Source organism: Cibotium barometz, chromosome 6 (genome assembly GCF_041138505.1).
Source record: "Cibotium barometz isolate CiBa-2024 chromosome 6, ASM4113850v1, whole genome shotgun sequence".
Classification (NCBI taxonomy): Eukaryota; Viridiplantae; Streptophyta; class Polypodiopsida; order Cyatheales; family Cibotiaceae; genus Cibotium; species Cibotium barometz.
The window spans coordinates 58,335,402-58,479,580 of record NC_141051.1 but is presented as its reverse complement, the minus strand read 5'-3'; the positions used below and the strand labels follow the sequence as shown (position 1 = coordinate 58,479,580).

General features: G+C 42.8%; 1 protein-coding gene across 1 annotated transcript; it reads left to right on the top strand.

Annotated features, from left to right (window-relative positions):
* Positions 1-46,335: 46,335 nt before the first annotated feature.
* On the top strand, positions 46,336-105,266 carry LOC147637904 (uncharacterized). Its single transcript, XM_086799747.1, has 5 exons — positions 46,336-46,494; positions 46,619-47,947; positions 103,874-103,984; positions 104,419-104,795; positions 104,935-105,266. The coding sequence occupies exons 2-5, from the start codon at positions 46,763-46,765 to the stop codon at positions 105,083-105,085; spliced, it is 1,824 nt and encodes a 607-aa protein (XP_086655873.1). The 5' UTR covers positions 46,336-46,494; positions 46,619-46,762; the 3' UTR covers positions 105,086-105,266.
* Positions 105,267-144,179: the final 38,913 nt, after the last annotated feature.

Below are 144,179 nucleotides of genomic sequence, written 5' to 3'. Positions count from 1 at the left end.
TTAGGATTATGGGAAAAGCCGCCCAAGGTCTGAGAAGGCGATAGAACTATTTTTTTAAGTATGGCTGCCCAAGGTCTGAAGGCCATAGACCTATTTTTTTAAGTATGGCCGCCCAAGGTCTGAAGGCCATGGACCAAGATAAAGGTCATTCTGTATACTTATCATTCATTCTTTTATGCTAATTCAAGAGAGTGCTCTTCTTCTCTACTCTCCTATGCTATTGATTTCTTGCTTCCCTATTGCTTATTTGAGCTCTTGTGTGCTTGCTTGCATGTGTGTGAGAGAGTGAGTGTGAGTGAGTGAGAGATGAGGGTCAAGCTTCCATTGGAGTGCGGTGGGCGATGTTGGAGTGGAGCTTGGAGTGTGGCTATGTGGCAACAAGCTCTCCTACGAGAATCCAAGCACAAGCAATTGTTGGAATTAGGGTTGCAGGAATGCACACACAACTTCAAGAAGATGAGGAGGCTTGAGCACAACACAGTAGTGTATTATGAGTGCCAAAAATGAAAGATAACAAGCCCTAGAAGATAATGGGCGTATATACAATGCACGGGGGAAAAAACCTCCTAGTGAGGGAAAAAGTGCCCCGGCGGTCCTAAGTGTGTTCACACACATCACTACTATAATATGGTAACAAATCCCCCCTGGAGTGATGCGGTGAACAAGAGCTAGCACTCATGTATAGGGAAGTGTCTAGCTATGTGGACGAATCCACAAAAGGGAGTAAGCCCAAAGCTTTGCGAAAAGCTTCGAACTTCTCACGAGGCAGAGCCTTTGTGAAAAGGTCTGCAAGGTTATCCTGTGTTGGCACATAAGCCAAACTGATCTCTCCTGCAGAGAGTCTCTCCCTGACATAATGGTAGTGCACCTCAATGTGCTTCGTACGAGCATGGAACACTGGGTTCCGCGCAACTGCCAATGCGCTCTGACTGTCAGTGAAGATGGTGGTGGCAGATGGCTGCCCAACACCCAAATCAGCCATAAGGCGTCTGAGCCACACACACTCAACCGTAGCTGTGAAAGCTGCCCTGTACTCAGCTTCACAACTAGAAGTGGCCACAGTAGGCTGCTTCTTGCTCAACCATGATATGCATGAGCTTCCAAGCATGAAGCAAAAACCACTCGTGGACACGCGTGTGTCATAACAACCAGCCCAGTCAGAATCTGAAAAAACATGTAAATCTGGCGGCAATGATCCCCCCTTGGGATAAAACAACCCAAGATGCCGAGTACCACTCAAATAGCGAAAGATACGCTTCACTGCCTGCCAATGCTTAATGCCTGGGCTATGCATAAATCTGCTCACCTGTGAGACTGCAAACTGAATGTCTGGCCTCGTAATGCATACATAAATGAGGCAACCAACAGCTGTCTGATAGAGTGTGACATCAAAGTGATCTCCAGCATCATGAAGACTCAACTTCAAACCTGTCTCCATTGGAGTAGCAATAGGCTTGCAGTCTTCAAGGCCAAATCTCCGCAACAATGTTTCAATATACTTTGTCTGACACAAAGCAATACCTCCATCACACTGCTTAAATTGTATCCCCAAATAATGATGCAAATGCCCCAAATCTGACATCTCAAAAGAGGCATTCAAATCAGCCTTAAAATCAGCAATATGACTCTCATTTGGTCCTGTGAGCAGCATGTCATCGACATAGAGAGCAATGATTAGATGTACACCATCCACACGTTTAACATACAAAGTGCTTTCTGTTGGACTATTCTGAAACCCATGTGCAGTCAAATATGCATGTATTTTTTCATACCAAGCTCGTGGAGCTTGCTTTAAACCATATAAAGCCTTTTTTAACCTGCACACTTTGTTTTCCTGCCCTCTTTGAACAAAACCACGAGGCTGCGATACATACACCTCCTCATGCAAATCTCCATTTAAGAACGCAGTCTGTATGTCCAGCTGATGTACATTCCAACCATTATGAGCTGCTAATGCACAGATGCTACGAACAGTGGTCATACGACATGTGGGAGCAAAAGTCTCATCAAAATCAATGCCCTTCTCTTGAGCATAACCTTTTGCAACAAGCCTAGCCTTATGGCGATCCACTGTGCCATCAGGCTTACGCTTCAATTTGTATACCCACTTAGTGCCAATGGCCTTCTTGCCAGGGGGCAAGTCACATAAAGACCATGTACTATTCTTCATAATAGCATCGTATTCTGCTTGCATAGCAGCCATCCAATTTTCTGAACTTTGTGCCTCATCAAATGAAACAAGCTCACTTTCATCGCACATACTAGAAACAGCCAATGCATAACAATCTGACGCATAAGAGGCACCATGAGAGCCAGAACGAGTGCGACTAGACAAAGGGGCATCCAACTTGCTGTCACGCAAAGTCTGCACCAGCCATCTAGGCATGTTCCTAGAGCCCTCAATCTCTTGTCTCTCATCCTCAAGTGCATCATGCACATCTGCATCAGATATAGGCTGATCTGTGCCATCATTTAAAACCTGCATAGGCTGAAAAACTGCCTCATGAGGTATTGCACTTGACTGTGCACCACTGAAAAGAGGCAACAATGTATCATAGACATCACGTGAGCTGATATCTGTCTCCTTAGTACATGAAACCAAGGGCTGAACTGCATCTTCCACAAATACAACATCACGGCTAACCAAAATGCGCTTTGTCTGTGGATGATACAAACGATAGCCTTTGCTCTCAGCACTATATCCAACAAAAATACATTTGACAGCTTTGTCATCCAATTTTCTGCGATGTTGCACAGGCACTAATGCATATGCCAGGCAACCAAAAACACGTAAATGGCCAACAGATGGCTTGCGGCTATGCCAAGCCTCATATGGAGTGACAACCTGTAATGCTTTGGTGGGACACCTGTTTAGTACATAAGTGGCACACATGACAGCCTCAAGCCAAAAACCATGTGGTAGACTTTGACTCTTAACCATACATCTTGCCATTTCCATGAGAGACCTATTTTTTCTCTCAGCCACATCATTTTGCTGTGGTGTATACGGCACTGTACATTGGTGTTTTATCCCACGCTCAGCCAGAAATGCATTAAATTCTGAAGACATATACTCCCCCCCTCGATCTGAACGGAGGGTGCCCATCTTACTTTCTGACACATTTTCAGCCATAACCAAAAACTGTTTGAAGCACAAAAACACTTCGGACTTTGCCTTCAAAGGATATACCCATGCATGCCTGGTAAAATCATCAATGAAAGTCACGAAGTAAAGGTAGTTTCCAAATGATCGAGTTTGCATGGGACCACAAACATCACTGTGAACAAGCTGCAATCTGCGTTCAGCTCTCACTGATCCATCTTTGGGAAAGGAAGCACGCTGCATTTTACCCAATATGCAGCCCTCACAAACATGCTTGACAGGTGCCTCAAGCTTAGGCAAAGAAGACACCATTTCAGATTTCTGCAGGCGCAGCAAACTTGCAAAATTCAGATGACCAAAACGTGCATGCCACAGTTTTGCATTTGAAATAGCCTGCGTATCCATAATAGCACATGCTGAATCCTCTACACATTTGCCATCCATATTGAGCTTATACAGCCCTCGACATAGTGAACCAGATGCTACAATGATGTCACCACAAGAGAGATCATGAACAGTACATCTGTCATCCACAAATTTTACAACCAAACCTGTTTTGGCAAATGCGGAGACTGACAGCAGATTCTTTTTGATCCCTGGCACATACAATGCATCAAAAAGTGTAAAGGTGTTGCAATTTGCAACATTCAGCACAATCTGTCCAACTCCTTTAACGGGATAAGAGGAGTTATTGGCACAAGTGACAGTATTCCCTGTGGGAGCAGACTCAAGGAAAGTGAATAAACTGCGCTGCGAGGTGATATGCTTAGTGGCACCACTGTCAAAGTACCATACATCTGAATCTACTGCAGACATACATGTGTCATGCAAAGATGGGTCATAACTGCACTGCGCATTGAATGCCCATTCTGTATCTTGAACAACATTAGCAGATTCATTGTTAGAAGGAGAGGCATCTGCAACAGCCATACCAGCCTCTTTCTTCTTAGCCTCTTTCGCAGCCAGCTTAGGACACGCTTTGATGACATGATCATTTCCCTTACAGTACTTGCAAAATGTCTTCTGTTTGTCACCCTTCTTCTCATCTTTGTCTTCCTTCTTTGGTTGCGCAGCATTTGCAGATTTCTGCTTACTAGAAGAAAAGCCAGCTTTACCTTTCCCGCTTCTCTGACTAGCAACGAAAGCTTGATCTGCGACACGCATAATATTCCTGTTTTGCCTTGACTGGTCTTCTTGCAGCAAAACAGAAACTAACTCCTCAAATGATAAGGCATTGGGATTGCCTTTCATCATCAAGCGAAGAGTGGAAGCAAAACCCTGATAAGAATCTGGTAGACCATTCAAAACAGTCTGCACAAGTGAACTGTCTGACAGGATTTCATCTGCAGAAATGAGCTGCTCTTTGAAATCCTTGATCTTTGTCAAAAAGCTATCCATAGAATCACCTTCGTTCATATGCTCACTCTCCAACTGTTTTCGGAGGTAAGCAACACGTGCCTCATTTCTTGCCTGATACAATGTGGCAAGTACATCCCAAGCATCCTTAGAAGTCCTGCAGGAGCGAATATGTGGGATAATGGTACGTTTGACAGACAGCGCAATCAAGGCATGAGCCTGCGCATCTCTACCATCCCAACGAATCTGCTCTGCTGAAAGTGGTGGTTCTCGAACAGCTGCTACAGCAATTGTGCCTGCACCATCATCAACAGTACCTGTTTCTGATGTGTTTGCAGCATTCCCAGCCACAATAGGACGTGCATCAATACCCTGCACAATGTTCCATAACCCCTTTGCTACCAATACATGTCGCATCATATATGCCCACAATGGATAGTTGGTGCCATCCAACTTATCCTCAGCAGCCAACATGCGGAATACATCATTGTTGTCAGCCATGGCCAATGACTGTACTACTAGATGTAAATGCTGTCTGTAAGAGGTAAACCTGTATAAAATCGACCTGTGCTATGTAGCACAGCCCAAAACAGACGAATGGGCACCTGTCCTGCAGATTTTAATCTTGACAGAAAATCTGCACAGTAGGACGATTTTGCCTGCGCAGTACTTGGAATGCAAAAACGGAGGGCGAAATGACTTCAGATCAAAATTCTGAAACGAACAAGCCTAACGGGCTCTCCCACGGCATATACTAACCTGCAGACGCTCGTGAAACCTCGTCGCAATCGGAGGAGATGAAGCGGCAGGTGCCGGTGATGCTGCCCGGGAGGAGGAAGCCTGCTCTGATACCAATTGTTGGAATTAGGGTTGCAGGAATGCACACACAACTTCAAGAAGATGAGGAGGCTTGAGCACAACACAGTAGTGTATTATGAGTGCCAAAAATGAAAGATAACAAGCCCTAGAAGATAATGGGCGTATATACAATGCACGGGGGAAAAAACCTCCTAGTGAGGGAAAAAGTGCCCCGGCGGTCCTAAGTGTGTTCACACACATCACTACTATAATATGGTAACAGCAATCAATGACATGAGTGACACATCTTGTTTATGCAATTTTAGGTTAGGTTATGGTAGATTAACCTCTCAGTTTGAGCTGTTTTATGCTCCCAAGTGTGGTGAGGCAAGGTGCCCCATGACATTGGCTAGTTCCTATACTCTTTCTATGGTGCAAGGGCTTCCCATAAATGGCTCCATTGTCAGGGAATAGCCCTATTGCATATTGTTAGGGAATAGCCCTATTGCATATAGCCACAATGCATTTTTAATGTGTGTGTGTGAGTATGAAGGAATTCTGTTTTAATTATGTTCTCTATGTTTGCAAGAAAAGTAGAAATGAATAGATGGAAATGTGTCCATTTTGTGTCAATGTTTGCATTCTAGTTGATTTCTACGACATGAGTGACACATCTTGTTTATGCAATTTTAGGTTAGGTTATGGTAGATTAACCTCTCAGTTTGAGCTGTTTTATGCTCCCAAGTGCGGTGAGGCAAGGTGCCCCATGACATTGGCTAGGTCCTATACTCTTTCTATGGTGCAATAGCTTTCCATAAATGGCTCCGTTGTTGAGGAATAGCCCTATTGCATATAGCCACAATGCATTTTTAATGTGTGTGTGTGTGAGTATGAAGGAATTCTGTTTTAATTATGTTCTCTATGTTTGCAAGAAAAGTAGAAATGAATAGATGGAAATGTGTCCATTTTGTGTCAATGTTTGCATTCTAGTTGATTTCTACAATTTTCTGCAATTTCTTGCATATTTTTCCAATTCTTGCATATTGTTCAACTTCTTCTTATTCTTCATTTCCTGTGAGTGTTGCAATTAGTTCATTTAGATTAATTCTTCTTCCACATTTCAATTGCAAGTCCAATTTTTGATTATTTTCTAGTTTTTGCATGTTTTTCGATTTTGAAATTAAAAACAGTCAAATTGAGCATAAAATGGAAAGAATTGGGTAAAACAGACCATAGAATCACTTTCCTAACATAGGGTTTATCCCAATTTTGATTCCTTATACGGAGAAATTGGGATAATAACAAAATTTAGGGGGGGATTTGGCACACACAAAAATTTATGTGTTTTTTGCATTTTCGCATTAGTGTAATTAACACGAGTTAACTACACTTAATACTCTCCCTAATTCGGGGCATCTTGATTGGCTGGCTGCATTTAATGCATGTAGGCTTTTAGGACACTAGCCACAAATTTCCAAAAGTCTATTTTGTGTGGCTGGATGCATTTAATGCATGCAGGCCCCAAGTCAAAGATTCTAGGAAAACCCCTCGATGAAACCGAAAAGTGAAATTGTAAATAGTAAACAATAAAAGTGAAACATAAAAAATAAAAAATAAAAAATAAAAAGTGAAAAGGTAAAAGGTAAAAGGTCATGGGGGAGGGAAAGAGTAAAATTTTTCGAAAAGTGTTCTCACAAACTTGTCTATTATATGTTTTAGGTTGTTGTGATCATATTGATGCAACTTGTGAGACACCAAAAAAAAAATACAATTTTACATAGCAAAGGAGCTTCCTTAACTACGGGAGCCAATGCCTTCAGCGCTTGACTCACCCAAAAAAAGTACACTATTTCTAGTGCTAGACGGGTTAAGAAACACAAAACAAGTGTTTCGGAAAAACTTTGGCCAATCCAAAAAAAAATCAGAATTTTTTTTAATATTTTAACATGGAAAAATGTTAAAAATTCCCAAACTTGTCCAAGGCATCTATAGGGCCTTCCTACACCCTAAAATCACATGCACCTATGATTTGGGTGTGTATTAGAGGCCAAAATAGACAATAGTGCATCTATCAAACTAGGTACGTAGTACGAGCATACACTAGGCTCAGGATCTTTGGCCGGAACCCAATTTAGCATTGTACAAAGAATTCTACTAGGAACCAGGGAGACATCGTCAGATTTTGACTCAATGGAAGGATCCCCAGCCCCAAGAAGTTGGAATCCTAACAAAGTCTCACCATCCAAGCCAGCTACGAGTCTTTTTGGCTATGTAGCTAGCTACCTCAGAAGTCCTACCCTCAACCGCTACCTCTGAGCCAAACCTTACAACCTACATGCCATATGATGAGGGAGTTGAGGTTAACTCTAGAGAGACGCCTAGTATACTCTCGATATACTCTCATTATTTTGCAAGCAGGGAGCATTCGTGTTAATATCCCTATCCATTCAGCTCCTGTTACACCTGCTACTGCAAACTATGACCATCAAACCACCCCCTGCACAAGTGCTTATGCCTGATGGTAGGACATTAGAAGAAGTGCAGGCAGTAGAGGCATTGATCCAAGCTGCTAGATCAAAGGAAGAAGAGACCTTGTAATTGGCACAACAACGATTAGTGGCCAAATCAGCCTAATACGAGTCCCATGCCAGGACTGCACAAGTAGTGCGTGATAGTCTCGATACAAGAAATAACATTGCGTCTACCTCGGGGAAAGAGCTACGCATGATGCAAATCATGGATCAACATCTTCTCTCACACAAATGATTAGGAGTATAACGCATCCATAGATACTTTTGTGGATTTCGCCCCACAGGCCAAGTGTATGGTTTTATTTGGGAAGGGATTGTCAAATCCATATTCGGGCCCACAACAGAGGAGGAACGATTGTAGGGTATGTGTGATTATATATATAGGGTCATTGAACATGAAAGGATCCAAAGATCCATGGCGCAAGTTGGGACATCCAAAGCAAGAATTCCTACAATGAGCGAAATGGTAACACCTCCTGTCCAGCGGATCCTACTTTTGTAGTATCACCTGGCTATACAATGGACCATATACCATGGACCAACCCACATCCTCTAACCCACAAGGCTATGCTATAGAGACTAAAGGGCAGACTAGCATGAGCCTCACTTTCTTAGATCCTAGAGCTGCCCTTGCCCAAGATAATATACTAATTCAATGTCTCCTCCAGTGGATGGCATCACATGAAGAATTACCTTTGAGCCACATGCCCTAACGATTACCACGGTAGCCAACACCACTTCACACAGAGCCCCCTGTGCTTGGCATATCTAGTATGGCCATTCCTAGAGGGGTCACATCTTATTCTAGTGCACCCATACAACATCCCCTCCCTAGAGTGAGTGTGCTACCAACTCCTGCTCTACGAGACTAGTTGCACCTCATGACCACACAACTAGAGCACCTATTGGGGTGCCAATATGGCACATCCTTATGTCACACATCTACTTCCACCAGGGTTTAGACCAATGCATTCTCATGGAGTGCCACGTGTCACACCTCCACCTGCTCCTATCATTGCTCCAGTTATGCCAACACCATCTCTACCACCACAAACCCAGTTGCTTTTGCATAGGCCCTGGGAAGAGCGGTAGAAGAAAGCATAGCACCTATTATGAGAGATGGTGGTCAACAGAGCCATGGGAAGGCTGCTTTGATAGCCAAGCTAACCCACAAATTCACTGGTGATGGTGATCATAGGAGACACCTGGAAGTATTTGATCAAGTGTGTGAGGCCCTAGGAGAACAAAATGAGGTTTAGTCTAACATTAGACATAGTAAGGGCTGGGGATTGGTATAGAACTCTCAGGGTTGAGGAACGCTTGAACTTCACTACTCTTGGGAGATTGTTCTTGAAGCAATTTGTGCATGAAGGAGTCTTTATGGGGTGTAGCATTACAGCTACACAAAGCCAAGAGAGAGGAAGAGGAGTCGAATAGAGATTTTATTAGCCGTCTCAAGCATTTAAACTCTCGTTGCCTTCTATATGAATGCTATTCAAATAATCAATTGTTGGATAGGTTCATCCACAGACTTAACCATGAAGCGATCTATAATGGCTATAATGGCTCAATTATTAGAGGGATCACTACATGGGATGAAGTCACTACACTACATGGGATGAAGTCACAACAAATGCAACCCAACTAGAGGATAATCTCATGGTCAAAGGAGCTAAAGCATCAGATTCTAAATCTTTTGCTGTGGAAGTCACGGGATAGCGCACTTCTACAATTAAACCCCTTGCTAAAGGTGACACTTTAGCATAGATGAATTTCACAAATTTCATGAAAGCACTCCAAGACGGAATGAAGGCCAATCGAGCCCCCAAAAATGTACATATGTACCCAAGGCGAGAGCTTTAATGGTGCTTGATCTATCGACAAGGACATTCGACCAATGAGTGTCCAGTCCTAAGAGCACGCTATAATGGTAATTGTACCTTTTGTGGACGTTATGGTCATGAGGCTTCATAGTGCCACACGCATGCAAACCCTTGCTAATGCCTCTAGGCCTCAACAGTTGACTTTATCGGCCGCATATCATAGCCACAAGCCATAATTCCTCCAGCAACATCTCAACCCAATTCAGATCAAACGGCACAACAACCCATTCCAAGGGGGATTCACAATACACAGAATGTGTTGTTACGTCCACCAGTGTTGGGACCTCAACCACCTACCCCAATAATCACACCTTTTAATCAAGTAAGCTTCAAGGAGCCTATTGATTACCAAGAATATGAGGTAGATGTCCAACCCACCCCCACCTCTTTGAGTACCCCATAGGGCTTCATCCTGACTGTTATGTAGTGGACGGCGGCAAAGGTGGAGTCAAGTCAGTTTACCAACTTGCTATGATGGGCAGGGACCGAGACATCAATGCCACAACTAAAAGAATGCCTCTTGAATGCTGCCGCTATCAAGGTCCCCATCCAGTTTCGGAACGCCCTCTTAAGTTTCCTCAACTCAACCAAGCAATCTCCTCAAACATGACATCGGCTACATGTAACTATTGTGGCGGCATAGATCATTGGATTAAGGACTCCCCCAACAAGATTATGGTGACAAGTCCACAAACAGGACCCATCATCACACCCCTAAACATGATTGGGTAAGTAATCAAACTCAAAGGCAGAGCCTTAAAAATCTAGATCACACACCATTGAATGCTTTCATCTAGCTATAGGCCCAAAACCAACATGTTCTCAAGCAATGATCTGTAGCCTCAGTAGCGGAATCTAAGAAGAAGAAGAGAACCAAGAGAAAAGAGTCTGTTAAGGATGGGAACTTAAAGGAAACCAAAAAGATAAATCTTGGGATGCCTCAAGAGCCAGTCTTCATTAGGGACCTAGATGAGGACTCAGACTCCTCGGACACAAGGGCTGATTCTGAACAGGTTTGAAATACCCTCCAAAACCAAGAGCACGGGGGGGAGGAGACCCCACGGTAACATACGATTCTTGAGACTTGATCACACATGACAAAACTTGGCTCTTATCCTGACCCCTCAGAGGGAAATTGAGTGACTAAGAATTTGGTGATTTAGTTATAAAAACCTAAGAGGAGCTTGAACCAAAACCCAAGCAAGTGAGAGTCTCGGATACTATACACCCTAGTACCTGCCTACTATACTGAGATTTGCAAACCTCTAGATGTGCCGATTGTCATCATGGAAGAGACTAAGGCCTCCACCTCTCATAGTTTGATCCCTGATTGGTTGAAGGGACAACTATAATACAGAAGCCCTGAGCCCATCTTGGAAATGGATTTTCTAGTCTCACCGACACCTGCTTAGGGAAAGGAGGTCATGAACGCACCTCTAAATATCCTCAAATTGTTAGACTTTATTTCCTCACAAACCAATACAACTATAACAGTCCGATTGAGTGGAGATCTTGAATTGTGTGAAGTAATGAGAGCTCTCCTTAATGGAGACCTCAATGTTGTATTATCACCATTTACTAACATGTATAAGGCACGTCCCCCATATACAATGGAGACACCTTGAGTTTTTCCCGAATCGATAGTCCCAGTGGAAGAAGAAAATACCAAATCCACAGTTAAACACTTAATAAACTGGGATAATATTTTGAAGGTGATGAATCTAACGCACTACTACCATTTACAGCCAAGGGAATCACAGTAATGGGAGTCCTAGATGGTGGTGTAGGAGTGATAATAATCACCAATAAATTCTAGGAGAAGATGGCCAAGCCACATCTAGAAGTCTCGATCATTGTCAAGATGGCAAACAGGACTGTCACCAAACCTATTGGGGTGCTACGAGACTTGAAGGTCAAGGTTCTTAAACATTAGGTCAATCATACCTTCATTGTTATGGACTTTTCCAAACAACAAGAATCATATGAAATGATCTTAGGATGCCCGTTCATGAGAGAAGAAAAGATGGTACATGATTGGTCTAAAAACCATGTCTACCTCCAATTCAATGATTCCATCATCATGGTTGATCTTGTGACTAGCCGCGTACATCCTATGGGTGGTGGAGGACTTTTTGAAAACCGTTTAGACACCACCACTCATTCATTCTCATTGAAATATTCCTATACTTGTAAAGCTGCAAGAAAGAACCACTATCGGCTCTAGTACATGGGTGCAGTTGACCTACATTGAAAGTTTATAGACAATTGGGGAGAAGAGTTACAAAAGGTCCAGTATTGTACACCACCCCCAATTGATATAGCTAAGGTGGAAGTCTCTGATGAACCAAAACCAAGCTACTCCATGCTAAAAGGAAATAAAATCATGAACTTGCATAAAAGGAACGAGAGGATAAAGCTGCAGCTAAAGGAGTGGATGAAGGAAAGGAAAATGAGCCTAAACCATAGGGAAACACAAGTTAGTGTTTGATAATGCCAAACATAACCCCACAAGTGAAGGTGGAGAAGTCTATGATGGGCCTGTAGAGGTCCAGGAACTAGATCTGAACCAAGGGAAGATCCTAAGCATGTCTACATAGCCAAAGACTTAAATAAGGCCAAGGAGGCTGAACTTGGAGCTCTCCTCAAGGAGTATAGGGATTTCTTTGCATGGAAATACCATGATATGAAGGGAATTCCCATAGAAGTGGTTCAACACACTATCCCCATGGTACTCGAAGTTAAACCACTCCAACAATGACCCTATCCACATGAATCCTAAATATGCAAGCATCACCAAGGGAGACATCAATAAACTCATTGAGTGTGGATTCATCTACTATGAGATTGAACACTCAAAATGGATCTCACCCATTGTAGTTGTTCCCGAGAAGAATGGAAAACTTAGAGTTTGTGTTGATCCCAAGAAAGTGAATGCTACCATGTGTAGGGATCACTATCCCTTGCCATATTCAAAACATGTGCTCAAATGAGTTGCAAGCAAGGAGGCCTATAGCTTTTTGGATGGATTCTCAGGCTATAATCGAATTTCGATCGCCCCTAAGGACCAAGCCAAAACAGCCTTTGTCATTGAGCATGGTGTATATTCTTACAAATTTATGCCATTCAGTCTAACCAATGCACCAGCCACGTTCCAAAGACTTATGAATACCGCTTTTAAGGACTTCTTAAATGTAAGAAACTTTCTTGAAGCTTTCTTGGATGATTTTTGCATTCGAGTGTCTTGGAAAGAGCACCTAGAGTGCCTAAAAAAGGTGTTTAAAAGGTTTTGATTTTATCGCATATCCTTAAACCCTTACAAATGCCATTTTTAGACAACGTTATTCTTGAGCATATAAATAAAATGGGATTTCCACTGATGAGAGAGAAATCAAGGTCATCTTGGAATTACCTCCTCCAACAAACTACAAGGAAGTCCAAAGATTCATGGGCCATGTCGGCTACTACTGTCGGTTTATTCTTTTCTATGCCGAAATAGCTCGTTCTTTGTTCAAGTTATTGATTGTATTTATATGGACCAAGGAATGTCAACAAGCTTATGATGCGCTGAAGCAAGCCACTTGTTCAATGCTCCAATCTTGTGAACACCTAAGTGGGATCTCATCTAAAGGTATCCATGGTAGAAATACCAGGTTCTTGGGTTATTACAAACAGAGATATATTGTGATGGTAGCAAGCAACTAGTGGCAAACTTACTGGTTATGCCTGCCAGAACATTACCTAAACCAATAATACTTGGTTGTACATGGATGAAGACTGCAGGATGTATGATTGACTGGGCAACAGGGAGGGTCTCTGTGGGTAACACCACAACTGAACAATCTACTCATAAACCCCTGCCACCTCTCACTATTCTCGAGGGTTGCAAAGATGAGGAAGCTTCAACATCCATAAAATCTATGGAAGCATCAACCCCCTCCACTTCAGCATCCAATATCCAAAAAAACTCTAGATCCTTCTACCTCCACACAGTAGACACCTGCAAATGAAAATAATGAACAAATTTGATGAGCTACAAAGTGGTAACCCACATCTTCCTTGGAAATGGGTTCCCAAGGATTCTCAATCCATACCACCTCAACCGACCAAGAAAGGAGGATCTCAATACAAGAATTGGCGTAGGAAGTCCAAATTACAAGTTACCCCAAAATGGATCCCCAAACGCTTTTTGAAAGCTCCAGGCTGCTCTACGAGGATAACCATTGTATTTGGATACCAAAACATAAAATTATACCCCTAGTCTCACTGCCACTAGTTACCAATTCCCAAACCTCCTTATCAATGATGGATAAAGGCTTCAATAGCTTAAATGCCAACAAAGGAAAAGTTATTGTAATAAAACCTTCACACCAATACCCAAAAAGGTCTGGATCCCAAAGAGAAACCCTATCACACACAAGACATGGTGATTGATGGTGAAGCCTCTACATCGTTAAAGGTTACAAAACCATTGATGGCTATCCAAGCCCAAACCCCATTGGTCTCCCTAGATGCGCAACCCACTATGCAAGTGTCAACTCCATTGCTCATCATATTGGTGAAATCATAAGCTCCATCCGGTCTTATGAGAGCCCTTTACTGCCATTAAAGCTAGAAGTTGACATACCACCACAACAAAAAACAAAGAGCGCTCCTAGCCAACAAACATTGATGAAGCAAAGTTGGAAGGGATAACTGCAAAAACCTATAATAACTTTCGAGGCCAAGGTATGATAAAAAGCAAGAAGGGGGGACTTATGCTAATATCATTACTTTTACCTTCGACATGTTTCTCTCTGACAAAATTTATGTCCATATTAGGAAGGAGCCTATTGGAAAAAAGCTAACCCATGACAATCTAGCTTGACCAACAGTGTACAACAATATAGCAACTATACACATACTAAAAAACCAACTAACCATACAAATTTAAAAAATAAAAAACAAGGATGATGAGAAGGAGAACATATCAAATAAAAGAATGAAATCGACTCTGTTACGACTACATGCCGTGAGCATAGACTTTTCATTGACTGACACAAGTGACCCTATCCTCGACGACCTAGATTGCCAGGAATGACACTATCAAGGATAGTTGAGTATTCCCCCTTTCGAGACCCATTCACGCTATTTTTATGCATCACTAGGGGAGAGATATTATGGAGCCACCTCCATGGACCTATTCTAACTACAATTTCGTCCCCTTGCACCATGCATTACCTGTAGGCATCGCATGTTGTATGCAGCATCCTACTTATGTTGGCAATGAAGAACTTATTTTAGGCGCTACAGGGGGATAGGACTATCGTAGTCCATGGTAGGAGAGACACCACAGCGACACGATTACAAGTGTTTGTTACCCAATGGGAGGATCCCAGCAAGATAGAACTGCATAGGAACATCTTGTAGAGTAGTGGAGGAGGCCAAGAACTTATGGACTTATACCATTAGATATGGCATATGTGTTTCCACTTCCTTGTTTCTTCTCGGGTATAGTGGATAATTTCCTAGACAACTTAGTTCATGTAGCTACTTAGCTAACTTACCTATAGAACCCATGCCCTATCATAGTGAGGAGGCACTCAGACCATTACCTAGTAGACCAGAGAATGCATATATATATGGAGCACACCTGAGTGAGGGGAAAAGTCAAAATGACGAAGAATCGGAGCATGCTTATGAACTATGGTTATCTAACAATGAGCTTGCTAGATAGTATAATTTACAGGTTATTGAGGTGCCACCATGTAGACTAGATCCAGAATTACAACATGCAGTGGACATGCAACCTCGATATTGACAAGATTTTCCTCATTGCCCAGGTGTATTCTAGCCCATCCTCACCTTTTGTTTACTATTTGTGATTCTCCATTTACTGTTTCTCTGAGTGCTTGCATGCATTACTAGGTATCTCGTCTATCAAATTTTTAGTTATTACTTGGTAACATTTAGGCTTTGGTCCTAGTCCAATCTTCCCTAAGATCAACCTTAGAGTATGCCAAAGGAGTATACCAAGCACTCCAGATTCCTTAGTATGCCCTGTTTAGTTAGAATAGAGCCTTTTAGGTGAATTGTGAAAGTGACACTAGCTTATTTAGAAAAAAAATAGAAAAAACAACAACAAACAAAAAAAACCCACAAGAAGATAACCATCGCCATGTGCAATCTAGGTAGGACTTTTGGCTCTTAGTGATGAAGCCTTGAGACCATAGCCTTGATTTCCATGGAATGGGACCTTGGCTAAAAATCTATCAATAAAGGACCTTTTTTTTTTTACATCGCCGTGGAGGTACTTAGCGGTTCATAGATAATCTTGTAATAAGTCTCTCGACCATTGCTTGGGTCTGTGGGCAGGGTGGTGCCCTACTTTTCTATTTTTTAAATCAAAGAGAAACCTTATAATAATCACTTAGCAGTTCCATTTAGGAGGCTAGATATTAGCTAGAGATGGTTTCACCAAAGGATAGTGTGTCGAGACTAGGGTCATAACCTGAGGCATGTTTTTTGCTCCTTCGTAGCTTAGATAAAATTTGGACCAAGTGCCCTTGTCTTTACTAGAAAATTTGACCATTCGTTAAATATCATTCCTCACTACATGATTGGTGTTTGCATTATGCTTAAATGCATATTCATCAACATATTCCAAAGGACAGAATCTACATCAGGAAGGGGGCATGTTAACCCTCATTGATTTCTTGCTTTCCTTTTGCTTGTTTGAGCTCTTATGTGCTTGCTTGCATGTGTGTCAAAGAACGAGTGTGTGTGATTGAGTGAGAGAGAGAGAGGAGGGTCAAGCTTCCATTGGAGTGTGGGCAGGCGGTGTTGGAGAGGAGCTTGGAGTGTGGCTACGCAGCAACAAGCTCTCCTACGAGAATCCAAGCACAAGAAATCAATGAGGTGAGTGACATATCTTATTTATGCAATTGTAGGCTAGGTTATGGTAGATTAACCTCTCAGTTTGAGCTGTTTTATGCTCCCGAGTGCGATGAGGCAAGGCCCCACTACATTGGCTAGTTCTTGCACTCTTTCTATGGTGCAAGGGCTTCCCAACTCTCTTCCTATTATTTAAGTCATTAATGAGAACTAGTTCTTATTATTTTGCCACTTTTTCTAAGGCTCTTTTGAATAAAAGCTATGGTATGTGGCCCTATACATTAGAAGTGTATCTATGTTACACCAGTTTGGCACGTGCAAATCTTGAATCACTTGCCTTTATCTCATAAATGAACAAGAGGGTATACCTATGTACACCTCAATCTTTCCATTCTAAAATTCTCTTATACTATAGAATAAATCATCAATGAAGTGCTTTCTCCCGTAAACTATGTCTAAAAAAATAGGGCTTATATGCACAAATGGACTCAAATTATCTTAGGCACAACCTGAATTGTTAATCATCCTAAGATTCCTAAATTAGAGGATTTTTATGCCTAAGGTTAAAGGTCTTTCAAATATAAGACATAATTTCCTATCCATAGATGCTACAAGGATTTATCTAAATGAACGTACTTTAACAATCTATCTTCACTTAAAACAAGTCTTTGAACTATGATAAAATATTAATTGAAAGGGCGACTAGATCAATAAGTACATAGGACTATACATAAATAATCTATAATATGATTAACTTTAAGGTTTTTACTTATTTAATAAGTTACCCTTAGCAAAAGTTCATAAAGGCTTGATTAATTTTTATTTTCTTATTTGCTTTAATATATAGAAAAACCAAAGAATCAAATCAACAATGACTTTACAAATACAAAGATTTAATTACATCATAAGCACACGTACTTGAGAAACTTTTAAAAAAATGACCAAGGGATAAATTACCAACTAGCAAGGATGCTAGGCTTGATCTTGATGTATTGCAAGTTGAAGAAAAATCACTCCCAATCCTTCAAGACATCAATGCCTACTTCAAGCATAGGATTCAGTGCCCTTTTACACTCCAAGATGGCTTAAATTCCCTTTTGACTAGATTACCTAGTATTACCAGGTGTAAGATGTCATAAAAGTACTATAGAAGTATAAAAGAGTATTTTCAAAGCTAATGATGATGCTTCTACTAGCACGTAATGAAAATGAGGGGAGAGGACCTCTTTAAATAGGTGAGGGCTCTTCATATGCAAGAGATTTCACCTAAATTGGCATGTATGAGTCCCAGCCACCATGCACATCACTTTAGATAAGTTAACTCAAGGACAAAGGGGCTAGAATAAGGCTTACTAAAACAAAAGCCCACCATGCACTAATGCAACTAGTGTTGAGGGAGCTCGACACCACTTATGCAAGAAACCACTAGCCATCCCATTATGTTCTCCTCTCCCTTTGTCAAATCCCTTGCAAAGTCTGACCTAGCCATACACATACAGATAGCCAAAACCCTAAAAATGAACAAGTAAATCACTCATACAATCCAACCCTATTTGTTGCCATGTCTTACAACATTTCAAAAAAAATACAAGAAACTACACATTGACATCATGTGTGTCAGAGTTTGGCTGTGAAAAAATAATATGGTTTTTCATGTTATGAAAAATCTGATTGGTTTTTCATGCCAAACTAATGACATCGTATGGAGGGACAAATGACAAGACTTAAACATTATCACACCCGTGAATGTCTCTATTCACATTTCATTACTTCGAGTGAAGAAATTATTAGCGCGATATTCACGCTTATGGAAAAACTAAGTAGTTTTTCATGCTAGCTAGAACACTTAAGAAAAGTTCAATAATGCTATCTCTCATCTCTACTAATCCTAACACATCTCTCTAACATCTTGTTGCAAAAAAATAAATTTTTCCCTGTTAATGTGATTATTCCCTTGAAAATCATGCATGAAAAACCAGACTCATTTTTCATGCCCAAAAAATATTGATCATTGCATATGTTACTAATTTCATCCCTGTATGAAGTAACCTTCATTCTTAATATGCATCACATTTGTCAACTAGACATATCTCCAAATATTCATGATCGTGAAAAACTACCATAAAAAACTAGGCTAGTTTTTCACGTCAAAAAAAAACATTTACAAATAACTTGTTGCCTACTAATTTTATATTCTCAAGGCTAACTAAATCATCCTAAAAACTTTTCATCATCTCTCACTAAAAACGTTTCATCACCATCACTAAAAACGTTTCATCACCATCACTAAAAACTTTTCATCATTAATCACTAACACTTTTTAGGCATGAATATCTCAAATATTCACAGCCATCACTAAAAGTTCTTACAAATGGTTTAAAAACATTTAAGTTGAATTCCATATGTATCATTGAATCATTCCAACTTGATTTTGTTAAAAATTACTATCTTTTTTTGGTGTCAATATCTCCAGATATGAACATGATCATGCAAAACTAGACTGGATTTTCATGCTTGCCAAAAACTAATCCACCAGAGTATCTTAGACCATGCAGAAAGCTTCACTAACATCAGCTTATAACATTAGCACACTAACTTTAAAAAAATGAAAACAACAAGGCATGTAAGGAAAATGAGAAGCCCCATAACCAACCAATGAAGGCTAACATAACTGATTTTTAATGTTATAGGATGGCCTCACCTATAAAGGAATACAAGGACTCAGATTATGTATCCTCAAAGCTTGAAGCATCTGGACAAGTTTAAACCACACCAACCAAAAAGAAGGGAAAGACGAAAGTTTCCAAAGCATAGAAGCTAACACATCTAGGCCCATACGTAAGGAATGTGGTACGTACTAAAATCAACAAGAATGTATTGATAGCCAAGGGGAAAGTCTCCTTCCAATACCATTCATCATAATCTCCTTCCAATGGTATTGAAATTCTCCTTCCAATACCAAGTTCCCACTCACACCAAAGGTTATTAAGACCAAATTCTAGGCCATTGGGTTGGATCAGTATGTATAACAACTAAGTTCCCACTCACATAAGATGATGTCAAGACCAAGTTGTAGGCCATTGGGTTGGATCACTACATACAACAACTGCCAAAAATAATCAATACACTACTTTGTGCTAAATTTATAAGGAGTTATGAGAGTTATGGATCAGTATGTATAACAACTAAGTGCCCACTCACATCAGATGATGTCAAGACCAAGTTGTAGGCCATTGGGCTGGTAACTACATACAACAACTGCCAAAAATAATCAATACACTACTTTGTGCTAAATTTATAAAGAGTTATGAGAGTTATGGATCAGCATGTATAACAACTAAGTGCCCACTCACATTAGATGATGTTAAGACCAAGTTGTAGGCCATTGGGTTGGATCACTACATACCATTGGGTTGGATCACTACATACCACAACTACCAAAAATAATCAATACACGACTTTGTGCTAAATTTATAAAGAGTTATGAGAAAGGGACCAATTCTGGAGAGGTTATCTTGCCATATAGCAAAAAAAAGATTATGATCAAGGAAGACAACATCCGGTAGTAAACTACCCCTAGTAGCGACCCAAACATATTTAGTGGTGGAGAAGAAGACCTGTTATTTAGCACCATGCTCAAGGAGAAACTTTTCAACAACAATGGAGTTGAGTATTCCAATGTTAAGGGAGAGGGCAGCTAAGCTAATTGGCATAGCTATTTTGATGATTATGTAGATTAAGCCACTGGATGGCCAAAAAAAATTTTATTTAATAATTTCTTTTTGCACAGGTTGGATGGACCTTACAAAGCAAGAGTAAGAGAGATGAGTCCTTGCAGGTAAGTGAAGCTAACTTGATTCTTGAAAGTGACAACAACAAGCAAGAGACTGAGGATATTGGAGCTAGCAACCCACTGATGGTCCTTAGAGGTGGACATCCTAAGATGGATGCGAGGTAAGAATCCCACAATAGCTGTAGTTATTTCATTGTGTGGTGCTATAATGGAAGATTTCTTGAGAGAATAGAAATAGTCTGTTTCATTGTGTGCTATAATGGAAGAGTTCTTGAAAGAGTAGAAATAGAAATAGTCCATAAATGTCCTTCTCGAGAGAGTGGAAATAGTCCATAAATGTTCTTCTTACGAAGAGAAGCAGCCTTAGCATATTGGGGGATAAAGTTTTGATACCACCCTATTAATCCTAAGAATCCTCTAACTATCTTTCTCGTCTTTGATTCTAGCCAATCAATAATAGCTTGCACCTTGATAGAATCATCATCTGATAAACTCAGGGGTATTCTTGGAGTAAACCAAAATATCATCAAAGAAGACAAAGATAAAAATCATCCACATATTCTATGAGGATTTCCTTCATCAATCGATTGAAGGTAGCATGTGTCTGGTAATTGGGTACTAGACACAACAATTGAACCAGCTTCATATTCTTTAGATCTTCCCAGAGATCATACTCAAAAGCTACCGTCTTTCCACATATGGATTGTTTCTTCTTTCCAGAGGTTACCAGACAGTATCATTTTTCTTTGACTGACTTATCTTCACCGGGGTTTGCTCCCCCACCTAGCTAAAGCCTTTTTCTTCCTTTGACTTGTATATAGCTTCATGCCTCTTCAGCAGAGTATTGTCAAATTGAACATCTTTCCTACATCATGTGTGAACTGGCACTTTCTGGCCTCCTTCCTTCAACTAGACTTCTTTCACGCATCTGCGTACTGGCACTTTCCAGCCTCCTTTGTCTTTTGTCAGTTCCTCTCGGATGTTGGATTCTTCCCACACCATCCAACATGACTGCTTCTTACTTTGGCCTTCATCATGCTTCCCATAAGAAGGAACAACAAGGGTACTTGCCTAACTGTGCTTTACTGTCTGGAAAGTCAGACTTACCATTAGAATCTGGGAGGGAACCTACTGATCGTTGCGAACTGCCCCTTGTGCTTCTTACACTAACTTGGCAACCTAGTCCCCAACAAGCTTTTGTTCCACCCAATCCATGAGTTTGTCCTTTCCCCTTGGCACAGCATGCTTTTCTTTCGACACTGGCTCTTGTGAACATGTCACCGCTAATACAACCATTGGTGGACTGTCTTCAACCAAAATATGTTCAATTTGGACCATATTATTACCGAAGCCGAAGAAGTAGACCCCTGCGCCTAATTTTATTGTAACTCCCCTTTTGATGACGCTTCCAAACTGAATATTCAAACTTACGGTGGTGACCTGGGGCTTTACAATAGTTGTAGTGAAATTTGCCTCTCCGAGTACACCTCCGGATCTGTCGTCGTGCCCATAGGGATGATACAGTGGTGCACTAGCGTTCACTGGATTGATGGGAGCCATTTGTTAAGGACGAAAACACTGGGTTTCCTTGGACTTGCGGCTCATGGTGGATAATGAACACAACTATTGTATCGGCAGGCTTCTGTGCTATGTGTGTTGGTCATCCACATTGCACAATATGGGGTCAGCTTGCACTCCCCCTTGGTATGACCTTCATTTCATCTTACACTCCTCCTTGGTATGTCCCTCATTAGAGAACTTGGCACACCAAACTCCAGGATGAAATCCGAATCCAGTCTCTCCCACACTTCCTCCGGTGAACTTTGCCAATACTGCCAACAGTCATTCATCAACTTTCTTATCCGACTTCTAGCTCCGTTGCTTCCAGTTCTGGTGCTCAAAATTTACATTCAAATTTGAATCTAAGTTCACATCCGCCGAAGTGTCCTCCGCTTCTTGGTCATTATTCGAGGAATCCAAGTTATGCTTATGCTTTCCCTTCTTAGAAGTGTGACTTGTTAAACTATGCTCAAGATACGCTTTGACTGTGGATGATACAATCTGTAACCCTTGCTTTCAGCACTGTAACCAACAAATATGCATTTGACAGCCTTATCATCCAATTTTCTGCGTTGTTGCACAGGTAGCACTAAAGCATAGGCCAAGCAACCAAAGACACGCAAGTGACTAATAGAAGGCTTCCTACCATGCCAAGCTTCGTATGGAGTAATAGACTGCAAGGCCTTAGTGGGACACCTGTTAAGTACATATGCAGCACACAACATGATAGCCTCAAGCCAAAACGCATGTGGCAAAGCTTGGCTCTTGACCATACATCGTGCCATCTCCATAAGTGACCTGTTTTTCCTCTCAGCAACACCATTTTGCTGAGGGGTATACGGCACTGTACATTGGTGTTTTATCCTACGACTAGCCATAAATGCATCAAACTCTTTAGACATGTACTCCCCCCCTCGATCAGAACGAAGGGTGCCCACAGTACAATTGGATACATTTTCAACCATAAGCATAAACTGTTTGAAGCACAAAAACACTTCGGACTTTGCCTTCAGTGGATATACCCATGCATGCCTTGAGTAATCATCAATGAAAGTCACGAAGTACAAGTGTTTACCAAATGACGGAGTTTGCATATGCCCACATACATCACTATGTACAAGTTGCAATTTGCGAGTGGCCCACACCGAACCATCCTTTGGAAACGCAGAACGCTGCATTTTGCCCAAAATACAGCCTTCACAAACATGTTTCAATGGTGCGGTTAGAAACCACATAGACTTTAATTCAACAAATTTGCGCAACTGTTTATAAGTGTTTAGCAAATTGTTTTATAAAATGGTAAAGTTCAATTGACCTTACACATGGTTTAAGGAAATCTAGACTCATTCTTCTGAGAATAGTTTACACATCCTGCAACACGAAGATGATTTCCACATAGACAGCGTCTATGTGATGTATAGTGTCTACACACTACTAGAAAATCAAGAGTAACATGAACCAATAAGAGTACCACTCCTAGCCCACGAGTAGATACATATCTAATCCTGCAACCACTTTGGTTGTTGCTTAGCATTACATATCTATGTATCTATGGCCAACCATGTTTCTACGAACATGTTTATGGGCTATCTATGGTCACATCTAAAAGCTAATAGCACTATCCAGACACACCTCTACAGGTGTGGTCTCACTCGACACCTCTACTATGTGAAACATTATCATAAACCATTTCAATTATGGGAAATGATTTACTATAAAGCACTAAACGAGAAATTATTTTTATCGCTTACCCAGTATGTATATACATATGCTACAATATGTGGATCAGGTATGCCTCCAACACACCTTACTTTGATAGACAAACAAAATCAATCTCTGTACTTCGAGACTACTTTGACATGAATAAGACAACATCCAAATTGTGTTCAATATTAATATGAAGTCTTGCATATAACAAATCTTTGTTGCCTCCCCATGATAGTGGCAATGCACTACCTACCCATATAGGTGGCAATATACTACCCAACTGTAATCGATGACAACAAAAATTAACGGGTCCTTGTACACACTTCATAAACATATTACAAAACACAAATGTGTATGATTATTCTTTTTCCTAGCGAAGTAAAGAGGAATAACATCCACTTTACCTTGTCTATCAAAACACCAGATTCTTCCCTCTATTTGGTTGAGTAACTTCGTACTCCTCTAACAGTAACTTTGTACCCAGGAATATATTTCAAGTTGGGATATTTACAGAGCCATCTTTAACAATATGCTCGAGCCACTTACTGCGAAGTGCTCATCTAGATTAACTTAAAACCTTTGGCACTACAGCACAAAGTATAGGGCATTCTAGCACCCAATTGTTGTTGATTCAAAGACATTCACTCAACAACTATGTCAAACTCTAAACTCTACCCAATTGTTGTTGATTCAAAGACATTCACTCAACAACTATGTCAAACTCTAAACTCATGGTTAGCATCTAACCATGAGTCCTCCTAGGCTGTGATAATAGCCTTAGACTTGAACTTTCAGTGTGAATATAAGCAGCAAAGTTCCTAAATAAGTTGCTCAAAACTTTGTGGTACCATCTCATGGCCATCTACCATGCCCGAGTATAGCATGAAAACAATTTCACACATACTCAACTATACACTGAACACTCTTACCAATTTGGTTTAGCACTAAATTGACAAGGTAGGGCTTTATCTAGAATAATAAGCACCCAAGGTTTGTGGCTTTCTATAAAATTTGATCTCATTGGAAGTCAACACCTATATCGGTTAAATGAATCTATCACTTTCTTTCGATAAATTCATCACCCCCATTTATCATAAGATCAAGTAGGCATGAAGGCTCCACCCCTGAGCGCTCTATCTTAGTACATAACCCAAGAGATTCATCTGATCGCTCTAGATCAGCGCCCACTCTTCTTCTCATAGAAACCTTGACTAATCACTCTCCAGATTAGCACACCTTTCTAACGAGGAGAGTGATGATTGTTGAAAAGTACGCGCGCATACAACAATACCATGCCAAAGTATACAAAACAATCAAGATAACTGCTAGGCATTCTGTATTAGCATCAAGATCAAGATTTGTGTAATCACTTTGGATTAACACCAAATCTAGTGTGGTTTGCCTCTAATATCTCCAGATTAGCTTCAAACCTTGAGTTTACTTTTGAACCACCATGTTCAGTCTTAAACTCATCAGACACGTTAGAATACTCTGCTAAGCTCTCCGGCTTAGAATTCTTTCTAACAAACACACTTATGGTTTATAAAACTATGTTGGATCCAATGTGACAATAAATAACCATGCTCGTTTGGAGTGAAGTACTTCGCACTTTAACCAGGTAGTAACCCATCACATACTGGTAATGATCCACTCATTCCCCAGTGACTTGCAAATTGGCAGGTTCTACAAGGACATGAACTTTGCAACATTAAATAGCCCAAGTAAAATAAAAATTTACTTTTCTTTCATGAAAGTCATTCCACACTTCCATGATTTGTACTGTAGGAGCCAAACATGCAATAAAAAATGAACATGAGTGTTGGATATAGGTGAGTCTAGGCTCCTCGAATATTGTAGAGCGTCCCCCACATATCACAACCATCCAACAATACTAGTCTTCCTGCTCACCAATGGTTCTATAACATTCTCAAACTAGAAACCACTACGTCATGTTACACAGAGCTTCTCTGAACTCTGTTGTTGGATTTTTTACCAACAAAAGGCTATAAGTGAGTCTCAAACTCAATCTTGGCCAAACACTTGATCACTACGGAACAAGAGTACAAGCAATCAAAGGGTCAACCTATGTGTATAAGCCTTGGTGTTCCATACCACCAAGACCACCATGACCTTCATGAACATTTGATGTCCCATACCATCAAATGAGCATGAAGCTCATCGTGACACACAAGCAGACTCTTTTCCTCTCCTTGAGAAACAAAATCTCAAGCATATGGATCTATATGCACCCACGAGTGTTTGCACTAGACGAACCATGCATAGTCTATTCCAAAGTTAAACATGGCTATAATTTTAAGAACTATATCAAGTTCCATAGCCTCATATACTGTATTTACGAGAATTATCTAACAATGTCCCAATGGCCCATCACATAAACTGCTGATCAAGCCAGTCTATAAAGTAACAAGGGAAGGTTTAAAGATTAGCCCACAAGGTAGCTTTTAGAGCAAGACCTCTTAGGGACACTCCCATCCTATCAAACGAAAGGAGCAATGACATACTCCAAAGGTGGGTAGAGTAGTTCCGTACTCCATTACAAGTCACGTTGAACAACTGGACAATGAACATCATTAACATCCAGGTTTCAGTAAACACTCTGAATTGAAATATCACTACGGACCTCACTTTAAGATCACTATAAATCTTAGAATAGTTGATCTCTACGGACCATGCACGAGCACTTGCATGTGTGCGGACTCGCATAATACACTTTGGTTGTTAAGTAACACAACATTTTGGTTGTTTAGTATGTCCTCATCCAAGAGATCGTCTCATGAATCTAGGACCATACGAGCACTGTCAAACTCTCCAGCTTGACTTTGTTAAGTGCAACATTCACTAAGCCTCAACAAGCTAGGCTACAACATCATGACCAAAAAATGCAAGACTTAAAGCTAGCATCCTTGTGTGCCTAGCTTTGCGTGTGACTCTGCACACATAAACTAGAAATGTCAGAGCTTATGCCTTGTGTGATTGCGCACACCTAGAGCTTTAAAAAAAAAGTTGAGTTAAACTCTCATCTTGAATTCATGGGACACACACTGGAGGTAATTACCAATGCATCCAAGAGAGCTTTTGTTTGAAAGCTACATTGTGTGGCTACGCACTCATGGCATGGGAACTGACTCCCAAAACTGTTTACACATGGCTACATGTGCTATGACTATGTCATTGTGTGTGTCTCACTTACACCCCCACACATGCATTTAAAGTATGTGCAAGGTTAAGTTTTGTGAGAACCTCCCCCAAAGATTTTTTTTAAAGAAAAAAAAATCAATATTTAAAAAATAAAAAAATAAGATAAGGTTATGAGACCTTATCCTCATGTGGCCAGTCCACACATATTCCAGCACCTCTTCTTTGGATGTCCAACCGCTACTAGGAAACAACAATTCAACGATGCCAATGCCTATGTGCCAAGTAGTACTACGACTACTAAGGACGAGTAGCATTACAGCTACTTGTGAAGAATAAGAGTGCGGCTATGTGCATCATGGGCGTGGGAACACTCTCCAAGCTTTTTTTTTAAAAAAATTGTTAAGGCTCTAGGGCCTGATTTGCTCGCTTGAGGGGATGGATGCTGGCAATGACAGTGAGATGAAAGCTTATCATGAACATTCATACCCCCATAGCTATATCCATTTGGTTGCTCATATGCAGCCTCATGAGGCTCTGTGACCACACTTTGCATATCCTGCATGTTATCTCCCAGTATTTCTTGATACCTGTCTGCAGATGGGCTTAGAATTATGGGTCCCTCACCCGAGTACCCTTGAATCTGTATGTCATTGAAGCCTGTATGATCCAAAAGGACAGATTCAATTTCCCTCTCCAAATCATCGTCATAAACAGGCTTCCAAGCTCGAGATTGTTGCTCACAAATGTGGTTGCAAGGTAACCCTGACACTGATGACATAGCATCACCTTGTTTATTGTTGGAACACCCAGTTAGCATTCCAGGATAACCCAAATCCAAAGAACCTTGGCAACCAGCTTCAGAAGCAACATCACTGTTGGAATCACCCATATCACTCACCCCCTCTAAATCAATCACACATACTTGTGGCCCATCTTGTAATATTTTATTTTCCTCACATTCATATTCATGTATACCCTCTATTAAAAATTAGCAAAGTAGTTGGTCCCTCGTCTTCAAGTTCAAAATCTTGATCCAGACCTTCATCACAAAAGCCACTCACATCATCCTGCTTATAAGCATCATAACCAGATAAGAATGCAGTAATGATAGCATCTTCTTCTTGTCCTAGATCTTCAAACTCTGCAATTATGCTTTCAGCAAAAAACATTGGTTCTTGTAGCTCTTCACACATACGATATGTCACCTGAGGAATACCCTTTGAATGGGTGCTTTTGTCATGAGAATCCTCGAGTTTAGAAAGCTTACATGAGAGTTCACCCACTGTATCCTTTCTAGGTTGCTGCAAAGCATCCCTTTTAGCACTGTGAATGTCTTGCTGTTCACTAACGGCTACTTGCAGTTCCAATTTAGCATAGACAGCCTCAATGATCTCTGCATCAGCAGTCTTGAATAGCAATTGATTATCCTCCATATGACATAATTCCACGACTGCTTCTAAATTGGCCCGAATTGTTGCTGGAACACTATCACAGCTCACATTATACCTCATTTCATCACCCTCTTGCTTTTTCTTTTCCCAAGTAAGTTGCTCCTGCTTTAGGTTCATGGAACTCGCATAAATAAGTGCATCTGCAAAATCACTCCATCGTATACTCTGCTAGTTCCAGCACTTCATCTTTTAAATCAGGACTTATAAGGTGTGCAAAAGATGCAATCATCATGTTTTCTGGAACCCCTTGATTCTTCATCTCTGTCTCGTAACACCTTAGATAGCTTTCTAGATCGAAACCATCAAATATATTGACCCTGTTATATACCAATTGCACCGCAATTTCCACCGCTTCCTGAATTCGCTTTTCTTCTTCAATCTTCCTGAACTGCTCTTCAAGTTCTTTCATCTCTGCATATAAATGCTCCATTTTGCTAGCCATCTCTACGTACTCTCACCCCAGCAGTTTCACGTCGGGTTCACCAAAGCTGTCGGGACGTGGGCGGTATCACTGGGATAGTGCGAGACTTCTGGCTGTGAGAGTAGCTTCAAATCCCAGCAAGGAAACAAAAACATATAACTCTTCAAGGGGCACCACCAACAGAAGCTGGAACCATAATATGTACATACCAAATCTCAACAAGACATATGAGTTGTACCAAAAACCATCATAAGCATCATGGTTCAAACCAAAATCCAAGGTTGATAACATTATAACCCACTCTTTTGATCCACAAATCCACAGAAAAGACAGCCTCAAACGGCTCACAAATCTCTCCTTGTTATCGTCAGCAGAATCACACCATAGAAATGCTCATCACCCCTTCTCTTCCACAGTACAGCGCCCAAAGCCCACTGAGATGGCATGCCTACTGCCTGTTGGATTCATAACAAGGCCCTAGGGGTTCATGTTTTGCTGCCATCACTAGTAACAACAGAGACAGACCAGTAATGCTCCACTACCAACCTTTCTCTTCCACAGTACAGCCCAAGCTAGCTGAGCAAAAAATGGGTTCATGTCTCAGACCATAGAAATGCTCAACCGCCTCTTCTTTTCCGCTGTACAGCCCAAGCTTGCTGAGCTCGTTTACATGCACAAATGACACGAGAGATTTACAAAGAAACTTTAAGCTTCCAGCTGAGATCACCAGTCTCTCTCTCTCTCTCTCTCTCTCTCTCTCTCTCTCTCTCTCTCTCTAGCGCCTCCGCTACTAGTGCTCACCAGCTCGGCCTGCGCAGCGCTCCCTTCACAGCCCTTCCTCCTCTCTGGTTACCTGCAGCGCCTCAGTAAGGCGATTCCCCCCCTTCTGGACCCCGGCTCTCGGTGACGGCCACACCACCTCGTCAGCTCTGTCCTTCGCTCCTCTGGCTGCCAACAACACCCGCCCCGACGCTTCCACACGCGACTCCCTACCGGCTTAACTCTGCAACACGTCCGCTTCACCAAGCTTGTTAGCCATGCCTCTCTTTGGCGGCCACGTTTATCCACTGCAAACCTTCTCTGTCCCTGTACACCAACACGAACGGGCTTCTGGTTCCTCCACGCAGCGTTACCACCACACACGTCGGTGCCTTCTTTCATAAGCCTGCGGCGGCTGCGCTTGAGAACCCCCTTCCCTTCACGAACGGCCCTGTCGGCTCTCCTCCACTGTCTTCTCTGCGGAATGACCAGGGCCCCCCCTCCATACGAGGCGGCCACTTTTCCTCTCGTCGACCCCGGCTCTTCACTCTTACCCAGGCCCTCCCTCCTAATTACGGCCTGCCTATCCCGCTTATGGCCAGGGTCTGCACACGGTCCAGCTGCCCCAGCTCTGCAATCACGTCAAGGATTTGTTTTTCTTTTTAGCCGGCACCCCTGCCTGTCACCTTCTCTTGGATTTCTTCTCTTTTCAACAGCTGGTAAACCCCAGGCTCCCCGCAAAACTCCTATTCCCCCAATCCTTCACGTGCCTTTCTATCCTTGTGCACTCCCGCCGCCCTTCCATCTTCATGGCGATTCCCATGAAAACGATTCCACTACTGGAATCGTTTAAAGCTTGCATAGCTTGTTTATTAAAATAAATCTTAAAAAAAACTCTATCATTGAGATTTACTCCCGCACTCATGCCAACATTCTATTTACCATGGGCACATCAATAATTGCTCCCCATGCCTTCATACACTTCAAACACAACCCACGATGCCCGCTCATTTTCTTTGACGCGCACACATATGAGCTACCAAGCAGCTGAAACCATCTCCAGCCAACCACATTCCGGACAGGCCTGCAAAACAAGCTCAACACAAACCATTCCACCCTGTACATCTGGCAACGCATTCCAAAGCAAAACTCTCCACACGCCATACATCCCATATGTACACAGGCACTTAATCCCATGCATCTGGATTTGCATTTAATGGCCTCACATGCATGGTTTCACACCATAGACGTGCCGTGGCACGACAATGCAGGTGTGAGGGGAGGCATCATCAGCCAAACGGCACACAGACAGGCCGCGTGGCGAGTAAAGCTCGCTCTCTCTCTCTCTCATTTCCTACCTTGCTCTTCTGCTGCTACAGCACTTGCCCAAGACTCGGAGCACTCTGACTGTGTAATAGAAAGCCCTGTTGTTAAGCAATGTTTCACACTCATAGAAAAAATAATTTTCTCTTTTCTCATTGCAACACCCATAGCTCTTGCTCGACCACACAACACATTGATCCAAATTTCCTCCCTAAATAATGCTAAATCAATCAAGTAAGAGAGGCCTCTGAGCTCCATTGCAACTATGGCCAAAGTCCACTGCCATAAGGATCAGCATCTCATGACCTTACCTCCTCAAGAGAAGGGATGTCAGGTAAATATCAATGCAAGTAGTAAAGAGTCTCAAAGAAAGAAGTGAGTTGGTGAAATCTTTAAGATTGGAGGAGTACACACATGGTAGGCACACCTTCTGCCCATCACCCATGCACATCACCTGCATATTTCACTATGGGCATCAAATTTTGTCACATCTTACATCTCATGGCCCACATGGACACATGCACCTACAACTAATCTCATCAACGCTAACCCTCCAAGTACATCTCTAGAGGGGTGAACCATGGCAAGCACATGCAAGCCTTGCCCATGGTATGTCCCATCGCGTAGATCTCTATGGAGGTACCTTGTAGGTACCTCCATAGAACTTCAATGCTTATAACATCCTCTACTTCAACTCCAATTCAACACAACCACACCTCTCCTTGGTCAACATGCTAGCCACAAAGAGCCTAATTGTTATAAGATCTAGAATAAATATCTTGTCATAGCAAGATAGTCTGGACTGCCATCTACCATTGTAAAATCTTTCAAGGGTGGTTGTGGTGGTGCTAGTTTTACTAATCAAAGGATGCGGGTTGCTCTTACCAACCACTTGATTTTAAAGGGCCCAAGCCACTTCCACAATACAAGGAGGCCTCACACAAAGAAGAACTACTTCAAATCTATCGTTCATGGTGCCTCAACAAGCTACCCAAACATTATTGCCAACATGCATTACATCCAACTCTGGATCGGTCTTGAATCTACCACTTAACCTTGCATGCCAACTTATCACACCTCTTTGATAGGCAACAACCGGTTCACCACCACAGACCTGGTTTTTTGACGCCAACAAGGGAAGGGGCTATATTAACCACTTCGAAGGTTAACATGGTTTCAAGTCAATTTTGACATTAAGCAATGGACATTCATCCCCTTGCACAATAGAATACTTGTGAGCTCTTCTCTTCTCTATTCTTGATTGCATGTATGATGTTGTATGCTTGTATGCTAGATGGTTTGCCTGCTTAAATAGGATTACAGGTTGCTACCTCTCATTAGATTCTTCTTCCCCCACAGTTGTGAGATAGAGCCACTGTGAAGGACATTCTCTATTTACCTCCAACTAGGCATAGAGAGATCTACCTTCACCTTCTTAGTGAAGGAGCATTATGATGTGACGAGACGCAGTGATGATACAATAGACAAGCTAGCACACTGACATTGGGGAGTTACATTGTGGCTCAAAGGCAAGACCCAACAACACATGATTCGGCAAGGCTAAGGTAAGTGCTTGAATTGAATAAAGGTCTGGGGAGCATGCTTAGGGGAGATTGAGACTGAGCTTGCTTAAATCCATGAAGGTTTGGGGAGCATGCTTAGGGGAGATTAAGATTGAGCTTACTTTTGGATCTTATCTCAAAGCTATCTTTTAGTGTGGAAGATTTTGACACTGCCAAAAAAATGGTTGGCATCTAAGAATGAGGGTTTGATAAGAGGAAGTAAGGGCAAGGAGGAGGATAAGGTTAAGTCTAAGGAATGAGAGGGAGATAATGTTTCCAGTGAAGAGGGAAAGGAGCATGCCAAGAAGGACTTAGTGGACAATGGTAAGAACTCTAAGTTCTTGGTACACGAGGAGAGGATAGCCAATCCCTCTAAGCTTTCCCAAATGTAGGGGAAAGGTTTGCTATTAGTACCTCTGATAAAGGTATTAATGTGGGGGAAGGGTTTGCTATTAGTACCTCTGATAAAGGTAAGGAGAAAGTAGAGGAGGATGACAAGTGGAATAGGTCTTCATTAGGTCCTCTTCTAGAGGTAAGCAAGTCCTCTTCTAGAGGCAAGGCCTCTTCTGAAAGGGTTTGATAAAGGTAAGGAGAGATTAGAGGATGATGACAAGTTGGAATAGGTCTTCGTCCTCTTCTAGAGGTAAGCAAGTCCTCTTCTAGGCTTAAGGTACCCCCTCTCTTCTGTCCTCCCCCTACTTATTCCAAAAAACCATTTTGCTACCTTGGAGGAGGATGAGAGCCTTCCGCCATGTGCAAAGGTTCAATTTTCATGAAAAGGTTGGGCCATGGAGTCAAAGAATCAAGAGATTGTTGTGAGTGAAGAGGAAGAGATAAAAAAGGTAAATTTTTAACTTTAAGTTTTGATGGAGGGGGAAACTTGGAATGTTTAAACCAAGAAGAACCAAGGGGATTTTTGGGTCACATTGCTAAGAAGAAGTGCCTTTGATCTGGGTAGTATAAGAGAATAATCTCTATGGGAAAGAATGTAAGAGGAAACAAGGGTTTAAGACCTGGTTATTCTACTATGGTGGCCTTAACATAGGATATTGTGGAGTCGTGACCATTGTGCATAGTTCACTCTAGCCCTCCATTATTAATAATCTCCCTAATGAGAGGGTTGTCATTGTTAAAGTGACATGGAAAGGATATTCCTTATGGATTGTTGATGTATATTTATGGATGGCTAGACAAAGTTGAGGGCTCTATTAATAAGGAGGATTCCAACATGGTTATTGACCATATAGGTAGGAGAGGGGGAAATGCCATGTTGGGGTTGGATTTGAAACAAAGTAGTGGGAAGAGATTATGGTGCATAAAAAGCTTAGGGATTCTTGGAGGTTGGGGGAACGATCCTCTAAGCCTCACTAGACATATTTCATCCCCTTTAATATCATAAAGGGGATTAAGCCTCACTAGACATATTTCATCCCCTTTAATATCATAAAAACTCATATAGACTTGATAGGCTTTGCTTTGTGTATATGATGCTGATTAGATTCCTCTTTTTTGAGGTTTGGGTGGACATGAGTTTATCTGATCACGATGTTCTTAGGTGGGGATGGAAGAACGCTAACTGGGAGGGCTTTGGGGTTTATGCCTTTAAGAAGAAATGATTAATTGAACAACACTCTTTTAAAAGACCACTCTTTTGTGGCTCAAACTAATAATGCCATCAATCTCGTAGCTCAAGAACGAATAATTGAACAACTCTCTTCTAAAAGACCACTCTTTTGTGGCTCAAACTAATAATGCCATCAATCTTGTAGATCAAGAGAGTGGAAGAAGATAAGTGGAAGAGATTTTCTAATAGAATGCAAGAGATAATTAGACAAGTTGTTGGAAATTAAAGGGCTCTTAAGAGAGAGTGGAAGAAGATAAATGGAAGAGATAACTATACAAGCTGTTAGAAATTAAAGGGCCCTAAAGAGAAGGGGTCTTCAAAAGCTATTGGAAATTAAAGGTCTCTTAGAAGAAGAATGGATACAAATTCTAGAGAGGAGGCAAAACATGTTGAGATATCGAGCTCATCTAGTGAGGCGGTGGACACTGATGACCCGCTTGGGGGATAGGCCCCACACTTACACCACTGGTATGGTTGGTGAGATCATGGGTGATATGCGGCCAGTGGGATGACAGGCTGTGTGACAGCCATTCTCTAGAGACTGGCATAGTTATAGCACCAGCTCATTTAGTTGGGTTCACACTATAGAGAACCCTAGTATGTATTTGGTTGAGTACCTTTCATATTGTGTGTACTCTTATTTTTGTATATGGTGTGTTGAGTGTTGTGTGAAGAAGAAGAAGATTTTCAGCCTCTCACCTTGTGTGTTCTCTTTTAGGGTTTTAGGAGTGTGTGTGTGGTTGCAAGAGCTCAAGCTCTCTTCTCCCCTGCATCTTTTCAGGGTATCAGAGCCTAGTTCATGCTAAGGGCTGAGCTGCAAGCAAGAGAAGCACAGGAAGCGGTACGAGGGTAAGAGCTTCAACTACTCTTCCCTATTTGTGTTGGCGACTACACCCTTCGGGAGCTCGACGGGAGGCACTGGCAAACGATCTCTGATTGAGGAGCTTTCTTTGCGGGAGTAAAGCTATAGGGCAACTATAATGTCTTATAGGACGTCATTTTTCGGGCCGAAAACGCGTTTCGGGCGCGTTAGGACCTATGTTTTTCAGAAAGCATGCGATTTCGAGCACTGCAAGTCATCATTTCTATGCAAAACTCTGTTTTAAGAACTCCAGGAAGATAGATTGGTTGTGCAGACATTGTGTGTGCTGCAAGGAGGTCAACAATTGCTATTGGGTGTATGTATGCACATTAAGGTCATTGGTTGTTGTGACATTTGAGTGTAGTACAGTATCGCTGCAGAAAATACAACAATTTGTGCAGGACAAATCAGAGTGCCATTTCTGGTAAATTTGTGTGTCTGGCAAGATGTCAAATGATGACATAAACCAGATTGTTGCTGAGAAGCTTGATAAGAACAACTTCCATGCTTGGAGGTTTAGGTTGATAAATTTCTTGATGGGAAAGGGTTACTGGGACTACATAGAAGGTGAGTGCATGAAGAGGCACCAGAGATACCGGAGATCAATCCGACTGCTGCTGCAGATGTGAAAGACTTCAAGGATTGGAACCAAGGAGCCAAAAAAGTTATGTATTGTCTCTCTATTAGTATACAAGACACCATGATTGGGCACATACAAGATGCCAAGTCCCCCAAGGAGGCGTGGGACACCTTGGTAAAACTCTATGAAACGAATACCAAGGCACGAAAGATACAGTAGAAGAATGAACTTCATACTATGGAGAAAAAGAGTATGTCTGTGAATGACTATGCATTGAAGATCAAGGGTATTGTGGAATCCCTTACATCTATTAGCGTTTCAGTAGATGATGATGATAAGGTGGAAGTCTATCTACATGGTGGGGGGCCACAATACAAGGCGTTCAAAACGTCTATTCACACTCGGGAAAACATTCCCAATTTCACAGATTTGGTGTCTATGTTGATTATAGAAGAGAAGAGCTTGGGTGAAGACCAACAGTCTTTACAAAACAAAAACAGTTCAGAGCAACAGCCTTCTACACAAGTTCAAGAAGAGGACGAGGTAAAGGAGGCCGTGGACGCGGCCAAGGAGGTGGCCGAACAGGTAATCAAAATTATGGCCAGCAGCAGCAACAACAACAACAGTCGCAGAATTCACAACAACAACAACACACAGGTGGAAGAGGCCAATTCAGAGGCAGGGGGAGTCAAAGAGGTCATGGAAATTGGCAAAGGTAGTATAATGATACACGTGGATACTTTTATTATGGTAAACCTAGACATGTGCAGGCAGATTGTTATAAGAAGCAGACTGACATGCAAAATGGGAAATTCCAGCAAAACAACTATGCATCCTCGAGCAAAAACAATGAGGATAATGAAAGGTTGTTTGTTATGCAGCATGTCATTAATGCCATGTCTAAAAATGTTAAAGCAGCACATAAAGATGATGTATGGTACGTTGATTCAGGTGCTTCGAACCACATGACAAGTCATGGGGAGTGGTTTAAGGAGATGAAAAACCTTGAAAGACAAGGTTTTGTGGAAACAGGGGATGACACTGCTCATCCAATTGCCCATGTTGGAGATGTGCCATTGTCTATGCAGGATGGCAAAGTGAAGTACCTTGTAGATGTACTTCATGTTCCGAACATAACAAAGAATCTAGTTTCAATTGGCCAAATGATTGAGCAGGGTTTGCAGGTTCGGTTTAACCCTAATGGTTGTTATGTTGAAGACTTTAAAGACAAGTGCAGGTTGGTTGCAAAAGGCAACAAAGTGGGCAGAATGTTTACATTGAATGTAAACATGCGTGAAGTGAGTGCTGCGATGTTTGCAAATGGTTCAGGAATTGTTGCAGACATATACATTTGGCATAAAAGAATTGGACATGTGAATGTGAAGAGAATGAAGTCTGCAGACTAAAGGAATTGTGACAGGGCTGCCAAAGTTTAAAGTTGAAGGTATGCAGAAACTATGTGAAGCATGCCAATTTGGAAAGCAAACAAAGCATGTATTTCCACTTGACAGAAATGTGAGCAGAAATGCACTAGATGTTGTGCATTCAGATGTATGGGGTCCTACAAAGACCATGTCTATGGGAGGCTGTAGGTATTATGTGACATTTATTAATGAGACCACACAAGGAAAGTGTGGGTATAGTTCATGAAGGAGAAGGGTGAGGTGTTCACTCATTTTTAGAATTTCAGAGTTATGGTTGAAAAGCAAACAGGGAAATATGTAAAGTGCCTAAGGCAGATGGAGGGGGAGAGTACTTCTCCAATGAGTTCTCTGAATTTTTGAAGAAGAATGGTATTTGGAGACAGTTTACATGCAGATACACTCCGCAGCAAAATGGAGTTGCTGAGAGTGAAAAAACACGCACATTGCTGAGATTGCGCGAGCATTGATGGGAGAGAAGAATATGCCGCATAGCTATTGGGCTGAGGCTGTTTCTACAGCAGTTTACATCATGAACAGGACTCCAACTGCAGCCATACATGATGTAATTCCAGAGGAGAGGTTTACTGGCAGAAAACCTAATTCGTCTCATCTGAAAGTCTTTGGATGCATTACATATGTGCATGTGCCAGATGAGCTGAGAACTAAGCTAGATCCAAAAGCTGAAAAATGTGTGTTTATTGGATACTCCCTTGAGCAAAAGGGATACAGGTGTTATAACCCTGCTACCTACTACACAAGAGTTGAGGGTAAGCAGGGATGTTGTTTTTGATGAGATGAGTAGCTGGTATGCTGCTGAAAAAGAAGCTGTTTAGGGCTGATGTGAGTGGAAATGTGGTTGCACAGAATACAAGTTAGCAATCACAGTCTTTGAGTGGACCAGGAGAGTCCTTATCTGTTCAGTTGATAGACCATGGAGTGGCAGGCTGCGTCATAATACCAATCCTGCAAATGTGATTAGTACATCACATAAAGGCAAAGAGAAAGTGGTTGAGCCCCTTAGTATGCCTGACATTTCTGCACGGCATTCTCACTAGTGGCTTGGAAATGAGCCTTGATGAGGATCTTGGAATACCAGCTATGAGAACACCTGGTGTAAAGAAGGCTATGGAAGCCATGAATGCAAAGCTGCAAAGATCTGGGAGAGTGAAGAATCTTGTGCAGAGGTTTACCTATGATGGTTATGTGGCACATCACTATGCATACATGGCAAAAGTTGTACAGGTTGTAGAGCCCACATGAATTGATGAGGCTTTTGGAAATGTGTGTTGGGAGAAAGCTATGGATGAGGAGATGGATGCACTATACGGAAATGAGACTTGGGATTTAGTGCAATTGCCTGAAGGCAAGAAAGCCATTGGATGCAAGTGGGTGTACAAAGTAAAACGTAACAGTGATGGAAGCAAAAGCACGTACAAGGCTAGATTGTTAGCCAAAGGATATGCGCAGACATATGGCATTGATTATGAGGAAACTTTTAGCCCAGTTGCCAAGATGGAAACAGTGAGAGTTGTGATAGCAGTGGCTACGCCAAAGCAATGGTCTTTACATTAGATGGATGTAAAGAATGCATTCTTGCATGGGGATTTGTAGGAAGAGGTGTATATGTTGCAGCCACCTGGTTATGAGGATGTGAGTCACCCCGAGCATGTTTGCAGGTTGAAGAAAGCCTTGTATGGCTTAAAACAAGCACCAAGAGCATGGTCTGACAAGATTTCTGAATATCTTGTCACTATTGGCTTTCATGTAGCCAATGCAGATTTCTCATTGTATGTGCGACACAGTGATAGAGGGGTTGTGCTTGTTGTCATCTATGTAGATGACCTGATCATTACGGGGGACCATGATGTAGAGATCTTTGATGTAAAGATCTTGCTTACACAGAAGTTTGAGATGAAGAATCTGGGGGAGCTCACATATTTCTTGGGCATTGAGGACCACATGGTATTGGATTACTACAGAGACAGTATGGCTTGGACATGTTGTCCAAGTATGGTATGACAGGCTCTTAGCCTATCTCAGTGCCATTGGATCAGAATGGCAAGTTGAGTGTAGATTTAGGAGAGATTTTGGAGGATCCTACTATGTATAGGCGCATAGTAGGAAGCTTGATCTACATGATGATCACCAGGCCAGATTTGAGCTATGCTGTTGGGTTGGTGAGTCAATTTATGTAGGTTCCTCGGAAGCCGCATTTGGATGCATTGAGACGCATACTGAGATATGTGAGGTCTACTTTGCATTGTGGACTATTTTATGAAACTGGGTCAGAGATATGTGTACATGGGTACACAGATGCTGATTGGGCTGGTAGTATCTCAGATAGAAGATCTACTAGTGGCTTCATGTTTTCTTTGGGGAGTGCTACTATGACTTGGATCAGCAAGAAGCAGCCTACGATTACTCTATCCAGTACCAGAGGTCGAGTACAGAGGTGCTGCTATGGCAGTATGTGAGGTAGCTTGGTTGAGAAAGCTACTTGCAGATTTGGGTCTATCAGTGGATAGACAAGTTGTCATTTTCTGTGACAACATTAGCAGTATACAGTTGGCCAGGAACCCAGTTTTTCATGATCGCATGAAGCATATAGAGGTCCACTACCATTTTGTTAGAGAGAAGGTTTTGGCAGGAGACATTGACCTTGTTTATGTCAGCACACAGGATCAGGTAAAGGCTATATTTTTATACATCCAGATGCCCTATAGGAGTGGGAGTTTCTATTAAACAAATGATTGATGTGGTGGGTGTTTGTTTCTCAAAGCATGCTAGGAACTAGCTAGATACATTTGAATGCATAGTTGCATACATTAGCTACAAATCTAGGAGATTTTTACAGAATATGTAAACAAAGTTTAGAATAAGCCTAGAGATTAGATCAGCCTTTTTGTTTGATTTTTATTGTTTTTCTTGTGATATAGTAGATAATTAGGTTAGCAAAGGAATTTAGAAAGACTAATCTAGCAAAAAGTCTTGAAAAAATCATTAAAAACTCTTAATTTTTTATATTTTCCACTAATCCATAAGTTTTCATGCTTAGTAGATTCAAAAGATGAAAAACCCAAAATTTCTTGGGTATGTGATGTCTCCAAAGAAAGAACCTCCATTAATTCCTTGGTGGGCTTTTGCCAATACAGCTTGTTGCTCAATCTCATGCATGCACCGATAAAGAACTTATTTAATCCCCGTCTTGTACAAGTCTCTAGATACCACTATTTGTAGATCCAACGGCTTTCAGTGGTCATGGTTCATGCCCTCCAAAAAGCTCCCTTCCATCAAGAAAAATGAAATTTCCTTATACCAATCTAGGGCTACAGAGATTTCAAATAGATCCACATCTAGAAACTGATTTGGTACTCCGTGTGGTGGTTCTCATCGAGGCAAAAAATCTATACCAATATGTTGATTACCTATGCCAAATATAAAAATTAAATTCTTGGAGCAACAACATGTAGTAGTGAGCCATCTTTCAAACTAGAATGGGTTTATTAACAAAAAATAACAAAGTCTGATGATGATCCACATGAAAAGTTAAGTGATTGCTTGAATGCTGAAATTTGGTATAACTGAATAGATCATCCCAAGAGATTCTTGCTTGGTGGTGGAGTAGTTGTGTTCTACGATGGACAATATCCGACATAATAATATTTTGGGCAAAACCAACCCTCATCTAACTCTTCTACATCAGCACACTCTCAATTGCCACATCCGATGCATCAAAAAAGATATGAAATTCCTTGGACCAATCCAGAGGTTAGACAATCGGAGAGCAGCTTCCAACATGAGCAATAAGTAACGGAAGGCTTTTTGGCATCACTCTGATGAACGTGCATCCTTCATTGGAAGCAAGTATATTGGATAAACCACATTAACCAAGAAGCACAAGAATCGACTATGCCACTTGATCTGGTCCAAAATTTGACCCAGCTCCTTAACATTCCATAGTGCCCATAATTCTTTGATCAGCTCCACTTTTTGGAATCCATAGCTATCCCGACGACAGCCACCGTTGGGATAGCTATCGATTCCAAAAAAGCACCCATAATTCTTTGATCAGCTCCACTTTCTTGGAATCCATAGCTATCATGACGGTGCAGCCATCGTGTGTCCTAAGAGAATGCCACTTTCCATAGTAATTGCTGACTTGGCCGACGAATTTAGGCTATTGCCATATATATAGGCAGTGATGGGTGTGAACACACAGGACCGCCGGGGCACTTTTTCCCTCTTTAGGAGGTTTTTCCCCCCGGCTTGTATGTACGCCCATCATTCTAGGGCTAACTTATCTTTTGTACATTGACACAATCTAATACACTTTGTGTTGAGTGCATTCTTGCTTCTTCTTCTCCAAGCTTTGTGTGCTTTCCTGCAACCCTAATTCCAACAATTGGTATCAGAGCAGGCATCGGCTCCTAGGGCTACGCCGCCGGCACCCTCCGACTCACGTTCTCCGATTGAGGTGAGCTTTCACGAGCGCTTGCAGGTCCCGAAACTCCGTGAATAAGCCCATAGGGCGGTGCGTTCTCAGAAATCGCATCTAAGGTCGTTTCGGGCTCCTTTTTTGCATTTCAAGTTCTGCACAGGTGTTTTCATCATTTTCTGTCGAAATTTCGACAGTGCAGTTTTCTGCAAAACAGGAATACGTGTTCTATTGTGGACCGTGCTACATAGCATGAGTTGTTTTCTGTTCAATCTTTGCTTCATTACAGGTAGCTTTTGCATCAGTTTCAGTCAGTGGCCATGGCTGATAACAGCAATGATGTATTTCGCATGTTATCTGCTGATGACAAATTGGATGGAGACAGCAACTACCCACTTTGAGCATACATGATGCAGCATGTTTTGGTTGCAAAAGGAGTGTGGAACATTGTGCAGGGTATGGATGTACGTCCAGGTTCTGTGGATGTAGGATCTGTTGAGGATGTTGCAGGTTCTAGCAGCTCTACTGTTTTGCTGCTGTTTTACCCACTGCTGAACAAGCTCGTTGTTTGGGATGGTAAAGATGCGCAGGCTCATGCCTTGATTGCACTTTCTGTCAAACGTAACATCGCCCCACATATTCGTTCAGCTAAAACAGCAAAGCAGGCTTGGGATATTTTAGCTGGTTTGTATGCAGGTCGTAACGAGGCAAAAATCTCTTACCTGCGTAAAGAGCTAGAATTTAAGATTATGCAGGAAGATGATGACATGAATGTTTTTCTTGCTGAGATTAAAGATCTCAAGGAACAATTGATTTCTGCAGGTGAGATTATTCCTGATCATTCTCTTGTGTAGACTGTTCTTGATGCTTTACCTGAGTCATATCAGACTTTTGCTTCCACATGGAGGCTTGTCACTGAGGACAGACCTGATGTTGTCAAGTATGATAATTTAGTCAACAAGCTATTGCAAGAAGCATACTCCAGGCAAAACAGGGCTTGCTACCCGCAGAGAAGAAGTGGTAAGGCAACCCCTTCCACTGTTTCTTCTCCTATTAGCAGGTCTACAATTTCTTCTCCTTCCACAGGTAGCAACAATAGGTCTGAGAAGGCTCTTGATAAAGGCAAGAAAAAGATCAGGTGCAACTATTGTAAGGCAAATGATCATGTCATTAAGAATTGCCCTAAGCTAAAGGCTAAAGAGGCAAAGAAGAAAGAGTCAAATGCAGCCACAATAGCGGATGCTTCTACAAATGCAGATTCTGCAAATGTTGTGCAGGATACAGAATGGGCGTTTAGCGTGTATTGCCAGTATGACCCATCTGTACATGATGCATGTTTGGCAATTTCTGTTGACTCTCACGTATGGTATTTTGACAGTGGTGCTACAAAGCACATTACCTCGCATCGTGATATGTTCACTTCTCTTGAGGCTGTCCCTAATGGGAATACTGTCACATGTGCCAATAATGCTTCTTACCCAGTGAAGGGCATTGGTAAAATTATGCTTACTGCTATAAATGGCAGCGCTTTCACACTTTCAGATGCTTTGTATGTGCCAGGGATAAAGAAGAATCTATTGTCTATCTCTGCGCTTGCTAGACTTGGACTTGTAGTCAAATTTGTGGATGACAGATGTACTGTTCATGATTTGACTTCTGGTGATACGATTATTGTATCTGTCACCTTGTTTCGTGGGCTGTATAGGCTCAATTCTTATGACAAGTGTGTGGAAGATTCAACAAATGCAGTTTCTGATGAAAAGGCAGTTTCAGATGCAAAACTATGGCATGCTCGTTTTGGTCATCTGAACTTTGCTAGTTTGCTGCGTTTGCAGAAATTTGATATGGTTGCTTCATTGCCTTGATGTCGTAGGACATGCAAAGGAATTCCTTGAATGTCGGAGCAATTAATTATGTTCTTGAGGATTTGAGAACTTCTGGCATATACTAAAGGCATGATGTTATTCGATGCCTTAGTAGAAATTTGTGTTTTATTAACATCTTTCATAGTTGCAAGTGGCAACAACTATGGTTTGGTGTTCCAGATAAAATACAAGTGTTGTGTGTTTCCTTGCTCATAGTACTTAAGGAAATTATGTGCTTTGTGTCTTGCTTTCCTCATCGTAGTACTTAGGGAAGTTACAGGTATAGATGACCATATGGTCTACACACAAACACTCGTTTACAATTTTTTGAAACATTTTCGCGGACGAAAACTCTTCTTGAAGGGAAGAGTAAATAGATTGACAAGTTTCTTCCAAGTAATAAGACATGAAAACATCCGAGTTTGAAAGGTCTTTATCAAACATCTCTACAAACTATATGGCCTACCCACAGATATAGTGTTGGGTAGAGATAGAAAGTTTGATAGTCATCTTTGAAGGAAAATCTTCAAAGTAAGAGTGAGGTTAACCATCCGTAGATTGATGGTGGTTAAACTAAAAATCCAACAAGGTTCTAGAGCATATGCTTGTGCATAGATGAATAATCTAGGAGTATCTCTCACCTTTGGAATCTGTTTTTGTTGTTGATGACTAGATTTGCTCCATTTACGTTGTTTTATGAACTCTAGTCTAGATCTCCTACGGCTATAGAGACATGCAAGAAGAACAATCAACAAGTTGGTAGCATAGCATGGTAGCGTAGTCTACAAATATTTGGTAGCATAGTCTATAAATATTTGGTAGCATAGTCTATAAATATTTGGTAGCATAGTCTATAAATGGTTGGTAGCATAGTCTACAAACTTGAGTTGCCTTGCCGGAGAGCTCTCGAGTATACCTAGTTTTTCATGTCAATGGCATGTGAAAACAATGTATCACCAAGACAACGTAGTTTGTCTTAAAGTTGTAGTTGAGTCCTTGGAGTTATCGCACTTCCACATGAACCAAGGAGAATTCTTAGGTTCTAAGATCGGAACACGAGGTGGTGTGTATTGATGAGAAATTGTTAAGTAGAAGGATAGGTCAGAAAAGGTCTCAAGTGAGAACAACTATATATGCTTACCAATAACTTTCCCTAGTATGTTTTTATGGACGAAAACTCTTTAGAAGGGGGGGGTAATGTCACGTAGCTTGTAACAGCACGTGGGAGCTCGACCGAATGCGGAGTCCGTATGTCGGAGTGCGGACGACAGGTGCATCCGGGGTCTAGGGGTGAGGGTGCCCAAGTCAGAGCACTTGGGCGACCGAGCAAGCTTATGGGCGGGCATGCCCCTATAAGTGCCCGAGAGTGGTGTTATCCACATTCTCCTCTATGGTTGGGAGGTGACGAGAGCTCCTTGCCCTCTTGTGCTATGGCGGCGATTACGACGGTGGAATATCCATTATTCAAACACTTTCTTTCTTTCAGCATCCTTTATGTTCCTACTTGTTTTCTTTGCTATATGTTCACAAAAGGCATCCCATTTCTTCTTATCCTTTAACCTCTTGAAATCTCATTCATTTAGGGCAAAGGATAAGTATTATAAGCCAGATAGTGTTTGTGTAACCATCTCATCATCAATAGGGTGAAGGATAAGTATCATAAGCCACCCTTTTAGGTGTGTCTCTAGGACCATCTCATCATAAATATTGTTAGCCTCATCATTAATAGTCACCAATAGAGTTAGCCTCATCATTGCGCTATCCAAATAATTACCTCTGTGTGTGTGTATATAAAGTGTTGTGAGGATGGATCACTATCATCATATCATCATTGTTGCTATCCAAAGCATTACCTTACTCCACCATATTGAAGTGTTGCAACAATGAGGATGGTGGATCACTATCATCTACAAACTCAATCGATATTACTTATAAATAAATTATAGATAAATACTTACAAAGACCATCATAATTGGAATCTAAATGCTTATTGTAGAATATGCTTCCAGCTTTTATATGGAAATAAAAGCTTAAAAAAACAACCATCATAAGATTTGTATGTTATAACAAACATAAGGACCCACATAACTTTCACATATAAAATGTATTGCTCTATTTACCATTCTCCAAGAGAGAAAATGAGCAACTTGCATTGCACAATAGTTGGAAAAATATATTTTATTTAATATTAACACCAAAATAATAAAAAAATAAAATGCATTTTATTTAATATTAACACCAAAACACCTACTATGCAATTCAGCAGGCCAAACTTTGTCATAAAATGTTCTCATCTTTCATGAAACAAATATAATCAATACATGCCATTAAACAAAAACTGAAAAAAGGCATGCCAATTTTAATCCAAAATGCCTTTAAATCTATAAATGCATGGAAGCCATGATGTACTATAAAAACATAACATTAGTAAAATTTAAAATACACACGAGAAGAAATAATTCAAAATTTGAATACGCAAACAATATTATAATTGCTTATGACCACCATATTGAAACATTAAATTATTCCTCCATTTGTTTGAACATATCAGTGGAGCCATAAAAAAATAATAGGAATTTCAACATCAACTTACATAAAAAAGAGCAAAATACAATAGCTATAACATACCTAATGCGAAAGTATAACATAACAAAGTATAACAACATAACAAACCATTAACAACAAAACCCAACGACAAACCATATGCAAATAGATCACCTATGGACAAATTTACAAAAGGAAACAATAAAATGAGGAACGACATACACTTATTGGAGTGACCGCTCCACAACTCACTTAATGCAAAATAAAAATAAAAATAATTAGATTTAAAAAAACTGATTCTCTAAACTAAAAAACTACACAAACACTTAAAGAGAACTCTTGTATATTACAAGACACTAGGTGGATCAATCTTAGACCATATTCTGCATGCCTCTCTTGCTGTATCCAATTCTTAGTGCGATAGGTTCAAGAAGGGCTATGGATCACAAAAGGTTAAAGTTGATGCAATAAGCGTAATTGGCGATAACAATGTTAACATCAAAGGATACTGCTTTTCATGTGGAGCCATGGTATGTTGGACATAAAAAATTCCGTTACAATTTAAGGTGTGAAGAGATAAAAACCTTGAAAAAGGTCAATACTTTGGGAGGCCTCCAAAATGGCCATCACATGACATATGCTCCTGTAATGGATGTACCCATCGATGTACGTAATGGATGGTAGGACACCATTCGCAAATGGCTACTTGCCTTCTTGTGTCTCTTCTTGCGTTTGTCGCTATACACCCCCGTCTCCAGAATCAATCAGAAGGCAGAAACAGGAGCAATTGATGCTTCATTTCTTGCTCCGCCATAGCCAAAGCTCAGAGCTGTGGGAAGTGCGAGGAGGCCCGTCCGCAGGGGAAACCGGGCTTGTGCAGCACAGTAAGTCCTCATTTCCTTCGCATGAGGTGTGGCGCCAAAAAGAGGATTCCTTCCACAGCGCATTAAGTTTCTATGCGGCTTGCTCGAATATGCATCCTGCTCAGTTTGCTCGACTGATCTGCAGAAAATGGCCGCCCGAGTATCTCCGATTTGGGTTTGCAGTTGCTGCAACCCTGAAAGGTTAGGGACTCACTGGACGCTGCAATCCTCAAGACTCAGGGTTTGAACTACTTGTACGCAGAACAGAGAGGAAAAATTAGGGTTCCGAATGAACATGGGGCTCACGTGCAAGATTTGCTTCGAGAATGCTTCTTCCCAGGGAACTTCCGGTATGCATGCCCGTATCACGCCCTGCGGTCATGTCTTTTGCCAGCCATGTGCCACCACTTGGTTTCGCAGTGATGCAGCTTGCCCCGTCTGCAGACACTGTGTCGATGGTCTCTCATCTCTTATCGCCCTGTATGACCAGGATGCGGGTCTGCAGTCATCCCCTTTCGAATCAAGTGAAGACAATGCCCCTGAGTCTTCAGGGGATGCAATGACCACCAACAATGGAGGACATTCTGGGGTTGAAAACCATTCTAGGGATTTTTTGATGTTAGCAGCAAGGACGACTGGTGCCACTGGGATGGAGAGTGGTTGCTCTGCAGAAGCCACAAGGCCTTTGGAAGCAAGGAGTTCGAGCGAGCGAGAACCAGAACTGGCTCAGAGGCATGGAGGAGATGATGAAGATGTGCAGGTGAGGTTTGTTTTGGGCAAAGTCGCCGAGCGGTGGCAGCAAGTGATGGTGGAAAGGGCCAAGTTGAAGGTGCAGGTTGCTTGTCTGGACAAGACTAAGCAGGAGCTCTTAGGGCAGCTGCAAAGGTTGACAGAGGAGAACATTGCCTTGAGGGAGGCTCTGAATGGAAGGTCTTGGTCTTCAACAAGGAGAAGAATCATGCAGCCTGCAGGTGTGGATGTAAACAAACATCATGAGCATTGGGAGTCTAGGCTTATAGGAGATGCAACCCCTAGTAGTCGCCGAAATGGAGACTTGGAAGCAACTCTTTTGCATCGTGCAAGCTACATAGAGCCTTGTTATATGGGTTGGGAAATAGGTCCTGTGAAGGCTTTTCCAAAGCCACCTGAGAAAGTGATAGAAAGACTTCAAGCAAGCAAGTGGGAGCTGGTTCACACATTTGCCATGCATTCGGGTCCTGTACATGGTATAGCTGTTAACCCTTCAGGAAATCTTGTTGCGACTGCATCCTGGGACCATTTTTGCAAAATCTACGATGTGCATTTAGAGGAAGAAGTGGCTGTACTTTCGGGTCACGAGCATGGGCTGTATGCTGTGAAGTTTTCTCCATCCAAGCGCAACGTGGTTGGAACAGTAAGCTCGGATCACACTTGTCGACTATGGAATGCAGAAAATGGAGAGTGCCTATGCATTCTTGAAGGCCATACAGATGAGGTATCAACGCTGAATTGCTATCTTGTTTGGTTTGATGCATTTTATGTTGGTGGAGAGTTACAATTGTGTTTCCAGATAATCTAACAGAAAGCACATTTCCTATTTGTATGATCTGTTCTGGCTTTAGTTCAGAGAAAGAAAGTTCTATTAATGTCTACAAAAGACCAAAGGGTCCTGAGACCAAAAGTGTTACAATGCGTCCATGAAGTGCTTTATCCTCTTCTCAGCTGGCTGCTCTTATCCTCACCAAGCTTCCTATAGACTATGATGTGATTTCTCGATCTTTGCGGTGCCAGGTCACATCCATTCAGTTGGATTTTGATGATCTTAGCTCCCTACTTTTGGAGGAGTCCATTCTCGTCTCACAGGGTAAGTTGAAGGTGTCAGTCAACAGAGCACTTTCCTCAAGAAAGGTTGGAGTCGCTGCTTTGCTTTGTGGAAAAAGAGGCCATCTGTCCAAAGATTGTTTGTCCAAGAAGAAGGACAAGACCAAGGACAAGGTTTCATCTCAGAGAAAAGGCAAAGACATGACACAGGATAGTGATACAGATTCTAGTACCACTTCTAGGGATCCCAAGGCGCTTCCGGCTTAGGAGAACCTAGATGGTGTACTTCTCTAGTACACATGCAGTTTCCCCCCATGTGCTTCTAGCAAGAGGAGGCTTGTGGGCGGGAGAGGGGGCTGATTGCAGCTCCACTTACTGGTGCATGGAGACCGTGATTCGGATTTCCAAGCATTAGGCATCTTGCAGGACATGGTTATCTTTGGTACAGCAGAGATTATGAACTAGATCTGAAGGACGGAAGGACCAGATATACGAGAGATCATACCAAAACCACACAGCATGAAACATGTGAGTGAATATATATAAAAGGGTGAGTGCAGATATGTACAAGAGCCCTCATACGAGAGGTGACTCTGAGTAGAAAGAAGACCAGTGCTGAAGTAGAGAAGACATCGGAGCTGAAGCACGTTCGATGATGAAGGCTTGTGCCGATGTGAGGCAAAGCACTCCGAGGTGATAGTGGCGGCGGAAAAAGGTAACGTCGATGATGATGATGGTGGTGCAGTCTCTGATGACATGGGTGCTGCGTACCTGAAGTAGAGGGCTGCTGTCCCGAGTGGTGCAAGCTCTGGTGACACGGGTGTTGCGTATCTGAAGCAGAGAGGGCTGCTTTCCCGATGTGTAGCAGAGAGGGCTGCCGTCCCGAAGTAGTAGAGAGGGCTGCCGTCCCGATGTGTAGCAGAGAGGGCTGCTGTCCCAAGGATTGTGGCAAAACGCACAAGATATGCTGAAGGTAAGCACGGATGTGAGTCCTAATGTATGCGCTGATGTAAGGCTGAGATAAACGCTGATATAAGCCCTGACATAAGCCTGATGTAAGCGTAGATGTGGGCTGATGTATAGCGCTGATGTATGCTGCAGCAAAACGCAGATGACTGCCGAAGCAAAGCGGTGATGTCTGCTGAACCAAAACGCAGATGTAAGCTGATGTATAAACGCTGATGTATGCTCTGATGTAGGCGCTGACAAATGCAGAAGTAAAACGCAGATATTGTCACGATTGTGACTAACTCTCTTAAACTCTCCGTAATTACTTCTTAATCCCTTATTAACTGAAAGGACACCTGTGAAGGGTCACACCCTTACACATGGGTCACTATCGAAGGACATGTCTTCATTAAAAGGCACACCCCTAAGTCCAAAGGACATAACCATTGACTCAAGAGCCACACCCCTTCCCAGGGATGTGTCTCTTCATTTGTACCTTTTCGGCCTCTATCTAAGAAAGGCCCGTGTCTCAATGTAAACATCTCAATCTTTCTATCAGTGTTGGGGTAAAGGCATTATGCCCACCCTTATAGTGTGTAGAAGCCCATAAGTTATAGTACGTAGTACACTTAGTACTTTTAATGTACTAAGTGCACTATGTGTACTAGTGCAATATACATGTGTGATAGGGGAGTCACACACTCATTCCCATGAATTGACTTATCCCCACAACTCTTTCTCTCTCTCTCTCTCTCTCTCTCTCCCTTCTTCTCTCTCTGTGTGTTTGTCTCTCACAACCTAACCCTAATTCTCCCATTCAACTGGTATCAGAGCCACGGTTGTGTCCGTGTGTGTGCGGGTGTGCGGAGTCATCTTCATCGTGAAGAAGCAGCTCGGCTATGGAGCCTTGAGCTTGGCACGAGCAGAGGAACTTTTTGGCCAGCGTGAGCAAGGCACAGGTGCTGCAAAGCAGCACACAGCAGGTAGCGAACCATCTACAGCATCACAGCAGTCGTAGGCATTGTGAGCAAAGCAAGGCACTGGTGGCCACAAGACGTAATAAAGAAGCGAGGCAGGAAGTTCACTGCTGGTGGACGGCTCTATCAGATCCAACGCTCTCTCTTCCTCCGTCACAGGCTGCGTTGTAGATCGGCCGTTGATGTTCTGCCATTGTGCCTGCGGCTTCTCATTGCTCGCCGCCTGCCACTTAGCCTCTTGCTTCCCTTTGCTCGCCAGTCCTATTCTGGTCAGGGTCTGCTCGCACTGGCCAGCGCTTGCGGGTGGCTAATCACCCGACGGAGCTGCTCCTTTTTTTTTTACACCGGGCATGGCCAAGAGACAGTGGTGGACGGGAAGCTGCATCTCACCCACAATGTGAAGTCGGTGGCGTAGGAGGAGGTCGTAGTTGCGGTGGATGCTACCGCCCAGAGAGTTTTCTACTGGCAGAACCGCCCTGTCGGCTAGCCAAAGCTCCACCGCCTGAAACGCCGCCAACACGTTGGACTTGGGCTTTACCAGGTCATGAGAACCTCGCTGGACCACCCTCAATAGGCAGCAATAACTTTCTGTAGCAGCAGCATCAGCAAACCCCCCTTTCCTGCAACAAAAAAATTAAAAAATTAAGAGGTATTTGCCTTCAATTTTGGGATTTTCCTTATCAATTCAATCAATTGAGCAGGTACAGGTGCCGAATTGCTCAATTTTGAGCAAAATTGGCAAAATTGGGTGACATTGGTCACAATCAGGATCAATTTGCAGGAAATTGGATGTCAAAATTTGGGGCTTTTGATGTAGTTGTGCAATTAAGCATTCATACATGCTCTATGATGTGAGAAATCGCACATTCGGGCAAAATTGCAGTGCAAATCAAGGGGCTTTTGTGCCGATTGGATTGATTTGCATGCAGGCAATCGCATTTGATGCTTTGGGCAATGTGTTGATGCCTGACAAGCACTCAATGTGCCTGTAAATCAAGGGGCTTTCATGTATTGGATGTATATGTGGCCAAGGGGAAGCACTGTGAAGACTCTAGATGCCTTCATGTGCGTCAATGTACCATGTATGATCAGAAATTGATCTTAAATCAAGGGGCTTTTCAAGATTTTATGCTTGTTGAGCTTGGCAAAGCAACAAGCAAGACTTTTATGTCTTGAATCCTCAAAAATCAGCTTGCAGTCAAGGGGCTTTTGCCCAATTTCTGTTCGGGACTGTTGTATGCAGTTTTTGGGACTGTGAAAGCCTGATTTTCACTCATTTGGACAGCCAGGAGAGCATTTATTGCTATTGTACCTGTTGGTACAGATTTGGTACAGCTTTGTACAAGTTTTGGCATGGCTGCACATTGATTTGAGTGACCAAAAGGTTCAATTTCAGCTGCTGTACTTGCCGGTACAGGTTTGGTACATCATTGGTGAGCACTTAGTACTGCTGTACAGTACTTTGGAAGGGGAACAGAGCACATTTAAGGTGCTGTCCTAAATCTGCAGCAACCAGATTTTGGTGATTTCATCACATACAGTGGGAGAAAAGTTGCATTCGTGCTTCCGCAGTGGGAGATAAAGCTTGGGAGAACAACTGTAAGCACTTTGTGTGCTTTTGGTGCAGTGTTTGCACATTTTGCAGGGAGTCAAGCATTGACAGGTTGCATATTGGTATGGCAACCACAGGTGAGAGCTCTTCATTGCTTCACATCAAGAAGCTTGAAGGCTCACATAACTATGATATTTGGCAAACCCAGTGCTATAATGTGTTGCTCCAGAAGAAGCAGCACAAGCCTATCAAAGAAAGGGGTGTAATGCCCGCTTCTCTTACTGCTGAAGAGTGGGAAGATATGGATGAGCTAGCAAGATCTACTATCATGTTGTCTGTGTCAGACTCTTTACTTTTCAGCATTCGTGAAGAGAAGACAGCTTGGGGAATGTGGCAGAGATTGCAGGACTTGTATGCCCGGCAAAGTGCCTCAAGCAAAGTGTATTGGTTGAAGAAACTCATAGGTCTTCAGATGAAGGAAGGGGCGTCTATGACAGCCCATCTAAATGAGTTTAATGGTATTGTCAGCCAAGTTATAAATCAAAAGTTGGCAATGGACGATGAGTTCAAAGCCACCTTTCTCTTATGCACTTTGCTAGAGAGTTGGGACACATTCAGGACAGCCACTAGCAATTCGAATGCTATGCTGTCATATGCAGATGTTGAGGGTGCTCTTGTTCAAGAAGAGATGAACAGGAAAAACAACTTTGTTGGAAAGTCCAATGCAATGAATGCACGTGGGAGATCCCAGCAAAGGGGTAAAAGCCAAGAACGGGGAAGGAGCAAGTCCCGCTCCAAAAAGGACTTGGAATGCCATTATTGTGGCAAGAAGGGACACATCAAAAAGCAATGCTACAAATGGAAAAATGATCAAAAGGAAAAGGAAAAAGGCAAAGACAAAGACAATGATGAAGCCAAAGATGTAAAGCCAAAGGGCAAAAGTGGAGTCAAGATTGAAGAAATCAATGTGTCACATGCAAGTGACAGTGAGGATGAGGTCCTATTCACGTCTTCACTTGATGCCCGTTCACTTCTTACAAGAGATGGTCATGGTATGCACTCATGGATCATTGATTCAGGTGCCTCCTTTCATGTCACAGGTTGCAGAGACTTGTTTGTCAGGTATACTGCTGGCAATGAAGGAGTAGTTTATTTGGGTGATAACCATGCATGCAAGATTCTTGGCAGAGGTGATGTGAGGCTTGTGTTTTCAGATGGCTCACAGCTTATGCTCCATGATGTCAGGCATGTGCCTGAGATCAAGAAGAACCTGCTTTCTACTGGACAGCTTGATGATGCTAATTATGTTACCACATTTGGTCGTGGAAAGTGGAAGATTAGTAAGGGCTCACTGGTTGTTGCCAGAGGCTCTAAGGTGGACACTCTTTATTTCATGCATGCAGGTGTTTGTCACCATGCTAATGTAAATGCAACCGAGTTGCCGGAAATCTCTATGTGGCATAGCCGGTTGGGACACATGAGTGTCAAGGGAATGGAGCAATTGTCTCGTTTGGGTTACTTGCCTTCTCTAAAGTTTTCAAGTTTTCAGTTTTGTGAGCATTGTATATATGGTAGGCAACTCCAGTGCCCCCACAAGAAAGCTCTTGGACAGAAAGATGCTCAGTTAGAGCTTGTGCATACAGATGTATGTGAGATGCCTCAGCTTTCTTTGGGAGGGGCAAAATACTTTGTGTCTTTTATTGATGATGCCACATGCAAGGTGTGGGTCTATCCTCTTCGTTTGAAGAGTGATACATTCTCAGTGTTTGAGAAGTTTGTTGCTCTTGTTGAGAATCAAACTGGCAAAACACTGAAGGCTTTGCGTTCCGACAATGGTGGAGAGTATATGTCCAAACAGTTTCAGGACTTTTGTGATGCTAAAGGCATCAAGAGGGAGCTCTCTACTCCTTATGATCCTCCACAAAACGGGACAGCAGAGAGGATGAACAGGACCATTCAGGAGAAGGTCCGTTCTATGTTGTCACATGCTGCATTACCTCATGGTTTTTGGGCTGAAGCTGTTATGACAGCCGTTCATCTTATAAACAGGTCACCTAACACGAGGCTTGGTGGAAAAGTGCCAGAGGAAGTATGGACAGGGAAGCCTCCGTCATACAAGCACTTGAGAGTGTTTGGTTGCGTTGCGTACGTGCACATACGCAGGGAAATGCGCACCAAACTTGATCCTAAGTCTCACAGATGCATATTCCTAGGATATGGTGACAAAGGTGAAATGGGGTATAGACTTTGGGATCCCGTGAATAGAAAGATTATACGCAGCAATGATGTCATTTTTGATGAAACATGCATGTATAAGGAGCCTGCAAGGCAACAGGAGCCTGGCAGAGTCATCTTTGATGATGATGGACATCATGGACAACAACCAAGGGCTGTGAAAATGGTCCAAATGGACAGCCAGAGATGGCAGAAGATATCCCTATGGATATGCCACAGTTAGAGGAGATACCGGGCATGATTTTTCAGCCTTATGGCATGGAACAGGAGCCACCAATAGGTGATATGCAGGCTGGACAGCAACCTGCAAATGATGGTCATTGGGTACGGAGGTCCACACGACCCTCCAGAGCCCCTGACAGGTTTGTTCCAGGGGTTGACTACTTGATGCTCACTGACTGTGGGGAGCCCTCATGTTATAAGGAGGCTTTACAGAGGGCATACAAGGCTCTTTGGGAGCGTGCCATGAAGTCAGAGATGGATTCTCTGCACAAAAATGGAACATGGAAGTTGGTGCATTTGCCTGCAGGCAAGAAGGTTTTGCCATGCAAGTGGGTTTACAGGCTCAAAGTTGCACCTGATGCAAAGCCAAGATACAAAGCCAGGCTAGGCTTCAAGCAGGAATATGGTGTGGACTTTGATGAGATCTTCTCTCCAGTGGTCAAAATGACCACACTTAGAGCTGTATTAGCTTTGGTTGCTCATGATGATCTGGACTTGATTCAGATGGATGTGAAGACTGCTTTTCTTCACGGTGATCTCCATGAGGAGATATATATGCAACAGCTAGAGGGTTATGCAGTGAATGGAAAGGACAAGCTTGTATGCAAGCTGAAAAAGAGTCTTTATGGGCTCAAACAGGCACCAAGGGAATGGTATCATAAATTTGATACATTTATGAAATCCCAGGATTTCAGGAGAAGTGACATAGATCACTGCTTGTACACCAAGAAAGCTTTGGATGGCAGTCTATTGATCCTCATCTTGTATGTTGATGATATGTTGATTGCCGGGAAATCTCGTAAAGAGATGGATGCCTTGAAGAAGAGGCTGCATCAAACCTTTGATATGAAGGATTTGGGTGATGCAAATCACATCTTGGGTATGCGGATACTTCGGGACAGAAATCAGCATGTGTTGTATTTGTCTCAGAAGGAATACATTGGCAAAGTTTTGCAGAGGTTCAATATGGATGGGGGGAAGAAGACTAGTACTCCTTTGCCTCCATATGTGAAACTCAGTGCTATGGACAGCCCACAGTCAGATAGTGGCAGGACTGATATGGCCAAGATTCCGTATGCTTCAGCTTGTGGCAGTCTCATGTATGCCATGGTTGCTACTAGGCCGGACATTGCATTTGCAGTGGGAGTGGTTTCTAGATACATGGCCAACCCTGGCAAGAAGCATTGGGAAGCAGTGAAAGGTGTCATGAGATACCTGAAGGGCACACAGGATATGTGCATTTGTTTTGGCAAACAGGATGCATTAGTGCATGGTTACACGGATTCGGATTATGCCGGTCATCCAGATAATCGGAAGTCTACTACCGGTTATGTGTTTACATTCACAGGAGGTGCTGTGTCATGGATATCCAGGATGCAGAAGTGCACTGCCTTATCTACTACAGAGGCCGAGTATATTGCAGCCACAGAGGCTTGCAAGGAGGCATTATGGCTATCTCGGTTAGTGGTTGATTTGGGCTATACAGGTGATATTCCATTGTTGCATTGTGACAGTCAGAGTGCCATCCAGTTGGCAAAGAACCCTGTCTTTCATGCAAAGACGAAGCATGTGGATGTGAAGTATCACTTCATCAGAGAGGTGATAGAGAACAAGCAAATTCAGCTTGTTAAGATTCATACGGATGACAACCCGGCTGATCTGTTGACAAAGAGTTTGCCTGCGGAGCGGTTTGCTCATTGCAGACACTTGATGGGCATTGGATGAGGCCAGTTTCAGCCTTGATATGGCCTTGTATATTATCATGTACATGCTGATTTTTTCTTTTCCTTCATTTAAGGGCACTTTGCCTTTAAGTGGGAGGTTGTTGGGGTAAAGGCATTATGCCCACCCTTATAGTGTGTACAAGCCCATAAGTTATAGTACATAGTACACTTAGTACTTTTAATGTACTAAGTGCACTATGTGTACTAGTGCAATATACATGTGTGATAGGGGAGTCACACACTCATTCCCATGAGTTGACTTATCCCCACAACTCTCTCTCTCTCTCTCCCCCTTGTTTCTCTGTGTATTTCTCCCACATGAACTCTAACCCTAATTAACTCTCCCATTCAATCAGCATTTGTCTTATGTTCGTTAATTATGTCTTAATCATGTTAATAAAGCTATAAAAGCTTTACAGTGGTATTCGAGCAAAATTTTTTTCCTACCCGTGGGTTGTGAAGCCCTCACCCTCTCTGCGGCACTCCCTCGTCCACCCCTCTTCTCGGTGTTGTATGGAGGCGGAGGAAAGATCTTCTCACCCGCAGCAGATGCCTAAAGATTAAGCCTCGCTGAATTTTTTTTTTCCCCATCCCAACCCGATGGAGTTCCTGCAGCCGTCCCCCTCTGCCCGCGCCCTCGGTGGTCCCGTGAACGCACCTCACGCACCAGGAGTCATTGCCCTCGCGCCTCGTGCCTAGACGGGTCCTTGTTGCCCTTCGGCCTCCATGCCTGGCCGCCCTACAAGCGAGTTCCACCCGTGGCGGTACACCTACGGGTACTCAATGTTTTGGCGGGTCCGCGTGGCAGTGTTGGTAGGCGTGAGCCCTTGCTTGCTTAGAGCAACTGCCGGCCCTGAGCCCTCGCCGCCGAATAGCGCCCGCCACCTTTTCGCCTTGCTGGTGGCGCCCCTACGAAGCGGCGCACCCCTACGAAGCGGTACCTCTTCGCTTTGCTGGCCGTCACCTTTACACCCATAACTTAAGGCTTATAATTAAGCCTTTTATACATGTGGCTTCCACCAGCCACGTGAGCAGCCGACAGCCAGCACCGAACGGCCACCCGCCAGCGCAAGGAAACCGCCAGCCGACCAGCGTACACACAAAAAAAGAAAAAGAAAAAGGAGAACCCGACGACCAGCCGCCGACCAGCGCATAAAAAAAAAAACCAACGGGCGTGCGCGCTAGTGTGAACTGGCACCCCTTTCCGTTGGCGATTCGGCAACCTCCACCCGCCCCCGCCCCCCCCCCCCCCCCCCCCCCGGCTGTCAGGATGCCGCCCTCTTCATGTACGCCCCTCGTCTCCGGCAATGGCTTTCTTGGCATGCATGTTGACTACCTTTCACACTTCTCCGGCTACCTTGTCTATTTCCAAGGTTTCTTTGGCGCGTATGCTCGTGGTAGCACATGTTCCATTGAATGGTTCTTACTAGCGCAATCAAAATGAAGGCATTTCAACTACTCTTGAAGCCTTCTCTGGCAACCTTTTCGTCACACTTGATCCATGGTGAGCCAAAGCCTCCTCAAGCTCCCGGCAAGCAACTCCTCGGCGTACAACACCCACAACAGGTTTCTTGTCCTCAGCACAGTTCTGTAGAGACCACCAGACATGAAATACCTTCGTTCGAGCCTCTGCATGCTCATCGCAGACATTCTCAGCATTGCAACAGTTATGAGAAAGATCCATCTTTGAATCACTATCGACAGAAGCAGCAACATGAAGCTTCCAAAGGATCACATCTTGGAAAGAAATCAGCCATATCAAGATGGGCTTACTTAGTGGCACGTGTGTCCGACCCTAGTCGAGTACTCGGTCGTGAACGTCGCGACGTTGGACAAGTTTCCCCTCGCGAGCAATGCCCTACATTCAAGTCCTTGCAAGCTCTTGGTGGCAGTGTTGAAGACTTACTCATTCTCACGTTGTGCAAGAGGATCCTTGAGAGGTCTAAGAGGCGCAAACAACCTCAACCTCCCCCTTCTACATTGGAAGCCTTAATACCTGCTGAGAAAGCTGAAGATTCAGAAGATTCTTGTACATGTGTGACAAATACAATGTCCACAACTCCTTTTCTTGCCGTGACCCAGGCAGAAGCACTAGCCTCGTCACCGCCCGTGCAAAACGGAGTCTTTGCCTTTGACCAGATACCTGACGCCGTGACCCAGGCAGAAGCACTAGCCTCGTCACCGCCCGTGCAAAACGGAGTCTTTGCCTTTGACCAGATACCTGACGCCGTGGTGAATGATGATTCTTCTTCACAAATGAAGACTCCAATCCTTACCTTCAGAGGTGCAAAGGATAAATCAGACGCAGACTCTTGCAGCATGACTTCAGTCGCTGCAAATGAATCTTTGGACATAACTTGTCCTGAGAACAACTTTCTAAGCAAAGAAAAGCATATGGAATATATTTCTTCTTCATCTACGACAACCCTTGAAGACATCAGTGTTCCAGACAAGCCAATGGAATCCCTTTTAGATTTCCAAATGATGGTCACTAAGCAAATGCAAAGTTTGGTGACACAATCCTTGATATTGGAGAAGACAGTTTGCTTATGGTTTCTCTAAAGGCAAATGAAGATTCAGTCTTTTCTTGGACAAAGCTCGAAGTTACCAATGATGTTAACAAAAGTTCTACTCAAGTTACAGATATGATTCTCATGCTTTTGGTAAAGATGAGACAAGTTGCAGATGCAGTTAATATTCAGTTTGGTATATGCAAGATTGTTATGGTCAACAATAATGCCATGACATGGCATCTAGCAGCTAGAGCTTTGGATGCAGAAGCAATTCAATCATTTCCCTTCTTCCAGAGTCTCAACAACTACTCCTGAGTATTATTTTAAGTGGGAGGGAATGTCACGATTGTGACTAACTCTCTTATACTCTCCTTAATTACTCCTTACTCCCTTATTAACTGAAAGGACAAAAAGTGCTGTTTCTTCACACCCCCTCTCAGGCCAAAAAGGGGACCATAAGAGAAGATGAAAGAAGATAATACTCTTGAAAGAACTCTTCATCCAGCCATACTGCTTCATGGGTTCCTCGGTCTTCAAACTTTGTATAAAACTGTTGTATTCTTCGATCGAAACCATGCTTCCATCTGTGGAGGAGAATTCGCTCTGGCTCTATGACTTCAGCTTCGTTGATCATATATGCTTGTTGCTCTTTTGATATATCCTGCAATGTTGGACCTACATATGTCTTCAATCCTTCACTAGGCTTCCCTGCCCACACAAGTAGTACGTACTCCTGAATCTGGTCCAAAACCTTGTCTTTATCTGTAGCCCTTTACAGGATCAGCCCTGGGATTAGCATGTACATGTGCATGCACATGACAGGGTAATCTTTGAAGTAGTCTCCATCAACTCATTTTGGGTTGAATGATGCACTTATCTTCAAGAAAAAGATGGATACAACTAGCCTGTAGGCGAGGAGTGGACTCCGTAGGCAGAGGGCTGAAGGGTGCTCACCAAATGACCAAATTCAATGATGGAAAGTGAGGGGGGAGGGCTAGCATATATATACTCTCCATATGAACTGGCCGATTCTCTCAAGACTCCCTACATGACTTGAAAAATGGGAAAAATAGGCATAAAAAGCCATAAAAGGGTGGGCAGCCCACATCAGAGGGCCACCCTTAGACGCCAAAATAGCTACCAACAGGAGATGATGTATGGGAAAAATAGGGGGGGTGCCTGAGCATGGGAAGGGCACCCTTAGACACCAGAATAGCTACCAACAGGAGATGATGTATGCTAACACCCCCTCTCAAGTCTTGGAGGTGGCCCAAGGCCCAAGAAGCTGCCCTGAATGCCAATAGCTGACCGAGAGAATCCTTTGGTGAATAAATCTGCAGCGTTGTCCTGGGTAGGACAATATTCAAGGATAATGTCTCCCTCCAAGATTTGCTGTCGCACAAAGTGGTACTAGATCTCTATATGCTTGGTTTGCACATGAAATATCGGATTCTTAGCAATAGCCAAGCAACTTTGGTTGTCTCATGAGATAAGGGTAGGCTACTGCTATTGAATACCAATCTCCTCAAGTAGCCGCCGCAACCAAATCACCTCACAAGTAGCCGAACAGGTCGTTGGATGAAAGCCCCACCGTAGGTTGCTTTTTACTCGTCCATAAAATTGCTCTTGATCCAAGAGTAAAGCAATACTCTTTAGTAGACCATCGAGTATCCACATCTCCAGCCCAGTCAGAGTCACTCTAGCCCTGTAAAGTGGTCCCTAGCCATAGAAAATACCAAAATCCTTGGTACTTTGAAGTACTGCAACATGCGGAGTGTTGCTTGCCAGTGAACGTCTAAAGGTGCCTGCATGAAAGCATTGAGAGTTCCCACCACAAATGCACAACTAGGCCGTGTGTTGAGCAACCAAATCAAGGAACCAACCAATTTCTTGTATAATAGTGTATCTGCTGCTGGAGTGGGTCCAAAAGAGGAGAGTTTGATGCCAGGATCCATGGGGGAGGTGATGGGCTTACAATCTGTCATCCTGAAAGCCTCTAACAGCTCTGTAACATACTGATGCTGAGAAATGAATATGCCATTTGAGTGCTGAAAAATCTCCAATCCAAGAAAGAAGTAAAGCAACCCGAGATCTGTCATCGTAAATTCCTTACTGAGGGCAGCCTTTGTTAGAGCAATGTGCATTGTATGGCTGCTTGTGATGATCAAGTCGTCCACATAGAGAATGATTAGAGTATACAACCCTTTCTTAGGAAAGATGTAGAGATTTGGATCAACCGCGGACCGCTTGAAACTGTAACGGGGAGGCGGACGCGTGTATTGGAATCGTATAAATGTGAACAAGATTCTGAGCACTTAACACTTGAGCATTACAACCACAAAGCTGAAAATGACAGTACACCACATAAAGGGGCCGATGATAGGCTGACCCCCCCCCCCCCCCCTTTAGGTTATATTACCAAAAGAGTCTGCAAAGTACAAGATTACGGGTGCCTGGGGATTCACCACCAGCCTGCACCTGATTCTTCCAAATACATCATGAATGAATACATTTCAAACAAGAGAATCTGTAGGTACATCCGCCCTACACACAGGTACATCCGCCCTGCACAAGCCTCTTCACAGGTACATCCGCCCTGCACAAGAGTATCACAATCCTCACAGGTACTCCGCCCTGCACAAGATGTAAATGGATCTTTAGGCCCTGTTTCCACGCGAGAAACTGATCCAGAAACCTGTGTTCTCCGCGAGCAAGTGTCCCCAATGCTTGCCCTAAACACCTGTTACACCAGGAATGCTTGAGACACATCCATGCTCACATATTCCATTGCTGTCCGGCCTGTTTTGTGCAATAACCAGTCCAAAACAGCAACTTTCTATCGCGAGAAATCCACCTGTAAGGGGTCCTACAACCCTGTGGAGGTCCCTAGAGCTGTCCTGTACTGTCCAAGTTGACTTTGGACACCTGTAACCAGACCAAAACTCGCAATAACCAGAAATTACAGGTCTGAAATTTACCAAAATTTACCAACCAGCCCTTTAGAAGAGTGTGGGGATCGATATCCAAGCTTGTGTGAGTCCGGGAAGCAAGCAACCAGCCCTGTAGCAACTCCCAAAGCTTCAACCAGCTCTCCAATGTGTTGAGTTATGAATAAAACAGCCCAAATGGCCTCTTGAAGGAGGCGCCTTTCTCCAGTGCCACCTAAGGGGCTTGGTGGGTTCACAAATAGGCTGACAAGTGTCCCCATAAGGTGTCCAGGTAGGTGTCCAACCCATAGTGCTCCATTTGTCCCGTTTGTATAAGTTTAGGTCCAACCAAATGGGAAATGGCCATAAGCTGTCCGGACTTCATTAATTTTGGTCCAACCAAATGCGAACGCATTATAAGTTGTCCGGCCACTTATTAATGAGTGTGGACCTGCAAACCAATAAACTTTAGTAGTAAATGAAATAAGCTGTAAATTGAGTGTGGACGCACTTACCACCTGCAAAACCCATAAGCCCACAGTTTTAGGCCCAAGCAGGAGTGCACACACGTGTCCACAAGGTGCTCGGGCGTCCCCGGTCCCTCGGACTTCACAAGCCAAAATAACAAGCATTGTCCAGGCAGCAAGACAATGTCACACAAAGTAAAATATAGTTATGGTTTGCATCATTTATGCATTGTGCACATGTAAACTTGGAGAACCACCTATCATCATTCTTGTACTTGAAAATATTCCGCCTGCCATCATAACACACCATGTGTGCATGGCCGGAATCCACACGGGCACTGCCCGAAAGTCCACAAATGTCCTGCCATGTCCTTGGACTCATATGCATCCACTCATATGATCCATACACATGCCCAGGTATAATACATACATGCATCCGCATGTTTCTAGGCCTGACATGCATCCGCATGTCCCTAGAATATAGGGATTTGTGACATCCCCCCGGCTGCTAATCAGTTGACCGCAACTGAAAAGCCTCCAGATAGGCCTTCAAAAGATCTGGGTAATCCTCGAAGTAGGCCTCATCCATCCATTTCGCATCCAAAGCGGAATAATTCTTGAACTTCACAAGGTACCTACGAACAAGTTTGCCTCCCGCAAGCTTTCGTTCCTTGTGAAAAACAATCTGTTCAGGTTGAAGAATCTCTTCGAGCTCATCCACCTCGGGTGGGTCTTCCAAAACCGGCTCAAACGGTGTCGGTCCCACATAAGGCCTCAATAGGCTCACATGAAAAGCATTATGCATGTTCCAATGATCTGGGAGTACAAGCCGAAATGCAACATCTTCTCCAAGATCTGAAAAGGTCCATAGTACCTGTTGGAAAGCTTAGGGTACTTTCCCTCTTTACCTGGCCTCTTCCGAAGGCGTGCCTTTTCAAATTTCAGCAAGACCCAATCACCTTGTTTGAATTGTACATCCCTTCTATGCTTATCAACTGCCTTTTTAATCTTGGTTTGAGACCTCTCTATGGCTGTCCGTACTTGTGCAAATGCAGTATCCAAGTCTCTGACATACTGATCTGCTGCAAAAATCTCATCCTTTGTACGAAGGATGGGTGGTAGTACCACCTTGCCATAGATAATCTCAAAGGGTGCCTTGCCCGTAGAAGTATGTACCGTATTGTTGTAGGCAAACTCCACAAGTGGCAAATACTTCTCCCAATCCGATTTGCGGTCGGATACATAAGATTTCAGCAAGTCGAGGACGGCTGAATTTGCTATTTCACTTTGCCCATCTGTCTGTGGATGGTAAGCTGATGAGAAGTTCAGCTTTGTACCCATATTGTCAAACAATGCGTGCCAAAATAAGCTTGTGGTTCTAGGATCTCTATCCCCCACAATAGATTTAGGCATGCCATGGTGTTTGAATATCTGTGCCAAAAACATCCTAGCCATATGATCTGGCTTTATTGTCTTGCGCACGGGAATGAAATGTGCCTGCTTGCTAAACCTGTCAATGATGGTCCAAATAGCATCGTTTCCCTGTGGCGTCCTTGGCAAATCCATAATGAAATCCATAGCAATGCTTTCCCATGGTTCATTTGGTATAGGCAAAGGCTGAAGCAATCCAGGTGCTTTATGTCGATCAACTTGACCTTTTGACACACCATACATTCACGTACATATGCTTCAATATCCTTGCGAATATGTGGCCAAAAGAAATACCTCTCCAAAGCTTGTGCTGTGGCCAAAATGCCTCTATGACCTGCATATGGAGGAGCATGGCACTCATCCATAACCTTATGGCGAAGGTTCTTTACCACACACATACGATTTTGCATCATGAGATATCCATCTCTTATGGCATAAGATGGGACAGCAATACCCTCGTGCAAATCAGCCCATACATGTGCAAAATCCTCATCCAAATGATAAGTATTACGCATATCCGATAAGTCCTCATGGTATGCAACTGTAATAGCATGAACTTGTGGTCGTCTAGATAAGGCATCCGCCACCACATTCTTTTTCCCTGGAGTGTGTAAAATCTGAAAATGAAACATTGAGAGGAAATTTGCCCATCTCATATTGTAACACGCGGAAGCTCTGGGTAGTCTTCTTTCAGCCCTAAACACTCTTGAAAACCTTCTGATGCAGAAAAGCACCATCTGATGCAAAAACGCAGGTAGAGAGAGAGTAGAGAGAGAGAGTGAGAATGCTGGAATTTCAGTATATACTATGGTACAAAAAGGTACAGATCTTTGCAGCCCTTGGCTGCCTTCATAAAAAGGTGGCTAACCCTAAAATCTGTCCCCTATGGGACCTCTAGTGATCCCAACCCCTAGTGGGTTTGAATGAATAAAACAAGGAGCAAGGGGGCCTTTTTATATGGGTCTTGGACCCCTTTTTGTGCTGGCCGACTGCTGGTCGGCCAGTTCCATGTCCACACATACTAGCAAACGCTGCCCGACTGGAGGATCTACTTGTCCTTGATGCGCCTGATGCTGCCCATGTCCTCTGACTCAGCCGACTGGTTCTGGGAGCAGCCGACAGCATCCCTTTGGTTCTTCTCCAAGCCTTGCTTCAGTCTACACTGCCAAGAGTGCTCTATGTTTTGCTCCAAGTCCATCTTCTACTGGTTCATGGTCTTTTTCTGTTTGCCTCTTCTGGATCTAGCGCTGAGAATGTCCATGGCATCTGTGATGCACATGACATCCCCCTCTGCTAAACTTGATGACGGGAATCCAACCTGCTCTTGGATGACTGTCATCATCCCAATCCTGTTCCGAAGTCCCTCTGTCATCATCCATCCCTGGCAAACCTTTTTTCTCTGAAAATCCGGTCTGTTCTCCAAACCACTCTGTCTCTGATGAAGATCTATGCATCTGGTCTTCCTCTAGTCCACAATCCATTCCTGCCCTGGCTCTGAACACCGTCTTGGTCTTCTTTCTTGGAACTGAGTCTGGCACTCTCACAACACCCTTGGAGGATCAACCTCCCTTGGGACCGTTCCCTTAGAACCTATCTGGCTCACGGAACTGCCATCCCCATCTGGCACTGTGAAACACCACCAACAAACCTCCTGGGAGTTCTTCCCGATCTGTGTTCCCGCCTTGGGCTTCGAATCCGTGTACTTTCCTGTACCTTGGACCTGTACACCATCATCTGGGACTGATTCAGCGTTTAGCTTTGCTGAGCCTGATGCTCTGATACCAATGTAACGCGTGGAAGCTCTGGGTAGTCTTCTTTCAGCCCTAAACACTCTTGAAAACCTTCTGATGCAGAAAAGCACCATCTGATGCAAAAACGCAGGTAGAGAGAGAGTAGAGAGAGAGAGTGAGAATGCTGGAATTTCAGTATATACTATGGTACAAAAGGTTACAGATCTTTGCAGCCCTTGGCTGCCTTCATAAAAAGGTGGCTAACCCTAAAATCTGTCCCCTATGGGACCTCTAGTGATCCCAACCCCTAGTGGGTTTGAATGAATAAAACAAGGAGCAAGGGGGCCTTTTTATATGGGTCTTGGACCCCTTTTTGTGCTGGCCGACTGCTGGTCGGCCAGTTCCATGTCCACACATACTAGCAAACGCTGCCCGACTGGAGGATCTACTTGTCCTTGATGCGCCTGATGCTGCCCATGTCCTCTGACTCAGCCGACTGGTTCTGGGAGCAGCCGACAGCATCCCTTTGGTTCTTCTCCAAGCCTTGCTTCAGTCTACACTGCCAAGAGTGCTCTATGTTTTGCTCCAAGTCCATCTTCTACTGGTTCATGGTCTTTTTCTGTTTGCCTCTTCTGGATCTAGCCCTGAGAATGTCCATGGCATCTGTGATGCACATGACACATATGCTTCTCTGAGAGCTTGCTTTGAGTCAAAAAGTATCTCAAACTTTGATGATCAGTTTTGACCATAAAATCAGCCCCTAAAAGATAGTGTTTCCAAATAGTAAGGGCATGAATTACAGCCAACAATTCCTTCTTATAAACCTGTAAGTGAAGCTCTGCATGTTGCAAGCATCTGCTCTCATAGGCAATGGCATGTCCTTCTTGGTTCAAAACAGCCCCTATGTAGTCCCCACTTGCATCACATTCCACCACAAAAGGTTTGTGCAAATCCGGAATAATGAGTACCGGTCCCGAGATGATTGCACTCTTCAACTTTTGAAAGGCATCTCTCTCTTCTTGTGTCCATTTAAAGATTGCTTTCTTCTTCGTTAAGTCATGTAACGGAGCGGCAATGAAAGCAAAATGCTTGACGAACCTCCTGTAGTAAGCACATAAACCAAGGAAGTGAAAGAGTGCACAGAGCGGAAGCAAAGTGGCACTAGAATGTGCTGAACAGAGAGTGCAAGAGAGAGAGAGATATGGAGCAAACTATGCTGAATATACTGAACCAAAACAGTCCCAAGCAAGAGACAGTGATAGTCTCATAAGTGAGGGAGCAAACAAGTACAAGACTATGAAAAATGAGAGGCCAGCACCCACTATTTATAGTGGGGAAGAGCTGGCCGACTGGAGGCATGGAAACAGGCCGACTGGAGCTGTTGGACATGGCTCCCTAGAAAAATGCCAGAATGGCTGGGAAAAATCCCAGAAAAATACTAAAAAAGGGGTGGCCAGCCCACAAACAAGGGCCATGCAAAAGGGGACCAAATGGGCACCATACAGAGCAGAAACTGGGGATGAAAGTGCTAACACCCCCTCTCAGCACCAGATGCTGAACAAACTCCGAGAATCCGAAGATGAGGAGCCAAGGAAGCCTGAGAAACCGGCTTGGTGAACAAATCTGCAGCATTCTCCGCGGAAGGACAATACTCCAAACGCAAATCTCCAGCAAGAACCCGTTCACGAACATAGTGATACTGAATCTCAATGTGTTTCGTACGAGCATGAAACACAGGGTTCTTGGCGATGGCGATGCAACTCTGATTGTCACACCAAAGAAGAGTAGATCCGGTAGGAGGACAGCCAAGCTCCTCCAATAATCTCCGCAACCATATCGCCTCACATGCAGCATAGCAAACTGCACGGTACTCCGCCTCGGTAGAGGAAAGCGCCACAGTAGGCTGCTTTTTACTGCTCCAAGAAATGGCTCCAGACCCAAGTGAAAAAACACAACCAGTGGTCGAGCGCCGTGTATTTGGATCTCCAGCCCAGTCTGAGTCAGACCATCCAACAAGAGTGCGTCCTTGGCCATAAAAGATGCCAAAATCCAGAGTGCCACGTAAGTACCGAAGAACTCTGAGAGCACACCGCCAATGCTGCTGACGGGGTTTGGATGAGAAGGAACTCAATAAACTGACTGCGAAGCATATGTCCAATCGGGAGTAGGTCAACCATACCAAACAACCGACGAGAACCCGATACTGTCCCTGATCAGTCCCTGGAGAAGCATCAAGTGAAGAAAGCTTCTCACCAATATCCAAAGGAGAAGATACTGGTTTGCACCCAGTCATCTGAAATCTGTCGAGAATCTCCCGAGTGTACTTCTGCTGAGAGAAGAAAATGCCCTTCGAGGTCTGCCAAATCTCAAAGCCAAGAAAATAGTGCAAGAGGCCCAGATCCGTCATCTCAAACTCTGTCTCCAAAGCATCCATAACAGAACGGATCCGCACAGAATAAGAACCTGTAAAGATGAGGTCATCAACATAGACCACAATGATAACAATCAACCCCCTCTCAAGGAGGATATAAAGGTTCGAATCTGCATGAGAACGGCGCAGGCCGAGCTTCTGAAAGAACTCATCAATCCGCTGGTACCAAGCCCGCGGAGCCTGCTTTAGACCATATAAAGCCTTCTTCAGCCGGTACACATGATCCTGTTTGCCCGGAACAACAAATCCTGGCGGCTGATCAACATAAACCTCCTGTGTAAGCTCTCCATTCAAGAAAGCCGACTTGACGTCCATCTGGAAAACGGGCCATCTATGATGTCCTGCAAGTGCAAGAACGGTACGAATGGTAGTCATCCGGGCCGTTGGAGCGAAAGTCTCATCGAAGTCGACACCAGGGCGCTGAGCATAACCCTTGGCAACCAACCTCGCCTTGTGCTTGTCCAAGCTGCCATCAGCTCGGAACTTTGATTTGAAAATCCAACGCACACCAATCACCTTACGCTGCAGAGGCCGAGGCACCAAAATCCAAGTGCCATTCCGTTCGATAGCATCCAGCTCTGTCTGCATAGCATGACGCCAAGACTCATGTGAAAGAGCCTCGTCTACAGAAGTGGGATCAGAAGGACCATTAATGATTGTAGACATAAGAGCATAATTAACAAACATGTTGCCCTCATGAATTTGTTTCCCTGAAACTCTGGAAGAACGCCGAAGAGAACCAGGCGGAGGAGCAGAAGGAAGCTCACGTAACCCAGAGTCACGAACTGTCTGATAATACCAACCAGGTACAGATCTGCTCGAACTCGCCGGAGGAGGAGCAGGGTCATCATCATCTGACTGAGAATCCTCAGCTGGAGGTGTAACAGTAACAGCGGGAGCAGGAGGAGGAGTAGGAGGAGGAGAAGGAGGTGCAGGAAGAAGAAGCTCACCACCCCCCTCTGAAGATGTAGGAGTCTCGTCGAACACCACATCACGGCTCACAACAACTTTACCGGCTTGAGGATCATAAAGACGATATGCCTTGGACACAGTGCTGTATCCGAGAAAAGTCATGCGCTGAGACTTCGAGTCCAACTTGGAGCGGTGCTCCTTAGGCACATGAACATACGCCGTACATCCAAATATCCGGAAATGAACAACGGAGGGCTTCTCACCATGGAAAGCCTCATATGGAGTTTTGTCGGGAAGAGCAGCAGTAGGAGACCTATTCTGAATGTAGACAGCAGTGGAAGCCGCCTCAGCCCAGAAACGTCGAGGTAATGAAGAATGCTCAAGCATAGCACGGGCCATCTCCATAATGGTCCTATTCTTCCTCTCGGCAACTCCATTCTGAGATGGAGTATATGCTGTAGTAAGCTGTCTCCGAATGCCATGTGTCTTGCAATATTGCTGAAACTCCTGGGATGTAAACTCACCCCCTCCATCGGTCCTGAGAGCCTTGACCGAGTGACCGGTCTCTTTTTCCACCTCGGCTTTCCAATCACAGAAGTGATGAAAAGTCTCATCCTTGGTCTTCAGAAAGAAAACCCAAGTATATCTGGTAAAATCATCCACCATCACGAGCATGTACAACGCCTTACTCAAAGACGCGGTACTCATAGGACCACATAAGTCTGCATGAATGAGAGCAAGTGATGTCGAAGATCTGTGTGTTGCCTCCTTCGGAAAGGCGGCTCGGTGCTGCTTCCCCTGTAAACAAGAGGAACAAGGAGAAGACGGAGCCTTGATGGTTGGTAATCCATCAACCAACCCATCCTTCGAAGCTCGCTGCAGAAGCTGATAGCTCAAATGGCCAAACCGAGCATGCCAAAGAGCAGAAGAAGCACCAGAAGAAAGCAGAGCGGTCAGTTTGTAGAGACCACTATCTTGGACTCCCTGAGCCAAGATGCTACCAGTCGCTTTATCACGAATGGTAATCTCATAACGGGAAAAAATCACCTCCGCACCCTGAGCTGTAAGAGCACTCACTGACAAAAGGTTAAAAGCCAAATCTGGAATATACAGAACGTCAGAGAAGTACCTCTTGTCCTCTTCAGAACGGAAGATGGGGATAGTGCCATGACCATGCACTGGCACAGAAGAAGAATCACCCAGAGTGATCTCGCCTGATCTGGCAGTGAAGTCCTCGAACCAATCTCGATGGGGTGTCATATGAGCAGTAGCACCACTATCAACAATCCAAGACCGTGACTGAGAAGTCACAAGAGCAAGTATACGCCGAGTACCTGCTAAGAGAAGTATTCCATCATCCTTCTTGGGTTGAGACACCGCCGTTGAGGAAGAGTTCTTTGCTGCTTCATCACGCTTCTTCTTGTGACATTGGGGTGACTTGTGACCCTTCTTGCCACAATAGTGACATTCAATGTCCTTATTCTTTGAAGATTTGTTGTCTTTATCCTTATCGGAATCCTTGGAGTTCTTGTCAGAACCCCCTTTACCTTTCTTTTGTTGAGACTTCCCTTTATCTCGTGCTGCCAAAGCTCCATCAGGGCCACCAGAGGTGCCAGTCCGCTCCTCAAAGCGAGACTCTATCTGCATAATGGAGGGGAGAACTTCCTCCCAAGTAACTGGAACAGGACGAGGAGAAGAAACCAGAGACTGAAAGTATGCATCAAACCTCTCTGGAAGTTTGGAGAGCAGCCGAATAGCCATATCCTCTGTGGAGATGTCCTTGCCACAAACAGCAAGCTCGTCCCGGAGATCTTTCATCTTCGAGATGAAAGCAGATAAAGATGGAAACGCAGAAACTGATAAGTTCATAAGTTGCTTTTCCAATGCCAAAATCCGACCCGGAGACTTAATCTCATAGAGATCTGCAAAAGCCTTCCAAACTTCATGTGCAGCATCAGCTGTACGCACATGAGAGAGAACAGCATCCTGACAGTTCAACATCAGGAAGGAGTAAACACGTCGATCATTCGACTGCCAAATATCAATCTGTGCCTGAGTCACACCACCGGAAGAAAGGGTGGGAGGGGTGGCATTGGCTGGTGTAACAAGCCAATCCCAGAGATCCACGCCACGCAAGGCCGATTTCACCTTCACCTTCCATAGGGTGTAGTTGGAACCATCCAACTTGGCAGACTCCGCAAACATATGAAGAGAAGTGGGAGCAGCCATCACAAGAGCTTGGGCTCAATCTCAAGAAATGCACAATCTCTGAAGAAAAAGTGTCCTCCACAGGTACCAAGAGTGCCACCAAAGCCTGCAACACCACAAGCCCCCTCTGCAAAGGGAAAGAACCACTGGAGAGGAAAACGCAGCAATAAAGAAGTGCTGTCCTGTAGAAAACAGGCCGCCTGCAGTCCAATCTCCAAGTGGGCAATGAAACGCTGATCTCCAAGAGCCAGACGGCTGAATCGGTGAAGCCAATCTGAAGAAAAACTGACCAGCAGAGTGCTGTCCAGAAAACGCAGCAGCAAAGGCTATGGATCTGGAAGAAAACGCAGAGGAGAAGGTGCTGAAAACAGGGCTGAATCTGGGGCAGCAGAAAGGTTGCTAAACCTAGAGCGATGATACCATGAAAGAGTGCACAGAGCGGAAGCAAAGTGGCACTAGAATGTGCTGAACAGAGAGTGCAAGAGAGAGAGAGATATGGAGCAAACTATGCTGAATATACTGAACCAAAACAGTCCCAAGCAAGAGACAGTGATAGTCTCATAAGTGAGGGAGCAAACAAGTACAAGACTCTATGAAAAATGAGAGGCCAGCACCCACTATTTATAGTGGGGAAGAGCTGGCCGACTGGAGCATGGAAACAGGCCGACTGGAGCTGTTGGACATGGCTCCCTAGAAAAATGCCAGAATGGCTGGGAAAAATCCCAGAAAAATACTAAAAAAGGGGTGGCCAGCCCACAAACAAGGGCCATGCAAAAGGGGACCAAATGGGCACCATACAGAGCAGAAACTGGGGATGAAAGTGCTAACAGGAAGCTCCTCACTTCATGGACTGATTTCAGCTCTGGCCATTCTTGCATGGTTTGTATCTTTGCGGGATCCATGCGCACACCATCCTTTGATACAATGTGACCAAGATAGTGAATTTCTGGGAGGAAGAATTCACTCTTTTTTGCATTTATGTAGAGCTGATTTTCCTTAAGCTCTTTAAACACAATAGCCAGGTGCTCACGATGTTGGGCTTCATTCTTTGAGAATACAATAATGTCATCAAAGAATATACCTGTGAACTTTCTATGCTTTCTGAACACCCTGTCCATCATCCTGTTGAAGGTAGCAGGTGCATTTGTAAGGCCAAAAGGCACCACCAAAAACTCATAAAGACCAAAGGCTGTCCTGAATGCAGTCTTGTGTACATCTTGAGGTGCCACTCTCACTTGATGATACCCACTCTTGAGGTCTATTCGGCTGAAACATGCCGAACCTTCAAGCTTGTCCAAGATGTCATCAATGCGCGGAATGGGAAACCGATTCTTGATGGTTATCTTATTGAGGGTACGGTAATCAACACACATCCTGTAAGTACCATCCTTCTTTTGAACAAGAAGTATGGGCGAGCAATATGGCGAGGAACTAGGCCGAATCAAACCCTTTTCCAAAAGTTCATTCACCTGTGCCATAATCTCTTCTTGTTGACTAGCACTCACCCTGTATGGTGGCCTATTAGGTGGAGAGCTACCGGGAATTAGATCTATGCAATGATCTTCCGGCCTCTCTGGTGGCAACCTTGCTGGCAAAGCATTCGCAAAACAATCTTTGAACTCATTCAAAAAGTTAAGCTTGTCTTGATCTAATGTACTAACATCAACACTAGAATGTTCAATGGTATCACGTACAAAAACCAAGTAAGAACAAGCTGATTTCTTTATTGCCTTATTAATTTGTACATGGCTTACAAGAGGTATGGTACTTCCAGTAGTACCAGCATCTATAGAGTGCTCACGGCCTCTATGTACAAAGCTGATTTTCTTCTCTTTGTAAGCCTTAATAGGCTCTAAACGGTGATGCCAGGGCATCCCCAACAAAACATCACAACCTGTAAGAGGAGCCACTAAAAAGCTCTCATGGTCGAGGTAGTCCTGTATATGTACACGGAGCTTACCAATGACCGGAGTTACATCAACCTGTTTGCCCTCAAAGGCGGCATTTGCATTCATTTGCATTCCCATGTCTTCCACATTAAGACCTATGGCGGCAGCCATCTGTACGGATATAAAGTTATCTATGGAAGCATCATCAAAAAGAAACAAAGCGGGCTGATCCTTCAATTTGCCCCAAGCCTTGCATATGACTCTACTCTTGGACTCATGCCCTGTATTACCCTGCACATCGGGTACAACATTCACAAGAGGCTTTTGCACATTAGGCTCGGCATTCTTAGGATTCTGTGGGCATTTAGGATATATATGATCTTTACTGCCACACTTAAAGCATTTTCCAGCCTTCCTGTACTCTTCCAATTGCTGTTTTGAGAGCCCAAAATTGAGGCGTTTACCCCCCGGCTTCTTTTCGGAGTCATCCTTTGCATCTCTGCCATCTTTGGGAGCATTCTTAGGTGGCTGTCCACCCTTTTTCTGGTCATAACCAGCCCTAAATTTGCTCTTGTTTTGACCTGCAAATGGCTTATTTGTGGGTGCTTTTATGTGCAAGTTCTCCGCAATCATGGCTGAGTGTATAAGCTCTTGTATGGTCTTATTTGGGTACACTCCCAAGCTTTGTTGAATGATGTGATGGAGCCCCGATTCAAACTTTCTCTTCTTCTCGTCCTCTCTAATCTTCATGAAGGGAGTAACCTTGAGAAGGACTTTCCAAAACTTTGCTATGTATGAAGCAACGGACTCTCCCTCATCTTGGGACAGCCAATCCCACTCCTTGCGTACATCCTTTGCAAAGTTTGGTGGTAAGAATTGATCATAAAACTGAATTTTGAAAGAAGACCAAGTTGGGGCAGCACTTCCATCAAGTATTTTTGCAAGCCACCAATCACTTGCCGTATCCTTGAGATGCATTCCCACATGCCTGAGCATAGACTTTTCCGAAAAGTCTTCATTGCAAAAAGCTATCTCAAACTGTCTGATGAAAGCAAGTGCTTTGGTAGAGTCCATCCGTCCCTGAAAGTTTTCAAACTTTACATCCTTGTCACAGGACTTGAACTCTCGAGGCTTCTTCCTTCCATGTGCATCCCTATGTACATCCTGTTCATCGCCATGGTGATGATGCCGCGATGAAGATTCACGATCCCTCTTCGTTCTCTCTTGAGCCACACTCTCCAAATGAGTGGAAAGCTCAACACGAGAACGGACATGTCTTCTTGGAGCAAAGCGGGAATGAGTAGAGGATCCCTCATCCTTACTCTTCTCTTGACCTGCATCAAGCCTAGCACCAGGGACTCTTGTCCTTTCAGCATTTGGCACTTGCTGTGCTCTTTCTGCTTGTTGTGCATCATGTGCATCACCACGGGCAGCCATGAGGGGTGGCTTCTTGAAAGCCAAACTACCATCTGCTTCAGTGTATACATCACCCTTAACCATTAGGTATGCAAGTGCAAGCTCTCGGGGTTTCTCAACATCCATTTCCTTTGCAATTGCTTCAAAAGTGACTTCATGGACCGAAGCCTTTGCCTTCACAGCCAACACCCTTTGTACATCCAGGTCATTTTTCAATGACCTAAGCTCTTCGGTTTCAGCCCTATAGCGTCGCACTTGACGCCTCAAAGATTCCAAATCAGAATGCATAGTGTCATGAGTACCTGCATCTCCATAGACATCATTGCCTGCAGCATCTCTTGCATCCTTTGTACCATGAAATTCACGGTCCTGTGTGTTCTCCACACTGTCAGAAATGTGGCTGTCCATGACACTCAAATCAGGTCACCACTTATGATTCCAAGCCTCAGACCGTTTTCCAATGAGGGGGAAAAAAATTGAGCTCTGATACCAATGTAACGGGGAGGCGGATGCGTGTATTGGAATCGTATAAATGTGAACAAGATTCTGAGCACTTAACACTTGAGCATTACAACCACAAAGCTGAAAATGACAGTACACCACATAAAGGGGCCGATGATAGGCTGACCCCCCCCCCCCTTTAGGTTATATTACCAAAAGAGTCTGCAAAGTACAAGATTACGGGTGCCTGGGGATTCACCACCAGCCTGCACCTGATTCTTCCAAATACATCATGAATGAATACATTTCAAACAAGAGAATCTGTAGGTACATCCGCCCTACACACAGGTACATCCGCCCTGCACAAGCCTCTTCACAGGTACATCCGCCCTGCACAAGAGTATCACAATCCTCACAGGTTGTCACCAATTGGCCGACCATTTGGTCCATTCCTAGTTTTTGCGTCTCGTTCACTTGAGGCCAGGCTGGTGTCTCGTGTGAAGAGGCCAGTATTTTGCTGACATGGACGGGAGCCAGACTGGTGCCACCCGTGTGTTAGCAGGATGGTGTCGTATGGACGGGAGCCAGATCAGTGCCACCCGTGTATGACCTGGACTGTGTTCGATCCATGGGACTGTCACGCCATGGAAGAGCCAGTATTCGTGCCGTGTTTTACCTATGGGACTGTCACACCTAGGGAAACTCGTGCCTGGAACTGTGTCTTACCTATGGGACTGTCACTCCATAGGAAGACCAGGTTTTTATGTTTTATGTCGTGCCAGTTTTGTGCCGACAGATATTTTGTACATGTTCCATGAACGGGAGATATGTCCATGTTACTATTTGCACATGCACACATGATTTGCATGCTTGAAACTGTTTTCGCATGACATGTATTCGTGTGTTTGCCTGCTTGACGTGTTACTTACTGAGCGGGGACGCCTGCCAGTGAGTCGTGAAGTCTGCCCTGTATTCTGACAAGTTTCAGTGCATGTGAACAGGTGGTAAGTATATGGTACATGTTGTTTTAATATTTTATCTCTAACCCCTTTGTTTTATAAGGTGAAGTGTTCACATTCATTTAGATGTGGGCACCACTTTGGGCACCCACTTTGGGGCCAAGGTGGGGAGCCCCATTTAAGTGAGTGTGGGGGTGGGCAAGGGCACCTACCCAAACTCCCCCACCCTCATGCATGCGTGGGTATTATCAATAGTTAACTCCACCTTAATTTATTAAAAAGAAATCTCTCCCTTCTAGCGTGAAAATCCATCGCTTCTCTTTGGCGTGGATTTTCACCAACCGGCGACTCTCCCCCTGTACGCTGGCGCATGTTCTCCCCAAGGCGGCTGCTGAATTTGCTGTGCTTAGGCGGCTACTGGTTGCAGCCGGCTGCCATCACCTGAAGGTTACCTGCCACTGTGCTCCAACAGGCTGCGCTGCTTCCTCTACGCCATCTCCTACAGGCTGCTTCCCCCAGGCGGCTGCCATATTCTCTACTGTACGGCTGCAGCCAGGCGCCTGTGTACAGCAGCCAGGAGCCTGTAAACAGCAGCCAGGTGCCCTTCCTCCCACAGGCTGGCTGCAACCACTGCAGCAGGTGGCTGCCTTCTCTTTACCTTTATTGCTGGCGACTGAATCTCTGGATGCTGGCTGCGTTTCTGTACAGCCAGGCGCCCATTACATAGTTTGCCTACACAGAGTTGGCTGCCATCACATGAAGGCCACGTATTATCTCTGAATTGTTTTCCCCAGGCGGCTGTGTATCCATCACTATCAGGCTGTGCTCCAGCAGGCGGCTGTCTACAGCTATCTCTTGGTTTGTCTACTTTGATTGTGGTGGTACATAGTGACTGTGCACTCCTTCTCCAATCAGGCAAGAGCAGGCTGCTGTGTCCTTTGTGGCGGTACATCATCTCCACGGGTGTTCTACAAGGAAGACTTCGCATCACCTGAGTGGCTTCATCATTCCGCAAGTTTTGGTCTTTAATCAACCAACTACAAGTAAGTGATTTTCAGATTTGAGTAAAGCATTTAATGTTTAAATCTGATAAGGGATTCATCCCTCTACGGCCACACCCGTTCGGTGCCGGGTTGTCCAAGCTATATGGGCGAACCTCGGTCCAAAGGTGCTGAGATCGGGAGAGCCAGGCGTTAGTACGAGAGCGCCTGTCTGTGCGTGGTCTCGGAACACCAGTGTGGTGCTCTCCGCGGAGTCCAGTGAAAGCACAGGACCGTAGCGATTGGACCACACTAGTGGTCGATCTGCTTCGAGCTTCTACATCGAAATTCGAGCTATTTGTTTGGTACTGTTTTCATATGTACATGGACATTATCTGGTTCTCAGAACCCATGGAGCATTGTATTCATTAAATACTCCCAATAAATATATCATATATTGAGGGGGGGGTCGGCCCGTTCCGGCCCCAGTGCTGGTGTCCATTTTCCATTTCATTTCATTTAAATTTCAAGTTGTTTTAAGTTGTCCATTTCATATTTGTGGTTTTAAAGTTGTGCTATTAAGCGTGTGGGTGTCCAACGGAGTCTTTCCCACTTGACGGGATCGGTTTCACAGGTACTCCGCCCTGCACAAGATGTAAATGGATCTTTAGGCCCTGTTTTCACGCGAGAAACTGATCCAGAAACCTGTGTTCTCCGCGAGCAAGTGTCCCCAATGCTTGCCCTAAACACCTGTTACACCAGGAATCCTTGAGACACATCCATGCTCACATATTCCATTGCTGTCCGGCCTGTTTTGTGCAATAACCAGTCCAAAACAGCAACTTTCTATCGCGAGAAATCCACCTGTAAGGGGTCCTACAACCTTGTGGAGGTCCCTAGAGCTGTCCTGTGCTGTCCAAGTTGACTTTGGACACCTGTAACCAGCCCAAAACTCGCAATAACCAGAAATTACAGGTCTGAAATTTACCAACCAGCCCTTTAGAAGAGTGTGGGGATCGATATCCAAGCTTGTGTGAGTCCGGGAAGCAAGCAACCAGCCCTGTAGCAACTCCCAAAGCTTCAACCAGCTGTCCAATGTGTTGAGTTATGAATAAAACAGCCCAAATGGCCTCTTGAAGGAGGCGCCTTTCTCCAGTGCCACCTAAGGGGCTTGGTGGGTTCACAAACAGGCTGACAAGTGTCCCCATAAGGTGTCCAGGTAGGTGTCCAGCCCATAGTGCTCCATTTGTCCTGTTTGTATAAGTTTAGGTCCAACCAAATGGGAAATGGCCATAAGCTGTCCGGACTTCATTAATTTTGGTCCAACCAAATGCGAACGCATGATAAGTTGTCCGGCCACTTATTAATGAGTGTGGACCTGCAAACCAATAAACTTTAGTAGTAAATGAAATAAGCTGTAAATTGAGTGTGGACGCACTTACCACCTACAAAACCCATAAGCCCACAGTTTTAGGCCCAAGCAGGAGTGCACACACGTGTCCACAAGGTGCCCGGGCGTCCCCGGTCCCTCGGACTTCACAAGCCAAAATAACAAGCATTGTCCAGGTAGCAAGACAATGTCACACAAAGTAAAATAAAGTTATGGCATGCATCATTTATGCATTGTGCACATGTAAACTTGGAGAACCACCTATCATCATTCTTGTACTTGAAAATATTCCGCCTGCCATCATAACACACCATGTGTGCATGGCCGGAATCCACACGGGCACCGCCCGAAAGTCCACAAATGTCCTGCCATGTCCTTGGACTCATATGCATGCACTCATATGATCCATACACATGCCCAGGTATAATACATACATGCATCCGCATGTTTCTAGGCCTGACACGCATCCGCATGTCCCTAGAATATAGGGATTTGTGACAGAAACCCTCCTTTTGAAAGAATGCATCAATCTTTTTATACAAAGCCTTGGGGGCTTGTTTCAAAAAACCATACAAGGCCTTTTTTAGCCCATAGACCGTACCTTTGGAGCCAGAAACGTGAAATACCGGGGGTTGTTCCACATAAGCTTCCTCCTTTAGCTCCCCATTGAGAAATGCCTACTTGACATCCATCTAAAAGATGAGCCAATGAGAGTGTGTAGCAAGAGCAAGAGCAAGAGCAAGAGCTGTCCGTATGGTCACCATCTGAGCTGTCGGTGCAAAAGTATCATCAAAATCCACGCCAGCTATCCTGAGAATAGTCTTTGGCCACAAGCCTGGACTTGTGCTTATCTAGAGTCCCATCCGATTTGTACTTGGTCTTATCGACCCATTTGACACTAATCACCTTCCGCTTTGCTAGTCTAGGAATCAACTCCCACGTGTGATTATGTGCAATAGAGTCAAGCTTTGCTTCCATGGCCTGCTTCCAAGTCGGTTTGGAGAGTGTCTCCCCAATATGAGTAGGTTTTGAGTCCATGATGATGTGTGACAACAATGCATAATTGACGCACAGATTTTCCTGAGGTGATGTCGTGGTACGCAACCGCTCCGATCGATGCGGATTCCGTGTTGTAAGGTGTCACCATTTGGTCCATCTCCATTTCTGGAGCCACTTCTATGGGATTGTCACTCCATAGAGCGGCCAGATTTGTGTCATGTTCACATGGGGCCATGCTAGTGTCCCATGTGAAAGGGCCAGTCTTTTGGTGTCACATGAACGATTAGTGCCACCCATGTGTGACTAGTGTCGTGTCACATGGACGGGAACCAGTTTTGTGCCACCCGTGCGTGACCTGCTTCGTGCTGTATGGACGGGAGCCTGTTGGTGCCACCTGTGTATGGCCAGGATGGCGTCTTACCTATGGGACTTGTCACTCCATAGGAAGACCAGGACATATTTTTTATATTTCTGTCGTGCCAGTTTTTTGCCCGACAAGAACTTTTTGTACAAATTTCATGAAAGGGAGATTTCGGCCATTACATGTGCACATGCATTTATGCGTGTAGGCATAAATTTGTTTTTGCATGACTTGTTTGCGTGTGTTTGTCTGTTATGCCGTGCCAAGTATACTGGACGGGGACGCCCCCAGTGTACCGTGGAGTGTTGTTTGTTGACTCGTTGGTGTGGTGTGTGAACAGGTGGTAAGTATTACTATTTTTTCCTTTTTAAAATGTAAATTTATAAGTTATGGCCAACTTTAATATTTATAGGTCAATGTGTTCACACATTTAAATTAGGGGCTGGACACTATTACATTAGGGTGCCCATGAGCATTTTAAATAACTTTTAATATTGTATACCCTTTTGAAAACCTTTGGATAAACTATTGCATGAATTATTTAGTAATAATTCACACATGGGGAAGCTGGCTGTACTTCTCTTCTCATTGCTTGCTATTCTCTCTCATTCTCTCCATCGCTTGCCTCTTAGAAGGCTGAATTTCTGCATTTCTCTTCATCGCTTGCTTCTACATGGATTGTACCTGTTGAAAATCCACACGTGTGCTGAAAACTGGATTGTACTTGCTGCCCACGTGGACTGTACCTGCCAGTACCTACTGGACTGTACCTACTTGTACTTGCTGCTGAATTCCACACATGTGCTGAATCTAGACTGTACCTGTTGAAATCTGATTGTACTTGCTGCTGAATTTCACACGTGTGCGGAATTTGGATTGTACTTGCTGAATCTGTACTGTACTTGCTAAATAGTATTGGCTGTACTAGATTATACTTGTTGTACCAGGTGCCCTCATGTTTTCTCAATTGTGTAAATCTGAAATTTGTTGATTTAAATTCAGAGAATTCTTTAAGTTTTGTGCAGAGTAGGAACGAAGCATGTATATACTGACCATGCTGAAGAAGTTCTTCCTGGTGTGGTTAGTATTTTTCCATGTGTGGTGGTGCTAATCGCGTCCTCAGAGCCTTTGAGAGCCAGTGAAGGTTAGACACACTAGGGAATTTGGGAGCAAAGCTTATTGGGGAGAACCAAGCCATGTTCCCTCTGCGGTGTATCCCTTGGCCTGTGTTAGTACGGGCGTGCCTGTTGGTGCACGGTCCCAGAAGACCAGTGAAAGGCAAGTGTGCACCCAAGTGTGCACCTAGTGAAGGTGGGAATGAGCCTGTGATTTGAGACTTCTCCGACGAACACATCTTCATCAACTTGAATCAATTTTGTTTGAGTTGTATTCACTCCCTGGTGGAGAAATCTGGCCTATCAGGCCCGTGACACTTGTACATGTAAATACTCCAAGAAATACAAAATGTATTGAGGGCGGCTCACATCTGCTCCCACCTGCCTGTGCTGCTCCCGCCTAGTGTTCTGCTCCTGCCTGCTGCTTCGGTCTCTATCCTACAGGCTGCACCTGTGACCCTCTGCTCCCACCTATCTGCTGTAGTAGGCAGTAGTTTGGGCCAAAGTGCAAAAGAGTCTTTGCTGGTCAGCTCTTTTGGCCACATATCTGCTGCTCCCGCCTCTGCCCCATTTGCTCTTGAGTCCTGAAATGGGCCGAACTCCGGATCCGGTGAATGCACATGTAGAGGAGCTAACCAATTACAATGAGAGTGGCCAATGCAGGTGGAGATGCAATTATTGCGGTGACATTTACACAGGGAAGGCTACCCGTATTAAAGCCCACTTGGCTGGTTTAAAGGGGAAGGGCATTGCTATACGCCCTAGAGTGCCCGAACATGTGGTGCATCAGGTGCGAGCACAGATGGTTGCAAAGTCTCAAGATGAGGGAGTTCAGGGATTTTCAGGCAGTGGTCAAGGTGTGACTAAAGGGCAAAGGATCAAGAAGAGGAAAGTGAAGGATCGAGTCAAGCTGGGCAAGATGTGGCTTCAAGTTCGGTGCACATGCAAATGCCTGTTTTGGCGCACTGCCACGCCCACCTAAGTTGCCCATTGTGAATGCATTGAAGAGGAGTGTGAAAGCAGGCATCCAAAAGCACGCTGTGGTAGCGGCTACGAGGGAGATAACCAAATTGTTCATTCAATGTGCATTATCCTTCCACATATTGAAGACAAAGTGACGCAAAAGTTGCATGAGGGCAGTGAGCTGCATTGGCTATGAGTGGGAGGGGACTTCATATGAGGCCTTTCGCACCCGTGAGCTTAGGAGAGAGCGTATGCAGGTAGAGGAGGACATACAACCACTTAGAGCTACATGGGAGAAATATGGGTGCACACTTCTATGTGATGGATGGTCAGATGTACATAAAAGAAGTGTGTATAACATTTTGGTGTTCTCCTACAAGGGCACTATTTTCTTTAAGGCTATTGATGGCTCTTTGCTAGGCAGAGTGGTGATAGGGGAGTTCATTTGGAGACACTTGCGCGAGGCTATGATGGAGATAGGCCCAGAGAACATAGTGCATGTTATTACAGATAATGGCTCTAAATGTGTCAGAATGGGCCGTATGTTGCATGAGGAGTTTCCAAAAATTGTTTGGACTCCTTGTGCATCACATAGCTTGGATTTGTTGATGGAGGATGTGGGGAAGATGCCGTGGGTTGCCAAAGTGTAGGCCACTTCAAAGTTTATTGTCAAATTTGTGACAAAGAGGCCAAAGGTGCTGAACATTTTTAGAGTAGAGAGCGAGCTGTAACTCCAAAAACCCTCCTCCACTAGATTTGCCTATATGTTTATTCTAGTTGAGAGGGTACTACAAGTTTGGGTTGGACTCTTGCGCATAGTTGTTTCACGCGCATTGTTTGAGATGAACGAGGTGAAAGAAAGAAGGCCCAAATATGTGAAATTTGAAACGACTATAATGGAAGTGGAAGCCTTTTGGAAGAAGGCTGAAGTGTTGGTGAGGATTCTACAACCATTCTACAGTGCCTTACGCATCACCGATATGGAGGGCAGCACACTTGGCTTATTGTATGAGTATATGGACAAGATCGATGAATGCATTAACAAGGCACAAGGCTTGGAAGAAGAGGAGTAAGTACATTACTGCATTGAACATTCGCCCTTATAAGTTATCTTTGTAATTTTGACTTGTAAGTAAGTTGCATCATTTATGCATAACTTGGGTATTGAATTTCAATGTTTTATGTATAATGTTTCAACCATCAATTAGGGTGACGGTCTTCGCAATGCGTGGCTCACTCAATGGGATTGGTTTCATAGACCAATTCATGCTGTTACACACATCCTGTTAGCAGTCATCTCATGTCTGTATAGTATACACCAGGGCCTCTGTTGTGCGTGTGCCTGCCCATTTTAGGTGTTCACCCATTTTTCCTTACTTTCCATAGTATTTTTCCATTTTTGCTAGCTGTGGGAGGGCTGTCGGCTGTGTCTACTCTGCTGGCCGATTGGATTGATGCTACCCGACTTCTTCCTTAGTGCTGGCTGACTGACTTGTTTGCGACTTGTTTGCTGGTCGTGAGCATCTCTGGCTGTTGTCAATTGTTTTTGGGTTGGCCGACCATCAGCCTGGGGCCATATATATTGGCCTTGCCCCCCACACTTCTCTTGTATCATTCTAGGATTTTCTAGTGTATATAGCAGAGTTTATACAACTGTCTCTCTCTCTCATGACAGAGATCAGAGCTCAGTTTCACAGAGAGGGTGCGGAGCGACTGGCTCGCTTCAGAGCACACCCAGGCATGTTCTTCAGGGAGCTGTGGACACCCCCTTCACTGATGTATACCATTTTATACCCCCAGTATGGTACAGGATGGAGCTAGCTAGGTTGCATATCATGATTGTATACTCCATGCATATAGCTTTGCATTCTTCTAGTAGTAGAGCTCCATCCCCTGCACACCCAGATTCAGCTTTTTTATTCAGTACTTTTTCATTTTGTTGGGATGACAGAGGATACCCCATACAGGTACTCTGATTTGTCTCATAGGCCGAGTTCGGTCTTTTGGAAGACGTTAATAAAATCTTTCTTTCTTTCTTTCTTTCTTTCTTTCTCTCTCTCTCTCTCTCTGGGATTTTCTAGTGTATATAGCAGAGTTTATACAGCTCTCTCTCTCTCTTTTCTGCGTTTTGCTCTCTACATCAGTTGTCTTCATTTCCGCTTTGCATTCTGACATGGTATCAGAGCCCCAAGTGGCTTGAAGCTTGGAGACAGTGGGACCTTGAGGGTTTGCTGATTTGTGGTGCTGATTGGAGATTGCTTGGGCTGTTCGGGAGTTGGAGATTGGGTAGAAGGCGGCCATCACCGTTGGACAGCCACCTTGCATACCATTTGCAGCCTCTTCTTCATTTTTTTTCTCACCCATCGTGCCTTAACAAGATCTTGTGAACCCTTGAGATGGTAGACTTGCTTGAGATGGTTGAGAAGCACGTGAAGATTCCTACTCTCCCCACATTCCCGGTGGATCGACAGTTGGACGGGAACAACTACGACATATGGAAGGTAATGATGGAGTTTGTCTTGGAGTCTTATGACGGTTGATTTCATTGTGGCTGGTGTTCCACGACCGGAGTTGGAGGACGGGGAGCTTTTACCCTCTACTCGGAAAGAACGGGAGGCTCAAGCACAGTTGTGGGATCGTGTCAATGCCCTTGTGTGTTCTTTTATCTTCCTTAATTGCACACCACATGTGATTAATCATATAAAACATATGACGCTGGACAGAGGGATTTGGTAGCATTTGGCTTCTCTGTATAACAGGGTATAATCCCTGAAGAGGATCTCCTTGGAAGTGTAGATGCGGGTGATGAATCCTGCAAAGTCTTCGACGATGGAGCACAACAACAAGTTGTAGGCTCTTTATCAGGAAGTTCTTCATGTTGGGAAGGAGATATCTTCAGAGAACATGGCCATCACTTTGTTGTCTCATTTGTCCTCTCAGTACTCAGCATTTTACTCCTCTTTGATCACCAGTGGTGGCAGGCTCAGCACCATCACATGGGAGGAGCTTGTGCCTATGGTCTTGGACGAGGAAGAGTGTTTTATGAACCCTCCACAGGGCAGAGGGAGGCCTTGATTGGCCAGTGGTCAAAAGGCCGTAACAACAACAACAACAACAATAAGAGCAAAGGTAAGTCTTCATCGGAGAAGTCTTCTGAGAAGAAGCCCAACTCAAACTGTGACAAATTGAAGGCCGAGCGGTCCTGTAACGATTGTGGCGAGAAAGGCCACTATTGGAGAAAATGTCCTAAGCGGAGTACCTCGAAGAGTGCTGATTCTTCAGCTTCAGCTGCAAAGACACCAGCCTTTGTGCACTTCGAGATTTTGGACACAGATGCTTCATCTTCTTCAAGCGAGGAGGTAGTTGGTTTCACCGCCAGGGATACTCGGGAGTGGATTCTCGATAGTGGTGCTTCCAGGCACATGAGTCTCTTCCGAGAGTTTTTATAAGATCTTAAACGGCAGTCAGATTGCATTTTCGTTGGTGACAATTCCACTATACCGATTCACAGTGAGGGCAGGATGAAGATCATTCCCGATGGCAAAGGGGGGAAGCATTCCTCTCGTGTTCTTTACATCTGAAGTCCCAAATATGACTCCATTTGAGGCTTATTTTGGGAGGAAACCAGATGTCTCCCATTTTCGTGTGTTTGGGAGTAATGCCTACGTTCACATTCCAAAGAAGCAGAGGGGGAAGCTTGACTCGAAGTCCCAGAAGCTTGTATTTGTGGGATATAACTCTCTTTCCAAAGGATATAGGTTGTATGACCTGATGGGGAGAAAACAGCAATTAGGGTTAAGAGTTATGTGGGAGACATACACAGAGAAGCAAGGGAGAGAGAGAGAGAGAGAGAGTTGTGGGGATAAGTCAACTCACCAAGTATGAGTGTGTGACTCCCCTATCACACATGTATATTGCACTAGTACACATAGTGCACTTAGTACATTAAAAGTACTAAGTGTACTATGTACTATAACTTATGGGCTTGTACACACTATAAGGGTGGGCATAACGCCTTTACCCCAACAACCTCCCACTTAAAGGCAAAGTGCCCTTAAGTAAAGGAAAAGAAAAATCAGCATGTACATGATAATATACAAGGCCAAATCAAGGCTGAAACTGGCCTCATCCAATGCCCATCAAGTGTCTGCAATGAGCAAACCGCTCCGGAGGCAAACTCTTCGTCAACAGATCAGCCGGGTTGTCATCCGTGTGAATCTTAACAAGCTGAATTTGCTTGTTCTCTATCACCTCTCTGATGAAGTGATACTTCACATCCACATGCTTCGTCTTTGCATGAAAGACAGGGTTCTTTGCCAACTGGATGGCACTCTGACTATCACAATGCAACAATGGAATATCCCCTGTATAGCCCAAATCAACCACTAACCGAGATAGCCATAATGCCTCCTTGCAAGCCTCTGTGGCTGCAATATACTCGGCCTCTGTAGTAGATAAGGCAGTGCACTTCTGCATCCTGGATATCCATGACACAGCACCTCCTGTGAATGTAAATACATAACCGGTAGTAGACTTCCGGTTATCTGGATGACCGGCATAATCCGAATCCGTGTAACCATGCACTAATGCATCCTGTTTGCCAAAGCAAATGCACAAATCCTGTGTGCCCTTCAGGTATCTCATGACACCTTTCACTGCTTCCCAATGCTTCTTGCCAGGGTTGGCCATGTATCTAGAAACCACTCCCACTGCAAATGCAATGTCCGGCCTAGTAGCAACCATGGCATACATGAGACTGCCACAAGCTGAAGCATACGGAATCTTGGCCATATCAGCCCTGTCTCTATCTGACTGTGGGCTGTCCATAGCACTGAGTTTCACATATGGAGGCAAAGGAGTACTAGCTTTCTTCCCCCCGTCCATATTGAACCTCTGCAAGACTTTGCCAATGTATTCCTTCTGAGACAAATACAACACATGCTGATTTCTGTCCCGAAGTATCCGCATACCCAAGATGTGATTTGCATCACCCAAATCCTTCATATCAAAGGTTTGATGCAGCCTCTGCTTCAAAGCATCCATCTCTTTACGAGATTTCCCGGCAATCAACATATCATCAACATACAAAATGAGAATCAATAGACTGCCATCCAAAGCTTTCTTGGTGTACAAGCAGTGATCTATGTCACTTCTCCTGAATTTCTGAGATTTCATGAATGTATCAAATTTATGATACCATTCTCTTGGTGCCTGTTTGAGCCCATAAAGACTCTTTTTCAGCTTGCATACAAGCTTTTCCTTCCCACTTATTGCATAACCCTCTGGCTGCTGCATATATATCTCCTCATGGAGATCACCGTGAAGAAAAGCAGTCTTCACATCCATCTGAATCAAGTCCAGATCATCATGCGCAACCAAAGCCAACACAGCTCTAAGTGTGGTCATTTTGACCACTGGAGAGAAGATCTCATCAAAGTCCACACCATATTCCTGCTTAAAGCCCTTTGCCACTAACCTGGCTTTGTATCTTGGCTTTGCATCTGGTGCAACTTTGAGCCTGTAAACCCACTTGCATGGCAAAACCTTCTTGCCTGCAGGCAAATGCACCAACTTCCATGTTTCATTTTTATGCAGAGAATCCATCTCTGACTTCATGGCACGCTCCCATAGAGCCTTGTCTGCCCTCTGTAAAGCCTCCTTGTAACATGAGGGCTCCCCACAGTCAGTGAGCATCAAGTAGTCAACCCCTGGAACAAACCTGTCAGGGGCTCTGGAGGGTCTAGTGGACCTCCGTACCCAATGACCATCATTTGCAGGTTGCTGTCCAGCCTACATATCACCCATTGGTGGCTCCTGTTCCATGCCATAAGGCTGAAAAATCATGCCCGGTATATCCTCTAACTGTGGTATATCCATAGGGATATCTTCTGCCATCTCTGGCTGTCCATTTGGACCATTTTCAGCACCATTTAAGGGCTGGTTTTCCTGCTGTAATGGCTGATTTACAGCCCTTTGTTGTTGTCCATGATGTCCATCATCATCAAAGATGACTCTGCCAGGCTCCTGTTGCCTTGCAGGCTCCTTATACATGCATGTTTCATAAAAAATGACATCATTGCTGCGTATGATCTTTCTATTCATGGGATCCCAAAGTCTATACCCCATTTCACCTCTGTCACCATATCCTAGGAATATGCATTTGTGAGACTTAGGATCAAGTTTGGTGCGCATTTCCCTGCGTATGTGCACGTACGCAACGCAACCAAACACTCTTAAGTGCTTGTATGACGGAGGCTTCCCTGTCCATACTTCTTCTGGCACTTTCCCACCAAGCCTCGTGTTAGGTGACCTGTTTATAAGGTGAACGGCTGTCATAACAGCTTCAGCCCAAAAACCATGAGGTAATGCAGCATGTGACAACATAGAACGGACCTTCTCCTGTATGGTCCTGTTCATCCTCTCTGCTGTCCCGTTTTGTGGAGGATCATAAGGAGTAGAGAGCTCCCTCTTGATGCCTTTAGCATCACAAAAGTCCTGAAACTGTTTGGACGTATACTCTCCACCATTGTCGGAACGCAAAGCCTTCAGTGTTTTGCCAGTTTGATTCTCAACAAGAGCAACAAACTTCTGAAACACTGAGAATGTATCACTCTTCAAACGAAGAGGATAAACCCACACCTTGCGTGTGGCATCATCAATAAAAGACACAAAGTATTTTGCCCCTCCCAAAGAAAGCTGAGGCATCTCACATACATCTGTATGCACAAGCTCTAATTGAGCATCTTTCTGTCCAAGAGCTTTCTTGTGGGGGCACTGTAGTTGCCTACCATATATACAATGCTCACAAAATTGAAAACTTGAAAACTTTAGAGAAGGCAAGTAACCCAAACGAGACAATTGCTCCATTCCCTTGACACTCATGTGTCCCAACCGGCTATGCCACATAGAAATTTCCGGCAGCTCGGTTGCATTTACATTAGCATGGTGACAAACACCTGCATGCATAAAGTAAAGAGTGTCCACCTTAGAGCCTCTGGCAACAACCAGTGAGCCCTTACTAATTTTCCACTTTCCACTAGTAACATAATCAGCATCATCAAGCTGTCCAGTAGAAAGCAGATTCTTCTTGATTTCAGGCACATGCCTGACATCATGGAGCATAAGCTGTGAGCCATCTGAAAATACAAGCCTCACATCACCTCTGCCAAGAATCTTGCATGCATGGTTATCACCCAAATAAACCACTCCTTCATTGCCAGCAGTATACCTGACAAACAAGTCTCTGCAACCTGTGACATGAAAGGAGGCACCTGAATCAATGATCCATGAGTGCATACCATGACCACCTGTAAGAAGTGAATGGGCATCAAGTGAAGACGTAAAGAGGACCTCATCCTCATTGCCACCTGCATGTGACACATTGATTTCTTCAATCTTGACTCCACTTTTGCCCTTTGGCTTTACATCTTTGGCTTCATCTTTCTCTTTGTCTTTGCCTTTTCCCTTTTCCTTTTGATCATTTTTCCATTTGTAGCATTGTTTTTTAATGTGTCCCTTCTTGCCACAATAATGGCATTCCAAATCCTTTTTGGAGCGAGACTTGCTCCTTCCCCTTTCTTGGCTTTTCCCCCTTTGCTGGGATCTCCCACGTGCATTCATTGCATTGGACTTTCCAACAGAGTTGTTTTTCCTGTTCACCTCTTCTTGAAGAAGAGCACCCTCAACATCTGCATATGACAGCATAGCATTCGAATTGCTAGTGGCTGTCCTGAATGTGTCCCAACTCTCTGGCAAAGTGCATAACAGAAAAGTGGCTTTGAACTCATCGTCCATTGCCAACTTTTGATTAATGACTTGGCTGACAATACCATTAAACTCATTGAGATGGGCTGTCATAGATGCCCCTTCCTTCATCTGAAGACCTATGAGTTTCTTCAACCAATACACTTTGCTTGAGGCACTTTGTTGGGCATACAAGTCCTGCAATCTCTGCCACATTCCCCAAGCTGTCTTCTCTTCACGAATGCTGAAAAGTAATGAGTCTGACACAGACAACATGATAGTAGATCTTGCCAGCTCATCCATATCTTCCCACTCTTCAGCTGTAAGAGAAGCGGGCATCACACCCCTTTCTTTGATAGGCTTGTGCTGCTTTTTCTGGAGCAACACATTGTAGCGCTGGGTTTGCCAAATATCATAGTTATGCGAGCCTTCAAGCTTCTTGATGTGAAGCAATGAAGAGCTCTCACCTGTGGTTGCCATAGCAAAATGCAACCTGTAAATGCCTGACTCCCTGCAAATGTGCAAACACTGCACCCAAAAGCACACAAAGTGCTCACAGTTTTTCTCCCAAGCTTTATCTCCCACTGCGGAAGCAAGAATGCAACTTTTCTTGGACAGCACCTCAAATGTGCTCTTTTGCCCTTCCAAAGTACTGTACAGCAGTACCAAGTGCTCACCAATGATGTACCAAACCTGTCCCGGCAAGTACAGCAGCTGAAATTGAACCTTTTGGTCACTCAAAAGAGTGTACAGCCATGCCAAAACATGCAGAAAGCTGTGCCAAATACGTACCAGCAGGTACAATAGCAATAAATGCTCTCCTGGCTGTCCAAATGAGTGAAAATAAGACTTTTACAGTCCTGTACACTGCATAAAACAGTCCGGAACAGAAAGAGGATTCAAGGCATAAATGTCTTGCCTGCTGCTTTGCCAAGCTCAACAAGCATACAAACTTGAAAAGCCCCTTGATTTAAGATCAATTTCTGATCATACATGGTACATTGACGCACATGAAGGCATCCAGAGTGTTCACGATGCATCCCCTTGGCCACATATACATCAAATACATGAAAGCCCCTTGATTTACAGGCACATTGAGTGCTTGTAAGGCATCAGCACATTATCCATAGCATCAAACGCGATTGCCTGCATGCAAATCAACCAAATCGGCACAAAAGCCCCTTGATTTGCACTGCAATTTGCTGCAATTTTGCCCAAATGTGCGATTTTTCACATCATACAGCATGTATGAGTGCTTAATTGCACAATTACATCAAAAGCCCCAAATTTCGACATCCAATTTCCTGCAAATTGATCCTGATTTGACCAATTTGCTGCAAATTTATCCTGATTGTGACCAATGTCACCCAATTTTGCCAATTTTGCTCAAAAAATTGAGCAATTGGGCACCTGTACCTGCTCAATTGATTACTGTACTTGCTCAATTGCAAATCCCAAAAAAAATTGAAGCAGAATACCTTGAAATTTTCTGATTTACTCTGATTTGCAGGAAAGGAGGGCGTCGATTTTGCTGTTGATGCTGCTGCTGATGCTCATGCAGCTGTGATTCTTGGAGGTGATCCTTGGAGAGCTTTGATGGCTGCTCCAATCAAGCTAGTTATGGACAAAGCCTGGCTACGCCTGAGTACACGTAGCTAGCAACTTCTTCGCTCGATTGGCACCCGCCTGCTCTTTGCTTGTTAGTGCTTGAACGCTTAGCGACCACAACCGAACGTGAATGGGAGACGCCTGGTTCACTCGCTGCTGAGCGCCAAAGCCTGCCTTGCGTTCGCTTCTAGCCTCTTCACCGAGTAGCAGCGCTACATACGACCAGGCGCCTACACTTGCAGTCGACGAGTCGGGTGGCGCCTGACACGCCTTCGTATGAAAAAGCGCTTGTTTCTTCGCTTAGCGCTGGCGCCTTCGCCTGCGTGTGATGCAACGCCCGCCACCTAATGGATAGCACTACACGTATTCGCCAAGCCTGCCGTTGACGCCTATCCGCCTGCGTGTACCAGCCGACGACTAACGCCCAGCAGCCTTCGCTTTGTCTTGGGCGTCAGTCAACCTGCTTCAGCGACCTTTTGCCACGTGCTCGCCCAGCCTGCGAATGCTGCCTTGTGCCACGAGCTCGCCCAGCCTGCGAATGCTGCCTTGTGCCACGAGCTCGCCCAGCCTGTCTGGTCGCTTCTAGCTTGACTGGAGACTCTGAAGACAACAAAGGACCAGGGAAGAATCTGCTTGCACCGAATGGCTCTGATACCAGTTGATGGGGAGAAAACAGCAATTAGGGTTAAGAGTTATGTGGGAGACATACACAGAGAAGCAAGGGAGAGAGAGAGAGAGAGAGTTGTGGGGATAAGTCAACTCACCAAGTATGAGTGTGTGACTCCCCTATCACACATGTATATTGCACTAGTACACATAGTGCACTTAGTACATTAAAAGTACTAAGTGTACTATGTACTATAACTTATGGGCTTGTACACACTATAAGGGTGGGCATAACGCCTTTACCCCAACATGACCCGGAGCGGAACGAGGTTGTTGTTAGCAGAGATGTTGTCTTTGATGAGCATGTTCCTGCTTGCACTGTTGATGAGCCGCCACTCCCTGGAGACCCAGATGAGTCTGAGGATGATTCCCAGGCTATTGTTCCAGCTAGACAGTCTCGGTTAGTTGTTGAGGTTGAGCTCGAGGTTGGAGATGAGCCCCAGCAACAACAGGAGGCTTTGTGTTCTGTTCGAGTAACAAGGTGGTTGTTAGACACCCTTCAGGAGTCAGGTGTCATGGGACTTCCCTTTGAGTGGACCACATAGGACGGACCTTGAAGATCGTACAGAGTTCGTGACAAAGTCATTTAAACTATGCTTTGATGTCTCGTATCATGCGGGACAAAGAGCCCACTTTCGTGAAGAAAGCTCTTTCTCAGGATGTAACGCGCGGAAGCTCTGGGTAGTCGTCTTTCAGCCCTAAACACTCTTGAAGACCTCCTGATGCAAAAACGCACCATGATGCAAAAACGCAGGTAGAGAGAGAGTAGAGAGAGAGAGTGAGAAGTGCTGGAATTTCAGTATATACTATGTACAAAAAAGGTACAAATCTGTACAGCCATGGGCTGCCTTCATAAAAGGTTGTTAACTCCTAAATCTGTCCCCTATGGGACCTCCTGGTGACCCACACCCCTAGTGGGAGTGAATGAATAAAGCCTTGAGCAAGGGGGGCTATTTATAGCCCCTTGGAATAAATGAGGAACTGGCCGACTGCTGGTCGGCCAGTTACATGTCCATTAAATCCCCTAAAATCCAACCAACTGGATGTGCTTTTGGTCTTTGATGCGCCTGCTGCTGCCACGTCAGCCGACATACTTTCTGGTACAGCCAGCAGCTCCTTTACTCAGCCGACTGTACCCTGGTTCTTCTCCACATCCAAACTGGCCACTTGTGCTCAAATCCCTGGCTCTGTCTGGTTCTGCTCTTTATCTGGCTGCCTCTTCTGGATCTAGCCCTGAGCATGTCCATGGCATCTGTGATGCACATGACATCCCCCTCTGCTAAACTTGATGACGGGAATCCAACCTGCTCTTGGATGACTGTCATCATCCCAATCCTGTTCCGAAGTCCCTCTGTCATCATCCATCCTTGGCAAACCTTTTTCTCTGAAAATCCGGTCTGTTCTCCAATCCACTCTGTCTCTGATGAAGATCTATGCATCTGGTCTTCCTCTAGTCCACAATCCATTCCTGCCCTGGCTCTGAACACCGTCTTGGTCTTCGTTCCTGGAACTGAGTCTGGCACTCTCACATCACCCTTGGAGGATCAACCTCCCTTGGGACCGTTCCCTTAGAACCCATCTGGCTCACGGAACTGACATCCCCATCTGGCACTGTGGAACACCACCAACAAACCTCCTGGGAGTTCTTCCCGATCTGTGTTCCTGTCTTGGGCTTCGAATCCGTGTACTTTCCTGTACCTTGGACCTGTACACCATCATCTGGGACTGAATCAGCGTTTAGCGTAGCTGAGCCTGATGCTCTGATACCAATGTAACGCGCGGAAGCTCTGGGTAGTCTTCTTTCAGCCCTAAACACTCTTGAAGACCTTCTGATGCAAGAACGCACCATGATGCAAAAACGCAGGTAGAGAGAGAGTAGAGAGAGAGAGTAAGAAGTGCTGGAATTTTCAGTATATACTATGTACAAAAAAGGTACAAATCTGTACAGCACTTGGCTGCCCTCTTGAAAAGGTGATAAACCCTAATTCTGGCCCCCTATGGGACCTCTAAGTGACCCACACCCCTAGTGGGTGGAATGAATCCAACATTGAGCAAAGGTGCCTTTATATAGGCCTTGGAGCTTGTGGAAGACTGGCCGACTGCTGGTCGGCCAGCTCTTGACTCATAAAATCATTAAAATGCATTAAATGCTCTATTAAATTCAGCCGACTGGTCCTTCTTGATGCGCTTGCTGCCTACACCTTGCTGACGTCAGCCAACAGCTACTCTGGCAACCTGCATCCTCCTTCTTGCAGCCGACAGCCCCTTTGATCCATGCTTGGCTCCAAGTTCTGCTCCATGTCCATCTTCTACTGGTTCATAATCTTTATCTGCTTGCCTCTTCTGGATCTAGCCCTAGAAATGTCCATGGCATCTGTGATGCACATGACATCCCCCTCTGCTAAACTTGATGACGGGAATCCAACCTGCTCTTGGATGACTGTCATCATCCTAATCCTGTTCCGAAGTCCCTCTGTCATCATCCATCCCTGGCAAACCTTTTTCTCTGAAACTCCATTCTGTTCTCCAAACCACTCTGTCTCTGATGAAGATCTATGCATCTGGTCTTCCTCTAGTCCACAATCCATTCCTGCCCCTGGCTCTGAACACGGTCTTGGTCTGGAACTGAGTCTGGCACTCTCACATCACCCTTGGAGGATCAACCTCCCTTGGGACCGTAACCTGAGAACCCATCTGGCTCACGGAACTGCCATCCCCATCTGGCACTGTGGAACACCACCAACAAACTTCCTGGGAGTTCTTCCCGATCTGTGTTCCTGCCTTGGGCTTCGAATCCGTGTACTTTCCTGTACCTTGGACCTGTACACCATCATATGGGACTGAATCAGTGTTTAGCTTGGCTGAGCCTGATGCTCTGATACCAATGTAACGCGCGGAAGCTCTGGGTAGTCTTCTTTCAGCCCTAAACACTCTTGAAGACCTCCTGATGCAAAAACGCACCATGATGCAAAAACGCAGGTAGAGAGAGAGTAGAGAGAGAGAGTGAGAAGTGCTGGAATTTCAGTATATACTATGTACAAAAAAGGTACAAATCTGTACAGCCATGGGCTGCCTTCATAAAAGGTTGTTAACTCCTAAATCTGTCCCCTATGGGACCTCCTGGTGACCCACACCCCTAGTGGGAGTGAATGAATAAAGCCTTGAGCAAGGGGGGCTATTTATAGCCCCTTGGAATAAATGAGGAACTGGCCGACTGCTGGTCGGCCAGTTACATGTCCATTAAATCCCCTAAAATCCAACCAACTGGATGTGCTTTTGGTCTTTGATGCGCCTGCTGCTGCCACGTCAGCCGACATACTTTCTGGTACAGCCAGCAGCTCCTTTACTCAGCCGACTGTACCCTGGTTCTTCTCCACATCCAAACTGGCCACTTGTGCTCAAATCCCTGGCTCTGTCTGGTTCTGCTCTTTATCTGGCTGCCTCTTCTGGATCTAGCCCTGAGCATGTCCATGGCATCTGTGATGCACATGACACAGGATACTTGGAGGAAAGCCATGCAAGTGGAACTGGATGCCATAGAGAAGAATAAAACTTGGGAGTTGGTTTCGAGGCCGTCAAAACGGTGAGTCATTGGTGTCAAGTGGGTCTTTAAGACCAAGTATACGTCTGATGGGTCGGTGGACAAGCACAAAGCCAGACTTGTGGCTAAGGGCTATGCTCAGCTTCCTGGCATCGTGTCACATGCACTCTGCACTTTAGTGCATGGTGACAAGCTAGCTCATCATCATCAGTGCAACATTGTATAGTATTAGTTCCATTCAGGATGATATTTGTCGTACGTCGTGACCCCATTGTAATCCTCAGTCCAGGATAAGTCAGGCACGAGCTACGTAGGTCATTCTCACCCATAGCAAGTCAGTTAGTCAGTCTAAGTCCCTTAACCCACTTAAAGAGACGCATTCATGCATATGCAGTCAGTAGAAACCTTAGAGTTTGCATTAGAAAACATTCTACATATTGCACATCATTCACCCATTGCATCTAGACCATGGCAAACACCCCAGTTATCATCTAGTATTTATCAGGATATTTACTAGGAATTTTCTAGTAATTTTCCCATCATTTTCAGCATTTTACACATCATTTATGCATTTATTGTGAACATGAGCAGTCGGCCAGCTCTGTAGCCAGCCGACTGGCTCATTGTGCCCATATAAATAGATCCCTAGCATATTCAGCCATTCATTCAATCATAAATAAGCATTCAAGCGCTTGGCATCATCAGCACAAGGAGCATAAGCGATTGCAGTTTCAGCCACCATCCCTCAGCATTTGTCTCCTACAGCCCTAGGCGCCTCAAACGCATGAGCATTCAGCACTTCTATAACAACAAAACACATCAGGTCAGCATTCAGCCAGCAGTTCACCTTGCGTTTTCTGCATCCATACACTTTTCAGCACTCATTATCTCATCATTTTTCTCCAGCCACTTGGTGAAGGTAAAACGCAGCATTCATAAGCATCTACAGCATTCATATTCAGTCTAGAACAGTCCCAAACAGCCCCTCTCTCAGCCTCAACTTTGCATCCCCTTCTCATTCCATTGGGAAGAGTGCATAGACTCGAGATTGGACATCCTTGGTGCTTCTACAACAGTGTACAGTTCAGCCCAACACTAGGTCTTCAGAGGTCTTGCGTTTGGCTTATTGTCAGTCACACCGTCAGTCTCTTTAAAGATAATAAAGCAAATACTATCTCGGCAACGGAATAGGGGGCCCTTCAGTGGGTAATTCGGGACCCCATACGGTGTACAGTTCTCATCTCTCTCTCTCTCTCTCTCTCTCTCTCTCATCTCTCTTTAAAGTTTGAAGTCTTAAAGTGGATTGCTAAACTCGCGAAACTCAAGATATAGAAGATAGTGTGAGGATTTGTGTGACAAGATCCTCCAATACGAATACTTCCGCTGCATGTTACATTGGTATCAGATTCAGCTTGTCCACACACACCGTATGCTAGCGTGAGGGCATCCTTGGATGGTCAGATTGCGTTCCGGCACGACCACCGACTTCAGCATCATGTCTACAGAGGAGAATACCCATCAACCGGAAGAAGTCTCCCGGAAGGAGACCTTGCTCTTCCGACTACAGCAGATACCATAGCTCTTCTTAGAGCTCAGAACTAGCTGCTAATGGAGTGTCTCCAGCTCTTGGAGGCAGCAACAGCACGTCCTCCTCCGCCTCCAGCAGCCCCCGACTACATCTCCCTCTTTCTTCCAGATGGAACAACAAAGAAGAGAAGACGAGGCCCGAAGGAGAGAAGAAAAAGGAGAAACAACAAGAAAAAGCAGAAAGACGGGACCATGAGGAAGCCCAACACAAGATCGACGAAGACCGGTGTCAGGCTGAACTCGCCGCTCGAGAGTACCAACGAGAACTCGATCGAGAACGTATGTTACTCGAGCACCAAAGGAAAAAGGAGGCCATTCCTCTTAGATACCAGCACCTCTCTTCATCTTTCCCCGCCTCAGGTGCCACCAACCAGCAGTCCGTAGCATCAACTACCGTCATTCGTAGTCATCCAGATTTCGGTATGATGGTAAGTGTGATCATTTAGCAGTTAATCTGTTTATTCATCAATTTACTGCTCATTTTCCATTAGCTAGGATCACAAATCCTCACGATAGAGTCCACGTAGTGGCTCCCCATCTCACTGGTGAGGTAGTCACTTGGTGGCAACATTGGTCTAATCTTTATACAGACCCGACCACAGGTGTCACAGCTTTTAGCTGGGATATATTTGTCCATGACCTGAAGACCAGATTCCTCCCGCCCCAGTATATGACCGGTCTGGCAGATGAGTTCTATGGACTCAGATAGAACGGATCCCCAGTCCTTCAGTTTTCTGGCAAGGTTATTACTTTAGCACAGCAGTTAGGGCTATCTGCGCAGGCCAAGATGGAGGAATTCATTCGTGGATTGGATCCTAACATTCGGTTCACAGTTCGTAACTTTGAACCCAATACATATGACCGGGCTTTGACTCTCGCTAAGAATGAAGAAATGAAGATGAACGGAGGCAAGCCCAAGCAGTCATCCCAGTCCAGTACCAAACCCCAACCGGGGAAGGGTAATTCGTCTTCTAAAGACACTAAGACAGACAACAGTCCTAGCTCTAGTTCAGGGGGTAAGGAACCCAAGCCTAAGAAGACCCCTGAGGAAAAGACTAAAGTAGGCATCACTGGAGGCTATCTTCCTCCAGAGGAGCAAAGACAGTATCAGTCAGAAAACCGATGTTTTTTCTGTCATACCATTGGGCATGGTAAGAAGGATTGTCCAAAAAGGCAAGCGGAGCAAGCCTCCAAAGAGCCTTGTGCCATAGTTGCCGTAGTATCCCCCGCTCCTCGAGACCCGCCTGCTACCACCAATGCGGTTCAGATATTACCTTCTATGCATCCTATGCCATCCGTGGTGCTTGATGCTAAGCAGGAGGGTGAGGCTACAACCACACATAAAAGCTTGATCCGAGCTTATGGCTCTGCCAAGGACCGCCAGTTCATAATCCTTTTTGACATGGGCAGTTCTGAGGACGCCATCTCTCCCCAGTTGGCTACCAACATGAGCTGTACCTTAGTGCCCTATCATTTGGAGGTATACGGGTTTACACCTGGTCTCCGCACCCACATATCTCAACGGACACAACAGTTTTCTTTTCAAGTTCAAAAGGCCTCATTCCAGCAAAATTTCATTGTCTCTCCTCTTTTGGGATGTGACACGATCTTAGGAATCCAATGGTTTCGTCAGTATGAACCTATTCCCAATTGGGGGTACGACACCTTTATTATCTCTAAAGGTTTTCCTGAGCCTGTCATGATTGGGGGGGATAGGAGCATTCTTGGCATTCCTATGATTCCTCATCTCCAAGCCTGACGAGCTATCTGCAAGGGAGCGGAAGGAGCATTTATTTATGCTCAGACAGCTTCTATCTCATCGATAACCGCTGTCTCATCTTCTTCAGTCCCTTAGTTGGCAGATCTCCTTTCTCATTCAGACATTTTTAAGGATGATCTCCCACCCAGTATCCCACCCTCTCGTCCTGTGGATCATCATATCGATTTGGTCCCTAGGGCAGAACCTCCTAGCAAGTTTCCCTCTTGTTTTTCCAAGACTTTCAAGGGCAAGCTAGAGCAGCAGTCAGTTCTCAAACATTTGAAACCTGTCTCTTTTGGACACATTTTCATAGTCATCTCAGGCCACCAAGCACTTAAGTGGCTCCCGACGATGCCAAGTGCCCAGTGGAGTGATCAGCACACTAGACAGGGTTAGCTCTTCCACTAGGTTGGAGAAATGATCTAGTACATCCCTAGTCAGCATAACCCAGTAGCAAATGTTCTTACTAGAAAGACTAGCATCCAGACCATTCAAGAGTCTACCATTCTCAACATCTCTGGAAAAGACTTAAATAGCATAGAAGATCAGTATGTCGATTCCACAGAGATTGGTACTCAACCCAGTCTGGCTCTCAATTTTGAGCCTGGCCATTATTTAGTTCACAGACAGGCAAGTAAGTTTAGTCGAGATATCCACTTCAAGGAAGGGTATTGGGTCTATCTGCGCATCATGAAACAAAGATTGAAACAAGTGGGTAAACGTTGTCCCAAGCTTTCATTCTGTAGTTTTGGACCTTTCCCAATAGATAAAAAGTTAAGTGATGTCTCCATGAAGTTAAAATTGCCTAACAGTTGGATGATGCATGATGTTTTCCATGTTTCTTGGCTAAAACCAACAGTGTTTGATGTTTCAGATGAACAACAACTAGACGTGGTAGACGAAGCAGAAGTCATCGAGCCCGAGCAGATCCTTCTTCATTCTTGGAAGCATGGTTCTGGTCGACGGATACGTCAGTTCTATACGAAAGTCCGAGATCGAGGTACCCACGAAGCCGTATGGCTAGACGAGGAATTCTTTCAAGAGTACCCCCAGTTGTTGGCGGACTACTTGGAAGCCATGAACTTGCCACCAAGCTAAGCAGGAGGGAATGTCACATGCACTCTGCAGTGTAGTGCATGGTGACAAACTGGCTCATCATCATCAGTGCAACATTGTACAGTATTAGTTCCATTCAGGATGATATTTGTCGTACGTCGTGACCCCATTGTAATCCTCAGTCCAGGATAAGTCAGGCACGAGCTACGTAGGTCATTCTCAGCCATAGCAAGTCAGTCAGTCAGTCTAAGTCCCTTAACCCACTTAAAGAGACGCATTCATGCATATACAGTCAGTAGAAAGCTTAGAGTTTGCATCAGAAAACATTCTACATATTGCACATCATTCATCCATTGCATCTAGACCATGGCAAACACCCCAGATATCATCTAGTATTTATCAGGATATTTACTAGAAATTTTCTGGTAATTTTTTCATCATTTTCAGCATTTTACACATCATGTATGCATTTATTGTGAACATGAGCAGTCGGCCAGCTCTGTAGCCAGCCGACTGGCTCATTGTGCCCATATAAATAGATCCCTAGCATATTCAGCCATTCATTCAATCATAAATAAGCATTCAAGCGCTTGGCATCATCAGCACAAGGAGCATAAGCGATTGCAGTTTCAGCTACCATCCCTTAGCGTTTGTCTCCTACAGCCCTAGGCGCCTCAAACGCATGAGCATTCAGCATTTCTACAACAGCAAAACGCATTAGTTTAGCATTCAGCCAGCAGTTCACCTTGCGTTTTCTGCATCCATATAGTTTTCAGCACTCATCATCTCATCGTTTTGCTCCAGCCACTTGGTGAAGGTAAAAAGCAATCATAAGCATCTACAGCATTCATACTCAGTCTAGAACAGTCCCAAACAGCCCCCCTCTCAGCCTCAGCTTTGCATCCCATTCTCATTCCATTGGGAAGAGTGCATAGGCTAGAGATTGGACATCTTTGGTGCTTCTACAGCAGTGTACAGTTCAGCCCAACACTTGGTCTTTAGAGGTCTTGCGTTTGGCTTATCGTCAATCACACCGTCAGTCTCTTTAAAGATAATAAAGCAAATACTATCTCGGTAACGGGATAGGGTGCCCTTCAGTGGGTAGTTCGGGACCCCGTATGGTGTATAGTTCTCATCTCTCTCTCTCTCATCTCTCTTTAAAGTTTGAAGTCTTAAAGTGGATTGCTAAACTCGCGAAACTCAAGATATAGAAGACGGTGTGAGCATTTGTGTGACAAGATCCTCCAATACGAACACTTCCGCTGCATGTTACATCGGTATCAGAGCAAATATTCACGAATACTTCCGTTGCATAATACATTGGTTACACATCGACTTTGAGGATGATACCTTTGCATTGATAGCGAGGATGACCACGATTCGGACCGTTCTTGCCCTTGTCTCTTCTAAGCGGTGGCCCGTATATCAGATGGATGTAAAATCCGCGTTCCTTAATGGTGACTTGGAGGAGGAGGTGTATGTTGAGCAGTCTCCAGGCTTTGAGGTTCCAGGATCAAATGGGATGGTTTACAGGTTGCGGAAGGCCTTGTATGGTCTTAAGCAAGGTCCGAGGGCGAACATGAAGCTTACAGTGAATGATCCTTGTGAGCAGGTTGCAGTGCTTCCAGAGGTGTGGCGTCCTTAGAGCAGAGCTTCATAGAGTTGAAGTTGGGGGACCTGTTGATATTCTCTTCCTCTAGGAGCACCATCTTTCAGAGGGGTGTACCCGCCACTACGAGAAGATTCTACCAGGCATGAGTCTCACTTTTTGGTCTCCCTCTTTTGGTCCCTCCAGGACGTAGAGGGGAGTTTGTATTTTTTTCAGCGAGCAGCTATTGCTAGTAGTAGTTGGCTTAGGATTGACATTGGTTGGGCTCAGTGGGTGACCATCAGGATTGGAGAGGATTGTGTGGGCTTTTTAAATGTTTATGCGCGGAACGCTGCTGCAGTCAAAGCCACCTTCTGGAGTACAGTTCGCTAGTCCCTTCCACAAGCCGACTTTTGGTGTATGGGTGGGGACTTTAACATGATAGAGTCAATAGAGGATAGACTTGGAGGAGGCAAATATAGTTTCTGGTTCAGAGTACTCTACTTGGGAGGAGTTGATCCTGGCCCTTAGGGGGCAGGACCCTTGGCATTTACCAAAGTTTGGACGCAGCCTCGGGAGGAGTCTGTGCTTCTCGAGGTTTGACAGGAGGAGCACTAGTCCCAATCTTGATAGATTCTATGTGGATGAGTGGGCTTGCGGTTGTGGGAGCATGATCGGTATTTTGGTGGGCACTACTTTCTCCGATCAGGCTCCAATTATTGTCTATGGAGGATCCCTGGAGGCAAGACAGACACTTGAGCACTTGGAGACCTGACAGTCTCATCTAGGACTCTGAGATATGCAGTAGGATAGAGTAGATATTGGAGGGGCTAGATTTTCTCTCGGGATCGGCAGGCACCTTGGATGCAGGCCTAGGTGAGATTAACAGTTTACTACAAGAGACATCATAGAACAGATTGGCTGGATTCCGTGAGCAGGAGAGGAGCATTCGTTCAGTGACTTCAAGAGAGCTCCCCAGATAGCCTGTGGATTGAGGGTGAGTTGGTTGCCGCCCGTACAGAGGTCATATCCATAGAGGAGTGGAGGGTGGAGTATAGATACCATGCCAGAGCTTCCTTTTGGATGCAGGCGGGAGATAGTGTTACTGGAGATTTCTTTGAGATTGTAGGCCCCTACAGGCAGAGAGATGGTATCCGTAGGTTGCGTGGCCAGGATGGATCTATCGTTTCTGACACTCCCTCCCATTTGAGAGCCATCGTTAGATTTTTTCAGATTCCTTCTCATGGGTGCCCCCATATTCTCACCGGTGGTGGATGCATCATGCGTGAGAGTGGGTCTGACGGCACACGAGAGAGGTGGTTTCCCCCGCTCTCCGGAGTTTCCTATTGACTCCCTTTGTAGCTGAGGAGCTGGCAGAGGCATTGATGGCATTCCCTAGGGGCAAATGCCCAGGGGCGGAGGGGCTTTCAGTCTCCTTTTTTCTTCGTCACTCGGATCTCATGGAGGGCAGCCTTAGAGCAGCCTTCAACAAGATTACGACTACGGGTGCCATGCCAAAGAGGCTTTCAGGTCTGATACACTTGATTCCCAAAGAGGGTGGTGATAGATTGGAGATTCGGCAGTGGAGACCCATCACCCTCCTCGGGACTGCTTACAAGATTCTGGCCAAGGCATTCAGTCGGAGACTTCAGTCCTTGCTTCCCGACTTGATTCATGATACTCAAGTTTCAACACTTTTTGTAGAGGATCGGAGCATTCTGGACAACATATTCACTTTCTTGGAGGTGACTAATTCAGCCAGGATTTGCCAGCAAGATCTCATTGTGCTCCTACTGAATTTTGAGAAAGCCTGCGATAGAGTTGATTGGGGCTTTCTAGAGGGGATGATGTGCCGGATGGGATTTCCGGATGAGTGGATCCATGATGTTTCCAGACTCTACTCAGCTTCTCACAGTCAGATTCTCATTCAGGGAGCCTGAGGTGACAGATTTCCCCTTTCTTGCTTGGTCCGGTAGGGTTGCCCTCTCTGGCACCATCTCTTTCTATTTGTTGCCGAGGTCATGAGCAGTTTTCTCTCAGCTCAGGAGATTGGGCTTCAAGGACTTCGTCTCCCCATCCGTGCACAGGAGTTGCTAGACTTAGAGTTCGAAGATGACACAGCAACATACTTATTAGGAGACATGGGGAATCTTTAGAGATTTGTAGAGGTGATAGAGATCTTCTGTCGCACATCCAGAGTGCAGATCAACTGGCACAAGTCGTGTGGATTTTGGGTTGGCTCTCCGCCGCCCCAACTTGGTGTCCAGTTAAGGCTTTCCAGTGGATCCGAAGGGGCACTCCAGTCCGTTATCTTGGATGCCAAGTGTGCATCGATATCTCCCCAGAGCAGCAGTTAGCCCCTCTTCTTTTGAGCATTCGCTTCTATATTGGAGTTCAAGGAGGTTTTCCTTAGCCGGCTGAGTGGTGGTGGCGAACCAGGTTCTTCTTGTCACCATGTGGTATATTACTTCTTGTTGGGCCTTTTCATGGGCCTGCATTGGTCAGGTTCAGCAGTTGATCCGCAACTTTCTGTGGGATGGTAGCGATGGGAGGCCGGTTCGGGCCAAGCTGGCCTAGAGAATGATCATACAGCCTCGCCATAGGGGGCCTGGGCATCGATGACCCTGCCATTTAGAGTCGTGCCCTTCTGGGCACGCTGATTGTTAGATGACTTCTTCCCGGTAGAGAGCCATGGAAGGATTTCCTCTTGGCCAGGATATCTGCCTGTACACCGAGTCTGGGGGGCCCTGGCCCCACAGAGCACTAGATGGATCTTCACAGAGATGTGGACCCATGGCTTTAGCCCAGCTTTTGAGGACAGATTTGCAGCCAGCCTATTACGAGCTTTGGATCACCTCAGGCCGGCCCTCCAACAATCTGTTCCGGTAGCCTCCAAGGAGTGTCTTTGACAGTCCTTGATTTGAAACCCCCTGATCCATTTACCTAGTAGTTACATCATGCTAGGGGCTCCAATTGCCTGCGAGAAAGCAAAGATCTTGTTTTCTTGAGTTCTTGTATTACCTTCCTTCTGTCTCTTCATGGACTTTTGAAATCCCTTCAATAATGTACAATTCTAGCTAGATGTATTGTGGTCTCAAAGCTTTAAATTTCAAATTTTTAAACCATTGCATGGAATGTTTCTGCCAAAAGCATGTAAAATGTTAAGTAATCCTCTTTTACAAGGCTTTTGGGATTCGCTTCCTAATGATGTTAATCTTCGACCTATTGACCTGTTGGTTGTGTGGGCATTCTACTTCAACAGGTGAATGGACTTGCTTTTAAAAATGGTACTCATCTACTAGCCACAGCCTCTGATGACATGACTAGCAAAATTTGGGATGCAGAGAAAGGCGTGTGTGTAACCGATTTGAAGGTAAATTGTGACATTTGTAACGTCTGCTGTTGGTTATAAAATGGAGATGGCTATTGTGTATAACTGTGCCTGTAGAGCTTTGGGCTGCCTCTGGGGTCACTGTGTATGATGCTTACTGAATGTGTGCAGCAGAGCTATCTAATGGTTCTCGTATTTCAAGTATTATAAACATTTGGTCCACCTTCAATATTTCCTCTTAATTATGTGTGCAACGCATGCGCACACGTGTACACACCGGCACGCACAAAATACCAATCATCCTCACATCAGTTGTGATCTTGTGTGTACTTCTGCTCCACAAGCTTCAACACTTATCTAAGCGCCCGTATCAGGGCCATTGCCACAGAAGTTCACATATATCAATGGGTGATCTTGTGTGTGCTTATGGCATATGCTTCATGAGCTTAACCACTTATGCTAAGTTCCTGTATCAGGACCATCGCCATGCAGTTTATGGAGTTTGCTTTCAGCCTCAAGGACATCTGCTAGCGACTGCATCCTTTGATCTCACAGCAAAATTATGGGATCCTCGCTCTGCAGAAAGCATTCGCACGCTACGGGGACACCTTGAGGATGTGATAGGTGTTGATTTTGATAGTTCAGGTAACATACTGGCAACTGGGAGTGATGACAAGACCTGCCGGGTGTGGGACCTTCGCACTGGAAATGTCTTGGAAGTGCTGGCGGAGCATGGAGGTGAGGTTAAACGGGTTGTTTTCTCTCCATTTAGCAGATTGCTAGCAACTACGTGTGGGGACACCACTGTACGGCTGTTTGATACATCCACATTTCAGTGCCACCACATTTTAAGGTATGTACATCTCAGTTTACTTTTTTCACGGATGTTTTGTTGGAGGTTTAAGTTGGAAGGTTGTGGAAGCTTTACTAGGGTGGACAGCTTGGTGTTTATGTAAAACTCTTCAATCTAATGTGGTGTTTCTGAATTGCAGCTCCCATAGCGACCATGTGTTTGATGTTGCATGGGCTCCTACAGCAGATTTTCTAGTGACAGCAAGTCATGACCATCTTTGGAAACTCTGGCTGCCCAAAACGCCTCCAATAGGCTACACAATGGGGTCATCGAAGTTTAGCCATCTGTAAAGCCACTGAATGACCTTTTTCACTCACATCTTAATTAATCCATCTGATAGTCTAAAATTATGGTCAATTTAACTTGACATATTCTTTGTAATACATTGAAGTGCAAGCACTGCCCCTGGGATTTAGTTCTTCTCCTACAATTTCAATGTCTTGAGCTTATGCTGGTTATTTGGAGATAATCCCCAAGTGTTGTTGGACTTCGAATGCCATAATTGCTGTTTATGAAGCCAGTGAAAGGAATCTTGCTTATAGTGCATTGCAATATAATTAATAATTGGCTTGGAAAAAAAGGTTTACAATAATAGATATGTATTTCAAATGGAAAGCATCAAATCCAAGCTTATGCATATTTGTTTATGGCTTGAAAAAAAGGTTTACAATAACAGGTATGTATTTCAAATGGAAAGTAACAAATCCAAGCTCATGCATATTTGTTTATGGCTTGAAAAAAAGGTTTACGATAATAGATATGTATCTCCAAGCTTATGCATATTTGTTTTTTCCGAATGTGGGAAGTATAACGGAAGGCATGCAATGCATTAAAAAATTGTACTGAAGGATGCAAGGATCATACGCTTTTTATCCTCACTGAAATATCATCTAAGATGCATGTACTAGCTGTAGAACCTTTGTAGAGGTCGGAGGATTGTTTTAATAGTGGCACCTAGGTACTTGTGTCAATTGTCCTCTTATCTTATGGCAATCCATGAGTTCGGATCTTCCTCTTGTCGATTGTTGTACTTGTTCAAAACCATCAACTTCACTAGGTTGGATATTTTGGATGGATGAAGGCGATTGTTGAACACTTTGTAGGTTAATATGGTTTCACCCACCAGACCTCTTGTAAGGTTGGCATTTTGCTATCTTATGCACTTGTCGGAACATATAAAGTGGCCTTAACCTTGTGCTTCATATCAAATAAGGGAAGTCTAGTGACTTTAGTGTACATACTTGTTTTAGACTATTAGTAGAGAATGGACCATTTTTAAGTTTTGCTTGCTTAGTGTAAAATTTAGTCACTTGTATATAAGTCATTTTTTACCATAAGCAATACACAATCAGTCTCTTGCAATTCTTGGGAGCGGAGCGTCTTCCGTCTTCTTGCTTGTTTGCATGCAATAGGATTCTTATGTGCTAGACGTATGCTTGTTTGAATAGGTGTGATTGTAGATTTTTCTCATCCTTATCTTGTCTTTTGTGCGAGAGAACCATCATGAAGGACCATCTCCTTGTGTCTCCATCTGGGTATAGAGAGCTCTCTCTTCATCCCATTGGCAAAGCAACATTTTGGTGAGTCACATAGGAGTGAGGATGTGATGGACGAGCTAGCAAACTCACATCGGAAAGTTTGTATTTGTGGATGGAAGGCAAGACCCATTGCCAAAGGAGCATTTTGATGTGTGACAAAAAAGTGAGTACGCGACATTGCTTTTCACCTTGAATCTAATGGCCATATCGAAGTGACCAAATAGCACAATCTTAGATCTTCTTAGAGCTTATATTTTATCACAGTCTAGGCAATGAGATCAATATTTACATATTCTTCAATTTGCCTATAACAACATCACCCATTCAGCTACCATAAAGGTTGCATTTGTGATAGTGAATGGTACGCTCTAACCTAAACCGATGACTCGTCTTTCACATACTATTGGAGCTATTGATGTATTCATAAAAGATTTTAAGAATATTCACGATTGATCATGAACACACCACTATATGCACAAGCAACACATGTACTAGATACCTTCTGACTTTTAAAAACTATCCACGAGAAGATGCTAGATGGATGTCGAGTGGTTTTTCTACTCTTGTCTCAGCCTTATCCCCTCATATGAGAAAATACATAACTGAGGACATTTGCCAACCCAAGCAAGAAGGTTATTAGTAGATGTCCTCTATGGTTAATTGGGGATGCCTAAGAAACCATTGTGTCATGCTAACTTATTGGTATCATGAGTGATGAATGTGTTAGTGTTATTGACATACATGTAGTAGGGTCATGCTAGTGATTATTATTGTTTTCCGTGTTGATACTATGCTAGTGTATACTGGTGTAATGTGTTTGTGCCTTATCACGTAACATGATTTGATTGTGATTATGGTTTTAGGTGATACGTGCGAGGATATCGATTGAGATGTCACACATGTGCGAGGTTACCGACAAAGGTGTCGCACGGGTGCTGAGTGGTGCAAGGGCCACTGACTGACAAGTCACACCATACGAGGGTCACCGACTAAGGTGTCATATGGATTTTTTTGAGCACATTGGTGTGAGTATTGTTCCGCATTTGGACATTATTTTTTGGTTGGCTTTGTATCACGTTTGTATATATTATTTTATATGTCCATGATGTGTATGGACTTTGATTATTTCTGAGCGCATGTGAACTAGTATGCTAGGTTTACACGTTGGTTGTGAATAAGCTTAAGTGCTTAGAATGTTTTTGAGTGGTGCGAGGGCCACTGACTGACATGTCACACCATACGAGGGTCATAGACTAAGGTGTCGTATGGATTTGGTTGAGCACATTGGTGTGAGTATTGTTCCGCACTTGGACATTATTTTTTGGTTGGCCTTGTATCCCATTTGTATATATTATTTTATCTGCCCATGATGTGTATGGACATTGATTATTTTTGAGTGCATGTAAACTAGTTAGGTTTACACATTGGTTATGAATAAGCATAAGTGCTTAGAATTTTTTTGGCATGTAAAAGCCCAAGTTTGTATGTGGCACTAATATTAGGTCCAAGGCCAATTTTTGCAATACAACATTGAAATACTTATGTGAAGGGAGCAACATGCATGAGAGGGAAGATTTGACCCAATCTGTGTTGTCAATGGTGATGTTTTCTCTTCCATGCAATTTGTTAATGCTAAGCTATGCTTCATGTGAAGAGAGCTACACGCATAAGGGGGAAAATTCGACCCAATTTGTGTTAATGGTGATGTTTACTCTTCCATGCAATTTGTATATGATAAGCTATGCTTAATGTTTAATTTGTTGTAAGTCTATGTTTTAAGTTGAATTTTCTTTGCAAGATTGATTGTTTTTCCTAGTGGTTTCAAGACTCCTGGCACACATCCACGCCCCTGTAACCACTTTTCCACGCACATGTGCACTCACCTTCGTGCACACGTCCCACACATTCTCATTTGCATCTCGCACACATACACCTTTACACAATCGCAGCACGTGCACACTAGTAACCCTCATCGGACACCTCTGTAACGTCATTGTATATTTTACGTGTGCGATCACTGCTTGTCTATGAAAGGCATGCCATGGGATTAATAATGGATATTGTATTCTTAGATTAGGTGTTTGCATAAGCCTAGGTGGCCATGGATATCCATGGACCTATTTTTTAAGTATGGCCACCCAAGGTGTGAAGGCTATGGACCAAGATAAGGGTCATTGTGTATACTCACCATTTATTCTTTTATGCTAATCCAAGAGAGTACTCTTCTTATCTACACTCCTATGCTATTGCTTTCTTGCTTTCCTCTTGCTTGTTTGAGCTGTGTGTGCTTGCTTGCATGTGTGTGAGAGAGTGAGTGTGTGATTGAGTGACAGAGGAGGGTCGACCTTCCATTGGAGTGTGCCGGCGGAGTTGGAGCGGAGCTGAGCTTGGAGTGTGGCTGCGCGGCAACAAGGCCTCCTACGAGAATCCAAGCACAAGCAATCAACGAGGTGAGTGACACATCTTGTTTAAGAAATTGTAGGCTAGGTTATGGTAGATTAACCTCTCGGTTTGAGCTGTTTATGCTCAGTGCGGTGAGGCAAGGCCCCATGACATTGGCTAGTTTCTACACTCTTTCTATGTGCAAGGGCTTCCCATAAATGGCACCACCGACATCCCTACGGCATAGCCACAATGCATTTTGAATAAGTGTGTGTATCTTTGAATTCTGTTTTTGCAAGAAGGGTAGAAATTAATAGATGAAAATGTGCCCATTTTGTGGCATTGTTTGCATTCTTGCAATTTTTACAAATTCAATATTTTGTGCAATTTTTGCACTTTGTTCAAATTCCTGCATATTGTTCAAGTTTTGCTTGTTTTTCATTTCCCGCTACAATAATTTCATTTAGATTAATTCCTCTTTCACATTTCAATTGCAATTGCAATTTTTGAATTTTGCATTTTCTGGTTTTTGCATGATTTTTCAAATTTAAAATTAAAAACAGTCAAATTTAGCATCAAATGAAAAGAATTGGGTAAAACAGACCATATAATTGGTTTTCTAGCATAGGGTTTATTCCAATTTTGACTCTTTATGCAGAGAAATTGGGATAATAACATAAATTAGGATAGGATTTAGCACACACATAACTACAATGCTTGACTCACCCAAAAAGTACACTATTTATGGTGCCAGACGGGTTAAGAAACACAAAACATGTGTTTTGAAAAAACTTTGGTCAATCCAATTTTTTTTCGATTTATTTTTTAAAAGCATGAAAATTTTTAAAAATTCCCAAACTTGTCCAGGGTATCTCTAGGACCTTCCCCTATAATCACATGCACCTACGATCTGGGCGTGTATTAGAGGCCGAAATAGACGATAGTGCACTTATCAAACTAGGTATGTACCAGCGTCTGGACTCAAGACCTTTGGTTGGAACCCAGTTTAGCATTGTACAAGAACCTCTGCTAGGGACCAGTGAGACATCTTTAGATTTTGGCTTAATGGAAGGTTCCCAAGCCCCAAGAAGTGAGCAGCTTAACTAGGTCTCACCAGCCAAGCTAGCTAGCCCAGTCTTTTTGGCCGTGTAGCTAGCTACCTCAAAGGTCCAGCCTCAACCGCTATCTTTGAGCCAAACCTTACGACCTATAGGACATATAATGGAGGAGTTGAGGTTAACTTGAGAGAGACACCTGGTGTACTCTTATTTGATAAAAAACAGAAGAAGGAGGGAGCACACACAAGAGAAGCAAACCCTAATCCATATCCATCAATCATAAAGAAGGAGAGAAGCCATAGTCATCATCTCTCTCACACACACAAAAGAGAACACAACATAGTGTTATGTCCACACTACAAAGTAAACCTAATGTAATGTCCACACCACACATGACCAGCTGGACGCGGTCATAAACACACCACACGATATCCATCTACCATATTGTCACTCTGTCAGCACCCATGTGCTATCCTCCAGTTGTATATGAGCTTGACATTTCAACACTCCCCCTCAAGCTCGACATGTCCATCTCTAGGACTCCCAATCTAGTACGGAAATACTCGAACTTATCCTTACCAAGTGCTTTGGTAAAGATATCTGCAACCTGCTCATCTGTCTGTACATATGTCAAATCAACATGCCCATCTAGCACTTTCTCTCTGATATGATAGTGGACCTCAATATGTTTGGTCCTGGCATGATAAACTGGGTTGCTAGCAAGCTGAATACTACTCATGTTGTCACAATGAATGACAACTCTCATATCACTCTGTAACCTGACATCATCTAGCAACTTCTTCAACCACATAGCCTCACATGCAGCTATGGCTGCTCCACGATACTCGGCCTCTATGGTAGATAAAGCAACTGTAGGTTGCTTTTTACTGCTCCAACTCACAGCTCCACTACCAAGGCTGAAAACATAGCCACTGGTAGACCTCCTGTCATATGCACTACCGGCCCAATCTGCATCTGTATATCCATAGACATGCATGTCTTTTCCTGCCTCATAGAAAAGACCATAATGCACGGTAGTTTTGACGTATCTCATAATACGTCTCACAGCATCCAAGTGAGGTTTACGAGGACTCTGCATAAACTAACTCACCAAACCAACTGCATAGCTGAGATCTGGCCTCGTAATGGTCATGTAGATAAGGCTACCAAACATTTTTCTGTACATGGTGATATCATCAAGCTCATCACCCAAATTAGCCCTAAGCTTCATATTTTGCTCTAATGGTGTCAACATTGGTTTGCATGCTGTCATACCATACTTTGCCAGCATGTCAAGTGCATATTGCCTTTGCACCAGCCATATACCCTTGCTTGTTCTTATCACCTCAATGCCAAGAAAGAACCTTAAATCACCAAGGTCTTTCATATCAAACTCTTTGCATAAAGAGGCCTTAACCTCATCAATGCCTTTCCCACAATCACCTGTGATAATCAAATTATCAACATAAATGACTATCATCACGATACCATCATGTGTCTTCTTCACATAAAGTGAAGAGTCTGCATTTCCAACCACAAATCCAATACTGACAAGATATCTGCTGATCTTGTCACTCCAAGCACGAGGTGCTTGCTTCAAACCATATATTGCTTTCTTTAACCTGCAAACAAAAGTAGGATATTCTGGATGTACATATCCTTCTGGCTGTTCCATGTACATCTCTTCTTGTAGTTCACCATTCAAGAAAGCATTTTTTACATCCATTTGATGTAAAGTCCAACCTTTTTGTGCTACTAGTGCAATGATAGACCTCACAGTAGCCATCTTAGCCACTGGGCTGAAAGTTTCATCATAATCAAGACCATAAGTTTGTGCATATCCTTTAGCGACCAGCCTTGCTTTATGTCTCTCTAGGCTGCCATCTGACTTGCACTTTACCTTATACACCCATTTGCAACCAATTGCATTCTTTTCTTGCGGTAACTCAACCAATTCCCATGTATCATTTTTGTCCAAAGCATCCATCTCTTCAAGTTCACTGGCAGCGGCGATGGTGATCCTAGAAGACATTTGGAAGTTTTTGATCAAGTGTGTGAGGCCCTAGGAGAAAAAAATGAGGTTTTCAAGACCAATTCCTTTAGTCTAACATTAGATGGGAAGGCTAGGGATTGGTATAGAACTCTCAAGGTCGAGGAACGCTTAAACTTCACCGATCTCAGGAGATTGTTCTTGACGTAATTTGTGGGTGAAGGAGTCTTATGGGGGGGTGTAGCTTCCCAGCTACACAAAGCCGAGAGAGAGGAAGAGGAGTCGGTTAGAGATTTTATTAGCCGTCTCAAGCATTTGAACTCTTGTTGCCTTCCGCATGAATGCTATTCGAACAACCAATTGCTGGATAGGTTCATCCATGGACTTAATCATGAAGCGATCTATAATGGCTTAGTCATTATAGGGATCACTACATGGGATGAAGTCACAACAAATTCCATCCAACTAGAGGATAATCTTATGGTCAAAGGAGCTAAAGCAGCAGATTCTAAATCTATTACCTTTGGACCACGGGACAGAGCACTTCTACAATTAAACCCCTTGCTACTAAAGGTGATACTTTAGCAGAGATAGATTTCACGGATTTCATGATGAAAGCACTTCAAGAGGGAATGAAGACCAATAGGGCCCGTGAAAACGTACGTATGTATCCAAGGCAAGAGCTTCAGTGGTGCTCAATCTGCCGACAAGGACATTCGACCAATGAGTGTCTAGTCCTAAGAGCACGCTATAATGGTAATTACACCTTTTGTGGATGTTATGGTCATGAGGCTTCACAGTCTCGCATGCGTTTGCAAACCCTTGCTAATGCCTCTAGGCTTTAACAATTGGATTTACCGGCCCCATCATAGCCATGAGCCATAATGCCTCGAGCAACATCTCAACCCAATGCAGATTAAACAACATAAAAACCCATTGTAAGGGGGATTTACAATGTACAAAATGTGTCGTTACCTCCACCAGTCTTGGGACCTCAACCACCCTCCTGAGGATCACACCTCTTAATCAAGTAAGCTTCGAGGAGCCTATTGATTACCAAGAATATGAGGTAGATGTCAAACTCATCCCCACCTCTTTGAGGACCCCCACCTCTTTGAGGACCCCAAAGATCTTCATCCTGACTATTATGTAATGGATGGCAGAGGGGGAGTCAAGCCAGTTTACCAACTTGCTGCAATGGGCAGGGGCCGGGAGATTAATGCCATTCCTAGAAGAATGCCTCTTCAATGCTACCACTATCAAGGTCCCCATCGAGTTTCGGAATGCCCTCTTAGGTTTCCTTATCTTAACCAAGCAGTCTTCTCAAACATGCCATCGGCTACCTGTAATCGTTGTGGCATAGATCATTGGATTAAGGACTTCCCCAACAAGATTGTGGTGACAAGTCCACAAAAAGGACCCATCATCAAACCCCTAAACATGATTGGGGTAAGTAATCAAACTCAAAGGTAGATCATTAAAAATCTAGATCACACACCATTGAATGCTATCACCAAGGTACAGGTCCAAAACCAACATGTTCTCGAGCAACGATATGTAGCGTTGGTAGCAAAATCTAAGAAGAAGAAGAAAATCAAGAGAAAAAAGTCTCTTAAGGATGTGAAATTAAAGGAAACCAAAAAGACAAATCTTGGGACGCCTCAAGAGCCAGTCTTCATAATGGACCTAGATGAGGAGTCGGACTCCTTGGACACAAGGGCTGATTCTAAACAGGGTAGGGAAATACCCTCCAAAACCAAGAGCATGGGGAAGGAGACCCCACGGGAACATGCGATTCCCAAGACTAGATCACACATGATAAAACTTGGTTCTTATCTTGACCCTCAGAGGGAAATAGAGAAACTCCAAGAATTTGGTGATTTAGTTATAAAAAATCAAGAGGATCTTGAACCGAAACCCAAGAAAGTGAGTCTTGGATACTGTACACCCTAGTACCTTAATGCCTACTACTGAGATTCACAAACCTCTAGATGTGCCAAGTGTCATCATGGAAGAGACTGAGGCCTCCACCTCTCATAGTTTGATCCCCAATTGGTTAAAGGTACAAATACCATACAAAAACCCTGAGCCCATCTCAAAAATGGATTTTTGACTCACCGGCACTTTTAAATATCCCCAATTATTAGACTTTATGGCCTCACTAACCAGTACAACTATAATAGCCCGATTGAATGGAGATCCTGAATTGTTTGAAGCGATGAGAGATCCCCTTTTAATGGAAACTCAATGTTGGATTACCACCATTTTTTGACATGCATAAGGCACGTCCCCCATATATAATGGAGACACCTTGAGTTGTACCTAAATCAATAGTCTAAGTGGAAGAAGAAAATACCAAATCCATGGTTAAAATTCCACTTAATAAGCTGGGAAAATATTTTGAAGGTGATGAATCTAATGTACTACTACCAATCACAGTAATGGGAGTCCTAGATGGTGGTGTTGGAGTGAGCATAATCACCAAGAAATGCTGGGGGAAGATGGCTAAGCTAGGTCTAGAAGTCTTGGACATCATTGTTGTTGAAATTTGAGCAAAATGATGAGCTATGGTGGATCAAACACTAGAATCAGCATAATTAACAAAGTGATTAGCAAGTGATTAAGACGTAATTAGTGAATAATTAGCACATAGATTAATGTAGGCATGGATACTCAAAAACCAGCAAATTCTCATTAGGGCTATGCCTCAATTTATAGTGTTTACATCAAGCATCAAATCCCCTTGATTTCTCTATGATTCACTCCCTGAATATCTCCACCTCTTGCCTGATTCTCTCCACCTCTTCTCTTTTCCCAGATTATCTCCCAGAATATCTCCACACTCCTAAATTCCCTCATGCTACCCATTATTCTCTCCCAGTAGATTCTCCTAACCTTTTCACAGGTTCTTTCACAATTACATCTCCTCTTTTACAGCCTCTATCCAAGAGCTTGTTCCCACACACACCCTTTTCACTTGTATATTTCAACACCTCCCCTCAAGTGAATAATCCTAACACACCTGGACCCTATATCAAGTTTCCCTCTTACTTGATAGCCCGCGACCAGTGCCTCAAGTCCCTAAACTCCATAGTCCTTGACACTCTCTCTCTCTATGTGTCCAAGGCTACTATAAGTGCCCGCGACCTTGACTAAAGTGCTCACACATACATCTACCACTTGGCCTACATCATCGGTGGCTCAGAGGTGGTTTTACTTTGTTGGGGCAGGTTACATTGGGTTGTGGGTTCTCTCTCTCTCTCTCTCTCTCAGAAAAGATGATCCGACTCCACTTCTCTTGGAGCCTCCATGAAGTTTGCCGATGTCGTTCCTTCTTCACTGGGTTTGCTGTAGCAGTCTCTCGCCATGTGTCCTGGCTTTCCACATTTGTGGCAAGTGAAGGTCCTCCCTCCTACTCTGCCTCTTCCTCGTCCTCGTCCTCGAGAGAATCCTCCTCGGGTGAAGAATGCTTTTTCCTCTCCTGCTGTTGAGTTGAGCTCTTTCTTCTCTTTGCCTCTGCTCTCTTGCTCCAGTAGAGCTGCTTCTATCTCGTGTATCTTCAGTTCAGGCACATTCTTTAGTGTTGCTACAATGTTTTCATAATCTCCCTTGTCCACACTTTTCAAAAGTACAGCTAATGCTTCATCATCTTCTACCTTTTTGCCAATAGCTGCCAGCTGTTGCTTAATGCTTTTATATTAGTTCAAGTGTGTGATTAAAGGTTCACTTTCCTTCATGTCCAGTTTGTAGAATTGCATTAATAGATTTATCTTGGAATTTTTTGCTTGTGTACTAAATAATTTATTGAGTTCATCCCATGCATCTTTTGCCCACTGTATCCCTGTGATATGATGAATGATCTCATCATTTAAACTGAGTGCAATAAGCCCCAATGCTTTTTCATTCCTACTCTTCCACTCATTTTCCCCTCTCTCTGGGCATTCATCTCTCCCTTCAACTAATCCCCACAGATTTTTCCTCATCAGCAAATACATGGTTTTTGTTTGCCATGTATAAAACTGTTCTCCATTAAATTTGGCTATTTCCTGTGCTGAATTCATGGTGATGTGAAGGGGGTCTTACCTCTTGATCCAAATTCAAGATTCAAGGGCAGTGTCTACCCTTTTACAACTCAATCTGGTGTTTAATAGATGATTACAATAATTTTATCAGCATAAAATCACCAGAAATTACATTAAATTGAGAGTAACCAATTTGTACGAGATGGTTGGAGTATCAAACCAACTCCGATTTGCAATCTGAAGCTTTAGGGATCTGTATCAGATACCTAATGCCCTCAATTGCACCAAAGTACAGTGATTAGCACTGATTAATCACTGATTAGCAAATTAATGCTCTGGTTTGTGTGCAGAAAACAGAGTATGCGGGGAGTCCAGATCTGGTGCCTTCCACTTCAAATGAGCTCAAATGCTTTCAAAGGAATCAATAGCAATGAGTCTAGTAGAGGATTAAGCCAAGAAACACAAGATTTGACCAAATAATGAAAGCTTAATCTCTGTTTTACCAAAGTCACCTGCAGATTTGATGAAGAGCTTTGATCTCTCTGTAGACTTGATGAAATTGATTTCTGTCTTCACAAGCTTGTAGAGCATGCTTGATTACCCTTTGTGCTAAGAGGAATTGAAGACATTTGAACTGTGCTTGAAGAAATCTCAATTCTCCTCCAGAAAAAACGTGCCGGCGAAATTACTGATTTCTGCTTCGTTTTTGCGCCGTTTGCTTCGTTGTCTTGCTGAGCTTGAAGATGGAGATGTTAGCTACCTTGACCTAGAAGCTTGTGACCTAATTTGTAGTGTGCTAAGTTCTAGAGACCCTCCACTGGCTGGGGGTGAAGGGGAAGAGTGAAAACTCACTAAAACTGATTTTTTTTTGCTAATTATCTTACTAATCTTGATTAATTCACTAATGGGCTCATAAATCTAGTTGATTCTAGGCATGGCTCTGATACCATGTTGAAATTTGAGCAAAATGATGAGCTATGGTGGATCAAACACTAGAATCAGCATAATTAACAAAGTGATTAGCAAGTGATTAAGACGTAATTAGTGAATAATTAGCACATAGATTAATGTAGGCATGGATACTCAAAAACCAGCAAATTCTCATTAGGGCTATGCCTCAATTTATAGTGTTTACATCAAGCATCAAATCCCCTTGATTTCTCCATGATTCACTCCCTGAATATCTCCACCTCTTGCCTGATTCTCTCCACCTCTTCTCTTTTCCCAGATTATCTCCCAGAATATCTCCACACTCCTAAATTCCCTCATGCTACCCATTATTCTCTCCCAGTAGATTCTCCTAACCTTTTCACAGGTTCTTTCACAATTACATCTCCTCTTTTATAGCCTCTATCCAAGAGCTTGTTCCCACACACACCCTTTTCACTTGTATATTTCAACAATTGTCAAGATGATTGACGAGACAACCTATTGGGGTGCTAAGGTTCTTAAACATCGGGTGAAACATACCTTCATTGTTATGGATTTTTCCAAACAACAAGAATCATATGAAATGATCTTAGGACGCCCATTCATGAGAGAAGAAAATATGGTACATGACTGGTCTAAAAACCATGTCTACCCCCAATTCGATGATTCCATCATTAGGGTTGATCTTGTGACTCGCCGCATACATCCTATATGAGTAGTGGAGGACTTTTTGGAAACCGTTCTAGACACCACCACTCATTCAACCCCATTACAATATTGCTAATACTTGTAGAGAAGAGACCGAGGCAGGAAAGGATCGAGCCCACAAGGATGCAAACAAACAAGCTATTGAGCTTGAAGATGATCTTAATTGGATACATATGATGGTTACAATCGATAGTTGGGAGATAGAGGATCTACATGGGTTACACTTGATGGTGGTGAGGAGCTCTCGAAGGTCATTCCCCTATGAATGATTTGTGCTCTACCTTCCTATACCGAGGGGATATGTTATAGTGAGCTTGAGTCCACATGGTATGACTCAAGCTCAAGAATAAACAGTGATGAGGGATTTGAAACAGAGACTGAAAGCAAGACCAACTCCTCAAACACCACAAGAAAAATAGAGCCCACAAGAAAAATAGATCCCATAAGAAAAACAGAGCCCACAACATCCAAAGAAACTATGGGGAGTAGCTCTGAATCTGATACGGATTCCAAATCTGAAGAAAGAGGTGAAGTTCATCAAGATGCTAAGGCTCATCTCTGAAGATGGCGGAGACATAAACACTATGCGGCAAATCATCATAAAAGACTGAAAGAACCACTACCACCCACCAATGGCTCCAGTACATGGGTCTAGTTGACTTACATCAAAAGTTTATAGACGATTGGATAGGAGAAGAGTTACAAAAGGTCCAGTATTGTAGACCACACCCAATTGATATAGCTAAGGTGGAAGTCTTCGATGAACCAAAACCAAGCCGCTCTGCTAGTAGTAGACGGGAAAAAAATCATGAACTTGCGTAGAAGGAACAAGAGGCTAAAGCTGTAGCTAAAGCAGCTGATGAAAGAAAGGAAAATGAGCTTGATTTGCATCTAGCACCTGAGCATTACAACTCATACACCATAGGGGAATGCAAGTTAGTGTTTGTGTTAATGCCAAATGTAACCCCATAAGTGAAGGTGGAGGAGTCTATGATGAAGGGACTACAGAGGTGAAGGAAGTAGACTTGGCTAAACTAGGGGAATATCCTAAGCCTGTGTACATAGCTAAAGACTTAAATAAGGCAAGGGAGGCTAAACTTGTAGCTCTCCTCAACAAGGAGTATAGGGATTGCTTTGCATGGACATACCATGATATGAAGGGAGTTCATGCAAAAGTGGTTCAACACACCATCCCCATGGTACCCGAAGTTAAACCAGTACAACAACGACCCTATCCAATGAATCCCAAATATGAAAGCATTGTCAAGGAAGAGATCGATAAACTCATTGAGTGTGGATTCATCTATGAGATTGAACACTCGGAATGGGTCTCACCCATTGTGGTTGTTACCAAGAAGAATGGGAAGCTTAGAGTGTGTGTTGATCTCAAGAAAGTGAATGCTGCCACGCACAAGGATCACTACCCCTTTGTCATATTCGGAACATGTGCTGGAATGAGTTGCAAGAAGGTCTATAGCTTTTTGGATGGATACTCAGGCTATAATCCGATTTCGATTTTCCCTGAGGACCAAGCCAAAACAACCTTTGTAATTGATCATGGTGTATATGCTTACAGAGTTATGCCATTCGGTCTAACAGATGCACTAGCCACGTTCCAAATATTTATGAATACCGCTTTTAAGGACTTCTTAAGAAAGTTTCTTGGATGATGTTTTGCATTCATTCATCTTGGAAAGAGATCTAGAGTGCCTAAAAAAGGTTTTTGATGTTGAAAGCATGGATTGAGCTCTCCTAAACAACTTCCTAATAACAAGACATTTACCTAATCATACTAATACTATAACTAATGACAACACTAATCTAAGGTGGATAAAAATGAACAAGACTCATTGTGATGAGTGTGTGCTATTTAAGTTTAGACTCAAGTTCAGTTAGGTTACAAGATGGAAACTTGTACTCATAAAAAGACTTGAGATGTTGTGCTTGTATTCCAATGCTTGAAATGTCCTCCCTTTATATGAGGAGAGTACAACTTGGCCTTTTTCTTGCATGTGGGATAATTATCACTAGGTGATGTGGCTTCTCACACTCACTCCATATTTTCCTTGTGCTCTTTGGCACCATATCTCTCAACATTTAAAAGGTTTTGATTTTATCGCGTATCCTTAAACCCTTATAAATCCCAATTTTGGGTGAAACACGGAGTTATTCTTGGGCATATAGTGTCCAAAAATAGGATTTCCACTAATGAGAGCAAAATCAAGGTCATCTTGGAATTACCCCTACAAGGGAGTCCAAAGATTCATGGGCCATGTCAGCCACTATCATCGGTTTATTCTTTTCTATGCCAAAATATATCTTCCTTTGTACAAGCTATCGAATGTATTTATGTGGACCGAGGAGTGCTTATGATGTGCTGAAGCAAGTCTTGGCCAGTGCTCCGATCTTGCGAACACCTAACTGGGATATCATCTTTCATGTGCATAGCCTCTAACTTCACAATTGGATGTGTCTTAGCACAACTAGGGGAACACAAGTTGGACTATTCATCCTCCCTGGGGAAGCGTCTTAGTATGTCATTCTTACCTCTTCTATAAAGAGTTTCGACAATAAGTTGGTAAGGTGCACTCTCTTTTAGCAACTTTCTTACTAAATCTTTCCTTACTTCCTTTCCTTCAAGAAAACCATTAGCCAAAAAGTTAACGATTTTCTCACTCCATTCTGGAATAGCCTCAACCTTGAATAGTGTAGCATCCGGTAACTTTGCATCAACCCCAATTAGATTGCTTGCCAGAACGTTACTTAAACCAATAATACTTGGTTGTACATGGATGAAGGCTGCATGATGTATGATTGATTGGTCGATAGGGAAGGTCTCTATGGGTGACACCACAACTGAACAATCTACCCCTACCACCTCTCACTATTATCAAGGGTCACAAAGAGGAAGAAGCTTCAACATCCCAAAAATCTATGGAAGCTTCAACCCCATCCACTTCAGTGTGTCCAATATCCAAAAAACTCTCGATCCTTCTACCTCCACACAGTATACACCTGCATATGAGAAAAAAAAATAGATTCAACAACATACAAAATGGTAACCCAAATCTACCTAGAAATGGGTTCCCAAGGTTTCTCAATCCATACCACCTTAGCCAACTAAGAAAGGAGGACATCAACACAAGAATCGGCGTAGGAAGTCCAAATTACAAGTTACACCCAAATGGATCCCCAAATGCTTATTAAAATCTCAAGGCTACTATGAGGGTAGCCATTGTATATGGATACCAAAACATAATAGTATACCCCTAGTCTCACTTCCGCCACTTACTGATTCCCAAACCTCCTCATCAATGATGGATAAAGGCTTCAATAGCTCAAATGCCAAAAAAGGAAAAGCTATTGTAATAGAACCTTCACCACCAATGTCCAAAAAGGTCTGAATCATCCCAAAGAGAAACCCTATCACACGACATGGTGATTGATGGTGAAGCCTCTACATCACTAAAGGTTACAAAACCATTGATGACTATCCAAGCCCCAATCCCATTGGTCTCCCTAGATGAGTGGCCCACTATGCAAGTGTTAACTCCATTTCTTATTAAACATGGTGAAACCATAAGCTCCATTTGGTCTTATAAGAGCACTTTATCACCATTAAAGCTGGAAGTTGACCTACCACCACAACAAAAAGGAAAGAGAACTCCTAGCCAACAAACATTGATGGAGCAAAGTTGGATAGGATGGTTGTAAAAAACCTATAATACCTTCCGCAAGGTCAATGTATGATAGAAAGTAGGAAGGGGGGACTTATGCTAATATTATTACTTTTTTCCTCCACATTTTTCTCCCTGACAAAGTTCATGTCCATAGCAAGAGGGAGCCTATTGGAAAAAAGCTAACCCATGACAAACTAGCTTGAACCAATAGTGTACAACAATATAACAACTATACACATACTAAAAAATTGACTAATTCCTATTTGTCCTAATGTGCTAACTTTTATTCCATATTTGGGTTGTATCATTCGATGAGTTTTTATGTTTGTGCCTTATTTGTGTTTGTGTTTATGTTTGTGCTAACTTTTGTTCCATATTTGGGTTTTATCATTTGATGAGTTTTTGTGTTTGTGCCTTATTTGCAAACATATTTTCATGAAACTTGGTTGAGGAACAATCCCTACAGAGCCATAGGGACATTTCAAGCTATCCATGCAAGTATTGGTGAGTCAACACTTCCTTCGTATAGGCCTATAGAAGTTTTTCATAGTAGAGTTTTCTTTTACTCTCGCTCATACTAGGATGGTGAGTTTGGGAAGCTTGAACCCATCCCCACTCCTCCAATTTCTAGCCTAGAGTGACTAAAACTAGGTACTTGGTCTTGTGACATCCACACATCTTTGAAGTATTCAAAGCTGTCTAGGTTAGTAGGCCTCAGTTAGTTTTGTCCCATTCATGTTTTTGTGCATATTTTTGGTGGCATCATATTCACCCAAGCTTGCACCATGTTTATATGTAAAGCGATAGAACATAAATGCATGCCTTGCTAGGGGACAACTGGGATGCAATGGTGGAGGGGGTGTACAAGAATGACATCTATAAGTGCAAAGTTGTATATTTATCCATCTCTTTTTGATATTTGAAAGCACGCTCTGCTTTGTATGTTGTCTTCCACTATGAATAGTGGATGAAGAAGCATGGAAAATGGATACCACTTCAAACATAAGAGGATGAGGTTGCGCCACTGATTGAGGTATCTATTAGAATGCCTGGTAGCTCGATGATGGAAGGAGTGAATACTAGCAAGCATTGGAGTCTTACGGACCTCTGTGAGCACCTCAACATCATAGGGTTCAAGGAAATAAAAGAGGCAAGCTTCAAATTGAGAAGAAAGGTGATTTCCTTCACTTGATGTGCATTAACTTTGTTGATTACTTCACTCATTTCTAATATTGGGTTCCTTTTCTACTCTTGTAGATTGGAAAGTGGATGGAGCCAACCACTATGGTAGATGACTTATTCGCAATGGTCTCTTGATTACGGGACCATGCCCAAATTATTTGAGTTTAGATGTTTTATTTAGTCTTCGAATGTAGATTTTTTGTCCGTTTGTTTAGCCTCTAAATTTTAATACAACAATATGTAATTTGTTGATGTTGAATACAAGCTCCTTCTTACCTACTTTGTGCTTTTTCTATTTTATTTTGAAATGATGTTATTTGTTAATTAAATTTAATTATGAATGCCTACAAAAAGTAGGTTTTGGGTGCTCGGACCATGGTAGCTCTCTTTTTGTGCCTTTTTGTAATGATGTTATTTGTTAATTAATTTTAATTGTCAATGTCTAAGAAGGGTAGGTTTTGGATCCCTAAACAATGATCATGTGTGAACGGACTAAGCCATGTCCGGACACCTTTCAAATCATAAATGACCACTTTGGGTTTTACTTTTCTCAACTCATACTCTAGAGCAGGCTATCACACCTTTATCAACAAACAAGACACTAGAGCTCCTAGAGAACCTTTCTCAAAGCATACTCTAGATCTCCTAGTGCCATAGCAGAATACGATACTTTTATGCCTTTCCTTGCCACTACAAACTACCTCCACCAGAGTGAATGTTTCTATATGTTCAACTGCTCCATTGATCTTACCAAGGAAATTGGTCTTCCATAGAAAGACTATCAGGAGACCATCAAGGACATGGAGTGGTATTGGCACCCCACTCCATCACGTTACTCTCTAAAGTGAGGTGAAGTAGGTGCCATGTGATCTTCTCTAATACAATAAAAAATTTGAGTTCCCCTTTATTTAGAGGCTTGAATGTTATGGAAAGGTTTCTCAATCTTTCGAGTAGCTATGCACTTTGTCGGGCGAAGGAGGTCACAACCCTCAAGAAGGGTAAATTGGGGACCCTTTTTCTCTCATGGGTCGCCACTTTCATCTTTCTCCTCAATCTGATGAGGAGGTGCTGACCTTGCCAGCTAGGTGGTTTTATACATGATACCAAAGGAACTTTGGGTTGGGGATACCTCCTCCCTTAGAGAGGCAAATTGGAGATCTGTGGCCTTTCCCCATGGTGCTGAGGATGTGGCATCCTCTTCTCGAAATGACGGTGTGGGGCCATCATAGGCCCCAAACATTGTAGAGGATGGAGAAGCCCCCTCACCCAAGTTTGAGCTTAGGACACTAAGCTCTATGGTTGTTGATGGGGCGAGTAGTTCATCTTCTTACATGACTTAAAGAAGTCGTGCAGAGTGCCTTGGGATCATTTCTACTACGGCCTCCTTGTTCCCATATGACCACATCTCCGCAGCTTGGCTTGAAGGAGAAGTGCTTGCCTCTCTATGACTTAGTGCCACCATCTTAGTGGTGCAAGAAGAAGTGTAGGTCACAAAACATGCTCTCCTACTAGAGAAGGAGTTTGTGGTAGTCAAGATGGACCTTGTCAGGCAAGAGGCCGTGGCCCCCACAGTGCGTGGAGGTGGAGCAAGCCCACAACAACAACCCATCAACAACTAGAAGAGGTCATCTATAAACTTGGATGAAAAGCTAGAGTACACTAGTGTTGATTCTCAATAAGAGGTATTATTTGTTAAATTTTCCATGCTATGTTCATCATTATAAAATCCAATAATATTTGTAGGATATTGATAGATGATGTGCCTACATGATGTATTGGAGGACAAAGCACCAAGGTAGAAAAAGGAAGACATTCGGTCCCCTAACCCTACTCTAGGCCCACTACCCCCCCAAAGACATCGTGATCGTACACACAAAGAATTCACCCAAAACTCTCCCTTCCCCCTTTTTGGCCTCAAGGACTTTTCCAAGGTCCTTTGTGAATCTAGCATTGCCAAAATGGTAAATTGTATAATACTTGTAAAAAAATTATTGGCCTTTGCCACTTTTGGAAGTGGATTTAGGCGTAAGGTGATGGTGCACATGGCCATAGGGGAATCCTTGGGGAAAGACAAATGAAAGGACATTGCATCTGCCATCCAGTAAGGTGCCTCTCACTAAAAAGCCATGTACCCAATTTGTTTTAAGAGAATCCTAAAAGATCATGTATAAGGTGATAAATGATTAATGCAATGCTCTTTTGTTTTCCCCTAATTTTGCAGTCAATGTACTTTTTTTTGTCTGGAAAGTCAATTAAACCCTACCTATAATTCTCTACACATAATTAAGTCATGTTTTAAAGTGTTATCAAAGTCGTGTACAACAAATCATATTTTAAATTGTTCAAGTCTACTTTCATGTTTTAAATTGTTTAAGTTGATGTGGGGGGCTTATGGAAGCCATTTGGGGAGTGCTTTGCATGTGCCCAAACTTGGCATAAAACTATTTAACTTGTTGTTGAGCTCACTTAGCCACCACTAAGGTGACCTAACTTGACCAGATTAAAATCAAACTTGTTGAGCTTATTTAGTTGCTAATGTGCCCTACCATGCCCTTATAAATATATATGTAAAGATTTAACCCCCCCACCATATGGACAAGATAATTTCCTCTGTCCTTTTTGCCGGTGATATAGAGAATTAAAAAAGTCTATAACTATATGTGAAACCATCACAAAACACCAAGTGGAGGCTTCCATAGGCCTCCCACAACATTTTTTGTGATAGAATAAAAAAAAGGGTTGCTAGAAGGGTGCGAGTGTTGGCAAAATAGCGTTGTTGTTTTGCCAAACTCGTACCCTTTTGGCAATCATTTTTTAAATTTTTTGTTGCAAAAACATGTTATGGGAACCTATGGAAGCCCCTATATAAGTGTTTTACATGTGGAATAAGTCCATTCTCGGCGTAAAAAAATCTAAATTATTGGTGATCTTATTTGCTACTAAGGTGTCCTACCATGCCCAAATTAAATGTATAAGGAAATGTTCATCCCCGATAATCTCTACAAAGATCGTCCCTTTCATCGGTGTTATAGAGGATAAAAAAACTGAAATCATGTCTATGAAACCATTATAAAATCTATCTAGTTAAGCTTATTTAGTTAATAAGGTATCCTACCATGCTGTAAGATTCCTCCCCAGCCTCTCAAAATGTCTAGTATCTTCCCCTGTAATCAATTCCCTCTTCAAAAATATAAAAATCTTGTTTCTAACTGTTTTAAACTAGAGAGAGAAAATATTCTAGAGAGAGAATATTCAGATTTTTAATATTTTTGGATAGAAAAGTATCTCATCTTATTAAAATAAGTTTCCCTGAAACAGAAATTCAAAAAGAATTTTTCAATGTGCAATTGGAATTAATTAGAAATAGGTATAAAGAACCTTAGTCTAAGGGTCTAGATTTTCAGAAATCTTTGGATTATGGCCCAATTAAGGTTCCTATGGGCCAATAGCATCAATCCATGTGTAGGGAGGAGATAAATCCAAATTGTAAAAGAAGATACCCAAAAATGAGTAAATGCTCACATAAGATGAATAGTTGAAAATGTACAAGGTTTATTAGTAAAAAACTATGAGCAATATTAAAAATATGAGATATTTTGGGTATCCAAAAATGAGTAAATGCTCACATAAGATGAAGAGTTGAAAATGTACAAGGTTTATTAGTAAAAAACTATGAGCAATATTAAAAATCTGAGATATTTTGGGTATAATGATTCCATTTTGACACATATGTAAGGAAGGGGAGTTCTTTAAAGGAGGTGAATATTTCACATAAGATGAAGAGTTGAAAATGTACAAGGTTTATTAGTAAAAAACTATGAGCAATATTAAAAATATGAGATATTTTGGGTATAATGATTCCATTTTGACACATATGTAAGGAAGGGGAGTTCTTTAAAGGAGGTGCATATTTCACATGCTTGAATGAGTTTTAAACTCATAAAAATTGAGAAATTTTATCTCTCCTCTCTCTTCATTCAAGTCTAGCTCCAAAAAGTTAGCTTAACTGACCCAAAAATGGTCAAAAAGTGACCAAACTGACTTGGAAAATTCTAGAATCAGTTTGTTTGGTTAGGAGCTCAATTTTTCCTATAAATAGAAGCCTTCACTTGTTGAAAAAAATATAGTGTCTTATGCTTTGTTACTCTACTCCACCTAAGCCAAGAACTGTGAATTCTTTAATAATTCACTAGTTTTTGACACTTCTCTCTTTCTTCAATCCCCATTGGTGGCTCCATCAACATACTAAACCAATTGATTGGTTGGGGGCCTCTACCGTGAACAAAGAAGCAAGCAATTTGTAAGGTAAGTATAGTGAATTTTGATTTTTTCTATAATTTCTCAATGTTTCTCTCTTCTCAACCCCTCTCAAGCTTGAGAAGCTTAATTGGTATGGTTTTTGAATGCTATTGAAGTTAATTGATTAATGATAGTAAAGAATTTCATAAATTTCCATTTATGTTTAATTCTAATGGTTTTTTTTCTCTCTCTCTCACTTAAGGAATGGTCATACTCATGACCCATTCTCTATCCAAATGAAGCTTTTCATAAAGCTTTTTCTTAATCCAAGATTAATCTATGTTTAAGAATAAATTAATGGTTTTTTAATCTATGCTTTTAGTTTATGTATTCCATGATTATTTTTTTAAGGGTTAATGATCCAATTAGGGATCATTCTAATCATTCCCTTAAAGTTAAGCCTTATTTAAAAAAAAAAATAATTGAGATTTATCAGTTATAGTAGCGGAGCTATGGCAAAATTTTATAAAAATTTACACATAAAATAATTTCATTCAAAGCATGAAAAGAGGATTTCCTACCATATTCTAGGAATTATCATCCTAGATTAATTGAAAGAATTTCATAGTAATCATGGGAAAATTGAATTTTTATATTATGCATAAAAGATAAATATATTATTATAAAAGTGTTACTTTTAACATAATTGAATTTTATGCATAGAGGTATGCATAAAAGATGAATATTTTATTATAAAAGAGTTACTTTTAGCATAATTGATTTTCATGCATAGAGGTATGCATAGGAGATGAATATTTTATTATAAAAGAGTTACTTTTAGCATAATTGAAATTCATGCATAGAGGTATGCATAAGAGATGAATATTTTATTATAAAAGAATTACTTTTAGCATAATTGAAATTCATGCATAGAGGTATGCATAAGAGATGAATATTTTATTATAAAAGAGTTACTTTTAGCATAATTGAAATTCATGCATAGAGGTATGCATAAGAGATGAATATTTTATTTGAGGGATAATGTGGAAAAATAAGAATTAATATAGAAACTGTATTGTAAACTGTTTGTAAATGCTGTTTGTAAATGATTGTTTTATGTCAAGAATGCTGGGAAAGCATTTTGACCATCTTGTGATTAAGGTCGTGGAGACCTAACTGATAAAGTTGCAACTGCGGACGGAGAGTCAATGGAGGACGTCTCGCATAGCAAGGTCGGTCGAGGTCTTGACTAGCCTCGGTGCGATTAAAATGGTGAGCTTCCGGTACGGTGGATGAGGGGCCAAGGAAGCGGCCTATGAGTGAAGCGCTAGGTCACTTGCACGAAGGTTCCTAGAGGGTGCTGACCATACGGTGCTCGGGCTCTGGTCGCCCAGGATACCCACGCGTGCATCGAGGAAGATATTGGAACAAGGAGTAAGAGTTGTTTTCTGAAACCGGGCATGGATCTGGTTGATTGACCTTGCTGGTCTTCAATGGATGAGTCCATGGCTCTTTATATGGATCTGTTGGTTGATCTTGCTGATCTTCAACGAGAGTCCATCTTGATAAGTGATTATATTGCCGAGTATTATGGGCTAGGAACTATTGAAACGGGGTGGACAGGGGGTGAGCGTTCTAGTTGCCAATGATGCCATAGATACTCTGATGAAGGAATGATGGGAAATTGAATCAACCGGATAATTTGGAAGATGGTGATGAGTGATACTATGGTTTTATTAAAGGATTGTTTTAAAACTAGTTGAATCTGTGAAAAGGCAATTTCATATTGGGTGTGTAAGTGGTGTGACTAGTTTTATTTTGCATGAACTTCCGGCTAGGGGGCCTTGGAACTCTTTTCCTTGGTACTACCCGGGACAAAACCTAACCAAATTCTTAATTGGATCCCATCACTACAGTGGTTGGGCGGTTGGCTAACCCATGGGACTGCTGGATGGGGTTAGGCTGGACTGATGGATCCGTAAATCGAGACTCAACTTTTGTTATTACGATAGATAAAGTAAATCCCGGACAGTAATTGTTCTATGGATAGGAATCAACGACTGTGCCTCTTGAATGGGGAAAAAAGCGTTGATCCCAATGATCCAAGTGCAAGTTTCTTCCTTGATCTGATCAAGTATCTTGAAGATGTAATTGGATCAGCTTGATCAGAAATGATCTTGACTACGTTAGAGTAAAAAGTTTTCCTGGTGGAATCACCCGTGCTTTCCGGTAAAGGAAGTTTTTCCGGGTTCGGTTTTGGAACAACCGACGGATTAGTCTCTTATCCGGATATCCATAGGTGAGGCCCCGAATGTGGGACCCCTGTCCCGCGCGAGAAGTGCTACTTCCGCTGCCAGTATCTTGAATCCGTTGCTCGGTGTGGGAACAGGGGGATCTTACACATGCCTTGATAATTATATATGTAAAGATTTAACCCCCCACAATCTGGACAAGATAATTTACTCTATCCTTTTCACCAATGTCATAGAGGATTAAAAACGTCTATACTATCCATGAAACCATCAAAAAACACTAAGGGGAGGCTTCCATAGCCCCCCCCACAACATTTTTTTACAATAGAAATTTTAAAAAAGCCTACCAAAGGGTACGAGTTTTAATAGGGGGCTGTTAAATTTGCAGCAATGTGATGAGCTTGGATCAAATGCTAGAATCAACATCATACAAAGAGATTAGAGGATGATTAAGATGTGATTAGTGAGCAATTAATTGATAGCTTAATGTAGGCATGTAGAATAAAAAACTAGCAAATTCTCATTAGGCCAATGCCTCAATTTATAGAGTTTACATCCAAGCATCTAATCCCATTGATCTCTCCTTGATTCACTCCACCTCTTTTGCTTGATTCTCTCCACCCTCTTCCTACAATATCTCCACACATCCTAAATCTTCTCATGCTACCCTTTATTCTCTCCCAGTAGATACTTCTCACCTTTTCATAGCTTCTCACTCATTTACGCTCCCCCTCTTGCTCAGAAAAACGCCCAAGATCTGTCTAGAGCCTAGGGCTCTGATACCATGTCAGAATATGCAGCGGAAATGATAACCAAACTTGGGTAGACAAGAGCAAGTAGACTGCAGAAAATAAACAGCACAAGAAACACAGAGAGATAGGTGTGTAAACTCTTCTCTATACACAAGATCCCGAAAAAACTGAATGAGGAAGTGGTGGGGGCAAAGGGGCTATATATACATCCCAGAGAGGGCAGTCGGCCAGCAGATAAAGTGCCCATGACTGCTGGAAAAAGTCCCACGACTGCATAAATGCAGTCGGCCAGCAAATGAATGCCCACGACTGATGAAATCCAGTCGGCCAGCAGCCCAGTAGCCCACGACTGATAGACATGGAGTCGGCCAGCACTGGGGTGCTCCTGGCATCCTCTGGCAGCCCTCCCACCACTAGGAAAAATGGGAAAAAATAGGAAAAAATACGGGGAGTGTGAAAAAATGATAAAACACCTCATAAGGGCGGGCACACCCACAATAAAGGCCCTGGGGTAAGTGAATACTCCTAGCACACCTGGACCCTATACCAAGTTTCCCTCTTACTTGGTAGTCCGCCGACCAGTGTCTCAAGTCCCTAAACTCATAGTCCTTGACACACACTCTCTCTCTATGTGTCGTCCAAGGCTACTACAAGTGCCCGTGACCTTGACTAAAGTGCTCACACATACATCTACTAGATGGCCTACATCATTGGTGGCTCTCAAAGGTGGTTTTACTCTGTTGGGGTAGGTTACATTGGGTTGTGGGGTTTCTCTCTCTCTCTCTCTCTCTCTCTCTCTCTCTCTCTCTCAGAAAAGATGATCTGACTCCACTTCCTCCACGAAGTTTGCCGATGTCGTTCCTTCTCCATTGGGTTTGCTGTAGTAGTCTCTTGCCATGTGTCCTAGCTTCCCACAGTTGTGGCAAGTGAAGGTCCTTCCTCCTACTTGTTGGATAAATGTAATTCCAACTCCTTAGTCCAATTTAATATGTGGTGGTTAGGCTAGTGGTCAGTGGTTGGTGTAAAGCCTACAAATGGTTGGTGCATATGGTTCATGCAACTCATGCAACTAAAAATAGGATAGAGGAGTCTCTAAATAAGATAAAAGTCGTGATCAAGTGATTATGTAAGTTTGGTTCATGCCTAATCATAATTAGTGTCATCTTGTGTTAATCTCAAAGTAAATTTTTTGCATATACCAGTTTTTGTCCCTCATATTCATGATGTTTTGTACAAGCTTTGATCCACCTTGAGTATGTTTTGATCAATCTTCATAGTTGAATTATCATATTCAACATTTGGTATCAGAGCATGACCCAATTAGGTTTAGTTTATTAGCAAAAATCCTAATCTATCTTTTAATCACCATAGCTTGTTTTGGACAGCATGCTGTAGATTGCTTCCATGCTTGCATTTGAGGTGATTATACCCCAATATTTTGATGTAGGCTTCTTGCTTTGCTCCCACGCATGCCCTACAATGCAGCTCAATGGCGGATTTCGTCGCATCTTCACGAATTTCTCATCGCCATCAAAACAGGCCATTTTTTGCTAATCCGGTTCATTCAGCGCCATCTCTATGAATTAGTCTAATTCCTCTTAGGTGGTTCAAGTCTATCATGTAAGGATTCAGCATATCAAATCTTGTAGTATTTGGTTCACCGGAGCTGCTGTACGCATCATTTTTCTAGTCGCCTGTTTTCTGCCTCTTTTGCTCCAACAACATGGTGATTATTATTTTGATCTATATTGATGATATTATTATATGGGATTAAATCATCTATATGAGCAAGTTATCAACATCAAGCATCATATTACATCATCATGAGCTCCAAATTCCCCGACAAATTCAACGGAATTGGGTTTCATACCTGGCAAATCAAGGTGAAGGGCTACCTCATGAAGAAAAATCTGTGGAGTACGGTCAAGCCACTTACTGAAGATGAAGTAGGTATTTCTGCTGCAGTTATACAAGAGCTACAACTAGAAGATGATTTTATTCATTATATTGATAATGTTGAGTCAGCTACTATGGAATCTTGGAAATTACTAGAACGTACTTTTGGTGCAAAGGCAAAGCATTCCAAGATCAGTTTGAAGATGCAACTCTTTGATCTAACCATGGAGAGTACTGAAAATTTAACAGCTGTGTGATTAACACGTTCAAGAGCTTAATGACATAATTGGTTTATGTTAAGTCTCCTGTTCCTGAAGAGGATGCTATTGCTATATTGCTTAAAAGCTTACCTTCAAACTTTAGGCAAATTGTGACAGTACTTAAAGAGAAGGAGCTAGTCCCTTCCTTGGAAAGTATCATAAATTCTTTGCAGGAAGAAGACAAGAAGATTACAAAGGATGTGATAGATCCTTATGCATATGCTATAACTTCGACATCGGCAAAGAAGAAGTGTACTATTTGTGGTCGTACAAATCATCTTACTAAGGATTGTTTCTCCAAACATCCTTGTGAGTATTGTGGAAAGACGAATCATCCATCCTCAAAGTGCTACCAAAAAGATTAAAAGCTAGCAAAGGCACATGTGGTTGAAGAAGTCAACCAACAGGAAGAAACAAATCTTTGTTCTAGTCTTAGTATAAAAGATGTAGATGATGATTATGCTTTTTAAATTATGTCATGTATGTGGTTGAGTCAAGACTTATGTTGTTCCAACTTGACGAGTTGTAGAGGAGAGTACACCACCCTATGTTGTTGTTAAGGGGGGACTCTTACTCATTGTGTCAAGGAGGTATGGTAGACTTGTTCATGTTTTTGTAAGAAGTTGGTCTTAAGGGGGGATTGTTGGATAAATGTAATCCCAACTCCTTAGTCCAATTTAATATGTGGTGGTTAGGCTAGTGGTCAGTGGTTGGTGTAAAGCCTACAAATGGCTGGTGCATATGGTTCATGCAACTCATGCAACTAAAAATAGGGTAGAGGAGTCTCTAAATAAGATACAAGTCGTGATCAAGTGATTATGTAAGTTTGGTTCATGCTTAATCATAATTAGTGTCATCTTGTGTTAATCTCAAAGCAATTTTCTGCATATACCAGTTTTTGTCCCTCATATTCATGATGTTTTGTACAAGCTTTGATCCACCTTGAGTATGTTTTGATCAATCTTCATAGTTGAATTATCATATCCAACACTACTCTGCCTCTTCCTCTTCCTCTTCCTCGTCCTCATCCTCATCCTCGTCCTCGTTCTCGTCCTCGAGAGAATCCTCCTCGGGTGAAGAATGCTTTTTCTTCTCCAGTTGTGGAGTCCAACCATTTCTTCTCTTTGACCTTGGTCTCTTGCTCTAGTAGAGCTCCTTCTATCTTATGAAACTTCAGTTCAGGTACATTCTTTAAGGTTGCTACAATGTTTTCATATTCACCTTTGTCCACACTCTTCTTCAGAAGCACTGCTAGTGCTTCATCATCTTCTACCTTCTTGCCAATGGCTACCAGTTGTTGCTTAATGCTTTTATATTTGTTCAAGTGTGTGCTTAAAGGTTCACTTTCCTTCATATCCAGTTTGTAGAATTGCATTAACAGATCTATCTTTGAATTTTTTGCTTGAGTGCCAAATAATTTATTGAGTTCATCCCATGCATCTTTTGCCCATTGTATCCCTATGATGTGATGAATGATCTCATCATTTAAACTGAGTGCGATGAGTCCTAATGCTTTCTCATTCTTGCTCTTCCCACTCATTTTCCCCACTCACCTCTGGGGATTCATCTCTTCCCTTAACTAGCCCCCATAGAATTTTCCTCATGAGCAAATACATGGTTTTTGTTTGCCATGTATAAAACTGCTCCCCATTAAATTTGGCTATCTCTTGTGCCGTGCTCATGATGATGTGAAGGGGGTCTTGCCTCTTGATCCAATTTCAAGATTCAAGGGTAGTGTCTACCCTTTTACAACTCAATCTGGTGTTTAGGTGATGATTACAACAAATTTATCAACATAAATTCACTAGAAATTACATTAAACCAAGAGGAACAAATTTGTACTGAATGGTTGGAGTATCAAACCATCTCTGAATTGCAATCTAAAGTTATAGGGATCTATATCAGATACCCAATGGTTAATTTGAACCCTCAGTTGCACCAATATACAATGATTAGTGTTGATTAATTCACTGATTAGCAAAATAATCCTCTATTTTGTGTGCAAAAAACAAAGTATGCGGGGAGTCCAGATCTGGGGCATTAGAGTTTAAATGAGCTCAAGTCCTTTCAAAGCCATTAATAGCACTTAGTCTAGTAGGGGATTAAGCCAAGAAACACAAGATTTGACCAAACATTGAATGCTTAATCTCTGTTTTACCAAAGTCACGTGCAGATTTGATGCAGAGCTAGGATCTCACTGTAGACTTGATGAATTCAAAAACTATCTTCACCAACTTGTAGAGAACCCCTGAAAACCCCTGGGGCCAAGAGGAATTAGACCAATGTCTTCTGTGGAGGAGTAGATCTGCAGTTTTCTTCCAGAAACAAGCGCTTCAAAAAGCGCAAAAAATAGGAGCATGCGCTGACGGTTTGCTGATTTGATTAGATGGGCTGAAGCACAAGAAGTATGGTACATGTGGCTAAGAGGTTTTGGGCCAATTTTATGTGTGAAGGCAGAGAGAGCTCCTCCACTAGCTGGGGGTACAGAGGTTAATTGAAAAAGAGCTAAAAATTTGATTTTTTTCTAATCCTAATTAACTAGGTGATTAGCAAGATAATGGGCTCATAAATTTGATGGATTCTAAGCTAGGCTTTGATACCATGTTAAATTTGCAGCAATGCGATGAGCTATGGTGGATCAAATACTAGAATCAACATCATTAACAAAGAGATTAGATGATGACTAAGATGTGATTAGTGAGCAATTAACTGATAGATTAATGTAGGCATGGATAATAAAAAAACTAGCAAATTCTCATTAGGCCAATGCCTCAATTTATAGAGTTTACATCCAAGCATCTAATCCCACTGATCTCTCCTTAATTCACTCAACCTCTTTTGCTTGATTCTCTCCACCCTCTTCCCACAATATCTCCACACATCCTAAATCTCTCCCAGTAGATACTTCTCACCTTTTCACACCTTCTCACTCATTTACAGATTCTCTTTTACAGCCTCTTGCTAAGGGCTTGTTCTCGTACACACCCTATTCACTTGTATATTTCAACAGGGGGCTGCCTAAAAGGGCATGAGTTTTGGCAAAACAACATTGTTGTTTTGCTAAAACTTGTGCCCTTCTGACAGTCCTTTTTTTAATTTCTATTGCAAAAAAATATTGTGGGGGTCCTATGGAGCCCCCTTACAAGTGTTATACATGTGGCATAAGCCCATTCTTGTTGGAAGAAAAATTCTAAACTATTGGTGATCTTATTTGGGGGGGGCTATGGAAGATGTGTGGCATAAGCCAATTCTTGTGGCATAAAAATTCTAAACTATTGGTGATCTTATTTGGTCACTAAGGTGCCCTAACATGCCTACATAAAATGTATATGAAAATATTCATCCTCCATAATCTCTACAAAGATAGTTTCGTGTCCCTTTCACTGGTGTTATGGAGGATTAAAAAAATCAATAATTATCCATGAAAACATGATAAAACACCATGTGAAGGCATGTGGAGTCCCCCTTTAATAATTTTTTTGCATCAAAACACAAAAATGGCTCTAAAGTGTGCAAGTTTTTGCAAAATAGTACACGTCGGCCCTTTTTTTGTGTTTGTTGTTGCAAGGGGGCTCCACATGTCTCCCCATGGTGTTTAATTAGGTTTTTAAGGTTCTTTTTGTTTTGTTGCACAAACTCACACATTCACACAGAGCTAGATTGCTCTTGCACATACAATTCACATAGAGCTAGATTAATCTTGCACACATTCAAATAGAGCAGATTAGGGGAAGGGGAAAGCTAGAGTGTTCTTGCACATACAATTCATTTACAAGACAAAATTCAATTCATATACATGATTTATACATCGAAAGAGTCAATACAAAGATAGAAGCACTAATTATTTTTCTCTCCTCTTAAGTGCTATGCTAGCTGCATGTCCTTTGTCATGATGGTTACTTACTTTGCATGTATTACACACAAGTTAGTGTTTTTAAACAAGCTGACGAGGTAAGTGTGGCTTCTTAGAATAGTTCCTAGGTATGCTAGCTGCATGTCCTTTGTCATGATGGTTACTTACTTTGCATGTATTACACACAAGTTAGTGTTTTTAAACAAGCTGACGAGGTAAGCGTGGCTTCTTAGAATAGTTCCTAGATATAGAGACAAAAATGTCATTATAATCTCCCAAAATCCTATTTTTTTAAAAATTAAAATTCTCAATCGCACTTACAAACAAGGCAAGGCACAAAGCAAAACTTATTTTTTTATTCCAACACAAGGACACATGCAACAATTGTATAAGCTACATGATAACTTTTGCCCAATGCTTTCCATGTCTTCTCATTGTTGGCAGCAACAATCACCAAGTGGCATGGTAAACAAGGGTAGATGTTTGCTTCCACTTCTTAGAATTTCACACCTTCTTGGATTTTTGGACAGCCTTAGCAAGCTTAGATGCTTGTGCCCTCTCCATGTTTAGAAACCTTCCAAAGGTATTAAAAAAAAACCAATTGAACATCTCTTCGGAATAAGGTTTTTGATTCTTCCCTCCCCTATGATGAGTGTTTTTGAAGTAAATACCTCTTGCTCAATAGCGGGACTTCTCCATTCCTTGAGTGCTCCACATCTCTAAGGAGTCATATTTGTTCATAAAATTTATGCCATGTGCATATAGTATATGTTACAAAAAGCCAAATATCATGAGAAATAACAATCATACATATTACATCCTTTCAACATTAAAGAAATAAAACTCCAAAAGTAAATCTTACGTAAACCTACCACGTAATGTTTGTCTCTCCCCAAATACTATCCACTATAGCCTGTGTGAATGACGTGAGCTCTGTTTGGAAGATACTTAATTGTTGCTCTATTGTGCTGCTTCTGTTCATTTTAGCATGATAATGTTATTGAAGCAAATCCCAAAAGTTTAGAGCGATGCAGATGAAGACTTGGAATGTTGCAATCATCGGCGGTTGAGCATCTACCACCATTGTGGCCCCATCATTACCATTCTTCACTATGTTTGCTAACATCCTTCCCCTTGGTGGAATCCTTGCTAGTGCCCTTCCCCTTAGTAGAACCCTTGCCCTTGGTATCACCCTTTCCCTTCTTAGTGTGGCCACATGATTGTCCTTATCCTTTGCATGCTTAATTCTCTTAGCCTTTGTCCTTTTCCTTACCTTTGTCTTTGCTTTATACTTCACCCATGTAAAATGGGAAAGGATAGTGAGTAGAGGCACCTTGGGGATAACCAAGCATTCACTTGATGTTCTTCAAGTCTCCACCCAAATGCCACTGCACATTGAATGTACCCACTTCTTCCACATGTAGCAGTCTGCCATTTAGCTGATCCTTTATTACCTTTATGATATGTGAAATTATCTCAAACATCCAAGCTAAGACCTCATATGTTTCCTTTAATACTTTGAAGGCTCTACAGCCACCATATGTCCTTCTTGGATTGAACCCGAAATAAAGTAGGTGGCTTTGTCTCTTTCTTGCTTGTGTTCCATGCATGTGGCATTGCCAAATTCATCAAGGTAATGCTCATATGCTCCAACCTTCTTCCTTTGACAATCTACTAGCCATCTACTTTAAGCACGAATGCTAATGTATATCCTAGCACTATAAATCATAAATGAATAGCTTGTTACCACTATAGGTAGGGTAATAATTCGCAAACCAAAAAATGCAAGAGGAAAGAAATCTCACCATGGAGGGAAGATGATAGAACTTCACCACGGCTTGCAACCATTATAAGTCCATAAAAATGTTATTGAAGGTATCAGACTATCGGTGATTTGTTGGCTTTCCATCATTGGGACTTGGTGTCAATGTGTCTTTGACATGGAAATACTATCCCATGGCATATTTTGACATCATTATTATTAGTTCTCTTCATATTCTAGAGCTTTCTAGGAATTGGAAACAAGTTTCATGCAATCTCATGCTTTCAAAGGGCATCCTTGATTAGATGATGTATTTCCTCATATCCCTTGGTACTGATTCTAGCTTCATTTTGCATGCATTTTGAATGTCCTTTGAGTTAAGAAGGTTTTTGAAGTTTGAAGTAACTTCCTTTGTCACTGCTTTGTGAAAGGGCTTGTAATAAGTAGGTTCATGAAGGAGGGCGATAAGGTATGAATGCATAAACAAAAAAAATCCCTCCATCATTGATATTACCATAATCCTCGTTAAGATAATTCCTAATCACTATTGAAAACTAATGGCACTAAGTTAGTAAGAACAATTGAGCTAAAGCATACCAATGCTTTCTTACTCTCCTTTCCTCCATTTGGGGCTCTTTACAACTGTCGCTTCAAGGTCTCTTTTAGCTTCAAGATGCATAAATCCTTCACTAAATTTATGGACTCTAGATCCTTCATATTTTTATTAGTCTCTAAGAAGGCTTACTGGTGGTTACATGTCCTATATTTGAGAATGTAGATATTGGCTTTGTAATGGTCTAGACATGGACATGATTTTGTAATAGCCCAATAATCCCTTATCCCCTCCACCTACAAATTATACAAATGTGGATAAGTATTTAAATGGAGGATTATCTTGAATGGGTAAATTGAGGAGATAAAAATGACCATCAACCCAAAGATCTAGATATTCTTTTTTCCCATGCTCCTTATTAATGCATGTTTAGTATGAGGAAGTATTGGTTGTTTAGGGTTAGTACGCTTGAAACATGCGTACTCCTTAGCACGCACATGTACTTTAAGCTTATGTTTACATAGTGAGTTATCAATATTAGTAATTTATTATAAGGCTTATATTAGGATTATAATGGTGCGATTGTGAAGGATTAAAGTGGATTGATAAATAAGACAAGGATTACAATGTTGTGATTGTATATTATTTGAGGAGTTTCAAAGGAAAAATGAGAAATCAATATAGATTTTAATCATTATCATAGGTTGGGAGAGAGCTTTTGAGATAAAAGAGAAAAAATAATTAAAAATGTTTTTTCCACCCCGAATTTTTTTTTAATGAGGTCACACACATGCACTTTAAGCTTATGTTTACATAGTGAGTCATTAGTATTAGTGATTTCTAATAAGGCTTCCATTGGGATTATAATGGTAAGGATTCAAGTGGATCGATGAAAATAACAAGGATTATAGTGTTGTGATTGTATATTATTTGAGAAATTTTAAAGGAAAAATGAGAAAAAAATATGGATTTTAATCATTGTCATAGGTTGGGAGAGAGGTTTTAAGAAAAAAAGAGCCCAAAAATAAGAAAAAGTGATTTTTCCTCACCCCTAAATATGTTTTTGATGAGGTGGCAAATTAGGTAGTTAATGGGGGACCCTAGAGGAGAAAAGGTTAAGTTATAATGACCTAAAAAGCTTGTCTTGATGTGACAAGAGAGAGGTTGGAAATAAAAATAAAAAAAGAAATGAGATGGAATGTTTGAAAATAAAAAAACTAAAAAGGGATCAATGTTTGTTTATTAAAAAAGCCTTAGGGGTTTGTTTTAAGCAGTTAGTGTGAGGAAATGAGGAAAACAATAGATTTTTATCATTGACATAAGTTGGGAGAGAATTCTAGAGGTAAAGGAGTTAAGAAAAAGGTGATTACCCCCATGGCAATTTGGGTAGTTAATGGGGGAACCTAGAGGTGGGAAGGTTTAATTATGAGGACTTAAAAGCTTGTGTTGATGTGACAAAAGAGAGGAGAGAGGTTAGACATAAAAAATTCAAAATGAAATGAGAGGGAATGTTTGAAAATTGAAAAAGTAAGAAGGAAGGAATGTTTATTTGTTAAAAAGCCTCAAGGATTTTTTTGAATATAGTTGAGACAATGAGAATTTTTTTTCCTATGTATATTGTTTGGGGATAATATTTTTAGCATAATATTCACAAATTTTAAAAAAGTTAAAATTCTTTTTTTGGGCCTCCTTAAATTCAATTTTTTTGGATGTGACAAGTAGGTATTTATGGGAAGATCCCAAAAGCTAAGAAGTACATCCACTTGCTTTGAAGCTGTAGAGTACTTGTAAAGAGAGAATGAGAAGAAAAAATAACTTTTTAATATATATATGTTGGGAGAGTTTTTAATGGAGAAAGTGTCAAAATTTTTAAAATTAAAAATTTTCAGACCCTATTTAAAAATGCCCATTAAGTTGATGATGCATGGCTAGAGAGAGGAGTGAGGTTGGGGATAAAAAAAATTAAAAAATTAATAAGAGGGAATGTTTAAAAATAAAAAAAGTAAAGAGGGAGGAATGTTTATATAATAAAAAAGTAGGGGAAGGGAGAGTAAAGAGGGAGGAATGTTTATATAATAAAAAAGTAGGGGAAGGGAGAGTAATGATTGGGAATCTTTGGTTTTAGGCCCTTCAAATATGGTAGGCAAGTAGGGGGATGAAAAGTCAATAAAAGAACCAAGGAATAGGGGTCATCATTGGTCTTATCCCGTTAAGCCTCTACATTTCTAGCTTTAATCCCTTAAAATTAGGAACCCTTAGAGAGCTCTTTTGGAGTCATAATGCAGTATGTGCCTCAAAGAGGAGTACTATGGATTCCAAAGTTACCTCTATTGCCTTTAGCGTTGCCCAGAACAACCACCCATTCCCCAGGTGACCCCCATGAATCTTGACAGAAATACATGAAGGGAAGGATGAGGGAATATAGGGTGACACTACCCACACTGAGTCAAATCCTTAATCACTATGTGATAGTGTCTACTAGTAGTCTATATAGTTGGAGTGCAATCCAATAGAGGAAGATACATCAATGACTTATGTGTTAGCTATATGGTAGTATTATGATGTCAGGACATGTAGTTATGCCATTGAAACTTTTGTCTTGTTGGGTTTTTTCCCATGGACATCTAGGTGTGAATGGGCACCTTATATAAGCAATACCATCCTCAGTTTTGGCTTATTGCTCATTTTTACTTTTTGTTTATACTTGTAGAGAGCTTCATATCTCTCCTTTGAGCTTGCTAATATCTCTCACACTCTACACCTCTATGTTCTTATTTTTGAGCATTGTGTGTGTGTGAGTCCAGCTTTATTCTATACGAGCTAACAGTGGTATCGCGAAGCTTTCCATATCTTGTTTTTGGTTTAATGTTCATTGTGTTCAAGCTTGTTTCTAAGATTTTCATAGCTTAGCCTCTTCATTTTGGTGTAGCTTGAAGCTTTCTTTTTCAAGCTTCCATTGAAGCTCTTTGCTCTTGCCAGTGGTTCACAGTTTTTAACAATGAAGGAGGCAATTTAACCTCCTATAGGTGGCTTTAACAACGATTCCAATATTTGTGGTGCTATCTAAGGATAGTTCCTCAATTCCTCTAATAGTATAGTCTCATCTCATAAACACTTGTTGATTCAATGCTCCAATCGGTTTGTTCAATTACTGCAAATAATTCATCCCAAATGATTTGTCAGATGACAATTCTCTCCATTAATCATTTATCCCCACCATTGCTTCACCAACAGTCGATGCATGGTAGTAAGATTACTCATAGCTGTAATCAGTTTTAAGTACAATTGTTTTGATTCTATAATAGTTATCAAGTGTGATTGCCCGATTCTATGATCTTTTCTTGTGATCCCAAAAGTTGAATTGTTTAGCGATCCACCAACTTTGATGATCCAACTTTCGCAATCCAAGTTCGTTGATTCTACTTCTAGTGATCGACTGATTCATCTTTTTGGATTAACCGATTCAACTTTTTATGATTAACCGATTCACTTTCGATTTAACTTTTTGTGATCAGTTGATTCAACTTTTTGGATCGACTAGTTCTACTTTCTTAAACTGCTCAGCTCTACTTTTAAGGATTATTTGATGATACTTTCTCGGCAATTATACTCTTCGTGATCAACCGATTCCACTTTTAATGATTGTTTGATTCTACGTTCAAGGACCATCTAATTCTAATGCTAATTTTCAAGATTGTTCATTTGATTTTACTTAAAGCTTACTTTTTGTATATTTCCTTCTAAAATTCACAAATAGTCAGGTAGGGCTAGCAACTCTGCACATGATTTGTTTTGTATTCTTTCCAAAGAAGATGAATTAGATGGGTAAGTTACTCCTTATGGAGTTTTATGGTTAGAAATGTCCTTGTTGGCAAGGGCTTCTGGGGTCGTGTCAATGGTGACGAGCCCTGCCCCTGATGCAATTGCTCCTACTACTCCACCAAGGGGTTGGGGCCAATAGAACGGCTCTTAAGTCCCTTAAACTATAGCTAATCAAAGGAGATGGGATTTAGATGATGCTCAAGTTTTGGCATTGATTGCCTTTTCAGCACTGAAAAGCTCTATTATTCTGCACATTCGTTCTTGTATCTATACTTGCTGGGAATGCTCTAGAAAGTATGTATTAAACTAAAAATGGTGCATGAGTTATTTTTCTCAAAAGATAACTTGATAATGAGAAAATAATTGAGAAGGGGTCCATAAATGAACACTTAACCAAGTTGCAGGACTTAAGAGAATAACTTCTTAACATTGATAAGACCATTCTTGATAAGAAAATGGTTAATAGTGTGAGACCCCTACCCCCCCTTTATATACACAATAATATGGCAACATTAAGAAAATGGTTAACATTGTGAGACCCCTACCCCACCTCTATATACACAATAATATGGCAACAATAAGAAAATGGTTAACATTGTGAGACCCCTATATACGAATATGGCACAGTGGAAAGAGATAGCAAGACAAAGCACAATAGACAATGCAATGGAGAGAATTTAAAATTCTGATTATACCAAAGAGGTACAAGTGATGGTGTTGTCCACCCATGCGCTCTCAAGTAGAGCTTAGATGGCGATCTAGACAAACTCTAGATGGAGTATGTATGAGGTGTAGAAGGGGGTGGATACTCACAAGTATTGGGATACCTTAGCTCATGGCAACCATGTCCATATATAGTACTGTAGCTGGTGTGGTAGACGCATATACAACGAGGGCGGTTACACTACATAGACACGATCACCACCCGTGTATCAAGAACGTGGCCTTCCGACCACCGACCACTAATGATGGACCTAGTATCTGAGGGAATATTCTAGGGAATATTCCTCATGCCGTCGCCTCAGGGGGCTCCCGCCCTCGAACCCCCACCAAAGGGGGCTGCTAGCCCCCCTGAGACCCCCCCCAAGCCAAGGTGATGTCCTAGACCCTAGCTAACGCTCGTACCCTAACCATCTCCTAACCATCATCAATGGTCACAAAATAATGACCCCATCGAATCCGGGGTTCCCACTAAAGACATATGCACCATGGCTACTCCTCATAATGGGGGCCTAATAAGTGTGCATTATACATCAAAGTGAGATACATGCTAAGAGGTGGGCATTGAGTGTATACTAGCACCCTACCCCCATCTATATACACAATAATATGGTAACAAAAAATAAACTAAGGGTAGAGCGACTCGCTATCTAAATGTCCCAAAATGTTTAGCTATCCCAACAGATCACTAATATGTGTTGAAACAATCCTCTTATGTAGGAAATGTGTATGATTCCACCAAGTGTTTCCCTTCATAATTCTCACAAGTAGGCCCCATCATGCGGCTCCCCGAGGCTGTCAACATGATGTCTTGCCTCTGTGATTATGAAGCTAACTTCTTTATCCTTTTCAAATTTATTCTTAACTAGCTTTTCTACCCCAAGTTTTTTATTCGAGAGTACAATTCGGTCTCGGTTCAAAAGTACCTGCAAACTTGGGTCCACCTTGCCATAACCACTTTCCACTATTTGATCCTTCTTTACTTAGACCAATTCCATAGGGCCAGCCCAACCCCATCCAAATCTCATTGGTTTAGCCTTCTGCCCCGACCACCATTGGGTCTATGGAGCTAGTGTTTCAACTAAAGATTATTGGTTTGTCCCTGGATATAAGGGGCGTTACTCTTAAACCTCCTAGCCCAACACTTAATTATGATGCACACTTTAAAATACAGGTAAACCCACCTCTTAAAGCAATTTACAATTCAAGTATTATGTTAACTTGGTTTACTTAAATCCATTACAACTATGTCTAACAAAAGAAAACATCATAAACATAACCATTGTAGCTAGGGAATTACCAGGGAATCACCTTTCCAGGTCACTTAACATGCATTACTAGTCCAAGATTAATATTATTATAGCCTGGGAATACCCTTCCAGGTCACTCATGCATTATCCATCTGAGTTCACAATAATTAATACTTATTATGTACCATAATAGCATAATTCACCAAGCAATTTATCTAAAGTTATACTAAATAAACCATCCCAAACCAAACACAATAACTTGTTCCTTCTTGATGAGTCTCTACTATGATCCACATGATTTAAATGAATTATAATTATCCTAATTTCTTTAAGGATATATCAAGGTTATGTTACTCTTTCTAGGGTTTTCCTTCTTTAAGGATACCTTCATAATTTCTCAATAACATAGTAAGGGACTATGCTCCATATATTCATTTTGGTTTCTTTGAGCTTACATCGTGTGAAACATTCCACAACACTCTAGGGAACAATATTAGAACATGAAAGAGCACTTAAAATCTTGCTAAAGTTAGAT

Bases quoted from the DNA above. Each gene is read 5' to 3' on its own strand.
- LOC147637904 (XM_086799747.1), top strand. From the start codon at position 46,763: ATGAACATGGGGCTCACGTGCAAGATTTGCTTCGAGAATGCTTCTTCC. The intron at 47,948-103,873 runs GTATCAACGCTG...CTACTTCAACAG, and splicing joins TTGAAGGCCATACAGATGAG to GTGAATGGACTTGCTTTTAA. The intron at 104,796-104,934 runs GTATGTACATCT...TCTGAATTGCAG, and splicing joins CAGTGCCACCACATTTTAAG to CTCCCATAGCGACCATGTGT.